At 40.6% G+C, this 144,179-nt stretch overlaps 4 protein-coding genes across 5 annotated transcripts; all 4 read left to right on the top strand.

The window, feature by feature from the left end:
* Nucleotides 1–25,809: 25,809 nt before the first annotated feature.
* Nucleotides 25,810–31,126, top strand: cstf1 (cleavage stimulation factor, 3' pre-RNA, subunit 1; the record flags this gene model as incomplete). The annotated part of the gene is made up of 5 exons (XM_083892481.1): nt 25,810–25,978; nt 26,699–26,976; nt 27,077–27,274; nt 27,478–27,868; nt 30,867–31,126. The coding sequence occupies 5 exons, from the start codon at nt 25,810–25,812 to the stop codon at nt 31,124–31,126; spliced, it is 1,296 nt and encodes a 431-aa protein (XP_083748607.1).
* A 1,788-nt stretch (nt 31,127–32,914) lies between these two features.
* Nucleotides 32,915–47,564, top strand: cass4 (Cas scaffold protein family member 4). Its single transcript, XM_083891906.1, has 7 exons — nt 32,915–33,052; nt 43,112–43,534; nt 44,162–44,245; nt 44,351–44,467; nt 45,445–46,734; nt 46,853–46,930; nt 47,035–47,564. The coding sequence occupies exons 1-7, from the start codon at nt 33,050–33,052 to the stop codon at nt 47,440–47,442; spliced, it is 2,403 nt and encodes an 800-aa protein (XP_083748032.1). The 5' UTR covers nt 32,915–33,049; the 3' UTR covers nt 47,443–47,564.
* A 4,145-nt stretch (nt 47,565–51,709) lies between these two features.
* Nucleotides 51,710–72,134, top strand: LOC310930026 (constitutive coactivator of PPAR-gamma-like protein 1 homolog). The gene is made up of 17 exons (XM_083892916.1): nt 51,710–52,411; nt 54,494–54,740; nt 54,844–54,926; nt 57,573–57,701; nt 59,807–59,897; nt 60,850–60,938; nt 61,022–61,266; nt 62,467–62,542; nt 62,631–62,852; nt 63,661–63,832; nt 64,937–65,186; nt 65,339–65,453; nt 66,078–66,287; nt 67,957–68,155; nt 68,348–68,486; nt 68,575–68,671; nt 70,505–72,134. Exons 1-17 carry the CDS (start codon nt 51,938–51,940, stop codon nt 70,823–70,825), a joined length of 3,159 nt encoding a protein of 1,052 aa, XP_083749042.1. The 5' UTR covers nt 51,710–51,937; the 3' UTR covers nt 70,826–72,134.
* Nucleotides 72,135–74,053: 1,919 nt separating this feature from the next.
* phf2 (PHD finger protein 2) lies at nt 74,054–109,276 on the top strand. Of its 2 annotated transcripts, none has more exons than XM_083892872.1 (22): nt 74,054–74,158; nt 87,938–88,023; nt 90,811–90,925; nt 91,333–91,493; nt 92,616–92,757; nt 92,874–93,060; nt 93,331–93,493; nt 94,917–95,004; nt 95,304–95,410; nt 97,725–97,816; nt 97,907–97,996; nt 98,902–99,246; nt 99,430–99,546; nt 101,306–101,421; nt 101,642–101,820; nt 102,232–102,299; nt 103,543–103,709; nt 104,512–104,840; nt 105,557–105,652; nt 105,745–105,854; nt 106,539–106,851; nt 108,115–109,276. In XM_083892872.1, exons 1-22 carry the CDS (start codon nt 74,061–74,063, stop codon nt 108,201–108,203), a joined length of 3,258 nt encoding a protein of 1,085 aa, XP_083748998.1. In that variant the 5' UTR covers nt 74,054–74,060; the 3' UTR covers nt 108,204–109,276. The 2 variants fall into 2 exon arrangements, with proteins under 2 accessions (XP_083748998.1, XP_083748997.1); XM_083892871.1 differs by having other exon boundaries at nt 106,536–106,851.
* The last annotated feature ends 34,903 nt before the right edge of the window (nt 109,277–144,179 follow it).

Raw genomic sequence — 144,179 nt, 5'->3', positions numbered from 1 at the left:
AAACCTTTAAATATGCATTTAATTAAAAAGTTACTAGAGGTGATCAAAACGTTATACGTAATTCAGGGCTGTGACGATTAATCACTCTAACTACCATTAATGAAGTACAGACTAGAATGATAATAAAGGTCATTTTGACTGCATTTAATTTCAATAATAAAAGTATAATCTGAAAATAAATAGATATGTAATCTGAATAGGTGGTAGTAAATGTGAGCTGGTGAAATTACAAATACAACTTTGAAATATATTTATTTAGTTTTGAGGAAGAAATTCATTGTTTCTTAAAGCTTAACACACACAAGTTAATTCATTAATTACTAAATTGCCAACAATTTCATTCTTTTGAGTGTTTTGTGTGTTTTTAAAACAAATCCTCAGATCTTTCAGCTTCTTTCTTATCGATGAGTATTGTCTGATTTTCTTCGCTCCTCTTTATCTTTAAAACCAGAAATAAATGTCTATCTTTGGTTTTTTGGACAAGACATTTGAACACACCACTAACAGATTAATGGAGGAAAATCATCCAGAAATTAATATGTGCTGATAATAATCGTTAATTTCAACAAGTAGGGATTGTTATAAGTAATGTAACTGCTCACAACTACATAATAATAATTATATAATATAAATAATAATACCATAATATTGATCACATACCATTGCCACACTTTTACCATGTTGTTACGTACTATTATTTAAAGTGTTGCCAAAAAAAACGGTCAATATTGTATACTTACAAATATACAATTAAAATGCTCATAGGTTTCTTGTTAAAATGTATTGTATAGATACTGCAGATGCTGTTGTTATTGCTTACAGATGATTAACATGTTTCTTCATCACAAATTTTTTCCTTAACCCTCAAACATTTGCTGCATCATATTATACACACCAAGTTATTTATGCATCACAATTCCTCCACAATCAAAAGAAGAAGCAGAAGACCACCCACAGGTCTCACATTCTACTCACCATTTGCAAAAGTTGCTGTCACCACGATTAAAAACAAAACTCCCACATCAACTAATGAAACATTAGCCATCACACGGGAAGCATTAGAAATTTAAAATTTAAAAAGAAAAAAAAAAGAAAAATGTGTAAAGAGCAGGTATAAAGTCCACAGTCTGCTGCTTCTTTCTTGTGACTATCACCGTGGAGTCAGAATTCCAGATAGAAACATCACATTACTCTTCTTCTTCTCCAAACAGCTGATGACACTCACACACTCACACACAGACTCACTCTCTCCCTCTTCTCCCTCTCCTCCCTCTCCCTCAGCAGCAGCTCTGTGCTTTTATTAGAGGCTACAGGCTCAGACAAGTCAGCAGCAACACCAAGGCAAGCAGGCTTCTTCACTGACCTTTCAAAGTAAAAGTCCTTACCCCAGAGGAACTGTTCACCCGTGTAGCTGAGCAGTTTAGCGCAGTCGGTGTTGTTGCATTCCATAATGAATTTCTCACGCAGTCCTAAAAGCAGAGTGGAGCAGGTACATTAAACTGTATTTATTCTTTTAATAAAAAGATATCCAACAATAATAATAATAACTAGGAGTTATTATTACAAGTTCATTCAAATACTGCTGGTGCAAAATCGTCTCAGAGTTGGCATTCAATCCAAGAGGCGGCCTTCCTGTTGGGTTTACGACAAGTCATCATTAACTTTTTTGTCCATCCTAACCTAATATATGTGTACCAAGTTGTGTTCATGTACGTTAAAATTAGTTCCAAATGACTTTTTAGAACTTTTTTGGTTCTGTTTTTAGCCCCTCCCTCTTCCAATATTCGCACATTCCACCGAACCAATTTCGGACATACATTTTCACCAGGTCTGATTCCCCCATACCTTGTGCACTCGGATAATAATAAAATAATAAATACTACAGTAGATCACAGTTAAAACTTACGTTTCATTATGAAATAAATGCCTGTATTGCATTACTTTATAGATTCAGAGGCTAAAGGCTACTTGTTACATTTTAATACAGGTTTTGTCTCAACAGCTAATTATTTGAAGTGGATGGACTAATTCAATCCATTTCATAATTTTCAGATTGAAATAACAAGCCATTTCCATTTTTAAGGCAATATTTTCCCATTTCTAATTTTTCTGCCTTTGTGATGAACAAATCATTACCATGCGGTCAGTTAACCATTGGTAATCACGTTAGTAGTCATGATTACCTAATGATTAGTTAACCTTTACTTAGTAAACCTTATGTACTGCATTGTAAAACATTACCAAAAATACCTCTACTTGACATGCAAGAAAATGCTTCAGAAAATAGTGCAATAATGTCAAGGATGGATGACTGAATGGATGGATTACAGCAGCCCAAGGGCTCAGGGGGCCCTGAAGCCCAAGCCTGAGCCCTATTATGTTATTCATCCTGATATTTGTATGGGGCCCTGAAACCAAGTAACACTGGTTATGTTACATGATATATCTTAACACTCTAGCACACAGAGCTTGAGGCTCTGTTTCTATGTTAAAACGTGTATACACGGGGGGCGATAAGAATGTGCAGTATGTGCTTTATGCCTTTTTTCACCACAACCTATAGACAATCTGATGAAAAAGAATTGTTTTGAAATTTTGAAATAAACAGCTCAAAGAATGTGTTTTTTTAATCACATTTCCTACTACCTCCGTTCTTTTTCTTATTTTTTTAAAGCAATATGAAATGAATCATAACTTTGACTCAACAACACATAAGAAGACAAAAACACACTCCCAGGATGTCCATATTTGGTTTGAACAGGTAGATGTTGTCACCTGCTGGCTCTAGGCCTGCCTTATATAAGGACTTGTGTATTATTCTCGCGGCAATGTACGGAATGATTACTATGTGATATTTGTGCAGATCTGTGAGAAACAAAGATGTCAAATGAGATATGTATAAATCAAGACAATAATTTATCTAAAATTATATTATGACACATATAGATAGATATCTATCTATGTATATATACCAATATATATGTATATAAATCACAGAGGGAAAACGAAAAAGCTTTTTGTTCAAAGCATGTGATGACATATTGACATCGACCATCTCTATTTGTCCTAAGCAGTGATGACCCAGTGAATGTAATTTCAAACACAATTTGTAATGGTTTTTTTTATATAAAAGCACAACAGAAACATATCCTTCTTTTGGCATTCATATGGTGATTTCCAACATGACCAAACTTCCATCCATCCATCCATCCATTATCTACCGCTTTTTCCTCCACCAGAGGGTCACGGGGGGTGCTGTGCCTATCTCAGCAGACATTGGGCGATAGGCGGGGTACGCCCTGGACAGTTCGCCAGTCCATCGCAGGGCCACATATAGACAAACAACCATTCACTCACACTCACACGGTCAATTTAGAGTGGTCAATTCACCTAATCCCCATATCGCATGTTTTTGGACTGTGGGAGGAAGCCGGAGAACCCGGAGAAAACCCACGCACACACGGGGAGAACATGCAAACTCCTTGCAGAAAGACCCTTGTTCCAAAGTTGTTCCAAACGGGGCTCGAACCCAGGAACCCGGGTCTTCTTGCTGCAAAGGCAAGAGTGCTAACCACTACACCAACCGTGGGCCCATGACCAAACTTGCTAAGACTATTTGTTCCATTGGAAATAGTTATAATCTCATTGAAGTAAACATCAGTTTAAAAACTGAGGTTCAAATTTCAGACTTGGAGCTCAAATGATAAATTAACTTGTCAGATATGTTCCAGCTGGCCCTGCGTAAATGTTACTGTATGAAATCAAGTTGAACAACACTATGCTCCAAAATGCGGATGCATTCTAAATCAACAACCAGTGGGTTTTTTTGGTTTTTTTTTTAACACACTGCTTTTTAAACATTTTCTGCCAACATACAAACATAATATTTTATTGTGTCAAATTCTGTGTTTTGGCATTTTAAGCCTTGATTGAGAAAAAAATGAAATGGGAAAGAGTGGGGAAGACCATGGGCTGCAATAGAAGTGAACCTCGTAAAATATATTCAAGTAATAATATTTTTGGCTGAGCGCAGGTGCCCACTATATATTAATTAGCTCTGCATTTGACAGAATGTTTTTCATACTAATCTCTGTATTATTTAAATACGCAGAACAGTTGAAAAACAATACCACAATGTAAAAGCACATGAACTCAATGTACTCACCTTAATCGGATCTATGTTCTACTTTTTTTTAGACTTGTCTAGTGTCTTGTTCAGTCTAGGATCATTGGTTTTATGTCATGACAACAATGTAATGGATATTTCCTCGGGCCACACTCCTCCCTACCAGGTTTTGAAGTCAAGTGATTCAGTAGGATTTCAGTAATCCTGATAATAGACAGACAGATTGCATTGAAAATACAAGCTCTTGCAAAAAAGGTGATTTAAAGATGAAAGATGTTCAGTTCAAACCTGACCATGACCTCCTTCAGGCTAGTGCTGGACCCCATCAGTCATTCATCATGAGCTGCAATTTTTTACTAATGGACCATTTGTAGATCTTATCTTGCATTTGTATCAGCACAAATGTTTTTTTTCTGGAGCCTGCTTGTATTTTGACATAAAATTCACAGGCATTATCGAGTGTCGTGCTGGTGGGCTGATTCTGCAATGTGTTCAAAAGTTACCTTGAAAAGCACTGGAATGCATGATCTGCAATTGAGGCCCCCATTCCACATAAATCCATAGCGTACAGAATCTTAACAAAACACAGAATGGAGCTGCTCCTTCCAGCCCACATTGTTTTATGACTTAAATCCTGTGTGGTCTAAATTATTCACAATAATTACAAACTGAACAGAGTAATGTGTTCATAGTCAAGTTTTTGGTGCTTGAACACAAGTGTGGAGATCTTTGAGCTGAGGTCTGCTTCTGAGGTGTGACTAGAAAACTATTTTACTATTATAGCATTTCCTTATTTCAGATTTACATAATTATTGCATTTCGTTTTTCCAGTTGTTTGTTAGTCCTTAAAGCGGAACTAGACCGGAAGTTCCAATTAACGCTGTTTTTAGTGTGTATCTGCGTCATTACCTTGTTTATGAAGCCCTGAAGTTTCGAAACAAACAGTTCAGCCATTGCTGAGAACGTTGTGTTTTATTGTAACACTAATTCGGGCTCAGTGAGATCTCTGAAAATCCCGTTATAGTTACATAAACAGCGGTTCTCCGGAACAGCAGATCGTCCTGCTCCGGGCACTAGTCCGGGCACATCCGGTTGCGTACATTGAACCGCAGAAGAAGAGTAACGTCCGTTGTGGAGGTGTTTCACGAGTGACAGTGTCTTCTGACTCTGGGTCTGACTCCGGGTCAAAGTCATAAAAGGGACTGCGGCGGGGAGTCGTGACAAAGCTATTTTTAAACACTGTTAAAGGGGAAATAAGTAGTTTATAGTGCCATCTAGAGGAGAGGCTGAAATTTACAACAAAGACCTGCTGCTCTGCTCACCCCCTCCCTTCCCTGAGCGCTACGGTATCCGCAGCTGGTCAAATGTCGTCCTTGTTGTCTTTCTCCGTGTCAGCAGATGAGGTTCGTGAGGTGAGGGAGAGGGCGAGCTACCACGGCCGTAGCAGACGAAGCGGAGAGAGAGGAGGCGGGACTTCCGCTGCAAGTAAAGAGACGCTTGTTTTGTTCTCTCGCGTTTGTCCTTACAGGCTCCAGTAGAAACATGGCGTCTCGCTGGTAACGGTGGCAATGCAACCGCGGTCCGCGGTCATGTAATTTTACATGACTTTTTGAAACACTACGAAAATGAAACTATTATACAGCGACTAGACAATGCAGGAGCACATAATATGTATAAAAAAGTGGATTTTGGGTTAGATTAACCCATAAATACTACATATTGTACCTTTAAAACAATGTTTTGATAATGAGGAGCAGTGCATCCACCGTTCCAGAGGGGGAGCTGCGCTTCTGAGAGCGGGTGTGCCGAATGTCACTTCCGGGGTACTGGCCAATCACAACACAGTCTGTCTTCTCAGGCGAGATTTATGTCTGAAATAGTGCGGCTGACAAGTGCTTCAAAAAGGACATATTTCTATCGGCTCGTTTCCAGCAACTAGGAGGTTTTTGACCATAAAAACAAGTTAATGTATGTAAGTAGACCTCCATAACTAACATATATGTGCAACAGGACCACTCTATGTGACCTTTAAATAACTGGGCCTGAAATGAGCTTCCCCTGTTTCACAGACCAGCAAACGCCATGTGGTGTCTTCAGATCCAAATGAAGCCAAGTCCAGTGATGGTATGAGTGCAGAGGGTGTAAAATATTAACTTTAAGTTCTCTTAAAGCAGCCCACAGCTATGTATCAAGCTATGAGTAAGAACATATTCAATATAGCCAAATGTATTGTCAATTAGAGTTCACATTTTTCACAAAGACTCTTGACTTTGCAGCAAGACCCAGATTCACGACCCAGTCAGAACAAGCATGGAGTTTGCATGTTCTCCCTGTGTGTGCCCCATGTGGGTTTAGTTCTCTGGCTTACTCCCACAGTCCAAAAACATGCAATATGGGGATTAGCCCTGTGATGGACTGCTGACCTGTCCAGGGTGTACCACGCTTATCACCCGATAAGCAGGGATTGGCACAGCTCTCCCTGTGGCCCTCATGTGGAGGATAAAGTGGCAGAAGATGATTGGATGGATTTTTCACAAAGGTCCCCATTAAGTTCTGCATAGAAGAAATTCTACACAGTTACAAGGTGACAGTAAAGCACACTAGTCATCACAATACACACATTGGTAGCATGTAAAACAATAAAACAAGTGACAATGCATCAACTGCTATTTTGACAAAAGACAAAAATCAAACCAACAGGCACTGGGGGAAACATGACTGCCTTGTTTGAGGTCATTTGCATTCCATTTCCATTTCTGATTGCCAAGTGTCACATTAGATCTTATCGTGTGGGCTTGATTAACGTTCCAAAAGTCATCTGCAGTTTATCAACCAAAGATGTGGAACACACTTCGTTACACAAGCAATGTCTGCTGATCATTTTAAGATGCAGCTCAACTTAATAGACGTTTTATAATCCTGTTTTCAATTTATAATAATGAGTTGTAATTGGTCTTAATAGCCTTAGAATGGTTACAGAGCTGTTGGTTTGCACTGGAGAGGAGAGGAATGAAGGTTAGCAGGAGCAAGACAGAATACCAGTGTGTGAATGATCAGTGGAGTGGAGGAGCTTAAATACCTGGGGTCAACCATCCAAAGCAATGGACAGTGCACAATAGAGGTGAAGAAGAGAGTGCAAGCAGGGTGGAGTGGGTGGAGATGTTTGTCAGGGGTGATGTGTGACAGAAGGAGAGCAGCAAAAGTTGAAAGGTCACTTTCATTGTAGTATTTGTTGTTCTTCAAGTTTTCTTAAACTTGGGATTTTTGTTTCTTTCTTTCTGGTTTTCTGTTTTCCTTGAGAGTTGAGAGAGAGTTTCCCGTTTTATTTTGTAGCAACTTTATTGTGTGCAACTTAGTTTTGACTCCATTTGACTGCAATTTCTCTGCCAACTTTGTGTGATTTGTCGCAAACCTTGAACCTGGTTATTGTCTCTGTGTCTCTGAGGTTCAGTTATTGAACTGAATTATTGGTTGAGTATTGTGAGGATCATCAGCTTTTTTCCCACGGACAGTTTTTTTCTTGATGACTGTCAGAGTGTAAAGAGGATCTCAACAACAACAAACAACAAAAAAGATCTTCACAGTGTGCAACCATTACCAAACCTCATGAAGCCCTTTAGGCCAAGATGCGATAAGTATTTCACAAGCTTTGGAGGGAGGGGGAGGGGGGCGAGACAATTGCATGATTTGGAACTAGACGGACTGATTCAATTATTTTGATTGTAAATGGAGCAAACCAGCTCCTAAGCAATTTCACTATAAACTGTTTTTAATTAGTTGCTGCAGTGATACACATGTGTGAATGTGGCTTTATTTCCATAGAAACAACCAAAGCCTCTTCCAGCCTGTAGGCCATTAAATAAAACAGCGACAAAAAAAACGTAGATAAATAGATACAACAATACTAAAACACTGTAATGTGCAGCTGTTTACTGTAGTCATAAACAGCCGCACATTTTCGTGCCCTTGGTTAACAGCGCCGTAAACACGTCTGTCATGTCAACAGGCCTGAGCAGATTCACTGCAGCTCACTATACTGCACACATACACCTGTCAGACCAAAAGGTTTTATCACCACTAATGGGCTGAGGATTGAAGACGGGGTGAGCCATAGCTGTGGTTTTATGTACCGAATTGTTCACGTCCGCCCATTTCCTGTTCCTGAGAGATTCATGTCTAATCATAGCTGCTGACTCATCACAAAACCCAGACTGAGAAAAGGGGTCATTCCTCTTCAGCCGGTGCGTGGGTGTGAGCAGAAATCGACTTAATGTGTATCGTGCAGCGTGTGAGCATGACTCACACACACAGGTGCGAACGGGGAAGGTAAGAGTGTTAGAAAGTGGCAATTAGCGACGGAGAATGAGTGACACAGGCATATAAGCATGTGTGAGGAGATGTGAAGTCACACAACATGTGCAGATTTAGAAACCTTTGCACAACAGGGGCTTTTTTATTTTGCCTACATCAGCTATTATTTATGTACACTCACTGGCTACTTTATTGGTTCGGCCTGCCAAATGACTGCCTGGGGCCTCCAGTGTGACACACACCCAAGTCTGATCAGCCTCGGATGAGGGTGTATTGTGATAAAAGGCCGAATCACCCAATGAAAACAAGGTGCACAACTGATGATGTGTGGTATTGATGTGCTGATACTCCAGGGATTTTAACAACCAGTCCTTCTACGGATTCCATGTACACTCACTGGCCATTTTATTGGGTACACCTGTGCAACTCAATGCATTGTATTCTTGTACTCTTCATGCCTGTATTCTTCAAACCAAGCAGCTGGTCTGAGTATTTCAGAAACGGATCATCTGCTAGGACTTCCAGCAGATGATCTTCCAGGGAATGGTCAGAAAAGGATAGAAATATCCAGTGAACAGCAGTTTTCTGGGCAACAATGTATGGTTAATGCCAGGGGAGAATGATGAAATGATGAAAATGATAAAAAAAAAAAGAGGCAAATACTAATTCAAATAACCACTTGTTACAGCCAAGACAACATCTCGAACATTGAAGCTACAGATGGGCTTACATGGCCACTTTATTACATAATACCTTATTAAGGAGAGCAGTGAGCTTTGATTTATATGTATTTATTTATAACCACAGGTGAAAATACATGGCTCTTTACATTCACATATTTAGCTCAGCCATTAATATTTCCCCTGTCTCTGACAAAAAATAAACATATCTACACCAAATACAACTTCAAATGTGTGCGTTCCCCCTATAGCTCAATGATCAGCTTCCCTTCGTCGTCGCTGCTGCTGCTGTCCTCTGTGTAGTCCTGGCAGCTTTGGACAGGCCGCACTCCACTGGTCAGACTCTCAGCAGCATGGAGCTGACTCGCCGTGAAAAAAGACTGGTATTTGCTGGCAGTGTCATGTCTCCCAGAGTTACTGCTGGGTGTTGTGCACTCATCTGGTGCTTGATCTTCAGTGTGTTGCTCAGGTTCTGGGTATGCACAGGGCTTTGATGGGGCCCCAGTTGTATTACTCAGCATATTGTTGTGTGATGCTTGGGTGTTTCCCGTCCATCCAACAGAGGATCTGCTGACTTGAAGAGAATCAGAAATTCTGGTGGATTGTGTTTTCACATCCATTGAGAGACTTTTGTGACTGTCTAATGTTACATCTGCACTATGGCTTGCTGCTGTGCTGTTGTTACCTGCAGTATCTCGTAGCTGAATGGATTGGTCCTGCGTTTGGTCCTCATGTAGAAGATCTGTTTGCAGAGGGCTCGACTCCACTAGTGAAGAAGAATTGTTTGTTTCCTTTGATTGGGTGAAGTGGCTTGAGTTAGATTCCATTAGGTTTTGTTCTTGTTGGATATGGATGCTGCTGCTGCTGCTGCTTTCCCAGTGTTGTTGTGAGAAATACATATTAATTTCCAGTGGGGGCTGGTGAGACTTGAAGTGGCTCATCTGACTGCCACTGGCAGGTACATTAAGGTTATTTGACGTGCTTGGAGCTTCCTGGGGGCTCAGTGGATAATACTCAGACATTCCTGAGTGTGTCTGGGAAAGATGCTGCTCAGATAGCCAGGGATCTTTAAAGGAATCCACCTTGATCTCGATATCTTCTCCCTGTTAATTAAAATAATACAAGGAGGAATATTAAATTCACGCATCACACACACAGACTTTGACCTCGACCATCTCATCGGCTTCCTTCCACAGTTCACAGGTCTCTAGTGAGTAATGAATTCAAATAAAATAAAATAAATAATAACTGTTAACTTTGCATTTAGAGTGGGATGGTGTGCATGAAAGCTGTTTTTTACAACAACATGTGTATGTAATGCTCAAGCGTGTCTTGAATAAATCAATTTTAAAGGCAATTTAGAGTGTTTTTTAGACACGTGGGAGGAAAACGGAGAACATAGAGAAAATCCACACAGCCACACAGAAAGGCCACGACCAGGACATGAACCAGCAACTCGCTTGCAGTGTTAGTGTTTGCATGTGTTCCACTGTGTGGCTCTAATTAGAGTTCCACTGCAGTTTTGGAGAGCCAGATTTGTGCTATTGTTGAAGTGTAATGGTAGGTTATCCTAAATACTTGAAACTTAAACCAGCAGAGGCTGAAAATGTATTATTTTACATTTGCATACATCTTTCTTGTATTTTGTGCATGTCTTTTTCAATAATATTATATATAGAGAGACAGAGAGAGATAACTACACTGTGTGGTCGTTACAGTACGGTTAAAACAACAAATCTAATGGTGGCCTAAGACTTTTATACTGTACAGTATAAAACAAACACTGTGTTTTTATCTCTGATAGGCAGCATTACACTTGATAGGTTACAGCCTCCCCTAAACTCATGGCCCCTTTTTTCCTCTGTTGGAGTTTGGATGATTGTACTTTTAAACTCTCAAACTACAATATACTGTATATGCTTATGTATGCACAATAACACTTGGATGGAGAACAGTTACTTCAATGGTTATTATACTTTCCCAAACACATCTTTCAACTCTATGGATACCATAAACAGTGTTTTAGTAAAGGTTACCTAATAAAGGATGGAGCTTCTGAGCTCTTTTGTAAGGACAGAGATGACAGACATGACAGCCACCTATTAGCATAGTATACTGACAGGCTCTGAGAAGCTTATCAAGCACTGCAGAAGCTTGATAACGACCCACTTATTTGAATGAGGTGTGTTGGAGCATGCAGGGAAACATCTAAAACATGTAGGGCATTGTGTCCCCAGGACCAGGATTGGGAAGCACTGATTGAGACCACTCTTTTATGCTTGTTCAAAAAAAATATCGAAGGCAGCCATAATGCTGTGTTTTTGTGATCGCTAACTTTTGGAGTGGTCTTGTCTTTTCGCTCTGGTTGAAAAACAAGAGTACTAAGGAGAAGAAAGCATCTTATTTACTAATGGTAATGGTTACCAACTGCCATACAACTGCTGCCTCGCAGGTTTGTGTGCGAATATTGTTTCACCCTCATAGTTTTAGTATTTTCATTGACAACACGTTTGCATTTAAAATCTGATCGCAGTCTGTCCACCATGTCCTCTTGGTTGTATACACCACTACTTTCATGTGGTTGAGCTCTCTATGATTTAGAGATGGCTCTAAATGGGGTAAGAGGCAGAGTGACAGACAGGTTAGCCTTTTGAGGTGAGGGTCTGCCATCTTGAGCTCATATGTCTCTACAGTAGCCCAAAGGGACTTTAGTTTATAATGTAAATCATAATAAATTTTAAGCATATATAAACAAGGAAGAGAGAGGAAACAGCAGGGACAGTGGAAAGAGTTGAAAAAGAGTGTTCAAATCTTTTCTGGCCACCGTAGTTTCCTGACATGCTTAGGAATAAGAAGGGTGAGCAGATAAGTCCTCTAGTCTCACCGTTCATTGTCATTAATTCTCACTCATTCTAACACGCTGCACATGTAAACTGACACATTTTATTGTTGCAGATTTGAAGATGTGTGCAGCAATGGGCTGTAAAGTAGCAACTAACTTGTAACTCATTTTGTGCAGATAGTCAAAGTCATTTTTATAAACAAAGCTAGATATGTGCAACGAATGTTCTACTTCTGCTTCTTTATATTTATTATTTATTTATTTTACTAACTGCATGAAATGTTATTTTTTTTACTTCTGTCATCTTAAAATATGTCCACACAGCTGATATGATTACAGAAACGTGGCAGACATGTGCAGGCCTGGTGCACATATCTCTCTTCACAGCTGCACCCAGTGAAGTATCTACATGATATTCAAGGTTTATGGATCATATAGAATTTTACAGTGGGTGATTTCATGAATTGACAATATGACACATGTCTATGAGCATTTAAACAAACGTATATTACAATTTGAGGGGAAGAAAAAAAAAGAAAATTACTGTTGAAAATGACATTGTAGAATGTCACAGATATTTGTGGGGGCACGGTTCATGCAACAGGAAAACCACAATCTCAAGCTCAGCTGCACCCCACATTTTCACAGTCTTCCGTTTTTCTATCACTCAAAAGAGAAACTTTACTGACTCTGAATCTGACTTCTTGAACTTGAATGATGGTCAGTTCATGTCTCCTGAACCTCCATGTTGTGTTTTAAATCTACTGGGAGACGGGACGCTATGGCAGAGTTTAAAGGTGCATTTACGACAACACGAAGACAAATTTCAATCTTACCTCTGGCTTTGTCACGTCAGATAAAAGTGAGTATCTGCAGTTCAACTCCATGTTGTCCTTCTGACCTGGCACCTGGTCTGTCTTCGTTCCTCCATTCTTATCCTCTAACATCGCTCCTCCATTTCTCTGCCCATCTATTCTCTCTCCAGCCTCTTGGCTTGCCTTTGGCCTCCAGTGTGCACTGTCTGACTGCCCATGGCCCCATGTCTGTAACTCATTCTGGGCTCTACATTCTGACAGGGAGTCTCCTTCAATAAGCCCTAGGGAAAGACAAACAAATGAAAAGCAGTCAATTTGTTAGAAAACTAAAGCTGGAGAGGGGACCCCCCCCCCCCCCTCAGTCCAGTCTTCTGGTCTGGGTTGCATAGGTTCACAATATTTTAGCAGCCTTACTTTGTAGTTTCACATTAGCCATTAGGTGCCATTAGGAATGGATGTCTTAAAGTAACAGTCTTTGTTTTTCCTGTGCTGCCCAAGATGACCTTTTAACTCTGTTATTCTCTTAGCTCTGTGAAATTAGAAAGTGGTTAAACTGCTCTTTGGTGATGTAACGGGTATCACATAACACATAAAAAGCATTGGGGTAAGCTCACATGTCATCATAATATGGACAATCATAGTAAAACACATAAATTACTCCAATCAATTAATTCATTAATGTAATAATAAAGTAAAGTAAATAAAGTAATTCAATAAACAAGGACAATATATGTCAAGTTTAGGGCCCCTGCTTTTTTCACTTTATTTGCTTCAATCCTTCTTGGTTGCATTCTTTAAAAACACAGTATCTCCTTTCACTGTTATGCTGATGACAGATTTATGAACCCTTAAAGCGGAAGAACGCCTTACGGACTACATGTTTATCCTACAGTCGCAAATCTGGGATTTAAGATGGACAGTGATTTTAAATTGGATCGTCAAATTTGTGCAGTAGCGAAGTCCCGTTTTTTTCGTTTTTTTTTTTCATTTAAGACAGTTGGCAAAGGTAAAACTTATCCTTTCATTGCAGCACTTTGAGACAGTAATCCATGCCTTTATTACATCTCGCCTGGATTTCCGCAATGCACTTTATTTTGGAGTCAGCCAGTCTTCCCTCTCATGTCTCCAGCTTGTTCAAAATGCTGCTGTGCGTCTTTTAACTGGAGCCTGTAAGAGGGAACACATAACACCCATTTTGGCCCCACTCGGATTTACCTCTCTGAGCTGCTTCACCCTTACTCTTGGGGCTCTAAGGTCACTCTTTTGCTGCTCCGAGATTGTGGAAAAATCTTCCTTTGCATGTTAGACAGGCCCCTTCACCTTCTATTTATGAAACATATCTTAAAAGCCACTTTTACTCTTTTGACCCAGTATGAGATGATGATTTTACCTGTTATTTTTGTTTTTATTGTGCGATTATTGCTTTTACCCGTGTTGTTTTTATATTTTTTTAGAGGTATTTTATTGTTTGTTTTTAGGTTTCTATATTGTATGTGTCCCTGCTCTACAGCACTTTGTTTCAGCTGTTTCTGTTTTATAAATAAAATTGGATTGGATGTCAGAGGTCTACTCTTTGAATTTCCCCATGAAGATAAGACTTTGATTGAAAAGTTGAGGTTTTATCCACAAAGATGATTCTGTTGAACTGTGGTTGAGATTGGCCTGATCTCTACAAATCTGTAATCATTTACTGCCATCTTGTGGTGACATTTATTTCAGATTTGAAGTTTGTTCTGAAACAAACTGAAACTGAACACAGTAAATGAAAGCTCACTGCAGTGTGCAGGAGTTACTACATTTGGCAGATGTTTGTCATGTTATCTCTAAACTGCAAACTTAAGCGGTGGCTCTGATAGTACTTCACTGTGAGGCTCCACGTTACCAGAAACTGTACACCGTGAACGTGCGGTTGAGTTAGTGTAATTCTTATTTTCCAGAAGTGAGTTACTGAATCAAAACCATTTCACTGATCGACACTTGAAACCTGTGACTGCCTTGGCTGTACTGTAACCATTTTAGAGGATCATCTCTGCACTATCCTAAAACTAAAAGAAAATAGTCCACAAAAATATGCTAGTTTAAACTCAATATACATTGCATTACACACTCTTCAGCTTATATCCTTCGGCTCATGTACAATATGGATGATTCACATGTTTCATATATACCTGCAGCAGGACTCTGTATACTTGTGAGCACAGATGGAGCGTCTTTGGGTCTTCCCCCCTCAGTGTTCGAGGACACCGACGTAAACGGCTCCTCTTGTTTTTCTGAGTGGACTGAGCCGGTCACTTCCTGTGAATCAGAGAGGGTCGTTTGCGGTAAAAGGACAGTTGAGTTGACCGGAGATTGTTTTGGTTCATGTTTGGATGGATTCTGACTTGATGTAGTTTCCGGAGGACTACTGCAGCAGATGGATGCTGGTGAGTTTAACTGTCTCGTAACTTTGCTGATGGATAAAAGGCAAACTGACGCATCAGCACATGCAACATCAGCAGCCTTATTGAAACCAATCTGCAGAGATGGGAGGGCTTCTCCCTTGGATTCCGGTATGCTAACATTACATGAGGCTCCTTGACTTTCAAGTTTTTGTTGGCTTTCTTTGCATTGTGGTTCACTTCCCATGGTATTCTGATTTACTGAGCTCAGAGACAGACAGGTCATGTTCAGCTTGTGTTGGCTAGAGAGTGCCTGCACGACCAATCCCCCGTGACTGACTCTCCTATCCAGCAATAGTTGCTCCTCAGCAGAGTGGGTCAGAGAAAGGCCATGCTCCTCCTGTGAAGTTTGATCCCTTCCTGGCTGTACAGCTTTGTGAAGAATTGAAGCAGCAGTTGACACGACATCACCTGAAGAGCTCAGAGTCTCGGTTATATTACTACATTTGTGTGACTGTAGCATCAAGCTGAGAGTTTCAGGATGCTGAGATGCAGCTGATACTGTTGCCTGATTGGAATTGTTGTGCTCAGTCATTTGGATGTTTGGCTGTGCTCTCCCAAACAGGCCAGACAGTGATGGTTTCATTCTCTCCATGTTCAGTGTGGGTAAAGATTCACTTTGGTCCGATTCCTTTTGATGTCCACTGACAGCTAGATGGTCCCTTATCTCACTACTACTTCCCGTGGCACCACAGCTTTGAGTTTTATTCTGGGTCCCTTCTGCAGCTTCTATGTCAGATGTCTGTGCGATGCTGCTTTCTGCTTGCCGCTCAATCTGTGGTGCAATGAGAGCTAGCTGCTCATCAGATATGATCTGAAGGCAGATCTGGAGGTCTGCTGTGTGAACATGAAACACATTATGAGCTGTTGGCTGCGATTGGTCAAATGGTACCACATGACATGGTACTTTTGGGGTATTTTGCCTGGCGTATGCTCTGTTTTCAGGATTTAACTGATCTGGCGCTGGCAAGAGTTGTGAGTGTTGAAGAGGAGAACTACAGTTAAGTTGAAATTGTGAGAAGGCTGCACCTGCAGCATCGCATGTCTGATTTTTAGCTGTGGTTGTGGTGCATATGGAAGGGAAGTTCCCAACCACGGATACAACAGGTGTGGGTAACTGCACAGGTGCAGATTTAGATGGCTGTAACAAAGTGCTGCACTCTTCTGCTTGAAAGTCCTGTGGGCAGGTTGCATTTGTTGGATTTCCTGCAAATTGCCTGTGCACCACAGTTGTACTGGATGTCACATTGTCACTGAATTGTGATGTTTCAACTTGACAAATGGTTGTGGCTGTGCAAGGCAAGAGAAGCTGGGCTTGTGTGGAACCGAAAGCGTTGGCCTTTTTTACATCACAAGTTTGCATCAGTTGTGAAGTGACAGAATCACAAGACGTCTTTTCAGGAGTTGTGACCGAGGGGGAGGTTAGCTCAGTTGGATCTGACAGAGAAGAGTTGAAAGTACAGCCATCAGCTCCTGACTGTTTGTCCACAACATGTGATGAAGTATTCGAATCAGGCTGAGCAGCAGAAGGTAACTTGAGCTGATACTTGGGTAGGAAGTTAGTCTTGGAAGTGGAGGGGATGGAAGTGGATGTCAGGGTGCTAAGAGGTAGTGCATTTGTATTCATTTTGTATGAAGGGAAGAGGGCTGGTTTGAGCTGATTGTGTTCGTGATTTTTTTGGAGATTGCTATACCTGAAGTTTGTTTCCTGCTCAGGTGCACTGACAATGGCAGATCGAGGGAGATGAGTCAGTGTGTTTGGGTCCGGCTGACTAGCCATTTTGTCATCAGTTCTCTGCTTTTTCCTATCAGAGGGAACCTGGGCTTCACATAGGTGAGGGGTGGAATCAGCACATTTTTCTTCATTAATCAATGCCCCTGTCTCTATGCTGCATGTACTGTCTGTTTTGTGGCTAACCAATGATCCAACTGAAGATAATGGCAGAACTGACAGTGACAGATTTCTGTGGATCGGAGTCTTGAGAGAGCTGCATGATGAGTAATGCGGGTTAGATCTTACATTTAAATCCACAGCGGAGACCATTGCCTGCTTGGCAGGAGGACAGCCTTGATGACAAACTGTTGGCCTGCTGCTTGTGATGTTTATCACTGAGCCTGTAGTTACTGTTTCCTTAGAAGCAGCTGACGACCTTTTTTGTGATCCTTCATGCTCTAGGTTTGTACATGTCCTGCCTTTTAACGCATTGTTATCCACACCTTTCTCTGTACTGTACAGCTTCTTAAATGTCCCGCCCCCGTACATGTACCACTTGTTGTAAGCAAACTTCTGCGATTTCTTCCTCCGGAACTTTCTGTTGCTTGGCTCTCCACAAATGTCACTGCCATCCCCATCACAGCTTAGGCTGCTGGTGCTTGCCTCCTCCACAGATGAATTCATGAAGAGACCGTCTGTTGCGTGGTTGCAGTCTACGGCTGTCTGTCTGACCAGGGGGCGGTGGGTGGATGACTGTTGGTTCACAGGATTGATTTGGCCAGAGCTTCCTCTGCGGACAAGATTTAGATAATCTCTTTGAAAAGAAGATGCGGTGCTGCTCCTCTCAGGCTGCAGAAGGGTAACGTTAAAGGGGAGGGAGTTGCTTCGCGTTAACGGGGCATGCTCCATGGTGGTGGACTGCTGAGTGGGCACAGAGCTATAAAACCCAGGCTTCCTGTTTCTTTGCAACCCCACATTCTGAGTCTTACTGTTCCTCATGTCAAAGTGAAATGAGTCCTTGTACGTGTATGGCATAGGAAGGTCAATGCTACCTTGCTTTGAAAGTACCGTTTTCCGTGGCCTTACATTCTCCAGTTGTTTGTCCTCCACCACGGCTGTATTCTCAGAGATCAACTTAGATATGCGCTCCTCCAGTGTCTTCTGTTCCTGTTCCCTCGCAGTGTCTCTGGGCTCCTGTGCACCTTGGCCTGGCTCTGAAGATCTGTGAGTCTCTGTGGTTTCTTCAAGGTGCTCCTTGTTGGATTCAGTGAGAGAATCCATACTGTGTTCAGGAAGAACACTGCCTGGACTTGAGTAGTGGTCACTGCTTTCACTGAAGCCAGAGTCAGTGCTCTCATGGCTCTGTGATTTTCCTCTGGACACAGAACTCTCCCACTGCTTGGAGAACAGAGTGGCCTTCTGTCTCTGAAGGGGAAGATGTCGACAAACATTCAGCGGTTGTTCATTGTTCATCGGTTTCTCCTCTTTTCTTGCCATTGCATTTTCTTTTGAAGCTGTCTTGTGATCTACAGGGGTCAAGTCATATCCTTGTGTCTTTACAGAGTAGACCTTGGTAGCACTGGCTGCACACATAATCTCAGCAGAAGCAGATCGTGTGGCATCATTCTCCATGCTGCCTGACTCCTCGATGTGCTCATCCAGAGACAAACTGGACATTTGAGTCTCTCTGGAGCTGGACATGCTGTCCAGGCTTCCCATGCTTCCCATGCTGCTCTGCTCTGACTCAGATGAGAGCCGGGCATGAGCTTGAGTCCGTTTATGTTTGTAAAGGTTGCTTTGAGTCTTAAAAGAAACTCCACAGGTGGTGCAGGGGTAGGGCCGTTCCCCTGTGTGGCAGCGAAGATGCTTCTCCAGCACACTGGGCTTCATACAGTCCCGTCCACAGTGAGGACACACGTGCTTTCCTGCCGATTTGGGTTTGGCTGTAGGAGGAGCAGCTGTGAGATTCAGTCCCGGTGGAGATTGTAACCCACCGGCAATATGGAGTGTCAGCGGCAGGGCCAGATGGAGTGTAGCCGGCTCCTGTGCAGCTGCAGGAAGCTGTGGGTAAGGCTGTGTTGGTAGAGTAGGCACTGTGTGGATGTAAACAGCCGTCAGTGGAGCCTGGATGTCCATCCTCCTCTCTGTCTGTGCTGCAACAGAACCGATGTGCACTGGAGCACATCCCAGCTTGCCAGTCTCCATGGTAACACTGCTGCTGCTGTCGTGATGTACCAGGGCCAAGTCTCTAATTACCTGTAAGATAGGAGTTTTCATTAGACCCCAGCTTTGTTTTAGATCAAAACTGTTAGATCTGTCTGAGATTCTAGGCCTCAATTTAAAAGGAGTAAATTAAGAATCCATGGAGAATATTTTGTTACGACAACAGAGAAAGAGAGAGAAATAATCCCCTAATCGCACTAAACATTTAATGTAGACAGATAGATGCCAAATAAAGCAAGTAATCCAATTTAGATTTTGGCTTGTATTTTTCCACTCCGCAGCACCAAAACAAAAACACTTCTAGAACTGATTGATGTTGTGATGAGTAATAATACCCATGATTACCAATCCCGAAGAAAAAGGGAGACATTAAAATCTCTACTGTTTCGTTTCAACAGCAGGTGGTGTAGGAATACAATTCTGAGGGCATGCTGTGTATGCAGACAGTGGAGATGAGACAAAAACATGGAAAGCAATGTGTAGAGAAGCAGGGAATGATGGTGGGGGAAAGGGACTTAAGGCAGCAGGGGGGAGAGGTAGAGAGATCAGATACTCTTATCAGAGGCTTTATCTTTCTAAATGAAATGTGTCTCACGTTAGCTTTTGCTTCTGTCACCAATTTGCACCAGTTAGATGGCATCACCCTCGATTTCCACTGTGGCAGATTTGTCTCATGACAGATTTTCAAAGCATAAAGCCACCTTCACAAAAAAGATAAAGGCAAGCAAATTTGATTTCCTGTTGCTGCAATGTCGCCTCTACATGTATGATGATTTTGCATAATTCACCCACAGAATTACAGATGGCATGGAGTATAGCTGCTCTTTGTGAGCTGTGCAGCAGGAGCACGCCCACGCTAGACACTTTTTGAGGTGCTGTTGTAACCAGGAAACTTTGCCTCTCTTCGTATATTCAACTGAGTTCTCTGTAAAAAAAAAAAAAAAAGAGAAGTACTGTGACTGCACTTTAATTTATATATTATTTACTCTGACATGTAGCTTTACCCTGTTACTGTAATGTGCTTTTACTTCCTCACTTCCATATAAAGAGGTCAGAGCTGCAACTCCAGCACGTACGGCTGTGTGATGTTTTTTTTTTAACTATTAAGAGAGGTCAAACTGTACTAAAGCACAGGTTGTTATGAGGACATGGAAGGCATCACAATGAATTTTTCAGATTTCTTTCATGATAAATTAATAACTGTCCAGTTTTATCTCCAGCACTTGCTCTTGCTTTATAAAGTGGACATGTGTGTTCCCATCAAACAGTGTAGGTAAGAATAACAAGACATACTCTCATAGTCAAGGACAACAGTTGAGAAAAACATAAACTTTCCTGTAAAGAAAACAACAATATTCACTTACCGTCTTGCTTTTCACTTGAATCTGTAACAAGTATCCACTTAAGAGAGTCTTCGTCTATGGACAACCCCATCCTCACAGCCACTCTTAGTCTGATCCTGTATCCAGGCCGTGCAAGTCTTCTACATTGTGGTATTCTCACGCGGCTCTTTGATATGAACTGTCACAACGAAGCAGAAAAAATGCAAATGAGAGAAAAGATGCACTATGAAAGTGGTGAGGCAGAGAGGAAGGGAGGGAAGGAAGGCGAAGGGCTGGCAGTGGGTTGGGGGTGGTTAGGGGTGTCTGTGAAACAAAGACTTCCGGAGGAGAAGTTAAAATTTAAAAAAAAAAAAAAATAGATTTCACAAAGTGAAGCAGTAGTTGAAGTGCACAAGGCCTCAAATGACTGGAGGTACGCACACACACACACACAGAGTGTTGTGCAGAAGTGGTTCCGTGGCAGAGGAAGTGCAGTTGCAGAGGCAGGCGTACCTTCACCAGTCACGTTGGCTGATTAACTGACTTTGTACCATCAATAGTTTGAGCCAGTACCTGACTTGGAGCTCACTTAAATACTCCCCCCACCTACCTACTTCCTCCTACACACTGTATTTCATACACCCACACAGACAAGGCCACAGCAAAGCTCATGTTGATGTGGCTGCCTGACTGTATGTGTGGCACTCTCACTCTCTCAGGCAGAGAACAAATGGATAAGCTGTGAGTGGCTGGAATGAATTTCCCACCTCCAACCACAGACCCCATCACACAATGTATCATTCTGCTGCTTTGCATCAGTACTCGCTGCACATGCTTATGCTAACAGTTTTTTATGAAATCACACTGTCTCCTTTGTGTTCACACTTTGTACTCCAGTTATTGTTGGTTTTAATTATAGACTATGCCTTGTGAGGCCAATCAGGAAGTGAGAATATACTGAATAGCTACAAGGGGCGACTCTGGTAGTCTTTGAATGAAAATCAATGGGAAATGAGCCTACTTCTCACTTAATGATGTCACTCAGTGCATTTACATGCATGTTAAAAGTCAGATTTTAGTCGGACTAAGACAGTAATACAGTTTTCTTAAACACACTAGTCTCACTAAAATTGAGCTAGCCCTAGTCTGACTAACATGTCTGGAAAATGTGATTCATAGTACGATTACTCTTTGACCCAGAAGTAGAAGGAGGTATAAACTGCAGTACTGTACTGAGAATACCCTTTAGAACCACAGAACCGTCCATCTCACTGTATGTTTTTCCTGTGACGTACAGTTCAAAAAGAAACTGATTCAATATGCACTAGCTTATAGAGAGATAGAGCACCACCTATGGGGGCGGAGTCAGACGTACGTGGCCTATTAATCGATTTTCTCTACTTAGTCGGACTCTGGCCTTAGCTCGATTAAACTGTGCATGTAAACGTACTGGCAAAATATTTTATTAAGAGTAAATGGTCTTAATCACAAGTGTTGGGGCTTAAGCAGAACAATTTTAGAACATTTTGTAAATTGTTCCCATCACTGAGCACTTTGACCCCCTAAGGATGAGGAAAAGCTAGATTCAAAACGATTAATTGTCATATACTATAACATATATATACGATAACAACACAGCTTAATACAACTTAGTCCCAGTACCAAATCAAATTACTTGTACTTACCAAGTAGAAAACCGGACCGAGGTGTAATATTGGCTTTAATGTATATTCTCAAACATTATCAAATGTGTCAAGATACTCCAATATGATCAGCGACTTGAACTAATGGCACCCTCACCGGCAAAATACTATGTCAATTTCACTACGGAGGAGAAACATATATGAGATACATGTCGGCAAAAAGTCCAATATTGTGCATCCCACTCCTGTACTTAATATGCATCTAATTATTTTTCTTTAATTGTGTAAGGCCTGGACATCATTGGATGCATACTGTATGTTGTGTGACATCATTGATCAGATGTGTCTTGTGCACCCCAAATGTGCCACTGTACTCAACAAAATACAAGGACTCTATGAACTTGAAGCCCTGCAACCTAACAAATGTTTCATAATAAATGCTTTGTTGGAAAATATCCCAAAAAAAAGCAAAGCTACAATGGTTTTACTTAGAGACTGGTACCAAATGTTTTGTGCTTGTTACATATTCAAGTAACAGATATTGAAAATGCATCATCTGTATTTTGCTGGGAACTGCACACAGCTCAAGAACAAAATACTGTAGGCGAAAGCTCAAGAAGAGCAGAACAGGTCACCCACAGCTCACTGGCAGACGCACAGTGTCTCACATGCTGAAAGTATTTAAATTACTCCATGGATTCACAGGATTTGTGTAGGGATCAGTTTCATAGTGGTCAAACAATCATAGTGGTCCAACATGGCAGATCCTCCATTGAAAAGGCTCCACTGTGGTTCTTCCTAAGCTAACAAAGACTCAACATTCTAGATCATTTCATTTTCAGTTGATGGTAAATCAACAAAAACATAATTATTACACTGCTCAAACAAAGTAAGATGACACTGAAATCACACATGCAAATTTGATGAATTAGGGGATGGATTGTGATTATTAAAGCATTCCCTTGTTTTTTTTTTTAGCAGTGTGTGTATTCAGCTGTTGACAGATCTACACAGTGGACCTTTAAATGAACAATCGTGTAATAATTTGGTTTGTTTGTCTCGCAAATGAACGACCTCTTTGGTGGCATTAAAGAGTGCTCTACTCTCATTACCACTTCACATAAGTGATGTTTTCAACACTCACTGGCTTTCTGAACAATGTGTCATTGTGTGGGATCAGCCCTGAAATTCTCATATGAAATCCACTGAAGGAAAACAAATACTTTTCATATCATTCCACTGCTACAGACTCTTTGCTGGTCTCCAAGGCAACTGCAAGCTGGTCTGCTGAGAGCATGGTTTGTGTTGACATGGTAACGAGGACACCTCCTACCATGCGTGTTTTCTCCTGCCTTTAGATAGCTCACAGTCCTACTGGGTGGAAGAACAGTTCCAGGCATATTCATGTTTGTAAAGAATGAGTCAGATGAAATGTTTATAAATTAAGTGTGTGTGTAGTCCATAACTGTACTGTTGTTTAAAGGTTTACCCACGTGAGGATAGCAACTACACCACTAATTATGACGACGACAGGAGTTAACATGATGCTAAACAAACAAACAAATTAATTAATTAATTAAAACTAATGCAATGTACTTTGAAGTTAATGGCTCTGGATTGAAAGTATCCATGTGAAATATTTACTTTACCTCACTAGTCCTTCTGTGTGATTCTGTGCAATAAATGAGAAAAGGACAGATTTGAATAGGCTGAGCTCCAGTCCTCCATCTTTATGGTATTACATCTAATTTCTGTCTTTTTTTGGCCACATTTCAGGAAGTGATAGATGGCCAAGAAGGACACTGCGTGTGTGGGTGTTGAATTGCTGGAGGTCTATATCCATTTACATGCTCTCATGCATGATTTCTTTTCAGAAGTTAAAGAATAGCATTCTCACACTCCACTTTTTGCCTTCAGCACCAGTTGCAATGACAACACTGCATTTACCTGGCTCCTAACAACACTGCATTTACCTGTCAGTGTAAAACAGTAAACTATGCATGTCTTTGTTTTGTCCTTATCTGGTAGTATCACTGGGTAGCCTCTGTGTGTCATTTTCATGCTGTAAAGACAAAACTGCTTCAATTACATCAATAAAACAAAGATGTGAACCTGCAGGACTTTATGGCTTCTCTTCACCAGTGTCTTGAAGATGTTGTACTTGTGCACCCTCTGCAGGCAGATGCCGCATGCTGAGCCGGTGCAGTATCGGAGTGAAATCATTAATGAAATATAAAAATGCCTTAACACCATACCCAGGAGTCAAAATTGCAGTAGTCTAACAAAAATACATCACTCTTGCATGTATGTGGAGTGATTTTGGCAAGTTTACACCTTCATATAGGGGTGGACACTGCTGTTTAATTTCATTAGTGTGATGGACTAAAATTACTATATAGTTACTATATTGTTTCTACTCGTACAGCAATGTTCCCTTGTGCGAATCATAAATCAAAACGCTAATCAAGAAAACAGTGAAAAGTAATAATTAGATTAAATCTTGTTAGTAACACTGACTGGAGAAAAGTGTTTAGTCCTTACCACAGGAAATCTTTCTATTAAACCACATATATTTTGTAGTCTGTTAAACATTCTGTGCATTAGTTATAGAGTGAAATTGATGTAAAATGATTATTGCATTTATTTCACGTCTGTGTGAATTTATAAACAAGTCAAATATTCCGTTTTGTTTTCAGGTTGTATACATTTCCTTATGTACGAAACAAAAACGCACTTTATGTTTGTTTTTGTTTTTTTTACATTCATTTGTTTTGCTCTCTAAACTGTGTTAGTTTTGTTTGCATGTTCTTATGTGCTGTTAACATTTCAGAATAAACTTTATTTGTATTTATTTTTTATTTGAAGTAAAATTAGTACACTGCAAAAGTACAGGATATACATACCTTTTGCAAACATTTTTCACGTGTTTTGTAGTTTGTAAAGCTAAATAAAACATCCTATAAGCAGAGTACAACGTAATTATAGATAAAGTCCAGAATAAATACAACTGACGATCACGAGAACAGAAAAGATGGATCAGTGTCTCTGGGTGTCCGTTAAGCTCTTTGTATCAAGTCCAAAAAAAAATATCACCGGATAATACCGATAAATTATTTTAAGCGAGGTTCCTTAGACTTTATTGGTAAGTAAGTAACGTTTATTTAAAAGAAAAATCTGTTCAAAAATCTACTTCCTCCCTTGAAGGGTTGTGACGTAGGACGCAAGTTACGTAAAGCACGTTTTGGTTCGGTCCGTAAGCGCCATTGGAACTTTGCAGAAGGGTAGATATACGTATGTATTTATTGAAAATAGAAAGCATAACGTTCCCTCCATTGCTTTTAATGAAAACATAACGTTGTTTGTTCACTCCGTCAGTCCAGGGCCTCGCCTGCGCTTACATGACGGCTGTGTTCCCTCAGTCTCTGCTGTAGCATAGAAGCTAACGGAATTAGCAGCCATGCTAATGAAGTTCCATTCATTGACTGTAGCTGGACACAACAGTGTAGTCTTGGCTAACGGGAGTGTGTGGAAGTAGCGTTGCTGCATTACTGATGCAGTACTGCTGCATTACTGCAAATGGAACAACAAGTTATTTGTTTAGTAGTACCTTAGTTATTAAGATACATTGTTGTCTTTTGTTGCAGCTAGCTACGTTGTCAGCGACGACACTGTGGCTCAGGTCACACTGATCCAACATGTATCGTCCCAAACCGACTCTGAAGGACCGACAGCACCTGTACAGGCTCATCATCAGCCAACTGCTCTATGATGGATACACCAACATCGCCAACACTCTCATCAACGAGGTCAAGCCACCGACCGTAGTGTCTCCTTCCGAGCAGCTGATGCAGCTGGCAAAGATAGGTGAGTGAGGTCCCTGGCACATGGGGCTGCCTACTTTCTGATGATATTTTAAAAAGATAAATAAAATCCCTTTGTAATGTTTACATATAGTACTTTACACACACTCTGCATCCCCTCCCCTCAAAGTTTTAATGATTTCTTTGGTACACGGTGCACAAGAATGTATTCCCACTTAAGAAGTAGAAAAATCTAAAAGCTACTTTTAGTTTCTTTAAAAAAACACTCGAACCAATTAATCAATTGTCAAAATAGGTGACGGTTAATTTAGTAATTGAATAATAATCGTTACTAGGGCTGAAACGATTCATCGATTATTAATCAATTACTAAATTAATTGTCAACTGTTTTGATAATCGATTATTCAGTTTGAGGGTTTTCAAAAGAATTAAATGCAGGTTCTGGTTCCTGGACAACACAAAACATTTGAGAACATTGTCATTTCCAGGTTTGAGAAACACTGATCAATATTTTTTAAATGTTTTATGACATTCTATGGACCAAATAATTACTCGAATAATCGAGAAAATAGCATTACCCCCATACACTACGCACTTTTGCAGTTGAGTAAAATATGTTGGGTTTTTTTAAATGTGACTATACATCTAAGCGAATTGTCAAAATAACATGTTGAATTATTAATTTCATCAAAGACGTAGTAATCCAAGTGTTTGTAGCACGTTTAATTGACCCTACGTGTATACATTTTCCAAACTCTTTCAGGGATGGAGAATGATGACAGTGCAGTTCAGTATGCCATTGGGCGTTCGGATACAGTGGCACCTGGAGTGGGTATCGATTTGGAATTTGATGCCGACGTCCAGACAATGTCCCCAGAGGCATCAGAGTATGAGACCTGCTACGTCACGTCTCATAAGGGTCCGTGCCGCGTTGCCACCTACAGTCGCGATGGCCAGCTCATCGCCACTGGTTCTGCTGATGCCTCCATAAAAATCCTAGACACTGAACGCATGCTGGCCAAGAGTGCCATGCCCATTGAGGTGAGGCTTGTTTGAGAATCTTGGTGAACGGACTGGATATTATGAGGTTATATATTCTGGCTGATGTCTGATACTTTCCTTTTGTTTCTCTGTATGTCAGGTGATGATGAATGAGACCGCTCAGCAAAACATGGAGAATCACCCTGTGATTCGGACACTCTATGACCACGTTGACGAAGTCACTTGTCTTGCCTTCCATCCGACTGAGCAGATTCTAGCTTCTGGCTCAAGAGATTACACCCTCAAACTGTTTGATTACTCAAAGCCATCAGCAAAAAGAGCATTTAAATATATACAGGTCACAATTTCTTTCTTTTTTAAATTTTATTTTCATGTTTTATCCCAGTATAAATATTTAATTGAAAAGATGTAAGGTCAGGATGATTCATTGTATTGACAGTTGCTTTACAAATGTAGAACTCCATCATGACAAAAAATGATTTTGCCTGTGAGTCAATCACCACATCTCTATTCAGTCTAACCTTGTTTTCATCTCCACAGGAAGCAGAAATGCTGCGTTCAATCTCCTTCCACCCATCAGGTGACTTCCTGCTGGTTGGAACACAACATCCCACTCTCCGCCTCTACGATGTCAACACCTTCCAGTGCTTTGTGTCCTGCAACCCACTGGACCAGCACACGGACACCATTAGTGGCGTCAGCTACAACCACTCAGCCAACAGCTATGTCAGCTGCAGCAAGGATGGCAGCATCAAGTTGTGGGATGGCGTTTCCAACCGCTGTGTGACCACCTTCGACAAAGCGCATGACGGCGCAGAGGTCTGCTCCGCCATCTTCTCCAAGAACTCCAAATACATCCTGTCCAGTGGCAAAGACTCCGTGGTGAAGCTGTGGGAGATCTCTACAGGCCGTACGCTGGTCAAGTACACAGGTAAAGATGACTGTTGTTTATGGTGTACTTTCATACAAAGTGTTAGAAGGCTAACAATCTTTTTAGTACTGATCTGAACAGATAATTCATCTTAACTAACTTAACAAACCATTTATATCATGTATTTATTAAGCAAAACTAATAAATACATGACCTTGAGTGTCATGAAAGGCGCCTCCAAATAAAATGCATCATTATTATTATTGTTATTATTATTATCATTATTATTATTATTATTATTATTAATAATAATAATAATAATAATAATAATAATAATACATTATTATTATTATTAATAATAATAATAATAATAATAATAATAAACCCCCACAAACAGTTTTGGTTCCAGAAACATGGACGTCTCTTCTCAAAAGGTGACAATTTGCTAAATATGTTGGAAGACATGTTGCTCTTAACTACTGTGTCATCTGTGGAGTAATCATGATGAATAAAATACAGGGAATTTGTCCACACCAAACCTTAATCAGCATGACGCATGCAGCAAAGTTAAGCAGTCATTCAACAGAAAAGTCCCACTGACAATAACAAGCCACAGATGGCGTCAGATTTGAGCATTGCAACATTTACATGGCGCCAGTGCAGGTGGTGAATGGAGATGACTTCACACCACTTAAAACCAAAGATACTCTGGCAAGCAGCACCCACTAAAATTATCCACGTAGCTAATATACAATATAATTAATAAGCTTGTGAGCTTATGGACATTTTTGCAAGATTATTTTTGTCATTAAGGCCTTCAAAATGAAGTTGCAATTTAAATCAATGCACCAAGCAAAATGCAAAGGCACACATTTCTATGAAGTTTTCTGAAAAGTTTCTTAATTTGAGAGCACAGAAGTTGCTCCAGACCTTTTCCTGTCAGGCTTCAGGTCAAAGGTCTGGATAATCCTTGAGGGAGTCTATGTGAGAATACAGCAGGAAAAGCACCTGACGATTCACAGCAAGCGTGTGTCTCAGGTCCTGTGCGCTCAAGGCAGGAATCATCCTTTGCATGAAAGAGTGTCCAATTCTCCCAATCGTCAAAATCTGCATGTCTTCTGACTATGGGTGGAAACAGGAAAACCCAGACACACACGAGGAGAACATGCAGTCTCCATGCTCCTTGTTCTGATATAATGTGAACAACATCGATATAATTACTTTAGATGCATAGTATAGACACCAAATCTTATAACTACCATGCTGTGATTGTATACATGTATAAACTGAATCGTTTCAGAATGTAGTTAACACTGTGAACACACAAAACATGAATAAAGCACTTAATATGAGGTGAGTTTTAAACAAATGCATGGAGAAATACACAAGACAGAAAAAACATGAACTGGTGACCAGACTAGTTGGTGTAGGTGTCGTGTGTTTCACACAAGTTTTTCCACTTGCAACAGCAAACATTGTGCCACAATCTCAAAATGTAAAGGCCAGTTTATGTTGTGATATTTTGACCACATAAATTCCACCCAGTATTATTAGTTTTGTGAGTTTGATGCCTCTGAAGACAGTGTTGATGGCGCCCTCTAGCTTGCCAGCAAAGAAGCACTTTTGTTCTTTGGTCTTCACACCAGCTAGAAGGGAAATAGTATATGTTCATATACAGCACAGAACAAGTTTAAATCGTAGTTGTGCTTTTTGCAGTTTTCACACTTTCATCACATCATTATGAATCCAATCGTAGCTTCAGACATTATTCTGAAAATAATAGAATAGAATAAATCTTTATTGTCCACTAAGGTGGAAAATTGTCTTTTGCTCACCAATTTCATACAGAAAAACAACACTGATTACACTATAAACAAAACATGAAACCACAATAGAAACACTTAATATTAAAATGTAATTAAAATAACAATATATTTCATGTAAGTAAGAGCAATAAAAAAGGAGGGGTTTATGTGTGATATCCTGTCGGTACTTTTTCTGCCATGCCATCATCATGATATATGACATAGTTGTGTTAATGGTCATGGAACCAAATGTCCACGTTTCCTCTCTAGAAACCGCAGCTATTTTGATTATGGTTAGTTAATGCGTTTTTTGTCCTACTTGTCTTTTACTAGTGCTGTATCGGATGGGCTTGTCTGTTATGTTTAAATATTAGTTGAGAGGGGAAAACAATCAAACAGATTTTAGAAATGAAATCCATATAAATAAAACCTAACCCACTTGGCAAACTTAAAACATTCAAAGCAGTTGTTTGGAGAAATAGTTTCTCTTGCTTACCACAACATATAGCGTTCTGGATTTTGATCAAAGACCAAAGATACATGGTGGACTGAAAAATGAAACTGAGGCTACTGGTGTCCATCTTAGGGTGATATGTGCCTTAAATTAAAATATTTTTTTACACCACTATAACCATTGTTATCCGATCTGCAAAACCACTTCAGGAGGTGGTCGGAGACGCATTGTGACCACGAGCTGAAGTGCAACTGCAGTGAGTCTCCGATGCGTCTTTGCTCCAGCCTCAGCAAATACGTGAGCTGAAATACGGCGGTGGCTCTGAGCACAGTTGAGGTAAAAGCGGCAACAAAACTGCACAGTCTGCCTCTGCTTTTATCAGTTTTCTGCTTGTCAAAGATGACTTCTTCCCCTGCTTGGAAAAGCAAAAAGGAGTCTGCACAATAGCATGACATTACATGAGATTAATGTTGTTGTTCATACGATGCCACGGGTGCAAAGTGACCTAAAAGCTGAATATGGGGTAAGGAGATCTGTTGAGTGCTATGGTAACAAACCATTTGAATTTAAAGTGGGATCTGTTAATGATCGATGGCAACCATTTCAGTATGGGATTGATTTTCTTTGGTGAGTGATTAGAAGACTGTTAGCGGCATTCAGAACCATTTGCAGCCTGGGCATGGTGGAGTTTGTCAAACTTTTTATGTAACAAGTTGTAATAATAAGTTTGTCTAAAGTGAGAGTTGTTGGAAAGGTGCCGTTTCTCAACATGTGACACGTTGTCCGTCTGCTGTTCCAGGTGCAGGCTTGAGTGGTCGCCAGATGCACCGCACGCAGGGCGTGTTCAACCACACGGAGGATTACGTGCTGCTGCCAGATGAGCGCACCATCAGCCTGTGCTGCTGGGACTCTCGCACGGCCGAGAGGAAAAACCTGTTGTCTCTGGGACACAACAACATTGTGCGCTGCATTGTCCACTCGCCCACCAATCCCGGCTTCATGACCTGCAGCGACGACTTCAGGGCCCGTTTCTGGTACCGCCGCACCACCACAGACTGAGACACATTTCCCACTTTCCATGTTTCCAATAAGTCACACCTTCTCTATCTCATGCCCCAATGTCAACGGAGATCTAAACAGAGTGGTGGTTACCTCTATTTCACTGATCGCTAATCACTGTCTCCTTCATCTGTGGCAGCTTTCGTATGAAATCATGCACTGCAGATTGTGTGACAGTGCTGAAGAGAACACGTGTCAGTGTCATCTCAACTTTTCACATTAAACACCAGTTATCTGATTGTACTCTTTGACACCGTTTTATCAGATTCTCTCTCAAGGGCAATAATGACGCTCGTTAGTCACATAGGTTCGCCACATTAAGTAGGTGTTACTTTATATCTTTTCCTGCTTTTTAGGGATAATTGCAACAGGACAGTTTGTCGGTAAAACCTCTGGCCAAATTCTGAGATGTCAGTTGTTTTTCTGCACATTACTCTCCATGATTATTAACTTTTTGATTTAACTGGGCAGTCTTAAGAAAAAAATTCCCGTTACAGAAATTGCTTTAGGCCTGGTTCACTCTGGATGTGTTGTGTGCGCGTCTTCACATGTGTGTTCACACTGGGTGTGTTTCACTAAGCATCTCACTCGTCTCCCCGCACCATGAATATGATTATGACTTTATCTCTGGCAGAAAACCTCACGTTTTTTGTTTACTCGGACGAGGTTGTAACTTTTCACGTTTTTAAATATCATTATCAACAGATTTCTCTGTCTGTCTCACTCCTGCATCCAGTGTGAACCAAACCTTAGGAAGTGAAGGCCAGCACAAAGATAATAAATGGTTACAGCAGGAAAATCAGTTTCAGTGTTCATAGAATAGTCACCTGACATTTGTTTTAGTATAACTTAAAAAAAATTTTTTTATGAAAACCTACACTCTGAACTCCGTTTGACCTTTAAATGTCATTTTTTCTGTTTGGAAACATGGCTGTTGACTGGTATGTCATAATTGACCACAGACTTTGATTCGTGTCTCTTCTACTTTTATACTTTGTCAGTTTTTATTAAACTATTAAAAGAAAGAAAAGGCTCTACTGTGAACTTGACCTCGAACTCACCCTCAGAAACCACGGTAACCATGGTCACGGTTATATCCTGTTGATATTTTACGACGACAGTTGATGATCGGTTTCTTCCTAAAATTCATAATCCTGTTCCACAAATATCTATCCTAAAATAAGCCCAAACTTGTAGGATTGTTTTTGCAAAACCATATTTAGTTTCACCACAATTTTGAAAATGAATGCAACAGAAAAAAGTTTTTTCGATTTTTTCCAACTGGAATTTGGCAATCACATCCTCAGACTGAACGTTCACCGTGACCCAAGCCCCCATTTGCATTCTCCAACCCCCAACTCAACTCTCCCCAGACACTGCTGTTTGTGTTGCCTAAGCAACCGCAAGGAAACCAACAAGAATTATTGTTGTCAAACAAACTTCCCCCTATGCTTCCGTCACAATTCTGCCTGTCACTCGTAAGATGAAACAAAGTTTTAAGAAAAGAGGAACCAAAATAAAAACTAATTCTACTAAATAGTGAGGTGCTTTCTGAACTGGAAAGATAAAAGTGAAAGAGGATAAAGATCCATGAAATTGAGGGGTAAAAAAAAAAAACTTGGTGGGTGGGGCAGTTACAGAGAATACAGAGAATACAGAGAAGGAGGGGGGGTCTCTGGCCAATGGCGCTGACGGGAAGCAGCTCTGTCAATGACATAGAGTTTTGGTTTCCCCGCCCAGGCTGTAAAAAAGTCTGCCTCTCAGTGACAGCTCAGACAATATGCTTGAGAAACACACAGGAGGAGTAAATCCCCGACACTTCTCACACACACTCGTGCTGGAGATGGTTCACTGAGGACTCGCCGCTCCTGAGTGGATGACACCGATTCCTCCGAGTGGAACCCAAACAACGCCTGCTTAACCATGGTGAGTACTGCAGCACACAGAATGTTTCACTTCAATGCACTGTTTTCCATCACTACTCTGGTTTCATGCTTCATGCTGATATGAATTCAGTATTTCATTTGAAACAACGATGCTTTTAGTAAAATCCAGCCTGTTGTTGGCTGTTGCTCTCCCAGAGAAGTGTCCATGTATGGACCACCTGCTTGGATTTCACTTTAACATGCGGTGTCAGCTACCACTTATTTCTACACACAGCCCCTCTGAGGCGCTCTACTGTAGGCTGTAACCTGAGAGGCCTGATCCTCAGTCTGAGCTGAGGGGAAACTTTACGAGCCTCATTAACACAGAAGCTTTCACGAGTCAGATTATCATCTCGGATAAATGGGTTGATTTTGGTAATCACCAAGTAGTAGATTGATAATAATAGAAAATGTTTGTAGTTTGTAGGAGACTGAATTTTAATTTTATAATATGGTCATTATCAATTTTGATTCACAGAGAGTGTCATGCAAAGGTAACGGTGGAACACTATTCGTAGCCTGTAGTAATTCTCATTTCTAAGAAAGTATGTGCGTATTATAACTATAAATATTTCTACACATTTACCATTGTTATTGAATAGATGAAAATGATTATTGGCATTATTAAGTGGCATTACCTTATTATTACATCTCTCTTAAAAAGATACCATTATTTTATAGCATTACCATGTCGTTACTGTACTGTAAAGTCTAACTTAAATTTAATAGTAATATTGTTTTTAAATGATGGAGCACTACTCCATATTCAGCTGCAGCCAACAACATTTATATATATGGACTATTTCCTGTATTTCTATATTTATTAATTTGTTTTGATTTGGCGTAGAACGTAGAGCAATCCTAAATAATCACATTTGAATTTGATCTGATATGAATTATCCAGCTTTTTTTAAAGACATTAAAATATGGCTGCTCTGGCTCCTGCACCTCTGTTACCTCAGCTCACCAAATACTGGACTGTCGCGGTCTTAAATTAAAGAGCTGGACCGCTCAACACCAGTGTGTTTGTGAATCTGTTTTGCAGGTTGACTTAGAAATCATCAGAGCGATGTGTTCGCGTCGTTTCATCTTTACAAGTCAGTGTTTGTCACAGGACTCCCAGAGTAACTCCAGCAGCAGATGGAGAAAACATTAGAGTTATCTCAGTCAGAGTGGGGTGGGTGGTGGGGGGGTCTACCAGGCCGAGCAAGTCAATATTTGCTTTAAAGGTCTTTGTGTGGAAAATGCTCTCTAAAGCCTGAATGTGACTAATGTTAGAATGAAGCCCAATCTTCCCAGGACCTGTGTGTAAAGACAGGAAAAGGATATGTATCATCGTGATTTTATTTTATTTTTTTCACCACCATGCAAAGTAACTATATGACTGAGCTTTTCATATTCATTGCTTCTCCAAGAAAAATAAATACTGGGTCAGGTTGATGACTAAGTGTCAGCTTAAGCAATCTCACTTCCGTTCTTTAAGGTTATTTCGTGTGGGAATTTCATTCTTTTTTTGGGTTCATTGAGAGCTATTTTTGGTTCTGCCTTGTGTGCTGTTGATGTGTTTTATCATCTGAGAGCAGGAGTCAGACAGTCATGAGTGCACACACACACACACTAAGAAGAGAAGTGGCACCATCCTCTTCACATCCCACTCACTTTACCTCCGAATTTTTGTCGAAGACGAGAATCTGAAATAAGATCATTATAAATCGCTAAGGGCTGAGGACAAATTAAAAAACATTAAATGTACATCAAACATGACATTTACCGAGACATGGATCAATTTATAAGCTAATAAATGAAGGAACAAATCAATAATATGCAGTAGTAACTTTCCACAACCACTTCTGTGAATCCCCATTCAGAAAATTGACATGTACCTGCCTTTTAAAGAAGCACGACAGTGAATAACTGCAGCACATACTGAAGCATTTTAATTTAAGGTAATAATAGTGCATTTTGGTTTTACAGATCTATTTTCACCCCCCAAAAAGTTAATATAACAGGTAATTTGTGGTGTTTCTACAAACTTCAACTTTTACATCCATATTGCTAAATAAGTTTTTCTCCAACAGAGGAGACAAATACAAGAGTAAAGTGTTTCCTCAGTTGCAATGAAGTGGCTCACAAATATCCACAGTATCTTTAATTAAAATGTATTTATTTCTTAATCCATAGACAAAGAATACAGAATGATTTGCCGTACGTCAAGCATCACACACACAGTTTAACTGCTAAAGCTCGCAAATGAAAGACTATTCAGCACGAGTGACAAAAGGAAGAAGCACGACTGAGGAAATGTGAATATAAATAAAAGTGTGAGCAGTGAGATAAGTTCCTGTCTCAGGGCAGTGAGCCTGCAGAGCACTCGTTATCTTCTGCTCCTCACATTGTCCTCTTTCTGCTCGTTCTGTTAGCTGTTACACGTGCCACTACAAATACAAACGACATGAGCAAATAGATTCGTGCTTTTAAACATATTTAGATTGCTGCACTGCTAATCCGGTTCACAAGATTATCTTAGTACACTTCTTAAGACATACTGTCAGATCAATACTGTTTTGCAGTAGTGACTCACTCATGTTTTTGTGGTCCTCCTCAGTCTTAGTACAGGAGATGAATCAGAATCAGAATCAGAATACTTTATTAATCCCCAGGGGGAAATGTTTTTTTTACGCGATGTTGACTTCCGCACTCACTGGGACGTCACAATGCGCTAAATTCCTGGAATTGTTGTCTCGCGGAGCTCCGCTTTGTCCGTAAAACACGCGAGAGTGCTGGCGAGGGCAACGGTATCCGAAAACCAGAAGTCCGTGAAAAGTTCTATTCTTGGCTCCACAGTGCAGCACAGAGTTCTACACAAACTTCCAGCCTCAGAGGATTTATCTGTCCAGTGGATACATGTTATATATGACACCAATGTGCCTGCTAGAGCCTGCAAATGATCACTTTTCCAAATGCTAACTGATGTTAACTCCCAGTAGCCTCTGTTGCTGATTTCGTGTATCTTAAGTTTTTTTAAGGTGGACCTAAAGAGATACTACTAAACAGAGTGTTCTGAACAGGGCTGTTTTGGCAGGGTGATTGAACTGCTGTGGTGTTTTCATCCTTAAGGTATTTTGACCAAAGCATGTCACAGACATGTTCATTACGACACCAGGGAACTAGGATTACTTGGAGAAATAGGGTATTATATGACCCCTTTAAACCTAACTCTATGGTTTTGTAGCCCAGAAGATGTATTGTCAAAACTTAAAGAGTAACTTTGCAACTTTGGCCGTTTTTTCCCCGACTTTTGCTCCCCCTTGTGTCGACCGCTTTATCCTCACTGTCGTAAAAATTCACCACTGATGCCCCCCCTTCCTTCACCTCTCCTGACCATGTGTGTTTGTTGCCGTGAGCCGTGTCTATGCCGACGACGGAACAGGCAACCACTCACTGAAAACAAACCAGAATCGTACATATAAATGGTCAAGTAAACACATTTACTACAACAGCAAACATCGAGGAAGTGCACATACACATAACGACATAAGGAACAGAGGCTTTATCCCAAAAGTACAAATGCTACAGCAAAAACACCAGATCGGCATCAGTTTTGCATGCTTCTGTGCTTTTCAATTCTCGCCATTCGGAAAAAGCCAGTCCGATGTTTGCTCGTGTGTGGCCCCTCACTCGGGCAACGACAGCTTTATCTTTTTCCTCGCTTTCTCCGACAACTGTTTTCTCTGCTGTGATGAATGTCTAAAACAACACAAGCTCTGCCTTGATCTCATAGCCGGTACCTGACTGTGAGGCGTGTGTGTGTGTAGTGCCTTAAAGGAAGTCCTGTTTCTCACGAGAACCAAGTCTTTTTGCGATACCTGATTTTGGGCCAGATCTTAAAAGGCTGGGGTTTTTTTTGCTATAAGACTCCAAAACTGTTGCAGCGCAGTAAAAATCCTACATAGTTCCTCTTTAACCAAGTCATTTTAGCCTAAACCTAACTTTATTGAATTATTTACACATGAATTGTTTTTGTTATACCTTACGCAGCAGGAAGTCTGTCCTACATGTCATCCTACCTCATCCCTTAGGTCACAGGTGTTCAGTTATGTGGCATATTCAATATTTTTTTACAAGACCAATACTCGGTAGAATCAGAGATCACATCCGTTTTAGAGGTTTCTCTCGTTTAGTTTCAAACCTCAAAGTCTGTTTCTGTAGTTTCATGCTGCGGTGGATGGAGCTGTTGTATGTGGAATGTTGATTTGTCACTCAAGTTCTCATCCGTTTTGTTTGTGTATCATATTTTGACATAGTTCTCACCAGTTCCAATACAGGAAATACCAGGGCAGCAGCAGCAAGTCAGTGTCACTGCCACAGAGCCTAAATCAGTCTCAACGGCTTCTGCTTGAATTTATTTGGGTTGGAGACGGGGTTGACAAAGGTGATTTTTCCATGGACCTCGTCTGATCTTTTTCAGATGGAGAAATTGATCATCCAGGAACAAATTTTTCAATATGTCGAAAGACAAATTACTGGAATACCAAACGTCTCGTTTAGTGTTTTTCCCTCTGTTTGCCCCTGTCTCCTGTTGTTGTCTTTATCTAAGACACTGTGGGAAAGTCTTGAATGTCATATTTATGGGATGACTTCCTGTCCACATTTAAACAAAAAAAATAAGAAAGATCATATTATTATGTGCTTGTCTTCATCTTATCACTCTACTGTCACCATTCTCTCTGGGTTAATGAAGATTTTTTTCCAATTTTCTAGTGAACTCTCAGTCCTGTGTGTGGAGCCTTACAGATGTCTCAATGTTTAATGGATGAGGTGCTGACCTGACCCCGGGGTCGTCCCCTGACTGTCAAGGGGCAAAAGGTCTGAGTGAACTAAGAGGGTGCAATTCCCACCCTGGGAACGGACTCCTGGACTGGATTCTGTTTCAGCAGCTCTCTGGGACTGAACACTCTTTTATTATATTGACATAAGCATCACTGGAGACATTTTTTGTTGTTACTACAATAACCTTTCCCCATAATGCAAATCAATTGATCTGAGAATGAACTCCTAGAATCCTCCTGTTGGCTACTTCTACTAAAGCTGTAGACACCCTGCAAGAATTATTTTGCCTAATTTTACCCACAGTTTGGCAGAGTCTGCACCACTCAGCACTATAGGGGACAGTCGGCATAACTAGCTGGCAGTTAATCAAACGTGTGAAAAAAATGTTTTTCCCAAAAGCCAATGAAGAAGAGTACACAGGAAATAGCTTCAGAAGATGAAGAAAACAGGAAGTAGTGGGAATATCAAAACAATGATGGTGATGTTTGTTTACCCAGAAACGGTTACTCTCGTAGACATGGTCGCTCTTGTGAGAGTTTGATGCCTCATCGGGTGCAGTCTTAAATGAGTGATCCCCGGTCTTTCTGCTGGAACCGATCGGTTAAGTGTGTGCTCCAAGTCTTTTCAAAATCACTAAGTGGACAGTGGAAGTTGTGCAGTGTGTCTCCGGCTTAAGTTGCTCTGCATGTGGTGCTCCCTTTGGTGGAACGATTACTATTCTAGCATCTGTGACAACTGCTTAGGCTGCAAAGAAACCTTTAAAAAAAAAAAAGTAAGGTGTTGCATGATGAACGCGACAAAACATGGGTAGAGGCTGCGGTCCAAAAATAATAGTATTTAATACCTCTTTAACAAGATGAGACTACATTTTTACTACAGCTTTAAATGAGGAAAAGCACAGTGAAATACCCGTTGAATGCTTATCAATAGCATCGTTATAGTTTGAACTAAACCTCCCTTCATGGCGACTTGATGTCAAATAGTGTCAGAAATGGACTAATAAGTCCACATGACCGTGAGAATGCAGATCATTCTTCATATCTGGAAGGATGTTCTTTGTTGACATCGCACGCTTCTGCGCCAAAATGCTCCGTGTGGTTTATCTGCAAAACCACGACGGCACAAGATGGCAGCCTCTGAAAAAACAAGCACCTTGCCTACAGTCCATATAAAAGGTTTGTTCTGACATAACAGAATATAAATGATTTATTTTAAGACAATTATAGACTCAGCAAACTTACTTGTGGGTAGTATATTCCAGCAAACGTATACAGAACACTGCTTTTGTCTCATTTATCCTCAGTGGTGAGTTTGAGAGGATAAATCAGTCCTTTTTATCTACCATTTAGTTTTCGTTAAATCATGTATGTGTCTCGGAAATCAACAAGCACTGAGAGTTTGGTTGGAGGCGTTTAAACGCATTATTTGCGTTGCGTCTGACGGGCCCATGTTAATTTGTGAACAGGATGGAGCAGAGAGAAGGGAGAGGCGAGGCAGCTGTGCAGTTAAAGTCCTGAAGGCCAGCTGTCAGCGGGGCTGATCAGCACAAGCAGGCGTGTGCAGGAATCCAAAAGAGTCACAGCTGAATCTGACTTTGTTATATGTATAGTGATCAACACAGCCCACAGAGTCAGGGGCACAAGTTAAACGCCGCTTGAGGTGAGAAGGACGGGGTGCGTCTTCTCAGAGCGAGTGACCTGAATTCTCATGAGTTGATTTTGGTTCCGCTGTGGTTTTAACAATGCTATTTATTTTAGGCGACACGAAATATCAGGTCCATCACTGGGCTGCGGTGAAACATGAAACATTTGTAGCCAGGCATTTTACATTTACATGACATTTTCATCCGGATGAAGACAATTCAGTGCAAGTATGAAAGAAAAGCAGACTTTTGTTGTGACGATGATCATGAAATCAGTTGCTTGTGTCATCTTAGGAGAGTGCCAAGCTGACAATTCAAAAGAGAAACTAGGGCAAACATAAATCTGGCCGGTGTGTGTTCGCTGACTGTCATCTGAGCCTACGTCGTTTGCCTGCATGTTTGTAGCATGACCCAGAGGATTAGGCAGGGAGATTGTGTGTGTGTGTGTGTGTGTGCTCCACAGGCCTGCATCCCAACAGGTGCTGAGCATGTTGGTGCTCTGATGGTGAAAGGGCTCTTTGTTGAGAATTTAAAGCCTGAGAGCTTCAGATGCACACACACAGACACACGCAGGCTTATCAGCTGTGGCTCGTGTGTTTTGTTTGGCTAGGTTTCTGTCTGACTCAGTGCACCATCACTGCTATATTTGTATCTCTGTATACAGTATGTGTGTGTGTGTGTTACATTTACATGCAGCAGTAAAGGAACCCGTGCCATATTTTCATTTTCACGAACATTAAAAAATATATAAAGAGATTTAAAGGAAAAAAAAAAAGGCCAACAAAAACATTCACGAAAAAGCAGATACTAAACAAAAACAACATACCCTAAAAATACCATTCAAAAGTGCAAAGCGAACAGAATTCCGTCCTTGACAAGACTATGAATACACAAATGGGCGGGGTATTATTTACATAGAGTTAAGACGCTGCACTTTGACCCGGTTTTACACTCTGTCAGACTTAAGAAAATGATTTTGTTTTCTTAATGTCTTAGTCTGACTAAAATCGAGCTAGTCTAACATACCTGGATAATGTGACTCATAGTCCAATTACTCCTCCATGTATACGCTTAGTCGGACTGGAGTCAGACTTGGCGTATACATGCACATGCACCAAATTTTCCTCCCTGGTCTTTTATTGGGAAATATGAGGAGACGATGTGAAAACTGTAGCACTGTTGCCCGAAATCATAAGGCGTACTGTAACCACAAATGCCATGCTTGATCTAATTTGCATCACGATGAACATGTGCATCAGATACGAAACCTACAGAACCACAACATGATCCATCTCACCTTTCATCCCGCTGTTTGTTTTTTTGTGACGTAAAGGTCAACAGGAAAATTGATTAATAGGGCGATACAGCACCACCTACGGAGGCGGAGGAGGCATGTATTACTCGGACTCTGCATGTTGTCCGATTGCCTCTTAGTCAGACTATGACTTTAGCTCAATTAATCTGTTTGAATTGAACCAATTTGTTATATATCAGACAACAAGATGACAACAATCGACCATAAAAACGTAAATTAAATATTCACGACAAATATAAGAGACAGAGAGAGAGAGCATTAGCTAACCTTGGCTGAAATTGTCTGCGAAAAATACCCACACATGAGTTCCGAGCCGTGTTATTGGGTGGATGGCAGTGGGTGGAGCAACAGAACAAAACACTCAAATTAAAGTTTGCGAATAAACATGTAATCACTACATCTTTGTTATCAGTGAAGACGGTATTTCCTCAATCTTTGATGACATATCAGGGTCATTAACAAAACTCCACTTACTAGATTTGTCACCCATCATAATTCACATGTACTGTATGTTTCTCAGGAATAATAATAATCAATTTAAAAAATCAGAAAAACAAATGTCTGCACACTCAAAGTCTGGCTGTCGTTTCTGCTCAACCCAGTGGTTTTTCTTGTAAAGGCCTGTTTCACCATTTACAGCTGGTTTCTCACACTAATAGCTAATACCACGAAGCCCGCACCACAGAGAGGATGGCAGGGAAGGAAGGTTTTCACACGACACAAGCGTCATTTGTCGCATATAAAAAGAATCTGGGTTTGTGGGTTGCTCGGATGATGAAGACTGCCTCGACACGTGGCAGAGGCTTTGTATGTGCAAATGTCAATGTATTTTTGGAGCGATGAGAGTGGATGCTAGTAGGCCTGCAAGAGGAAGCTTTGAAGAAACTAGTTTTTTCCATTTATCTCTTAATAGGAAGTGAAAATAAACAAAATTAGTTAATTCATAACATCAATTTTTATGTTGTTTTATGGCCACGCTCACAATATCGGAAACGTGGCGACTACTGTGAAACTACCGTTTGTTAATTCTGATTTGTGAAGTGGCCGTGCGACGTCTTCTTGTGAAGCAGACATGCAAACTTGTTGCAACATACAAGAGGAAATGTTGTCATCAAGCCTGCGTCAGCAAAAAAAAAAGACATGCAATATTTAGAATTGCAGTCCAGGTTTTGACCAAAAACATCCTTTTAATTTGTGCAATTTCCTAGAATTTGCTATATTATGATCAGATAGCTGTTGCATATTAAGATTCTTGATGTCAAGTATACTTACTTCTATGTTAAAGTTGCTGTCAGCGATGTCATCTTATGACCTTCCTTCCTCCTTACCTCACTCACTTTTTTCACCACTAAACAAAATTCTCACCAGTAGGAGGAAGTAACGTCCATCAGTGTCCAATAGTACAGTTTAACCCCGAATTTCGTAAGATTTGTTGAGATGTTATGAGTCCACCAAGCAAAATAAAGCCACAATGTGACTTTTTTTTTTTCCAGAAAATAAATTACAACCTTACAAAATAAAATTCAAGAATGCAGTTTAGATGTCTGGGAATGTAATTTTTTTAGGTGACAAGTTTGGATAAGCAATAATGTGCTGTGGGATATTGGAAAAATATTACCCCGATTTACTGTCAGGGCCGTCAGACTGATACAACATCCATGCAACTCGGTTTTTGTTCAAAACGCATAAATTCTGCTCCAGATATGCCTGTAGTGATGTCCACACTTGCAATGCTCCTGGCTCCGTTTTTGTTTGAAACCTCAGGGGCTGCATTTTAGTAGGGATGGGCAAAAACAGAGACCTCTGTCACACGACCACAAGAAAACAAATGGCCCCAACCATCAGAGTAGAACACAACATGGGAGCTCAGTTAATATTTCCATGTGTTTTGTAACTACATTATTTAATTTAACTTTGGAATGATCTGTATTTGTACATAAGATAGGCCTCATCCTTGTCTGTTTTTAAATCCCTCCTTAAAACCCACATCTTCTCTTTGGCTTTTGACACTTTGTGAGATGTTAGATTTTTATTGTATGGCTGCTATTTCTTCTTGTGTTTTTTATGATCTTTAAATTATTTTAATCTATTTTATTGTGTTTCATTTTTATCTTTTTTACTTATTATGTGTTTATTTACACTTTGGTTCACAGTGCTTAACAAATAAAGTTGGATTGGATTGGAATTTAAAGCAGCTTTAAAGTGAACATCAACATTATGTTGAAACCTCCTGATCTATATGTATTTTTTTTTTCCTCTTCTCTTTATTTTAGAACAAATTTGCCAAAGCTCTGTATGACAACACGGCAGAGTGTGCAGATGAACTGGCCTTTAGAAAAGGTGACATTGTCTTGGTGGTGGATCAACACGTGGCTGGCACCAGTGGATGGTGGATGTGCTCTCTGTATGGACGGCACGGCCTGGCTCCAGCGAACAGACTGCAGCTCCTTCCACAGACTGACACCAGTGCAGTTTCTGTACGCCATGCCATGGAGAATGGAAAATACTCTGATGATAAACCTGACGACTCCATGCAAAATATCTACCAGATCCCCATCGTGCCTCGAGCCCCCAGCAGTCCAGCTTATGAACGCATGGACATGATATACAAAGTCCCGTCCACTCCTTTATCATCGTCAAAAAGTCCAGTTCTGTCAGAACTGAAGCACAGCACAGAAGGACCCGAGAGAGACAAGGTACAAAAACGTTTTTTTTCCCAAGCAATGTTTGTTCATCTATTGCTCTCAGGTCAGAGTCAGTTGTTTTCCTTGGGAAGTATTCACTCTCATGATTAGAGAGGGTAGGCTGCTGGAGAAATGCAATGCTGTGAAACCCCTGCTGGCAAAAGAGCTTACAGATGGGGGACCAGGGGCCTCTCCATGGGGACAGGCATGCAGCACTGGGGTCTTTATGGGCCTGTAAAAGACAAACAGACACAGACTTCAGACATTTTTAACTGCTAACAGCAGCCCATGCCACCAGAGACCCCAGAAAGACAGAAGTGTCTGTACGGGTGCCTATGTGGCACAAAGTGAAGACAAACACACCCAGATGTTCACCATTTCCTCTCCTGCTCCAGGGGAGTCCTCTTCCCTTCTACAGTAGCCACCTAATATTCAATGAGCGGCATGGTTTCTGTTTAAGGGCTGGTTTAATTGGCTAAGTGTATGCGTAATGGGCTTCTGTGGCACTCTCATCAGGCTTCAGAGCAAAAACTGTCCCCATAAATGTATCGATGCAGAGGGCAGTGAGGTAGATGCTGCTTTGATCAAAGCAGCGATGCTGTCAGTCCTGATATTACAGCCTGTCTGCTTTGTCCACAGCACTCTCCCTTTAACACTCTGCCCAGTCCAAAGGGGGAGGTTTATGACGTCCCGAGCCAAGCAAGACGAATTTCTCTCTTCACTGTAAGCTCCCAACAAAAATGCATCATACGTAGAGAGTGTTTATGCAGATGTCCTGCCACTTGAGTTCTGATATCGCCACTGATTTTTGTCATGATCTGTTTGCAGGCATCGACAACACCGAGACACATGTCTCGAAAACACTCACTGATTCCACTTGCCGAACTGGAGAAGAAATTTGACCCTCCCGAGATCTTAAGGTGCAATAGTCCAGGAGACACTTACGTAAGTTTCAGACATTTTGATGCTTTAATTGTTCCGTATTTTATAAATTTAAAGTTTCAGCATGCTTAAAACAAACAAACAGAAAACTGTGTGATGGAGAAAAAAAAGCATATGAGCAGAAGCAGCGGAAGTTTCAGTCCTGTGTCTGTGTCAATAAAGGAATGCGTTCAGGGACAGTATTGGGTGTAGGTCATCTGTGTTTTGGCACAGATCAACAAATCCCTGCAGCTATAAACATTAAATGAAGATGACAGATTACAATTATGAAGCCACATTTAATGTTTTGGTGAAGTTTGATGGGTTCAACAGTTAAGTTCCACTGAGGGAGGTCACTAAAATCCAAAGAATGAACTATTTTAATTTGGCATTCATGAATACAGTAAAGTAAAATATACTAAAATATTGAATCACATCTAAATGATATGGTGGAAGTTGCTAACATAACTGAATTTACTAAATTCAGCAAATTATTTAGCAGAGTTCGCATGAGTAAGTTATGAGCCATCACACAGTCAGTGTAGACAGCTGCAGTTATTACATTATATGTGTCACAACCCCTGGATTATTCCAGGCACTCTTAGTTCTGACAGTTGTCTTTGAATTTTCTGTTGCCTTTTCTGGGTTGTGTCTTGTTTTGCTTCCTGTCCTGTCTTCTGTGTTGATTGTCTGCCCCCCCCCTAATGTCATTTGTTAGTTTCACCTGTGAATGATTGCCCCTGCCTCCCTAGTGTATTTAATCTTTGTGCTCTCCAGTGTCATAGAAGTGTAAAAAAATGGAGGACCAAAATGCAGTTTTGAAAAAATAAACAGAAAAAGTCTTTAACAAATTAAACTTGCAAAAAGGCAAAAGGTAAAACTCAAACTAGAAGCAGAAACACAGGGAGCAGATGAAAAGTAGATGTGTAAAAATGTCTTAATTCCTGAGAACCTTAACCTGTGCTGAAACAGTGATACTTACGACCTTGTTTTGTGCTCAGGTGTATGCAGTTCCACCACCTTTGCCTCAGGACCCCAACTATGACATCCCCATTCCCTCGGCCAAGGAAGACCAACAGAAAATGATTGGTGGATGCAACACGCTTCCTAGCCCCCGCAAACCTGAGTGGATCTATGATGTGCCAGTGAGTCCAGAGAAACCGAGTAACCCCCACGGCTCCTATGACACCATGCCGCACAGAGGTGTTTGTAGGCAGCTCTATGAAACTCTTCCAGCTCGTGCTTGGCCTATTCATAGCGACAGTCCAAGGTCTTCAGTTTATGATATACCAAAATCCAGCTCTCTCGATGTCTCGTCTTCACCCAAAGCGGTGTCAGTCCTCCCACCTTACGACAAACCCCCAACTCAGACACTTACAGAGGAGTCGGTATATGCCGTCCCACCCAAAGACGAACACTTTGCCCAAGTCCAAAGTGATCATGTGCCTCTAGAATACAGAGGTGACTCAAACAATGTTCACGAATGCAACAAGGTTCACCAGCGGTGGAGGAACTTTGTGGCCTGTACGTCTTTCAGCAACCTTCCAGGAAGTGGAGAGTCATTGGTACGGGAGAACAGCGAGAGAGGTCGAATCCTGCGCCTTTCAGCAGCAGACAGTCAAAGAATCAGCACAGCCTCCAGCTCTTCCACCAGTTCTTGCGACTCCTTGGCTCTGAGCTCGTCCTCTCCTGAGCTCTTGCGAGAGGTCACGCTCAGCCAGGAAGAGGCCTGCCGCAGACTTCTGGACCTGCAGGAGTCCATTTGCAGGGCTGTACCCCGGCTTATGGAGTTTGTCAGCAGTCACTGGAGGAGCAGAGAACATTTTCAGGAACACCTGAAGGAGATCCAAGAAGCATCAGAAGGAATTGCAACTTCTCTGACGTGCTTCTTAAACTTTTCCCTGGATGTGAAGGGTAACGCGCGCCGTTTGACTGACACCAATCTTCAGACGAGGCTCTATAAACAGCTGTCAATCATTGAGGACTCAGGTGTGATACTACAACAAACAGTGAGTGCTCTGAACATGGCTGGCTGGCCACTCAACACACTGTGCCAGGACCCAGGGCAAGTCCAGACACCTGACCAACTGGATCGCTTTGTTATGGTGGCACGCACCATTCCAGAGGACGTCAAACGCCTGGTTTCCATCATCATTGCCAACAGCAAACTTCTGTTCAAATCAGCACAGAAAGATTCAGAACCTCTCAACAGCACGGGTCAACCAGAAGCGAATGAAAGTCCTAACAGGGAAGGAGACTTGGAGGATGACAATGACTATGTAGAGCTACAGGTAAATGCTTTTATCCTACTTCTGCCTCTCATTATATAGGCTACGAAATATAGGCTACTATGGTAACGGTAAAGAAAAGCCTAAATGTACTTAGTATTGTAATGTTTTTGCTTTTCAGACCAAGAATGAATTTGAACAGCAAAAAAACAAAAAGCAGGGAGATCCTAAAGAAAAGGTCACCCCAGTCTTAAATAAGGTAAGACCTCTTACTCAAAGAGTAGCATGGATTTTTCTTGACATCTCCTGCTGTCGTTATTGTTGCCATCTTCACCTCGTTTGCTTCATTCCTCCACTCCTCAGGCTGAGAACAAGCGTAATTCCTCGGAGTCCAGCTCTGGCTCAGAAACACCGTCCCTGTCAGAACATTGTCGACTTTACTTTGGTGCTCTGCAGAAGGCCATTTGCGGGTTTGTGGGAAGCCTTCAAGATGGCCAGCCACCAGAGAAATTCATCTCTCAAAGTAAGCTGGTGATCATGGTTGGCCAGAGATTGGTGGACACCCTGTGTAGGGAGGCTCAGCGCAGAGGGTCCAACCAGAGCCTCCTGTGTAAGAGCAATCACCTGTGTTCTCTCCTGAAGCAGCTGGCTGTGGCTACCAAGAAGGCGGCACTGCACTTCCCGGAGAAGCAAGCCCTGCATGAGGCTCAGGAGTTTGCAAAGGAACTGGCCCAAAGAGCGCAGCACTTTCGGATATCACTTGACATCTAAGAGCAAACATAAATGTATTTTTTTATGGCAGTTGCCATTCACAATGTTGCATTACTGCCTTCTTCTTCTCGTTCCCCTTCCTCATCTCCTTATAAGGGATTAGGAATAAAAATGGAATATGTGACAAGAAGCTTCCAGTAATGTTACATTGCAGATGCCAAGTGCTGTAAAACACTGAAGAACATATGTTTGTACAGCAAAATACATTATTTTATCCATCCGTTGTTCAGCTATCTATTTGATAACTTGTATACTTAACTTCAGTCACCAAAAAGGTCAGTGCTCATCACCAAATATCATAATGGATGCAGGTGCAGGTTAAAGTATGGAGCTGTATATATATTTACCAAAATAAAACAATACTGTATTCAAGCATCTTTTTAAAATGCAATATAAACAAGTATGAAATATAATCAATTTTATATATTTTACAACAATTTTATATAATATGAATATTGTTTCTATATAGATGTTTGTTTGTTCTTTGTTGTTCCTTAATATTGTAAGATATTTACTCTCCAGGATAATTTCAAATGTTTTCTTGTGAATAAGTTTGTAAATATTCCAGTAAAAAAAAGACAAAAATGTGTTATCCATTCCCAAACTTTTCCTTAGCAAAAGACAGATAACAGCACCTGGTGGATTTCTACTGAGATTTAAATTAAAAACTGAAAATGATTTGTTGTCCATGTCTATTTGAAGCATGCATAATGCAGTTGTTTTAATTATGTGTAGCTAAGCGTTTAAACTCAGTGTCCAATCTTCCTTCAAATCTTCAATGGAAATTTCATCATTTTCATCATCCAACTTCCAAATTTCCAGTTTGGACTTGAAGGTCTTACTAGAACCAGATCGCTTGTCATAAATTATTAGTATTAAATCTCTATGAAGGCATTTACCCCCCAGAGATGAAACTCTTCTACTTTGTAATGATTTATTTATATGAAAAGAACTTGGTATGTGTCACCTTTTTTTTAATGTTACTTCAATTGAAGTAACATAAATCTTATGATAATATTGGTGACTCACCATATAATCTTATATGGTGAGTCACCACAGTTAATATGACCATATTGACCTTTCAGGGAGGCTATAATTTGCTGTGGCTTACTCTACCACGCTCTGGATTAAAGCTGCAGTCAGTATGATTGCCAGTGAGATAGACAATTGTTGAATTTCATTCAAAACAGTACTAACAATTGGGATTAAAGCTTTTTGCCCTGAGCTCAAGTTGCCATGTATGTCTGCCTCTGCCTCCATAGGTGGCGCTCTATCTCTCTATAAGCTACTGGGTATGGAATCAGTTTCCTGTTGACCTTTACGTCACAGAAAAGCAAACAGCAAACAGTGAGATAGACTGTGCTGTGGTTCTGTATGTTTTGTACCTGCTCTACAAGTTAATCGTGATACAAATTAGATTGAGCATGGCTCTTGTGGTTACTGTGTTAAAGAAAGAGGCCACTTCAGCTTATACATCGACCCCTTCTACTTCTGGGTCAAAGACAGGGGAGGAAATGTTTGGTGCATGCACAGAGTCAGGAGTAATCGGACTGAATCACATTATCCAGGTATATTAGTCTGACTAAGACTAGCTCAATTTTAGTCAGACTAATGTGTTAAGATGACATTATGAAAACTGAATTATCATCTTAGTCCGACTAAAATCGGACTTTTAATATGCATGACTGTCTTCTGCTACCTTTTTCCAAGGATATACAATTACAGCCTTCACAGAAGGCACAGAAGTCTTCTTCAATCTCAAATCACTTGATTTGCACTAGGCTTAAATATTATTATTGAGATACTGTAAACAGAGTATTGACTTCAGTCAGAATTAAAGGTCATTCTTGACTTGGGAAAACAATTTGGTAGTGGTTAGCACTCTTGCCTTTGCAGCAAGAAGACCCGGGTTCAAGCCCTGGTTGGAACCGATACCTGAACTGGAAGGGCCTTTCTGCATGGTCCAAAAACATGCAATCTGGGGATTAGGTAAATTGGTCACTCTAAAATTGACTGTAGGTGTGAATGTGAGAGTGAATGCTTGTTTGACTCTATGTGTGGCCCTGTGACTGGGCGAACTGTCCAGGGTGTACCCCTTATATCACCCTATGTCAGCTGAGATTGGTACAGCACATCACAGCAACCCTGCGACCTTCCACAGGAGGATAAAGCGGTAGATAATGGATGGATGGATAATTCAGATGGTAAAACTATACAGTGTGACCGTTCTCCTGACCAAAAGTCATGTGGCACTCGGTACAATGTGGGCCTAACGGACTAGTGCTAATCCCTGGGGTCAGTTGGAGCCTACAAATGTATAATAAAAAGCCTACATAAACTGGGGTATGCAGTTGGGAGGATGTAGGCAGGAGGAAATGTAGAATCCAATGTTTTTGTAGTTGAACCCATACAAACAAGACATGTGATGCTTCATTTTTTACCATTCTTTTTCAATTTCAGCTTCTTGACCAACTTCATAGAAACACCAGACTAAACTACAGAGTTTTGTTGTTCTCTGTGATGGAAATGACATTTTTCCACTGTGCCGCCTCTACAAGTGAAGTCAGAGGTGCGTGTCATTACAAAACAGGATGTTGAGAGTTTCTGGAGCTTCAGTGTCATTTACTGAAAAACAACTTCCTGTCAGATAGTTATTTTACAGCCTCTGTTCTGCCTTTACCATTTATCTACTGCTTAGGCCACTTCCACTCAACTTGTACAGTGAAAACACGTGACATACGGCATATGCATGTGTAATACTATGAACAATATGGGAGGTAAAATGACAGTGTAATCAGAATCCACTTTATTTTTCTTAAATATCAATATAAATAAAGGGGACTAAAACAGCAGCATTCAGCAGCTATTCGATATAAAAACATACAGTATATAAAATCAAAAATAGAATATATTTGTATTTCAAAAATTTAAAAATATGCAAATGAGGTCAGAATAAATACATATTTGCAGAGTAGTGCATTGCAAGATATCTTGTATGTATCACATACTGCATTTGGTCTTAGCAGCACTGAGGACCAGGTTGCAGTCAGATGTTTTTCTTCACTCGATGTGAGGGTCCACTGTGGTGTCATCTGGAAAGTGTATTATGGAGTTGGAAGTGTGGATGGATGTACAGTCATGTGTGAATAATGTGAAGAGCACACAGCCCTGTGGGGTTCCTGTGTTTATGGTGAGCGTGGGGGTGTGGAGGTGTGATTGCCTATTCTTACTTGTTGTGGTCTGTCTGTGAGAAAGCTTGAGGTCCAGGTGTAACTATTAGCGTGTAAAAGAGCCATATTTTGAAGTCGGCAGTGAAACTGCTACTGGATCTTGAAATCAGTGTATGCATAGATATTATGTCAGTTATTGTTCAAATATATCTGAAGCAGACCAATATTGGTGGAAATAAATCAGGAGTCATGACAGTGGTTTATGGTTTAAACTGATCTTAATGATAGCAGACTGCTGCTCCCTCAAACACACCATACCTTACTGCATGCTGCCCTCTAGGAGCACTTCACTGCCATGAATTTACTCAAGTCATTGCTGTCAGCTATTTAATAGTGCACAGTTGGGGTGTCTGCTCCTTTCAGTATTACATGTGATAAATAGAAGGTAATAATAATAATAATAATAATAATAATAATAATAATAACTGAATAAATAACAAATAAAGGACTCACTCAGAGTTACATTTCAAAAATACACAATGCAATTTTACCAAAAATAGATGTAAAAAAAAAAAAATAGATTTTTGCTACGTCACTTGATTCGCTTACATGTTGAACAGCTGTCTCTGAAGGTAGCACTGTAGCCGAAAGTATAATGTTCTTTCTTTGCCATGGGTCAACTTTGACATAGGCACAAACCAGGAAATAAAACCCTAACGATTCAAAACAGTCAAGATGGTTCACGCCTCACCTTTTGAAACTACAACTTCGCTAAACATATAAAGTCCGCTAAAGTTGTTTAGGCGGGTCCGTTTACAATAACAAAAAAACGGCATGTTACTATGATAATTGACGGGTATTTTATTCATCTGAATGATTGAAAAACGGTCCCTCACCGTCAATTATTATATTATTATGCTTCAAATGGCTTATAGAAACAAACGCGGAAGTGAATACACAGGACCGCTCTTGCTCCATCGCGTTCCTCTGTACGCGTCCTTACGTCGTTATGTCACGTGCTCTTCGCTCGCCTGCCTTCACTCGCTCCGTGCAGAATTCACAATCTGAGACTATGGCACCGTGAGCAGACACATGGCGGCCCACAGCCGTGAACCGAACACACAACTCACCAAAAACCCGACGATGCAATAGACACAGCTGCCTTCATTCATTTCTTAGAAATCCCTCAAACTCCTGCTATATCCACGGCTGTCAGCCAGTGTCACGCGAGCACCGCAGCCTCCACCGGTTTATTTTCACTCAGCTGTTTCGCGCAATTAGAGTCAACTTTTTGAGTTTCCGTTCTTTCCGGAGTGAAGCTAAACATGGGTGTCCACGGCTTCCAAGAGTTCATTGAAAAGCACTGTCCCAGCGCTGTGGTACCGGTTGAGCTCCAGAAGCTGGCCCGGGGAAGTATGGTGGGAGGTGGCCGGCAGAGACCGCCTCAGAGCCCGCTGAGACTCCTGGTGGACGCCGAGAACTGCCTCCACCGGCTCTACGGAGGCTTCTACACCGACTGGGTGAGCGGGGGCCAGTGGAACCACATGCTGGGCTACCTGGCTGCCCTCTCCAAGGCCTGCTTCAACGGTAACATTGAACTGCTGGTGTGCTTCAATGGCGCCCTGGAGAAAGGCCGCCTTCACGAGTGGGTCAAGCGGCAGGTGAACGAGAGACAGACCGCGCAGCAGATCATAAGCCACGTCCAGAACAAGGGCACCCCTCCGCCTAAAGTCTGGTTCCTCCCTCCCGTGTGCATGGCTCACTGCATCCGACTGGCGCTGCTCAGGTTCCGCGTCGGGGTGAGTGAAAACTCGGCCTGGTGATGCCTGCTGGGCAGAGACTCCGTGGTTAGCCTGTTAGCCTGGCCACCATGTCACCAGTTCACAGTGGGCAGTGGGGTCAGGGGGTTCATGGGGAGTTTTGTGATCTTACCTCAGGTCATCAGTGTGTGTGTGTGTGTGTGAATAGTACTGTAATATGGTTCGATCATGTAATAAAGGCCTGATGTTTTATTGGCCTGTAGTCGAGGCTTTTGCAAATCTTTACAAATAAAATACCTATTTTTGCCTCTCTCCCATCAAATAAAATTCACCTAGAGCCAGAAAACCAATTTGACCCTTAAAATGAGGGTAATGTTCCAAATATATTTGTACTTAACAATAATTGTAACACAGTTTATTGCATGTTTTTTTAATACCCTATTATAATAAATTATAACATCTCTTATGGAGTGGGGGAAGCACCGTCACATATCTAGGAAATAAATCTGTAGAATTGTAACATATTTGAAGTTTATGTAGTTGATGTGTGTGGATCTAAAGATAAGACCACAAAAACATGAGTGAGTTAAGAAAATGAATCCTTATTCTGATTCTCTACATCCATGGTTCTCAGACTGTGGTACATGTACCAGCAGTGGTATGCGAACTTTCTCTGGTGGAGCTTGGGAGGAAAATCAGAAATGCTGTTCCACTGTATATAACAGGGTGTTATTGCAGTGCTGAGGCATTTTGACTGGTGTGTAGAAAATGAAACGGATGTTATAACCTGTGCAGAAACACTGACATGCCTGCAGAAAACCTGTTGCAACAATTATTATTTATGGGCAGTGATTCGTTTTTTTGTTACCTATTTGTCTGGAGTTTGCATAAAGGAGGTGCTTTGTTTTGGTGTTGATTTGAGTAGATACTGATCTTTTGAAGTGGCTGGAGGGTTGTACAGGTGCCAGATCCACACATGGATACGAGCTGATCCACATTAACTGCAGTTAGTCTTTCAATTTCACCTTAATTGTGTGTTTCTGCTATCGTTTGCATCCATTAGGTCACAGTGGGCCTTTCATTCAGTATATTAGTGACTCTAATGAGGTACATGCAGCGTTGTGTATGGATTTTAAATTTGATTTCAGGACATATTAAGTCACGCTGGTGCATCCATAGTCGAGCTGCATCTAACCATTGTTTTTCCTTTATCGCCTAATCTTATAATAATGTTTTTGATTGACTGATTTGTTGGTGAGACTGTAAAATGGCATATTCTTGACATCCAGGTGTCTTTTATCGTCCTCAAACTAAAGAACTTTTAATATAAATATTCTCCTGTCCGAATAATAGCAATTGCATATTCATATTCAGTCCTACTCTGGATACAGTTTTAGATACGTTGTCAAATTGTGTCTCCGTCTTTAAATGACCCAGTCAGCTGTGGAGAGCTGAAAGGAATAGCCCAATCCTCATTCATGACACTGCATGAGTTCATAGGTCAGTGGGGAGGCGGGCCAAGGAGTTGTCAACCATTGCTCATCGGGTTGCTGAAGGGCTTTCTGCTATTTCTTGCCAACGTTTTTGTATTGTAACTTTGTTGTGGTGACGTCAGAGAGGCATTGGTACTGTTGCCAAAACTCAACAAAAACGTTTCTCATGATTCCACCCAACAGTAGCAGCAGCATCTGGATGTTACGCCACATCACAACACTTTTATCCCGTCGGTCAACGCCCAGGAGTGTGTCTCGACCAAATCTCTTGAAAATCAGCCTGAATTAGTGTAGTCTGATCCTGGCACTACGCTTTAGATTTATTGTCGGACCTGAGACTGAGAAACCCATGTCACTGAGCAAAAAAAACGTCTAGATCAATGATAGCTGACAGAATAAAGAGCTATTTAACACTATTTTGCACTAAATCATTATCCTTCAGTAACAGTATTTTTACCAAAGGATTTCAATGACGGCAGCTTCATCACTCTTAAGAGCAGCTCCTTGAAACACGTTCTCACTTTGTAGTCCTGTTTCTGCCTTTAGTCAAGAACCTACTGTAGCTATCCATGCCTGCGCCATTTGGTTTTGATTTATTCTGAAGCCAAATTTCTCATTTTCTTCCCAGGTTATCCAGAGCATCGACGACCACCACCAGGAAGTTATAGCCTTATGCAGAGAGAATGGTTTCCATGGCCTCCTGGCCCAGGACTCTGACTATGCTCTGTGCAGTGTCCCTCACTACTTCAGTGCCCATGCCCTCAAACTGAGCCGCAACGGGAAAAGCCTCACCACCAGCCAATACCTGATGCATGAAGTGGCACGGCAACTTGATCTCAAACCGAGTCACTTCGCCATCCTCGCGTCACTTTTAGGTTTGTGTGATTCTGCTGCACGATAGATTAGTGATGACAGCTCAAATGAGATCAGTTAAACACAGCTGTGCTTCAATTATTTTTTTTAAATTTCTCTTTACAGGAAACCACATACTGCCTGATGAAGACTTGGCTGCCTTTCACTGGAGCTTACTTGGTCCAGAGCATCCATTAGCATCTTTGAAGGTCTGTGTGGTCCATTTCCCTTTAAGATCACTGGCCTGTTAATCCACTGTAGTGATTATAGTATAACAGGGAGTTTGAACCTTGTTAATAAATGACTGAAGGTGTGGAACAGTGGTTCAGTACATACTGTGCTTAAGTGTTGTTTTGAGAGCCGAGTGTCATTGTTTCTGTCGTGAGATGAGCACTTTAGGCTCCCGTCTTCAAGTCATTTCTCAATAAATCAACAGTCACTCACTCACACACAAGATGCTGCGGAGTTGGATGGCAGCAAATGCAGAATTTAGGCATTTCATGTGTCTAAAAGAAGGATATTTAGGCCTCTGCTTTGGTTGGTGTTTTTCAATCTCAGTCCTTATTCTCATTAGTTTTTAAAAATGTTTCATCTTCAGCAGAAACATCAGGTCACTGTGGTTTTCATCAAACTAGTAGAAGAGGCGAAAACTGCTTTTATTTGGTAGCAGAGCAGTATGTGTTTGAGTCAATACACCCATGCTTTTAAAATATTCTGGCAACAGTGGAGCTCAGTGGCACAGATAAATGGGTCACATTGAACTTCACACACACAAATATATATTTACAAGGGGCAAATTGGAAAACACAAATCTCTTGTGGGGCATATTATACCCTATTTCTCCAATCTTAACCTAGTTCCCTGGTGTCCTAATGAACATGTCTGTAACATGCTTTGGTCAAAATACCATAAGGATGAAGCACCACAGCCACCCTGCCAAAACAGCCCTGTTCAGAACGCTCTGTTTAGTAGTATCTCTTCAGGTCCACCTTAAAAAAAGTAAAACGAATCTTAAAGGACAGGAAATTACATCAGCCACAGAGGTTACTGGGAGCTATCAGCAGTTAGCATTTGGAAAAATTATCATTTGCAGGCTCGGACAGGCATATTGCATGTATCCACTGGACAGATAAATCCTCTGAGGCTGGAAGCATGTGTAGGACTCTGTGCTGCACTGTGGAGCCAAGAATAGAACTTTTTCACGGACTTTTTCGGTTTTCCGATACCGTTGCCCTTGCCTGCACTCTCACGTGTTTTACGGACAAAGCGGAGCTCTGCGAGGCAACAATTCCAGGAATTTAGCGCATTGTGACGTCCCAAGTGACTGCGGAGGTCAACATCGTGTGTTTTATCTCCTGTACTTAGACTGAGGAGGACCACAAAAACATGAGTGAGTTATCTTTTTTCACACTTTGCCGACTGATAGGACCTCCAGAGTCCCAAATATAAGGATTAAAATGATTAAAAGTGGATTTTGCCAAATATGTCCCCTTTAAGGCCTGATTAAATCCAAAATGGACTGGTTATTATAGCAGTTAATAACCCTTGTTTTGGGAATGACTGCGTCATTACTGTCATATTAAATCTCCTGATAAACTTTGCTCTCTGGCTATTAGTTATTCCCAGTATCTGTAGCTGTGATCCATTTAAGGTGGTGATTGGGGATCTTATAAACTGCTGGTTGGTTACGAGTAGAGTACATTTAAACTCTCCCAGTAAACGGTCCATGTTCTCAGAGTTCAGGATATGCTCTACTCAACTTCCCATGTCGTAATTACGGGTTCCACTTGAACACAGCAATAGACACGAGCCATTAAGGTCATGGCCGAAAGTAGTTGACAGTGTTTAGCTGAAATTGATCCTCCTGTTTTACTTCACATGGAAGGCATTCTGCCACTGGACTTGCAAGTAATTTGATTCCTACAAGAATGTTACATGTTTGTGTTCCTGTTGACTCGTGTACGAGCGATCACAGTCATGTTGGGTTTCGTCTCGCATTTAAAATGTCCAGCTTAAAACATCCCGGCTCATTCATGGATGCCAGTCACGACCAGTTATTAAACTCTGCTTCTGATTGACCAGAGATGTAAATGGCTGTGAGCTAAAACACCAGCATGATCCCTGTGTTTAGCAGTTTGGCTCCAGTTGGATGGGTAATGCGGCTTTATTGGACTGATGGCTCTGTGAATGGCTGCGTTAAACAGTTGCATGGCAGCAGTGTCAGTCTCAGAACACACTGTGCAAATGTTCAGCTGTTAGTTTGTAAATGACGAGCTGCAATTAAACACGAAGCCATCTGCTTCAAACGTTTCACATGTTGCACGCTAACGTAACATTTGCATAAGGTGTGCATGTGCACACACTGGTCTGCAAACACTCTCAGCATCGTGCCATCTGTTTAGTCTTCTCTTTGCTCTCGTCACTGCCTCTTTATGAGCTTTTTTAATTAAGGAAAAATATATTACTGTGTGAATTAGGACGGTCCATTTCTGAAAACGAGCATGCCATATTAAGACTGGAAATGTTTTGGTGGCTCCAGAGTCGCACTGTACCGAAACCAGTAGTGTGCTGTGCTGTCAGAGCAAAAAAGGAACAGCATTTTGTCTCCCAGTGATCCTATGTTCCATGTATGTATTCATGTTTAACTGACTGCCCACTAGTGGTGGCAGTGTGTTATCATTTTTGTACCTCTCCTGTCCAGTTGACGAAGTCAAACACAGCTTCGAGCTGCTGGTTGTGGAGTTCTAGTGCATTCACGATCAAACCTGGGCGCTGGGAAGTACAGAAACACCTGCCTGTTAACTCAAACCTGATTTGCTGACCTGTTGTGACGTTAACGTGTGACTGTTCCTCAGGTGCGTGCACATCAGCTCGTGCTTCCACCCTGCGATGTTGTTATCAAAGCTGCGGCCGACTATGTACGCAATATCCCAGACATCACTGACCTGGAGGCCATTGCCAACGACATCTTCAAGCATTCGCAGGTAGGGGAATGATTTAAAAATACTTTTATCCTCCAGAAATGTATACTGTTTGTGAGGTAAAACTGCTTATTTTTTTGTCTATGTTCATCAAATATTTCTTTATCAGTGTTATCTGCAATCCAGGCTTTTCGGCCCATATTTGTGCTGTGTCATGTTTTGAGAGGCTTTATTTATTTTGGCCCAGCATTTTTATTTTGTTAAAGTAGCTTAGTGAATACTGCAAAGCTAAAAAAAAAAAAAAGAAAAAAAGATGGGTTTGTCTAAAGAAATGTGTTTAGACAAACCCATCTGTCTAAACACATTTCCCATCTTGATTTTATTTTAAGGAGGAAGGGAAATTGCAATTATTGATAATCGCAATATTTGTAATTAAACAGAATTCCAATACAAATCAAATTGGCATCCAAGTATCGCGATACAGTCAAATCGCGATTAAAAACATACACACTAAGAAATCAAAGTACAAGACTGTACCTAAAAAGGTACAAATGCTTTGTCGCTCCAGTCCCTATGAGGGTACAAACACTGTACCTTTAAAGAAACATTTCTGCACCCCTAGTGACAAAAATGTACCTGTACACACTGAGAAAGGTACAGTGCTTGTACCCTGATAGGGTACAACTGGTGCGACAGCAAAAGGTACAGTCTCGTACTTTGATTTCTTAGTGTGTATAGTCCCAGCCTCAATGTGACAATTGTGGCTGTGTTTCTTCTACCAATGCTCTCTGGAAGCTGTTTTCTTTTGTCCCTCAAAGTATGCTAGGATGATACAACCCAAAAATATGTGAATGATGAAAAGAAAACGGCACAGACTTGTTGAAGCTGACTTTATTATTAATTATGGCTGTGAGCCCTTTTTGACTTGTTAAACAGAGAATTGTGTCCCAAATCCAGGGTAGAATATTCACTCAACACATATGTTAAAATGTTACACCTGCGTTTTGTTATATTGCTTTTGAATAAAGTGCAATTGTAGATTTGTCACACCATCCTATTTCAAAACATGTCCTTACCTATAATGACTGTAACACAGTTTTAATAAAACAAGGTTTTGTTACTAAACTTGTGAGCCAGAGGATAGTGAGCTGTCTTGTAAACTGTCTCCGAGTGGAATTGTTTTAAATTAAGATAAATAAATTCTGCTTCAAAAAACATTCAAATTCTTTGATCGTTGGTTAGAATTAGAAAGCACATTTTCTCCACGTTCATTCACACGTTTTGAGCGTTTTTAATTTCCAACTGCGCCACAATTTCACAGTACAACATAACCCTGTGCCTGTCACAGCAAACATAGACCTGGGCGGTACAAAGCACCGAGCAGCAGAATCTAATGAGAACAAACCTGTAAATAAGCTGTCAGAGGAAAATTATGCTGAGTGTAGAGTAGATTTGTTGTTTTAACAATGCTATAGTGACATACAATATAATTATTTCTCACAAAACGGCGTCTACATTAAAGTGTCAAGTATTGAGTGTGATCTAGCCTTACACTTGAACAATAACACGACAATGGCAATCTCTTAAACCTGAAGTTAAACCCTAAAAGAGCATTACATACTTGTGTTGTATGAGTTCAACTCAAATTCCCGTCCAAAATGTCACAGACAGAATTTCACAGACATAAAAACAACAAAGCTGGTGGTTTTTTCAGAAGACTGTACTTTAGTGTAGCCCAGGAGCCAAACCTCAGCTGGAGACTTCATAATAATGATAAATGCAACAATCGATCACATCATCTGTAATTGGAAATATTACAGCATTTTAAATGCTTCATGCAGTGCTGTCTTCTCATTTAATCATTTTAAATTAGCAACCATATATATTTCTTTAGTCGCTCTGTAAGAAGTGATCAGAAAAGTCACTTAAAAAAATAAGAATATGACCTGAAGACGCTGTTTAGTTGATGAATTATTCACATTTCCTCTTAACAACCATGTGACAAAAGCTGTAGCAGCCTTTTTGTTTGCTCTGTCAATAATTAACATTACATTACTCAAACAAACTCAAAGGAGGTGATAAAAGTTAAGACTATGACTAACTGGACCAAAAGTTTTTTCCCTGTGTTGACAATCATAATAAACCTGCTTGTGATCTTTTTCTTTCAGTCGTGCAATGACGACAAAATTATACGATTCAAGAAGGCAGTGGAATACTACTCGATGGCCAGCAAACCCCCTCACCGCCCTCCACAGTTAGGTGGGTGTCTGTCAGAGTGAATCTAAGGCCAAGCTCCACTCAGAGCGCCCTCTGCTGCACCATGCAGCAATTACTTTAGATGGTCTGATGCACTTTGAGGCTGTTTATTTTGAACTTGTAGCAAAATTTAAAGGTTTGTGTCTGAACATTCCCTTTGAAATTTGTATAAACAAACACCATTTTAAGGATAGACCGAATATCTGCGCCGATATTTAGTGTTTTGAAGCAAATCGCCATCTGCCTTTTTTTTTAATCCGACTGCTGATAAGAGATCAAATTATTTATTTAGTTATTTATTTATGTATTTCAAATTTCAGTTAACTTCATAAGAGATGACCCTGGGAACTCCCTACACTTTGTGTTTTTGTTTCAACTTAAAACAAAGATAAGTGAAAAAAAGCTTCAGGGAGCTATTTTGTTTAAGTTTGTATTTAACTTTATTTAAGACTGGGGAGCCTGGGAGCTTCCTGCACTTTTTGTTAACATTTTAAAACAAAGGCGTCTATTGTCTATGATTAAAAAAACAAACATTAACATGTTGCAAATCTGAAAAGCTGCTTGATAAACATATGCTTAAAGGTATTTAAACAAAGTTAATTGTTGGTGTTTGTATTTAGACTTTTACTGCGGCTCCAAATATTTTTATCGGCTCCAAATATTGGTTATCGGCCTCCTTGACTACAAATAATCGGTATCGGCCCTGAAAAAACATATCTGTCTATCTCTACACTACTTCTGCACATTAAACAACACACAAACTTGTTGACAACTAACAGTGAGACTTGATGAAATCTAGAAACGGTGTGTATTTAGGTATTTCGTGGGGAGAAGTGAGATTGAATCAAGTTGTCACGAGATGCATCCAGGAAGCATGTTAATGGTTGGGCTGATTATATTAAGTTCAGCCTCCCTTTAGTCTTGTGTGCTGAAGCTCTGCGTCTCTGTTTCACAGTTAAACCAAAACACACGGGAGTGTCTGCTGCTGTGCCATCAACAAAATCGCTCAACATTCCACAGACACTGATGCCTGTAAGACCAGGGGTAAGTGCTGTCAGGACCCCGAGTGCAACAGTGAAAGTACTGACGAGACACGACACCTTCATGTTTTCCTGTCTTGTCTTCAGGTCCAGCACTTGTACCCAGAGCCTCTGGCAGAGAGCAGCCAGACTCTGGACGCAGTGGACAAAGGGCTTCCAGAGCCAAACAGCTTCAGCAACATTCCTCATGAAGGGAAGCACACACCGCTGTATGAGAGGTCCTCTCCCATCAGCCCGGGCCAGACTGGGAGCCCCAACAACACAGAGGCTGCTTTCTTCAACACCTCCTCCTCCTCCTCTGAGAATGATGAGAGCTCAGGCTCAACTGCCAAGTGAGTTCAGCATAGACCAGCTCTCTCTCTCTCTCTGCGACTGTTTAATTTGCAGGACACTGTTTTCTCACTGTCTGACATCATCAGTCCTGTCTGGTGCCTTCTCCCACAGTCTGCTTTTTTTTTTTTTTCTTGTGAGGTGTTTCCATCATGGTACGGTACGGTTTGGAATGGTAAAGCCCTGGGGCAGGCTTGTGTTAAGACTGAGAATGGTACCTTTACTTGGTAGGCGGGATGTGGGCTGTGCCCGATGGTGTGGTGTAGTACCTTTGTGACAACAACAAACGACGTAATCGAACGCGACACATCAGACAACAGACAACCTGCTGTGGCTGTTTGTCTCACCAAGATGTCAAGCTTTATAAGAATAGACTGTTTTTTTGTTGCCATCTGGTACCCCGAAGTACGGGTACCAAAGAATGGAAAGGTTGTAGCTGGTTATTTTGGTACTATTCCTAATGAAAACGCAACAAAGTACCGTACTGTGCTAAACCGAACCTTTCCACATGATGGAAACACGGCTTTACTGTCAGGTAGTCGGAGCACATCACTTCCAGGAACATCTTTGATAATATCAGTATGTTCGTCATTTCACGAATATGTTCATTTCGCATATTCGTGAACTTAAATATAAGCACATTTATGTCACAATCCACCCTATGCCCATGAAATTAATAATAATTGGAATATTAATCATAATATTCCCAGTGTTTGTATTAATTGTGCATTCTAGTTATTTGCTCAATATTCTTTAATATAAAAATAAATTTAAATGTGTGTTTTATTTTATGACAAATCCCATGGCTTTGTCTAGATTTTACATTCTCTTTCTGCTGGTGGGAATCTGTAGGTAATGATTTGATTCAGTTAAAATGTGGAAGGCTAGGATTTGATGATAAAACATTTACAAGCTGTTTCTGATATATTCATGCATATATTCATAATTATTCAAGATAAAATTGCAGTTTTTTACTCCCTTTAAATACCCTCCGTTATCACATTATTGGCATGCTAATGAAAATACCAGTAAGCATTAACATATTCAAACGACCTAAAATGATATAATGATTCACTTCCCGGCTAAGTGATGGATCTTTTTCCCCAAATATTTTTTTTTAAGTTGCATACGAAGCATGCGCCCCATTCACGTAACGAACATGGGTTTAAGACAATTAATTGTTTTTATTTTGCATATTTTAGTCATGTGAGTGACCATAAGGGAGGATGGGAGAAAAATGGACTCGCTCCTCACTCTGAAGATAGAGACCAAACAAAGGTGAGCTGATCATGAGAACACCACACAGACCCTGAGCAGAATTCTCATTAGATAACCACATTGAAACTCACGTCTCGACTGTCAACAGACTGACCTCTGTGTGACCCCTGCTGTGAACCTGGGGATGCAGACTGTGGACATCCACAGCCTGAATGCACACATCCCCTCTCTGCTCTCCATGCCAATCAGGAACCACATGGACATAACCATCCCACCTCTCCCTGCCGTGGCCCCCGAGGTCCTGCGGGTGGCTGAGCACAGGCACAAGAAGGGCCTCATGTACCCGTACATCTACCACGTTCTCACCAAGGTCAGCTCGTCTGGGTGGTAGAGACTGATTCTGATGTTTGGTTGAAGCTGGTGTTTTCTAAAATTTTGAATCTGAAACAAAAGAAAATGTAAACATAAGAGACCACAGGAATTCACATGTTGGGTGTATGTCATGTGGTGCTTGTGTTACAAGCTGTCGACCAGTCAATTCTACAGATTTCCCTTTATTTTAGATATAAGTGTATTTATGTGTATATGTATATATGTATTATATAAAAACATGCATGCAATGAAGTTGTGACTCACGTCAAACATGAGAAAAGGAGAATATATGTTGCAGTCATGGCAGTGAAATAGTCAGAGACATTACAGTCTGCACAAATTTGGTGATTAAAAAGTGGGTCCTTTTTATTTTAGAAAGTTTAGAGAAAACTACTTTCAGCTTGCTGCCTCATTGGAAAGTCCTTTTAAGCGTAACCCAAACAGCTGATCTATCCCATCATATTACCGCAAATTTGGCATTGATGCGCATTGGAATACGTTGTGAAAATACAGTGCCAATGGAAAGGGCTCGTCTTACAGCAGCGAAAACCACTAAAATGTTCCAAATAGAGCTGACAGTTAGTTTTACGGGGCTACAACACATTTTCGCTGCCGTCACTGTTCACAGTAAATCAATGCATAAATCACTTTCTCATTCTCTTGTCCCCCCACTTTCCAAACAGACAGTATATTAATCCGAACACGGTCCACTGAGTGTGACACAGTGACTATGCATGAGCACTTCATCCACCGTTACCTTAAGAAACCTAAACCCTTCCTTTAAGGTAACAGTGTTGTCTTTGCAGGGAGAGATTAAACTGTCGGTCACCATCGAAGATGAAGCCAACAAAGACCTGCCTACAGCAGTGCAGCTGTTTCGGCCTGTCCGTCAATATGTTTACGGAGTTCTCTTCAGCCTGGCGGAATCCAGGAAAAAGGCTGAGAGACTCGCCATGAGGAACAACTGCCTTCCAGAATGTGAGTTCTGACCATGCGTTAGAGAGCATTTGACCTCATCTTATATTCAGTATGGGGATTAGGTACGTTGGACACTCTGAATTGACCATAGGTGTGAGAGTGAGGGTATGAATGGTTGTTTGTCTATATAATATATATAATAATATATAATATATGTGTAAGAAATGATCATGGTGGTGGTCTGAGGGGCCGTTTGGTGCACATTGGCAGTCACGCTTTCATCAGTCTGCTCCAGAGCAGCTGTGGCTACAGACGTAGCTTACCACAACCAGTGAGAATGTGTGTGTATAATGAATAATGGGTCATTTGTATGCTATATAGATGTAATGGATAATAATAATAATGGCGTCTGTCAATGTGGTCCTAAAACACTTAAACACTTATTAAAATCCTCTTTGTGTCCTGATAGCTATCATTAAATAAAGTTGTTTCAAAGATGTCGTGTTTAACCTTTAAATGTAAACTAATTCCTACAAACCAGTTTCAAATGAGTTCACGCAATGCTGAGGAAGCCTCTCAGCTCCACATGACCCTCTCGCTGCTTCTCCGTCTGTGGTGACATAGATTGATGCATTTTTCATACAACTGACAGACGCAAAGCCGAATCAGGACAGCTGCGCTAATAAAGCAAGATGGCAGCGGACTTTAGGTAAAGGCATTATCCCAGGTTCTCTGAAACATAAGAGATGTTGACACAGAATGGTTGGAATATGGACCTGAAGGGGGTGTTTTAGTGGTGTATTGGCAACAAAAAAAGCCAAAGGTGAAGCCTGGGGTAGCATAGGAGAATTATGTTCATTCATTCATTCATTCATTCATTCATTCATTCATTCATTCATTCATTCATTCATTCATTCATTCATTCATTCTTCTACCACTTTATCCTCCACATGAGGGTCGTGGGTGGCACTGGTGCCAATCCCAGCTGACATAAGGCGAAAGGCAGGGTACCCCCCTGAACAGGTCGCCAGTCCATCACAGGACCACATAGAGACAAACAACCATCCACCCTTATACTTGCAGTCAATTTAGAGAGTTGGTGAATTATGTGTGATAGAAAACTAGTGTCAAATCTCAAATCTCTTTTCTCCCCCACCTACTCAGATACACATGTCTTGGTCAAAGAGTGGGGTGCCTCCAAGGGCAAGTCTCCACACACTCCTGAGCTGGTGGAAGCTCTGCCCTTCAGAGAGTGGACCTGTCCTAATGTGAAGAAGCTGTGGTTGGGAAAGGCTGTGGAGGACAAGAACCGCAGGATGAGGGCGTTCCTGGCCTGCTTGCGCTCTGATACCCCAGCTATGCTAAACCCTGCCAACATCCCCACACCCCTCTTGGTGCTCTGTTGTGTGCTGAGGTGAGCAGACTTGAACCACCTGTGGTTCTACACACATGCGGAATGGAGATTTCACTGTGTAAGAGAAAAGAGAGCCCAGTGTGAAGTGCAGTGAAAGAGGAGATCAGTTCCTGGTCTGTGTAACACTGTTAACCCTCTGTGTTTTGCTTCAGGTTTATGTTACAATGGCCAGGAGTAAGAATTTTGCGTCGTTACGAACTTGACGCTTTCCTAGCTCAAGCACTTTCTCCTAAACTTTATGAGCCTGACCAGCTGCAGGAACTGAAGGTGATTTTGTTCATAAGAGGAGTGTTTGAGAAATACACACAAGTCATGAATGGCCAGATGTCTATCACTCACGTGCTTACTCGCGCAACCAGCTGCTCTGACAATGGCAGGCTGATGAGTGAATTAGCTGGCTTCTTCTGTTCGACTTCATGCTGTCTTTGTTTCTCTTGGTACTCCTCATATTTAGCAGACAAAGCAACAACATGCTTGTGTGGAACCCTGTTTTGTTACAAGCATGTTGCTGTGAAGCTAGAGCTTTGCAATCACAAAATTGCATTTGTAGAGCTTCTGAGATGTCCCTGTGTTGTGTGTGGATGGTTTATGAACTCCTTGGCTGTTATCATTTGGCCCGTGTTCCTGTAAACCATCCACACCGGCTTCAGTCTTGTCTGTGTGTAGCTCTGTCAGAACATGTAGATGTCTGCTGGCTTTTTTGTGTTTGTTGAATAGATTGTTTACTGCTGTATTTTTGGCAGCTGGGTGTGAATGGGCTGCTTATGCTTGCTCTGTGCTTTGCTTCGCACTTGATTACTCTGACTGCTGTGGGTGTAAGAGCAACATGCTCTTTTTTCATTTTAATTTGAACTTAATATACAAGTCTGGGTTTTTTTTCCTCTCCCACAGATAGACAACCTGGACCCTCGAGGAGTCCAGCTGGCTGCTCTGTTCATGAGCGGAGTGGATATGGCTCTGTTTGCCAACGACGCATGCGGGCAGCCCATTCCCTGGGAGCACTGCTGTCCGTGGATGTATTTTGACGGCAAACTGCTTCAGAGTAAACTCATCAGAGCCAACAGGGAGAAGGCTCTGCTCATTGACCTCTGTGATGGTCAGGTAGTTTGATCCACACCACCCACAAGTCAAAAACAAAAACATGCCTTAATTAAAACCACACTGATTCACACTAGCTTGTACAACATGTTATCCATAACAATATCTAAAAGCAGCAGAGATGGAAGAGTAAGCTTTTCCATCACAGCCACCTCCTGGCTGTGCTTTAAAATGTCGGAACATTACCACCTGTTCCTGCAGTCCTGCACCTGCCCTGACTCGACAAAAAAAACATTGCAATCTGCAAAAACAATAACAAAAACAATAATTTGTTCATGGAGGATACCACAAATGCGTAGCGCAATGGTTCTACTGTGACACTCTGATGTATTTTCCTGCTTAAATCTTCTCAATGGTCACCCATGGACTTAATTCTTCCTTTCCTGGACCCACTCTGCTCTATTGTCTGCCTGCTTACACCAGCAGCAACCTCAATACCACCAAATCCTGCAAGTTTTATGTCCCACCCCAATTCAGTCCTCTACATCCCATCTCCTCTTCCATGTCTTTTTCTATAGCTGTGTCTTCACCAAGCTGTGCCAGTAGAGTTCAGATAGCCTTGGTACGTTTGAAACCATAAACCCCTATGTGGTTTGCGTTTCCACCTGTGGGTGTGGCCATAGCTGCGTCCAAAACCGATTACACCCTTCAGCCTGGTACCCCAACAGAAGGGTGCCAATATGTGTGGATATTTTGTAATAACTGAAACTGAGCTGGAAAAGTAGTTTGAGCTAATGTACCACTCTGTTGAATAACACTGTGATATTGATTTGAAACAGTCAGGCTGACGGATAACTGCACTGACTTAACTGGGAAGAGGTTTTTTTTTTTTACTGATTTCAATCAATATTAGATAAGTTAATTACAATAAAGCCTCACCAAAGCATATAAGCACAACAAAATGCCTTAGTCTTTTGTTCAGATGGGGCAGAATAATGCGTGTTATGACTATAATTTTACTATGTATAGTATATATATGAGAACACAGATCAACTTACTCTGTAACCAGCCTCACAAGCAAACTGCTAAACTTAAGTGATGGCAGCATGAGGTGAGGGCTCCCCACAACTTCTCTATTCTGGTACTGCAGCCAAAGGATGTTTCATTATAGGTCAATCTGTCAACTTGTTTAGATTAACTGAAGAGAAAGGGTCCAAAAATGTCCCTCCTAAGTGTCTTGTTTTGTCCAAAAACCAAAGATACTCCGTTTACTGTCCGAGGAGCAAAAAAAATCCCATTCTTCACATTTCCATTAGGACGGGAAGCTGATTTGTAAAATAGTCAGTGATTAGTTTATCGATTAATAGTTGAATAACAGTTGAAGATCTGCTTTCAGCCACTCATAAAAATGATCCAATGCAATGTTCAAGCAGTGATTTAAAATCGTTACGTCGTAGCTGAGTTTGAAATGGAGATTTAAGCTAAGCATATAAAAGCATAACCACAGTGATGTCGTCACTGGTCTACATTCTCCTGTGTTTCATGTTTATGCCACATTTACATTCACTCAACATGGGAAAACCATAAAACTCTTCTTCAGATAATTGGATGGGAGGCAATCACCTTTTAGCAGGTTTACCTACAACTAAACTAAAAAAATGTCAATTGTAAGACTGCTGCAGCTGGTGGTGTTTGCAGGGGTCATCTCATTTATTTCCCCATCCATCTTCAGACTGAACTGGTTGCCAAGGTGGAGAGGATGCGTCAGAGCATCCTGGAAGGTCTCAGCTTCACTCGTCCGCCTCACCCTCCTCCGTTCCCCCCGCCAGCACCTGCAAACCTTCATGGGATGCATCTCTATGCCCCCAGCGCTCCCTTCTACCCCCCACCACCTATGATGTCTCCTCAGGGCAAAGGTAGGGGGTTACCTGGTGAGTACAACCACAAAAGGTCACGTCAGACGTCAGTCATTCCTTCTAGATTTTAATTTTAGGTTCCTAATATTCCACTTTGTAACCAAATCCTCTTAAAAATCACTGATTTTGAACGTGTATGGAGTTCAGCTGAACCCTGGTCAGAGATGAATGCAAAGACTTAACCGTTTGTTCTTCTCTTCTAATGAGGACTGGAAGGAATGTCATCTCAGGGTGGGAAGCTGGAGATCGCTGGCACTGTGGTGGGTCAGTGGGCAGGAAGTCGCCGGAGCAGAGGAAGAGGAGGCTTCCCTATCCAGGTGGTGTCTGTGGGTGGAGGAAACGGAGGGTAAGAAAGGAAAGAACACGAGACGCCTTGTGTGTGTATTATTACCTGTATCTATTATTCATATGTCGTTCATGTCTGTTGTCTCCAGTCGTGTGCGAGGAGTGATTTCCACTCCTGTCATAAGGACATTTGGTCGAGGAGGCAGATTCTACACTCGGGCCTTCCATGGTCAGGGAGCATACCTGGTACGTCACTGATGAAGTATTCTTCCTACTTTAGTGAGTGTTAATGTCCACGCACTGTCTGTTCCACATTCTAACACTACAGAATCAGAAAAAAAAACATTTTCCACACTTGGATTCAGTTCAGTCTGAAGAAGAATATCCTGCAAAAAGGTTCCACACTATAACGGATGGAATGCATGAAGCTATTTACTGTGAGAGCAACCCATACTCAAAGTTGGTTGTTCATCCACATGTTAGTAAGATCCATTTTTGGGTCTCTGAGCTGAGTGCAGACAGATACACGTTTCTTTTGTGACAGATGCCTCAAGGCAATTTCTGAAACTCTTTGCCGCACATTTTTGTCACATTTTAATGCTTGTATTGTCCAACTCTCTTCTAAAAGACAGTAGTGTAGTGACTCACCTTTTTTGTTAAGGTTCATTTGCATTGTAGGGGAGTACAAGTACAGGTTGGGACCTTTATGCAGAGTAGTTTAGTGGAACAGCTTATTGGAGCGCCCGATCACTCTTTCTCTGAACTATGTGATTTGTCAAAGCCTCCTGTGATGCTGCAGATTTAGTTGAGTGACTTCAACGGAGTCTAACCGCTATGGTTGTGCATCCACTTCACAATTTCATGGAACTATTCTGTGTCAGAGCCCAGGGATGGGAAACTCTGGAGTATGTACAGAGCACTTAGGCCTATTTGGGTCCAGTTGAACATTGTTCATGTAATACTAATGTGATCTGACATGTCTTTAAAGGGGCACATATTATGCAAAATCAACTTTTTAATGATTTAAATCCTTATATTTGGGACTCTGGAGGTCCTATCAGTCGGCAAAGTGTGAAAAAAGATGACTCACTCGTGTTTTTGTGGTCCTCCTCAGTCTAAGTACAGGAGATGAAACACACAATGTTGACTTCCGTGCTCACTGGGACGTCACAATGCGCTAAATTCCTGGAATTGTTGTCTCGCGGAGCTCCGCTTTGTCCATAAAACACGCGCGAGTGCTGGCGAGGGCAACACTAACCGAAAACCGTACGTCCGCAAAAAGTTCTATTCTTGGCTCCACAGTGCAGCACAGAGTTCTACACAAACTTCCAGCCTCAGAGGATTTATCTGTCCAGTGGATACGTGTTATATATGACGGCAATGTGCCTGCGAGAGCCTACAAATGATCACTTTTCCAAATGCTAGCTCCCAGTAGCCTCTGTGGCTGATCATTTCCTGTCCCTTAAGTTTCGTTTTACTTTTTTTTTTAAGGTGGACCTAAAGAGATACTACTAAAGAGAGCGTTCTGAACAGGGCTGTTTTGGCAGGGTGATTGAACTGCTGTGGTGCTTCATCCTTATGGTATTTTGACCAAAGCATGTCACAGACATGTTCATTAGGACACCAGGGAACTAGTTTAACTTGGAGAAATAGGGTATAATATGACCCCTTTAAATTCAAGCTGGGTAGTAACTTGGTCTTGACTAGTTAAGTCGGTGACTATTTGCGTGTACAATGAGGAAGTGAGATTCGAACACAAGTGGTCACAGGAGACACGTTCACATTTAAATGCCAGGTGTGAACAGACATACTTCGTGCTTGACACAAACACACATATACTGACCTGTGCACCCATTAGAGCAGACTGAAACAACCACCTCTGTTGACCCTTTCTTCAATTACAGTGCAACAACACAGAGAACTAAAGAGCCTTTAGAAGAGGGTTTAAACTCTTTAAATCCTCTTCAACTGTTCATTAAATCGAAAGCATTTCCGTGTATTCCATGAACCCCACATCTTACACGATCCTCAGTCACTGCTGTCTGTTTTAACATTCCTTTTCATTTGTCTATATACCAGAGTAAACCTGCTCATAAGACCCCTCATACGTCCAAACACGATGAGGCGAGGGAGAAAAAGTGTCCCGATCCAGAGAAGAAAGTGTCCTCCTCCTGCTCCCCACCTTGTGACAGCTCGGCGACAGAGAACGGTGTAGACAAGGAGCTGGACAAGCTGAACTGCGATAAAGAGGAGTGCAGGGCTCTCATCCGACCTGAAAGTGCCTTTAGCAGTGACTCCAAGATGTGCAATACTAATGCTCACTTAAATGCACTAAATGTAGACGGTGGCTGCCATAGAGATGAAGGTTTGGAGGCCGCCGTCATAAAAAGAGAAGTGTAAGCCTATTTTTCTAGAGAGGGTGTAGGATGAAAGATGGAGCAGTGTTTGGGGAAATTTGGAAAAGCCTACAGTCAACGTGTTGTTTTTTTCCTCTCAAATAACGTAAATGAAAGTAAATGCACTACATGATACAGTACTAGGACGAAGGGGGCCGCTCAGATGAAGCATAATTTCCGCTTGGGAAAAATCATAATTTTAATAATTTTCAAGTGTGCTCGCATCATGAGCATGTGTTTCTGGTCACAAACTTTCTCAAATGAAACAAGTTTATTTTTTATTATTTTCTGCACACACATCAAGCTTAGAGATCGTCTTTTTTTTTTATTATTCACTCCATATTAAACTCTATTTATTATTTCAGTTACTTAGTAAGGATAGAAGCACAATCCTAACACCTTGAATAGAAACTAGTCCACACATTTTCAGATGCTATATGTGAACGGCCCTGGTTTCTACATGTTACTGAAATGAATGAAATGTCTCCTTTTCATTAGGATATAAGAGCTTTAAAAAGCATTGGTTCTTCTTTTTTTCTTTCTTAATATTTTACTTGTTGTAGGTTAATACTCGTCCAGTACTTGGCTCAGAGTACTGGCCACAGTACAGTTATCAGTTTTGTGTCGTCATTACAAACCTGAACGTGTAAATTAAATGGCAAAAATGCAACATGTCCACCTTTTGATTTCACTACTTTGGGTTCGGTTCATGCTCAAAACAGCAGTTGCTGTCACTCTTAAAGAACACTTTAACACTTTAAGACACTTAAAGAAATGAGACAAGAGAGATCTTTAGCATCACTGCGTCAACAAACAAAAAAACCTTATGCATGGTTCACAGTTAAAAGGTGTGTAGATGTTATGCATGTTGTCCTTTTCCCTCCATCATTACAGGGACTCTGCCCATTTGCAAATCAAAGAAATGGCTAATATCAGTGATATTAACGGTTCGTTAACAGATTTGATTTTTTTTCCTGTTGCATTTAATTAAAAAAAAATACAAAAACGATGTTATCTAGCTTATTTTAAATAGTGTATTCAAACTGTATTGTTCTCTGTTGCTGTTTTCTGCATTAGTCAAATATCTAAAGGGAAAAAAAACACACATAATTAAAAGCTTTGATCAAAATTGGTCCTTTTGTAGCTCAAAGCGACATGGTCGATCCTGTGAGTAAGACTTTAGCCATCAGTTATTTACTTAAGTAATTTTCTTCTCACTACTCGTGCACCACAATCATCGTTTAACAAGTCCATCTTTCATTAGTGATCAGAGAAACTGTGTACTGTTCCCCCCCGTCCCTTCCCTGCAAGAACTAAATAGGTTACCTTCTATGTAAACTGATCACTTTCTTCCTTACTCATAGACCGTAACCGAATGAACTGCTGTGGGGTTTGACTGAATGTTGATGGAATGTGGATTGATGTACTTGAAGGCACCTTAGCTACAATGCTTAATAAAACTATATTCTTTTAGTAGAAGCTGTTGTTTGTTGTTATTTTGAACTGTTAAAACTTAATGGCTAAAGTGCATTCGATTTGCTTAGTACATTCTGTGATATCTTCATTTTTTTCCTTCTCTTTATTTTTCAGAAAGCTGTGGAGAATGCAACCATTCATTCATCTCATTGATGACATGTTCTGAACTGCAAACATGTACAAATAATTATGTATGACATTAATGATAATGTGAGTCATATAAGTGAGCAAGACACCATTAATCAGCAGCTCCATCTCCATGACGACTGATTATAGTTGACACAACTGTATTCCACTCTTAGTTCACATTGTGTGGTGATATTAGTCATACAGGATCTATGATCAAACTAGAAACCATACAATAACGGTTTGACTTTGAATCTGATGATAATGGAATTTACCTACTTATAAATCATCACCATAATAATACGCTATTAATTTAAATTTTAAATTAAACCTGAAAGTAGAAAACGACAAATTAATAAGTATTACAAACTGTAGTGCTTACTTGAGACTAAAACATGTCTGTGGTTATTTATTTATGTATTTATTTATTTACCAAATCAACACCAAACTATTACATTTCATCAATTCACTACATGAAAAATGTTGATGAGTGTGAACCAAACCTCAAAAACTTCATGTTCTCAAATGTCTTGTTTTAATGGATTCTTTATATGGATCAAACAGAAAAAAAACAGAACAAATTCACAGTAAAGAAGCTGAAATATCAGAAAGCTTATTTTAATTATATAAAAAAAAATTATAATAATTAATAATAGATTATGAAAGTAGTTGACGATTTATTTGGTAGTCGATTCATAATCGATTCTTGACACTGCTATATTTGAGTGGATAACGACAATCCTATTAATGCCATTTCTCAAAAAAATACATTATTTGTAATATATTTTATCCACTAACGCTTTGTCCATTAATTGGGTAATTGATGTACAGTCCGTGTATATGTCGACAAAACTATATTTTTAATAGTAAAATGTTACATCTAAGTCATCACGAGACGGTGAAACGCATGAAATAAAAATAAATATATACTATCAAAATAAATATTTAGTTAAAAGTTAATTGTATTATTTTACACTGATGATTCATTTTACACTGCGCCCCAAACGTGTTCTTAATTGGGATTTAAATTAACAATGACGTCATGCTTGTTTATATTTAAATGCTTTTTTTTATTCGGTGTGTTACATTCAAATGTGCTGTAAGGGGGGGGAAATATTTAAAAAGGTCGTAAAAGCTGCGGCGTTGATTGATCTGCGGACGTTCATTCGTGTGATTTGAGCTGCGCCGATTAAACCTGGTCCCTGACGTAACTTTCACATTCGTCCGTTTATTAATTTATTAAATTATAAAATTTATTTATGTAATAAGTTTCGTGTTTGTTTGTTTGTGTGTTTTCACACGGACGCCTTGTGTTACGACATGACCGCGGCGGCGGCGGCGGCGCGCGCTCAGTCACCAGGGGGCATTCACATACATGCATACGTCTCACATCAATAATAATAATAATGCATTTCAGGAAAGCTCGCCGCGAAAAGGCTCGATCTTTGCTTCCTCAGATCCCCGTGAACGCAAACGCGACCGTGGCGTGATGGAGATGTGCGTGTAGGTTCATGTGTCCGGCGGGACTGCCCCTGGCTTTTTTTTCCTGGGGAAGATCATACTGGATCATATTGTTTGCAGGACGTTGTTCCTCCTGCAGCCCCCCAAGTCTATCCCGACGTAGTTGTGAATTGAACATGGCGACTGTACCAGTGTATTGCATCTGCAGATTACCTTACGACGTGAACCAGTTTATGATCGAGTGCGATGCTTGCAAGGACTGGTTCCACGGCAGGTAAGAGGCGACGCCGCTTTTTTGCCGCCGAGTGTGTTGTGTGTTGTGTGAGGCGGTTTGCATTTCGCAGGAAAACAAGACAAAAAAATGGCGAGGAGTCGCTGCGTTTGACAGCTTTGTGGCTCCGCGTCGCCCCGTCTACATCTGAAGAGAGAGGCCGCTTGCTGAAGAAGAAGAAGGCGGAGTTAAATAAAGCCGAGCAGGGTTGTGGCATTTTTTCGCTAATAACATAATACAGAATCCACTTATAAAACAATACAGTGCAACATGGAGTGATTACAGTGTGGGCTCCGTCCATTGCGTTCACGCTGTCGCGTTTAACGTCCCCGTTTAGCCCCGGACTGCCCCGGCCGTAATGAGCGGACGACAGCGGGGGAAGCCTCGGCTTCACTCGCCGCCCGTCCGTTTCGCTGCCCCCAGCTTCTCTAACTGCTTTTCGGGGCCCACATTACGCTCATATTATCCGCCAATGTTGCCATATTGTAGCCGCTCCCCGGGCTTTTAAGCGGCTCGGCTGTTGGAGCGTGGCGGAAAATCACCACCCGAGTCCGGGCAGCTCAGCCCCGCTCTGCCCCGCTCAGCCTTCCTGCCAGGCGGCAGCTATGGCTGACAATAGCCCGGACAGGATTTTGCTTCAGCGATGTGGGGGGAAAAGTGACATTCAGCGAGCTGCTATATCGTGACTCTGGGCTGTGGGTGATTGCTGCTTATGCTCGACTGTGATTGAAAAAGGAGATGGGTCGCATATCATAACGCAGAGGGCTCATCACTTTCTCCGCCGCCGCGGACATAAGCGGCAGCGATCTCCGCCAAATCCCTGTTGTGATCGTGTTATATTTCCCTCCCGCCGCTTTTACGTGTCGTTACACCAGTGTGCTTCTACACTTGTCTTTTCTGTTGGCACGTTGCAGACAGTTCGGCTGCTCTCCGGGTGTCTTTTAGGGGAGAGGACCGTTTGCTAATCGTGTTTCGTTGGGTGAACAAGCCTTTCAGAGCCTTGGACAGTATTTACGCGCCTGAACGTTAACCCTTTAATGCTCCACTGGCTCTCTCTCTCTCTCCCTCTCTCTCTCTGCCTGTATGTAGCTTTATCACTGTATGTAGTGGAGAATTAAATCGTGGAAAATGACCCAGTGACCTCAACTCTGTTATAATTCCGAGTGAAGCAAGCATTAGTGTTATTGAAAAACTTGTGCATGTATTTATTTATTTCAGTGAAGCCTTGTGTACTTGTGTGTATTTGTCCCTAACGGATTACAACTGCTCATTGCTGTTTGCTGCATGTTCTGCGGCCTGAGATCTGCAAAAGCACACATTTCGTGATCTTAGAGTCAATAAGTGTGCTCCGATAATGATGTTGTTCTCAGTTGTTCTCTATAGACGCGTAATCCTTAACCCTTTACATTGCACTCATTGAAATACTTAAAAAACGAGACCTTTTTCCTTGAATGAAAATACCATGTACCATGGTTCCTTTCCCATATACACATAAGAATATAGAGGAAAACCGAGCCGTATGACCGTGCTTTTTGCCTTCTGGGACTGCACTTGAAGTTTTGAGCATCGCAGGCCTCCAATGATTGGCCAAGTTTCATGGTAACGCAGTTTTGGGTGTCTCCGTTTTCCAAATACAGTTCTTTGCCTGGTAAAGGGTTAAAAAGAGGGGGCAGAAAGTGCAACTTCACAATGCTGGGCCTGCTACTGTACTGTATTTATTGCAATAGTATGGTATTAATAAAGCTCTGTGTAGCATGTGAAATCCACCAATCAGTCGTGAGAAAGATGGACTGGTGTGTACACTATGATATTTTTTGGGGCTTGTTTTTGAGTCACCGCACCATTGAAAAGTTGCAAAAGGTGCATCATGACTCCACATGGTTTGAGTATCAGTCACGTCTTTTTCTGTAACTATAGTACCTCCTCAGCGTGGGCGGGGTCACCATAGCACCGCTGCACAAAACTGCCATGACGTTGTTTTTTATGCGCGACACAAACACATGAATTAGTGACTTACTCTATCATCAGAATCAGATCATTAAAAAAGATTAGTTCAGCACTTCCTGCATGACCGGAGCACAGACGATGCTGGCACGGCCACTGAACTAAAGTACGGTGGAACGGGTTGTGATCTGTGATCTCACAAACAGCTTTCAGCAGTGCTGTCGCTAAAATATCCAATCCTCTGTTAAATATTGAGATTTTAGACATTTCCTTGCTAAATCAAAGTGCAGGATTTTTTTTCCCCAGGAAGTATTTTTAACTGATCTAAAGTTCGGCATTGTGCTGTTTGATTCCCGTGTCGGACGTCACACTCCTGAGTCTTCCAGTGACGACACTCTCTGACAGTCTGTAGTGTTGACGTCACATTTAGTATCAGTTCAGCTGGCTTGGAACCTCGCCAGATCAGGTACTAAATAAATACCACGTACCAGATACTATCCTTAATGGAAAAGCAAAATAAAAGGAGTAGAATAGAGCCGTGCAGTGGAGTGCAGAGTCGTGCTAGAACTGTATAGTGGAAAAGCGCCAGGTGATGCTGCAGGGAAAGTCTCGCTGTGGTAACAGCATGGTTACCTCGATGACATTTCTTGTTATCACGACCGATACAAATCAGAGAAATGTTTGCAGGACTTAGCCGCTGTTTATTGTGCTTTTAAACAAATCTTTATTTACATATGCTTTGGCTCCAGCGTGCGTTTACAAACCTAAGGAACCCTTCATTGTCCGCTGAATGGCTATTGTTGTGATCTCTTGAACTCTTGAGTTTAATATGAGAAGGTGGATTTGTATTACCCTACATGTACGCCACTGCAATGTGGCAGTGTCTGCATATTGGTTTTTGTCTTGTTTGTCTGTCACTCTTTCTTATTTCTTGATATAGAGAAAGTGAAATGCTTCTACACTCTCTCTCTCCTACATCCACATTTTTTTTTAATCACCACTGACACCAGCGTCTGCCAGATCTTCACGAAGGATGACAGACCTGTATGGGATGATGGTCTCTGTAGTTCTTAATTGCCTTCAGTCTGCTCCAGTATAGCGAAAACAAAGCTACAGTGTTTGCCCTGAAAAGCATTTGATGCCGTTACAGATCCAGAGCGGCATTGCGACACTTTTGTTTTCGCGATATTGCGAAAGTGACAAATTTCGTTCCCCGCGTCATCAGACGAATGCTATTCATCACCTCAGCAATACACGGTGGAGAGTCTGTTTACATCAGTGCTTCTCCAACGTTTTATACCAAGTGCAGCGTTAAAATACTGTGCTGTTAAATAGGCCGAGCAAAGTCAGCTATGGACTTTTCACAGGAGGCAGATTTATTCCCAATAAGATAATTTGATCATCCTCCTCTTCCTTACATATACTTCACACACTGGTATAGTGAAATTTAATTAAGATGGAGCGAGAGATAAGGTGACTAATTATTATTGGTTATTTATTTTATTTTCAGGCCACACTGTTGGTGTAGTGGTTAGCGCTCTTGCCTTTGCAGCAAGAAGACCCGGGTTTGAGCCCCAGTTGGAACAAGGGCCTTGTTCTCCCCGTGTGTGCGTGGGTTTTCTCCGGGTTCTCCGGCTTCCTCCCACAGTCCAAAAACATGCAAATTTGGAGATTAGGTGAATTGGTCACTCTAAATTGACCGTAGGTGTGAATGTGGGAGTGAATGGTTGTTTGTCTCTATGTGTGGCCCTGCGATTGACTGCCGAACTATCCAGGGTGTACCCCGCCTATTGCCCTATGTCAGCTGAGATAGGCACAGCACCCCCCGCGACCCTCCGGTGGAGGATAAAGTGGTAGATAATGGATGGATGGATGTTTAATTTTCTACACACTCCGCTCCCATACCCTGATAGAACAGTATTTTTGAATTTCCTTTAAGTACTGCCAGAGGAAGCTTGCACCACTGTTTGAGAACCATGGATTTAAACCTTACCTTGGTTTATTAGCTACTGTATATTCAGTTTATTGCAAACAATGTGTGACGATGTCGATTTACTCCCCACTTAATAACTAATTTCAGTCATTCGTGTTCCTGGCCTGGACTCCAGTTAGGAGATGTATACAGTCGTTTTAAGCAAATTAAACATTTCTTAACTTGATATATTTTAAGTGATAAACGAGAACAAGGTGCAATTTAATTCAAACATAACTGTGTGAAGTTCAAAATGACAACAATTTAATTCTCTTTTAAAAATGCAAGTGAGATCTTGTGCCCATGTTTATGTTTCAAAGCACATTTCACTAGTTTCTTCAACTATGCCAACTAGGAGCAAAACTCAATTGGTAATTATCTACTGAAAAATATAATTTATTGTGACAATTATGAGTATAAACTAATTTGAACTGTTTGGCCATATTGTCCAGCCCTATAAAAGGATTAACAGTTAAATGTAGCTTCAGTATTAGGGTGGGAATCACAGGGTATGTCACGATACGATATGCAATACATGGTCCACGATACCAATAATATCACGATACAACGATGTCTGTGATAATCAGTGTATTGCAAGACAGTCATACAGCGATACTTCGCGATTTCTGTGTCTGTGAAAAGTTAAAAGTGCAGGATTTGTCTTATTTATTCACCACATAGAGAACAAAGTGCATAAAATATATGCATTGAAACGGATATTTCCCCTGCTGTATCAATTGTCGTATTGCACGAGGAAGGACGACAATATATAATCAATAGTCAATAATCATATCTCACGAGTTAGAGTATGCAGTATTTTGTCCCATATCCTTATTACGATATACAGTTTGGTGTTCTTAGCAGATGTGGATGTGTGTTACGTGTTTTTGAGCTGCAGGTGTGTGATCCGTGTTATAGCTTACTTGTCATAATTAAGATACCTGATATTACCTGGTGAGTCACAGCATGTGAAACAGTAACCTCAGGCTTCATTTCATGTGTAGACTTGTGCACCTCAGTTTGACTTTCCTTAGCTATCTAAATAATCCATTTGTGATGAATATGTAATACAGTGTGTTTACCTTGGGGGCAGTAATGGGTAGGAGTTTAGTGTTTTTGCTGTTATCTAATATGTTGGAGACACCTTTTATATGGAAAGAGGAAGTACTCATTGGTCATGACCCTGTAAAGCTATAAAACTACAAGAATAAGTCTGGTGTGGAAATGTGATTACACTGTTACAAGTTGTAATAATAGCACAACCCAGAAAATGTTGTTTGGTCACAAGATAAGGTTAACACAAAATCTGATATTTGCTGTGAGTCATGTTAGAAGTCTAAGGTCAGTGTGTGTGCTTCCAGAATAGAGATGTACTGATCAGCCATAACATTAAAATCATCCATTTGTTTCTGTATTGTGACAGAGCAACTGGGAATGATGGGAATGTTTTATGCAGAAATCAGCAAGTGTTCTAAAAACAAATGAACAATCAACGAGAGAGAAACCTGAAACAATACAAATGTATTGATGGAAAATTGACTGAAAAACCCTCAGGAAGATACAGTTTTCACACAAACCAGTTTTAACGTTAAGGTTTATCAGTGTTAAGCTTATAGCTGCAGGGCTCACAGCAGGGGAGAACCTACAGTGAAGGTCCAACTCCTTCACAAATGGGAAAAAAACCCACTTTCTTTTCTACAGTTTTCTTTATCCATGAATGAAATCTGAACAGTGTACCAGAGGAGTTTCTTTAAGATGCTGCATGCATACATTGTGCCCAGCTGTTGTTGATTAGGAAATAGTTCAAACGCCAACTGAAAAAAACAACTGTACTTTTCAGTTTTGTCCTGTGTCAAATAAACCAGTGTGCACATGAGGCTTGTGGTGTCACTGGATTTCCAAAGCTCGTTCAATCAGATGATGTTAATGTATTAAATTCATTTTGTTTTTCTTGTGTGAAGGGGACAAGCAAACCCACAGGGTTATTGTCCATCTCTGCAGCTTTTTGTGACATTTCATGCATGGAGCCCAGTCGACTGTCAAGTCGAGTCACTTCTCATCGCTGTCATTGATCCACTGACATAGCAGCTGTTTTTAAGAAAACACTTTGTGCAGTTTACATCAAACACTGGCCGATTTGTTCATGAAGACTTGGTACGGACAAAAACCAAAGCTTAAGATGGGATTTAAACTGATTAATAGTGATTAATCAGCCAATTAGGTTATATGAGATACATCAATATGGCCATTTACAACAAGAATTACTGTGCACAAACTGTGTCAGTCATGTATGTGTATGGATTTGTCTCAGTGTTTTGTTGTCTAAACCCATGATTGACCTGTCCTCGTTTGCATAAGTGTCAAACATCTGTTGATACAGCATTTGCATTATTGGGCAAGATATACTCTGTGCCTGTGCTGTATAGTAGTGCTGGGCACTAGGTTAACGCACAACGTTTCCATGACAACGGATGGAAAAAGACATGCGTGACGTCATGTTTGCGCGCTGCGACACCGGAGTCCAGGCACTGTTTACCAGTTAGCTGCATTAGCTCCTTTAGCGCCATTAGGAGGGTTAAGACTTTGGGGTTAGGGTAATAGTTGGGGTTAGGCATTTAGTTGAGATGGTTAAGGTTAGGGTTACTAATTCTGCACAAATGTGTGTGTGTGTGTGCAACAGACTGAGATGAATCTATGTACAAAACAACGTCCATCCATAGCTTGGGTTTAGCTTCTCCAGTGAAATATAGTTTGTGGTTCCAGTGATTGTCGTAAATCCTACATTTTTGACGGAGAAGTTTGGTCTGAGTTCTGTGCAAATAAAACCCTGTGACAGACCACTTAATAGTGGCAGCCCTCAGGGACGAAGAAGGCTTTGCTTTAAACATTGCATTTATTGCTGCAGGCTGACTCACAGAGTTGTGGCTGCATGTTAATGGCGAGCTGGCGGTGTACGTTCTCTGCAGCTGCAGACGGTTGTTGTATAGTTTTTATCAATTTTATTTTTCTGTCTTCAACATTATATCCTCTTCTCTGCTGTCAACTGACTTGACTTCTGTTTCTGTTACTACCTTGCCCTCATTACTGTGAAAGCGTCACTGCAAGGATTCACAAAGTAGCAACGCTGGTGATTGAAATTGCCAGTGCGTGCCGTATATTTGAAAGACAATATACTTCCTTTAGCTACCAAATATAAAACAAGCCAGACACTTCATGATGCAGCTTTGCAATAAAAGCTGTTCGATGGCTCTCTGGAGAAAGGAACATGGACCTCACTGCAGCTCTGGTAGTACAGAGGTCAAAATCAGAGGATGGCCATAGGAAGAGTACTCTCTTCCAATCATTGAGTGATACAGGTTAAACTACACAATATTTTATCTTTTTGTGATTACCTGCACTCACCCAATTAGTCCGTTTCTAGTCTGGTAATGGCACCATTTAACATTGACTGGTTTCCTGAGTAGCCGCATTGAAAACAGCAGCAGCATTTGTTGTTTTCAGATTGACTTAGAGTACCATCCATGCATTATTGGGTGTTTCATAAAGATGGTGAGGGTTAAAAAATGTAATTAGACTACTAGACTGAAATGCAGTTCCAGGAGAGGTTAAGGAAAAAGGGAGAGCCTGAAGCTGTTGAGGCTCAGCACGCACAATGCGTCGTCCACTAATCACACAAGTCTGCAGTTCCATCCCAGTTTCCTCCCGTCCATATGCCAGTGTCCTTGGGCAAGTCACTGAACACCAGTTTGCCCCAGTAGCTGTGTCGGCAGTGTGTGAATGATATATGATGTGTTGAAACGGGCTTCATATAGGATAGATGTGATGTGTGCATGGTACACAGGTCATTTACCATATTATGTATAACAGAAGGCACAGTGGCTGTCCTTGAAAGATTAACGCTTTGCCGAATTCACTATTTATGCTTATAATAAGTGGCTCTGACTTGGCAGAAGGATTATCTGCGGAAATAGAGGTTTGACTGCATGGAGTAAGACTGAAAAACCTGATGATCACATGGTTCCAGCATGTTTGATGTGGACCTGACCAGGACTAAAACATGGATAATACTGCATTGGACTGATATCCAATGTACAGTACACTTCCATATTCTCCCAAATAACCAGTGCACTGGATGGGGAGCAATGGGGATTGGACACCTTACCCAGGGGTTCCCCCAGCCCTTGTCCTCTAGGGATTTGAATTGGCAACTCTACGTTTCCAAGCCTTTTCACTAGAGCCTGGGCTGCCCTGAACTAATGACTTGAAATTGTCTTTCAATTTAATCCATATTGTCTCTTTAAATTTGAGATTCAACGGATCGATAATTTGGCTTTTCTGATTTATAGTTTACACAAAAATATGACTGTCATCTACTGTGGTTTGTAAGACACCCAAAGCCTAACTGTTTTCTTTTCATTTTCTGTGTTAGCTTTGATAGCCCAGATGTCACGGTTGAGGTATTCATTTTCTGTTATCCAAATAACAGCCAAATGTGGCAATAGATGCAGATTCTTGTCCGAACATCTAGACAAGGATGCAAACCAGGGTCTTGACTTTTGACTTCTCTCAGTCAAAGTAAACCCTGGATGAGGATTAGGATGAGGTAACACTTATTAATAACCTTGAATTATCCCTGGACGTAGTGCATCAGATTCTAAACATGCAGCATAGCATAGCAACATGGCTAATCAAAAGGTTGTTGTCTCATGAAATTTTCAGTTCAGTTGTGAACAGTGAGTGTACTTCTTTGTTGGCCTCCATTGTCTCTAAAGTGATGTTGACGACGTCCTTAACAGGCGGTTTTGTGCCATAATTTGCACCTTTGTTCGAAAAACAAAAAACATCACGCAAATGGGAAATGACATCACAATGCGTGCCTTTGCCAAGGACTCTTATTATGGCACAAGCTCTGCACATTGTCTCAGGTGTCTATTGCTGCTGTACGACAGTAAACAAATATTAGTAACAGCGGGAACAGGTTAGGGAGCTTTTTGTTCTCTTGAATCTTAAATGACAGTTGTAGTTACTTAGTTGTTATCATGCACTGCTACTTTTTTATGTACGGCTTTTACAGGTTTTTACCGTGTGTGCCATGCTGAGATGTTGCTGGTTTGAAACTTAACCTTGGTTTATTAGCTATAATATATTCGGTTTATTGAAAACATAATGTGTGATAAATGTCTATTTACTCCCCACAAAATAACTTGGTTCAGTCATTCATGTTCCTGAGTTCAGTATCAATGTATGCAATCACATTATAAGAAAGAGGTGGAGCTATGAGATCAGTGTTCAAGTAGCGGTTTGCTTCTCTACACGAAAATGCAAGGGTGGGGTTTTGACATTTTCTCACTCTGGGACTTGTTTTCAAACAAGAGCGTTTCTGTACTTCCAAAACATTGGTACCATGTGGATAGAGAGCCGATATAATAGCTAGAGCGCCACATACAGGCCTGGCAGTGTTACTGTACTGCAGCGTTTAAGATTTTTCTTGTGGATAAAGACATTTCCTGAAACGATGCTGCGTTTAACTACAAAACGATGAATGATTATTAATTCTGTTTCAGTGTGGCTAGCAGCCTCAGAGGCAGACACGTGTAGATGTATCTTTTCCAGCAGCTCATGATGATTCAGAGATTTTCTGGTTGGCCTGAAACGCTGGGTGAAGGTCGCTGAGATAAATATGAGAATCTCTTCTAATTTCTTCTTGAGCCACTAACTGATCTGGTTATGTGCTTTGAATAAATGCATTACTCATCAGGTGCATGTTCATTTTACATCCTCCATAAACGTGTATTTTTTCTATTCTGTTGCCAGAATATTGGCCAGAACTAGAAAATATGACCAAATCACACCCATCGTGGCTTTTGGGATTGGTTTTTAGATTTTATTGCTGACTTTTAAAGCTCTGCACAGCTTTGCTCCAGGTTATTTAATGGAACTTTTAACACTAGGCACACATATTCCTTTCCACTCACTAAGAACCTCAGATACCTTTTTACTGTTTTTTTTTTCTTTCTCAGATCTAGGCTGAAACAAAAAAATGGGACAGGGCTTACAATTGCTATCAAGGCTCCCCAGACTGTGGAACAGCCCGTCTGAAGATTACGTCTTTAAGTTCTGTTGATGTTTTCAAATCACATTTGAAGACTCACTCTTTTAATGTGACTTTTCAGTGATTTTACTCCTGTTATATCTCTTAGCTTTTAATGAGCTTGTTATTAGTGTTTTATATATGTATTTAAGCGGTCGACACTATAATGTAATAATGTACTGTACTATGTCATATTGCAATTTGACATCTGATTAGGCCGGAACAGTTAATCGCAAAATACCTGCAATTGCAATACGACCATGTGTAATATCCAAATCTGAAGACATTTCAGTAATTTTGATGAAAGACAAAATGTCTGTCGGAACAGATTATGATGAATGTTTGCAGTGCTGCAGGAATTTAACGCCCAAATATCTGTTATGAATCTTTTATTAAATCAAAGTAAGTTGCACCAGTAATGATATGATTTTTTTTTAGACCATATCATGCAGCTCAACATCAGACTCGAAAGCTATGATGGCATCATATTGCACTTTGTAAGGACATTTAATTTGAAACTATTCTTATATTATTATTATAATATTATTATAGAAATGGACACACGGCTAGTATTTGATAGAAGGGATTTGGATTCAACAATATCGATTGGAAAATAATGGTTAAAGGACATGCTGTGTGCTGACTTCACATCACGTCTGCGATTCTTCAAAGCACGTCGACCTTTCGTCCGTGAGCGCAACTGTTGACATGGCGGTTAGCATTAATGTTTGTAGCGATCCTTACGTTTTAAAACTGTGCTCAGTATCATTGATCTGGTGGAGAATCATACACGACGGTTCAATAGTTTGGGGTCACCTGTACAATTATTTTTGTGTTTTCCATTAAAACACACTTTTATTCATCAAAAGAGTTGCAAAATGAATAGAAAATATAGTCAAGACAAGATTAGAAATAATGATTTTTATTCAAAATAATAACTTTGCCCTTCAAACTTTGCTTTTGTCAAAGAACCAGCAAAACTGTTTTCAGCTGTGCTAACATAACTACACGAGGGTTTTCAAGGGTTTTCTGTTCATCCAATAGCCTTCTAATGCGAAACACAATGTACCATTAGAACACTGGAAATGGGCCTCTATACACTTATGTACATATTCCATTAAAAACCAGACGTTTGCAGCTAGAATAGTCGTTTACCACATTAACAATGTATAGAGTGTATTTCTGATTTATTTAATGTTATATTCATTGAAAAAAAGTGATTTTCCTTAAAAAAATAAGGACATTTCTAAGTGACCCCAAACCTTTGAACGGTAGTGTGTATTTATAGTTACTTTGAGAGCTCAATATTTTCTGTTGTTTTCAAAAAAAAAAGTTTGAAACAATTGAGACCAATGTAAAAGATGCAAAATAGTAACCACTGTAACATTATCACTCAGGGCTGAGGAGTTGGTGGTGTTTTTGGTGGTGTTTTGTTTTTTTTCTTCCCCCAAACTTGTTTTCTTTTCGGCACATCTGTGACATCACAATTCATGCACGGGGGGTTGACGCAGGGGTGGAAAAAAACAGAAAAAAGAAACACCACTGAGCAAAACAACCACTGGCAGTGGGAATGCTGTCCAGTGCAGGTCATTTCTCTTGTACCTCCCCTCGGGAAGGTAAAAGGTCAAAGTCAGTTTCGGTAGCGTTCAAGAACACTACTGCACTGCAGCTCCCAAAGTGATGACAGCGTTCAGATATGTGGCTTCGACTTCGCCCAGGTTTAAAAATAAATCCTCTTTTCATAAATCAGTGGTGAAATCCACCGAAGCAGAGAAAAGTTAAATGTGATATCACGACGTGCGTTAAAGTCGGGGAGCTGTGCCGCAGCTTCACTGTGGTCACAGTGACATATTTACACCACATCATACTGAAGTGGCCGTGCTGCCATGCGGACTACATTAGTGAGTCCCTCGTGGCCATAACATGTCTGAACATCTGTGTTTATTTGCACATTTTTTACTCTGAAGTTTAGGGGGGGGGGGGGACCTCTATGTATGTTACAGATGTCATTTCCACTGTGTGTCCACTCATCCACCTCTAATCCACTGGTTCAGTGACTGTGTTGTGAAGCTGCTGAGCTTTCAGACAGCCAAAAAAATAAAAACATTCTGGGAAACTCCTAGCCCATTAAATGTGGGAGCAGCAGCTCTGCATGGGTGGAATGTGCATGTTTGTGAAGACACGGAGTATTTACTGTTGTCATGTCAAAGAGGACACATTTTCTCATCATCATCTGGTGCTTGTGTTTTTATTTTGAATCACCACGGAAGCCTTTAGATGTTACTGGGATGTCATTATTGATTTATCTATTGACTATTGTCTCACTTAATGTTTGGTCCATGGTTTTCATTTACCCAAAGTGACGACATCCTCTAACTAGAAAAGCACTCGGAGAGTGCAGACCTCCACCAAGGCAGCTCGGTGCCTACAAAATACACCCCTGGGTCAGACAGCGAGTGTTGTAACCAGTGATGGCGGACATTTTTTGAAAATTGTTGCTAACTAACAGACAAACAAACAAACGCCGGCAATATATATAAATATATATGTATATAAATATACCTCCTTGGCCGAGGTTAATAATGTCTCTACCAAATAATCGATTGTTATAATAGTCGAATATTAAAGGTGCATTATGTAATAACTCTAAAGCAACTGGCCATAAAATCCTCCTAATATGTCACAGAGACTCAGGAATAATGTTCATATAACAAACTGAACTCACCAACAACAACAGTACAGCCAAAATATTTGCATTAAAATAAATATATTGCAGACTGCAAATCATGTTTATGTTTTGAAATAATTTTTTGGCATGTGGCGCCACCTACCGCCATCTACCAATCATTGCAGTCAGTAGAGTCTCAGCTGCTGAGCAACCACGGGTTACTAGTTACGTCAGAAAACGAAACCTAAAAAGTATTTTGAATGTGAATGTAGTAACCGTTTGTGGCCACATACTTACATATGGCTGCAACTAGTGATTATTTTCACAATCGATTCATCTGTGGAGTTTTTTTTTGTTATATGGAGCAAATAAACCAGAAAATATTCACATTTAAGAAGCTGACAAATCAAAACATTTGACGATGAATTGAGTAATCAATGAATAATCGAGTAATCGGTCGCAGCTCCTTTCCTTTTCCCCAACAGCCATGCTGAAAACCACACAGTGCTGACGTGCATGAAAACGTATACAGTGCATGTACAGTGTGTAGAATGGTATTTATAGCCTTACTGTCTCTACTGTCTGATTTGTCCTGTCCTTCATTGTCCTACCACTTTCTCCTGCTGTGACCTGCACTTTATTAAATAGTCTGTCCTTTCACTGTCATTCACTATGAACCACGAGTTACTGTAAAGGGTTATTGCAGTGTTTTCTGTTCACTTTAAACAACCAATGGAAATATTTATTAAGTGGATTAAAACTTCAAAATCCCAATGTTTTCCTGGTCAATACTCTGTATTCTGTATACCTGAATAGTCTGTTAATCAATCTGTTTATTGAGTGATAAGATTTGGTGTTTTGGGGTATTTTTTGTTTGTTTGATTTTGTTCTTATATGTCGTATATTATGCAAAATGAACATTTTAATCATTTAAATCCTTATATTTGGGACTCTGGAGGTCCTACATAAATGAACAGAGACTGATTTTGAAACAGCTCTGCTGTAGTGATTAGAGTGGGAGATCGAATAGAGAAGCTGCTACGCTCTTTGAGATGCGGATCTTTAAGGTCTCTCAAACTAAACTGTTGTTGTTGTTTGTTGTTTCAGCTGCGTTGGAGTGGATGAAGATGACGCACCAGATATCGACATATATCACTGTCCAAACTGTGAGAAGACTCATGGTAAATCCACACGTAAGTAGCATCTGAAATTCAAATGACAAAGTAACTGATTTACTTTCCCCCGCTTGTGTAGTTATTGTCATAATTATAAAATAAATCAAAAATGAATAATACTAATTAGAGTCGCAAATTAATTTCACACGTTATTGTTGGTTATTGGCTTGATAAACAACAACAATAGATTCTAGAAACACACTTCCTTTTCTTAGTTTAAATTTTAAACATTGTACATGAGCAGCACAGATTCAGGTTCAAACAATTTTAATTTGGCAGAAACTGAGGATAAAATAATTATACTATACAATCACCTGATTGTATGCATTGTTGTTTATATCATTTATGTTATATTTTGTCACATCATGTTTTGACAATAGCCCACAGTGGACAAAACAATAAATCTATTGTAGTGTTGATGCTAACTGGAGGCTCCAGAGGTTCTCCAACACACTTTTGACCCATCTTGTGTTCTATGACTTTTTAAACAGTGAAACTACCAAGAGAAAGAATATACTTTCTTCTTTCATCTGGAAAAGAATGTGTTTCTACCTTTTTCCATTCTTTAGTAATCTTCATTAGAAAATAGGCTGATTTCACCAAAAACATAGTTTTTGACCAACAAAAGGAGGAAACAAGCTTTTTGTGAAAAGAGGCAGTTCAAGCAGATCAGTGGCTTTGGGCCTAATATTTGTTGCTTTAGTGACACCTCAAACATCTGAACAGTGTTTTCCTTCTATAAAACTACAAATACAACACTCATAAAGGGCTTTTGATGGCAAAACATTTATTTACAAATGTACTTTATATCAACAAGTTTTACATCTGACATAAAAACTGCATGTATGTTTGTATGTATGTTCATGTGTGTATTCAACACACAGAAAGGGCTTTTGATGGTAAAACGTATTGACGTCAATGGCAGCAAATTAGTTAACCCTCAGAACACAGAGCATTTTGGATGATTTTTACATTACTTTGTTTAAATGTACAGTATATACAGAGGTTGTAAGAATGTGCAACATGGACTGTTTATCCTTTTTTTTCAGCATAACCTAGGCAATCTGATGGATAAAAAAAATTATTATTTCACCAACTCTATCAACACACCTGAGCAAAAAGTACTCAAAATTGATTTTTTTTTAAATTTGGAAATTTTTTGTATGAACAAAAAGAAAAAAAAAAGAAAATGAATCATAACTTTGACTCAACAATACAAAATAGTCTGAATATGTGACCTATAAAAAAAAATCAGACAGGAAAATCATCATATGGTTGTCGCTGCACTGTCTTCTGCCCAAGGTGCAGCTTAGAGGCGGAGGCCGCCTCATCTTGCCTCACATTTGCTTGAGGCGTTTTTGATTTCTTCTTCTGCTGGTAATGACATCAGTGCTCTGTTTCATGTGTATGCGCTCCCTGCTGTTGTTCAATCGTAACTGCACAGTATGTGAGGTCTTAAACAGCCCAGTGCTGGGGACGGCTTTGAAACCTGAAAATCCTCTCTTAAATCACGAGTCTGATCAATACACAAGACTAGGATCAATAATTCCCACATATATATATATATATGTATATATGTGTATATATATGTGTGTATATATATATACATACATATATATGTATGTATGTATATATATATATGTGTGTGTATATATATGTATGTATGTATATATATATGTGTGTGTATATATATATGTATATATATGTGTGTGTGTGTATATATATATATATATATATATATATATATATATACATATTATTTTCACGATGGGATACAAAAACTCGGAACACTTTATTTCTGAACTTGCATATCATTATTACAGCTGGGCTCCATGTCATGTTTGAAAGGCTTAGCTTCACAACAAATCCTAATTATTATTATACAAATGAACACTGAGTGCATGTTAGGCCTGTACGCACTGATCGGCTGACACTGGACACTTACTCATAAAAATAACACATCATTTAAACACCATGGATTTGTTTTATTCCCTTTTATGTACAATCTACTGTCCATATTTTACGGCAATTTAAAAGTTAATTACAAATATGAAATTATTAGATTAAAAGCATATTAAGTAGTGGTTAGCACTCTTGCCCTTGCAGCAAGAAGAACCGGTTCAGCGAGGGCCTTTCTGCAGGCAGTTTGCATGTTCTCCCTGTGTCTGTGAAGTGGAAGATGAATGAGTGAGTGGTCTAGAGAAATGACACACAGATGAAAAGAAGCAGAAGTTGTGGGTCAATTAAGTGATTCATTCTTAGTCTGTTAAATCCTCTCCCTCTGTATAAGAACAGCATAACTTTTGGCAGTTCATCAAAATACTGGTGCATCATTAACGTCCCTAATACCAATGATTAACAACCTATGAGAATTTTTTTTTTTTTTTTGGGCATTAAACTGGACTTGGTACACTGGGTGGAACAGTGAGTCAGGCTTCCTCTAATTTATTGGTGTTAGGACATTGATGTGTGATGCTCATGTCAGTCTCAGAGAAGAGGTAATCAAGATAATCTTTAGGTGATTTATCTTTTGTTTAACAGATTTAACTTGTGTTATTAAACAGTAGCAGAAGAAGCACAGCCAGGTGATGTCTAAAGAGTCAGTCAATCATGCAACAGTTGGAAACTTGGTGCTAATAGTGATTTCAAATATGACACTTGCTTTATCTGTGATCACTGATTAGTACAAATATGCTGCAATGAGTTTGATTTAATGTATTTTCTTGTTGTGTGATACTTCTATTCTGTTTGTTGATGTATGTAATCTATGTTAATATTTTGTACTTTTTTCTTCTGCTCTCTCAGTGAAAAAGAAAAAGAATTGGAGCAAACATGACACAGGGCAAAGCACAGATATCAAGGCTGTTCAAAACGGCAGCCAGGTTTTCATCAAGGAGCTTCGCAGTCGCACATTTCCAAGGTAAAAACCCTTTTACCCACATTTTTTAATATACTGGGGAATAATGTGTGCTACTGTGATGACATTTAATTTAATTAAAATAATCAGACTAATCTCAGTCTAACTGGCCATTAAATTAATCTAATTATAATAACAAATGAGCTGATTCTTCATATTGATTATGCCTCCTGAAATGTAATAAATTTAAATATCAACCCGTCAGTGTGGTTAATCAGTGTACTACTGCTCCCAGTAGGGGGCACTGTCTTTCAACTTTTAAAGTCACCCTTCTTAGATAGTTTAACATGTTACCAGTGTCGTGATCGGATGTCATTTCACTTCCTCGGTTAACGACAAGATCAGAACATCCAGACTCTTTCTTTTTCTGTGTTTCACCGTGTGTGTGTTGTTGTTGTTGTCGTTTTCAGTGCTGAGGATGTGGTGGTCAAACTGAGCGGCAGTCAACTCAACATGCATTACCTGGAGGACAACGGCTTCAACGACCCAGTCCTGGTTCAGAAGAAAGATGGCCTGGGTTTGTCCATGCCTGCTCCCACCTTTTACATCAGTGATGTGGAGAACTATGTTGGTAAGGAACAACACTGCTACTGCAGCTATATCTTTACCTTTTACTACTATAACTACTAACATTGCTGGACTTATCCTGCACCTTCTACAGCAGGGTTGTCCAAACTTTTTTTTTATATATAAATATGTCCCTAAAAGTTTTTGATAATGTGATCATTGATAAATATTCACAGGGGCTTTTTAACAGTAAAAGTTACACACAAATGCACACAAACAAAAATGTTATTTTCATTGTCACAATTATCATTTTGAATGGCAATGTAACCAAATCTCAGCCATACAGGAGTGAACAAATGGCCTTTCTTTCAAATCTGGAAGTTGGTTGTAAAAATGTAATTTCTGTTGGTATATAATATATACAGGTACATGGCACCAACATTCTATCATATAAAACATTATAAAGCTGCGGGCCGAATCAAATCACGGCCCGTGTGCCAGACTTTGGACTGTTGCACTATTTAGCACTATTTAGTGCACAAATAAGCACAATAAAAAAAACACACACACACACTGAATCACCTCACAGTTAAACATAGTATATTGAAAATAAATAAATGTATCAAAGCCAGTATTCACTTCATTGTCATCAGTAGTTGCTTGAGTTGAATTCAGACGCTTCACAGACACAAATATACTTATGAGAGGTTTTTATTGTTGTTCTTACACTTAAATACACTTCATTTTTTTACATTTTATAATACTGTTCATGAAGATACCTTTCACTCTCATGCACTTGTAATTGATGATTAATTATAGTGTCGTAGGCCGGTAAGTGAAAGATCTGAATACTTCTGTACACCACTGTACTATATTTGCAGCTATTAATGCTTATAATAATAATTAAAATGGATGAGTGCATGAGAGAACTATGAAAAGTCACAAATAATTCAGTAAAGATGAATAAAAGAGAGTTTTTTCCACTCTTTTCATGCCACTAGAGGGCGCTTCAGTCCTCTTATATCCCGTCTGCTGGTGCTCTCTGATGAGATCATTGTTAGATATCAACAGTCCACTGCAACAAACCTAATTAGATAAACACTTTGCAGGCTAAAGCAAATGTTTGGCCTGTGGCTGGTTATTGTTTCTTCAGCTTGTTTCATTGCGTCTCCTGTTGTCCTCGCAGGTCCTGACGTCGGCGTGGATGTCGTGGACGTCACCAAACAGACCGACGGCACGATGAAGCTGAAAGAATTTGTGGATTTTTACTACAGCACAAACAGGAAGAAGGTGTTGAACGTCATCAACCTGGAGTTCTCAGACACGAGGTAGACGCCGTTGTTCTAAAAACGAGCTTTGACTTGTGATGATTCCTGTCTGAACAACTCATGGTGGGTGCTGAGTTGTTTTTTTCTGTTGTTTTTTTTTTTTCCCCGTGGGACAGGATGAACAGCATCGTGGAGAGTCCTCAGATTGTGCGGCAGTTGTCTTGGGTAGAAAATTACTGGCCCGACGACGCGCTGCTCGGGAAGCCAAAAGTCACCAAATACTGTCTGATCTGTGTCAAAGACAGCTACACAGACTTCCACATCGAATGTGGGGGTGCTTCAGTCTGGTACCACATCCTGAAGGTCTGTATCTCTCCCGGATTGAGCTGCATGTCCGTCCAGAAATGACCGTGTCATAAAAAGTGTGCATGAGTCAGTGTCATCTGCCTCTAATATGATGAGAACACTGTTTATGCTTCACTGATTTTCCTTCAATTCTGAAATGATTCTCTGGCCATCAAGAGGAAATGTGGAAGACATTATTTTACAGTATCTCTCACATGATTACGGTGATGAGGAGGATGATGATGATGATGATGATGCCAGAAAACCTGATTGCACTTGTGTTTGCAGGGAGAGAAGATCTTCTTCCTCATCAAGCCCACGTCTGCCAACCTCTCTCTGTACGAGCGCTGGAGGTCATCGTCCAATCACAGCGAGATGTTCTTCGCTGACCAGGTGGACAAGTGTTACAAATGCACTCTGAAGCAAGGCCAGACTCTGTTCATCCCATCAGGTCAGAACTACAGTCGGCTCATAAATATAGCGAATGATGTAAGGCAGGGCTGTTCACTTACTCAGCTGGGCCACATTTTCAAACAGAACTTAATATTTAAAACCAGCACAAATGTATAAAAACAAAACACTATAGTAGCTGTCACAGTTGTTTCTCTTTAAAAAAATGTAAGTAAATTAGTTTGTCATATTTTAACCCATGTGCCACTAAGAGGTCACTTCGGGGCCACATGTGGCCCACGGGCCGCCATTTGAATAAGTAAAGTGCATTTTCATGTGTGTTTTTTTGGCTAGTTTAATGTCTTTGGATTTTAGCTTGGGAAAAAAATAATTAAATTGAGTTTTAAATAATTTCAAACAGATTATTTTCATCACTGGTTTTTACACTGGAATAAGCACAAGAGAAATCAGCTTTTACTTGATTTGTTTTATTATGTATGCTTGTGTATTCCTGATAGTAATTGAAGGGATGTATTTGAATTTGAACTAAGGTTGGTGACTATAATAATATCATCCATTTTCTTAAGGATCAGTTGAGCAGTGAATAAAATATTTTTTTAACTATTCAACAAATTAATACCTTATAACTGACAAGTACTCAAACTCGTGGCCCAGGGGCCACATGCGGCTCGCCAGTCGATGTCCTGCGGCCCCACACTTACTTTGAAATTACAAAATTCCACATTTAATTTATATATAAGCCTGTCTAGTGTTTTAATTACAATTGTCTACATGTATATTTTGAGTTAATGTTTTAATTCTGTTTTATTTCTGTCTGGTTTTGTTATTTACAGATTCATTTCACGTCATAAATGTTTTGTTTTTTTTGTCTTGAACTATTTATCAAAACAAACACTTTTCCTTTGAAATGGTGTGCAATGTCAGTCTAAATATTTGTAATTGCAACATCATGATGGTTTATCAAGAGATAATTTTAATTTCGAATCACTAAACCGTTAATTTTTCCCAAATTGTTGGACTTTTTTCACTTGACCTGGTCCCTCTAGACCAGACTAGATGTTTACTGGCCCCCAGGTCATTGTGAGTTTGAGGCCCCTGCTCTAAATCCATGGTTCTCAAACTTTGGTTCGTGTATCACCAGTGGTACGTGAGCTTCCTCTGGTGGTACTTGGAGGAAAATCAGAAATATTGTTTGTGCGTAGAAAATGAAACAAGTAAGAAAAAATATATAGTAAATTAAATAATAATAATTAGAGTCACCTTACCTCTTTGTAGCCAACTTTGCTCGACCTTTTTACACCACTGTATTTTAACGCTGCTACTTAAACGCTTACTATTTTCTCAGGTGGTATGAAAACTTTGAGAACCACTGGTCTATGTTACATAATATAGTGTAAAATTTAATTCATGATTATATTTAATTATTGATAATAATTGTGTCTTCCTCCGTGGAATCTCTGCAGGTTGGATCAATGCAATACTGACCCCAGTCGACTGTCTGGCTTTCTCTGGACACTTTGTCCACAACCTGAGCGTGGAGATGCAAATGAGGTTTGGACGACTGTCTCATCATTACACATACACAATTGTTCTGTTATCGTCGTTGTTGCCGTGCCTCTTGCGCGCTGCCATGTCTTGATTTTTTGGGGGGGGATTTAGTGGCTGATCTTCCTCAAGAGTTTCCACTGGCTCCTCATTCGGGATTTGTTTTTAGCTCCAAATTCCACCCATGTGTTTATAGACTGCCTCCACATTTGGAAATACATTGTGAATTACATAGCTTGTTGCCATAAACCTGTTGGTAATACATGACAGTGTTTAGCTAAACGATCTTGGTTTATTTTCCTCAGAGCGTATGAAATCGAGAAGCGGCTCAAGGTCAAAACGCTCACCCCCTTCCCCAACTTTGAGACGGCGTGCTGGTATGTGGGACGACATCTCCTCGAGCGATTCAAAGGTGAACCCCCTCGATCAGTCTCGTGGATCTAGCGTTCGCTCGACACCGGTGGTATTCGCATGTGAACTTGCATCCTCCTTCAACGAGACATGTTTTCGAAGAAGAATGCGCCAAAGCAGAGAAAACACAAACACTGTTAGAAATGTCTTTTCCTCTTTTTCCCCCGTGCAGGCGTAGGGTTGCATGTCTGCTGCACAGATGAGGAGCTGGATGCTCGAATATTATTTCAGTCATTAAATCGATGAATCGCTGAGTTCACAGATGATTAGCTTCAAAAGATTTGGCCCAGTTAGAATCATTTGCTCCATTACACGCCTGTGTTTAAACTCTCCTCAGCTGGCCTGGGCCAACTGTTTATGTTTCCACCATTTTCTATGAATGTGTGTGTTGCTATTGTGTGTGGCGCACACTAATTCTAACCCGCAAGGCCGTGCCATTAATACGCTGTTATTCATTTCTGCTTCATGGTCAGGTTTTACAGAGCGAGAGAGACTCAGTTCTGTCACTGCTATTCCGTCTTAATCATTTCCCGCTTTGGTTGTAAACCTTTTAAATGGCTGCTTACATATTTGGACCGCTTTTATTTGCCATTAAATTAGAGAGGAAGCCAGCATTAAAACTGGGTTTGCTTCATGTCAAGCAATCAATCAAGTGTTTAGTTAAAGCATCTCATTCCAGACTGTTGAGTCTAACCTGCCAGACATGCAGTGTGTAGGTCACTTTGATAAATTGATAAATGAGTTTTTTAGGCACATTATTTTATCGGAGATGAATTAGTATAAACACATTATTAGCTTTTATTCCAGATGTTTGAGGTCACTCAGAAAGATCACTGCAGCAGAGATCACTCTAATTAGAAATGATCAGATTTTCTTTTAGTAATCAAATATTGATGAAGCCCTCAAACATCCTTACCCGAGCGTATAAATCTGTATAAATGCAAATCAGGAGTAACTTGCCTTTTTGCATAACCACAAACATGACACAATGTTAAGATAAGCTCTTTCATTACAGCATAACTGCTACTACTATTTTATTTTTCCAAAAACCCTCCCCACAAATAACATAGAATCAAATCTGCAGTATATTTTAATTCGTGGTCAATAACTGCATTGTCCAGAGCTTGTCATTATGATCTGATTTTCCAGTTTAATATTGAATTTAAACATGCAATCATCAATATTTCCATTGTTCCATTATGAGCCCTGTTTCCACAGTGTAATCCCCTTTATTAGGTCACTTCTGCTCAAAACAATGCCCTCAACTCTACCCTACGTTACGTGTGATGCAGTAATGTTACTGAAACTGTAATTACTGTGTGGACAATAGCTTTGTCAGTATCACATTTAAAGTGCATTAATGGCAGTGATGCTTATTATTATCCTGAAGAAAATGACCAGTATCCTTAACAGGGTTCTTTCTTTTACAACACTGACACAAATATTACAATTACCTGGAACAACTATGGGCATTAAACCTTATAAAGGACTTCGACAACAAACCATGGTACGACGCATGCACACAGGGAATGCAGTTTTTGACTAATAAATAAACAGAAACTAACAGAAGCCAGGAATATAAAAGTTATTCTTTGCAGATTTGTTTTCTGTGACGGAGAGCCGTCTGTATGTGTTGTTTGTAGTAAATGTTCTGAAACACATTAGCTTTTTTTTAGTAACGATCACCTACATTCAAACCATGTTACACAGAAACATGTGACAGGCTGATGTCATTAAGTCATATTATATATTATAGTCTATCATTATTTCTCAATTAACTTATTGGAACACATCCAGAAAATATAAAAAAAAAACATTTTATAGAAAAAAAAACAGCCTCTACAGGTTAAAGTGTATGAACAATACCATGACTCTGGCTCTCTTAAAACCCTAAGTGGATCCCTAATTGGAAGCAAGTATTGGTAACACTTGTGTTTGTCTTACTATTTCATGTTGACCTGTTTAGAAAAGGTCTATTACACCAGGTTTATTCATACTTGGGCATTACATACACATGTTGTATGTAAACTCATTGCCAGTTTGTTAATAGACAAGACAAACATTTGACAGGTATAAAAACAACAAAGCTGATGTTGCCCTGAGATTTACTGCGCAAGTCGTCGCTCGGCTGTTTCAGGACAGTTTGTATAGACACACAGTTACTTTGTTGACACAGGATGCACTCCTCATCTGTTCTGTTAGATCCTATAAATCTCAGCTGCACGGGAGTTACATTTAAGTTTGACTCGTCCAAGTTGAAAGGTCAGCGTTGATTCAGTGCTATAACATTTGCATTTCGTCTTCTTCATCTGTAGGTTTACATAAAGCAAATAAGCAGCCAGCTCCATATCTGATACATGGTGCCAAAATCATTAATGGAGCCTTCAGAGCTTGGACTAAAAAGCAGGTATGAACCTGAGAGGACGTAACTGCACATTCAGCGCCGGTTGTCTTTGGGTGGCGTTCTTGACGGTTTGGTCTGTTCTCTCTCCGTCAGGCCCTCTTGGAACATGAAGATGAGCTTCCAGAGAACATGAAACCATCACAGCTCATTAAGGATCTTGCCAAAGAGATCAGACTGTCAGAGGTATTTTTATTGACTGTCAGTATTGAAAAGAAACCGTTGGAGTTCTTTTGTTTGCTGGTGGATTAAATGTCACAAGTTGCTGCAAGAGACATAATTATTTTTGCCACTAACATTATCATTACCTTCAAACCTGAACAATACGTTTTTGAGAGCAACCTTCTCTAGCTTTATAACACAGTATTTATCATAAGCAATATTGAAATAGTATGTAATATAGAGACATTACTTCAAACTCTATGTAACATTTGAGCTGATGGCTAAGCTGTTATCAGCTTCAGAAATATATAATGATTCCAGATGCTTCATTGATGTTGTACTCATAAGTATTTGACATAAGTGCATAGATAACATATAAAATTGAACCAAGTCTTCAGATCCAAAGATGCCAAAAGTGTCCAATGCATGTAATTTCTTGAATGGCCATTAGAGGGCGACTCCACTTGTTGCCCATTAAGACATACTTTTATTTTTATTTAAAATCAGATTTTTGTTTGCTTTTTAAATTTTCTTGATTTTTTTTTTTAATTTAATTTTAAATATTATGTCTTCCAGTCTAACAATGACCACATTTATGATGACAAGTGCTGTTTAAATGTATAAATATATATAAACAAATGTTATTTAAGTCTATGGGAGAATTAACCTGTTTCCCTTAATCTGTGACATTAGTAACATTTTGCTTAGACGTGTATAGTATGTTGACACCTGGTGCCGTACCTAGTACCAATAGGTGCAGAGGTACAGGTGTCAGATGGGTCAAATCTCTCAAGCATTTGATTATGAAAGTTGTCAGCGATCTTTTCAATCATTCATTTCAGTTCATGCGCCTTTTCCTCATCAAAGTGATACTAAATGCTCCCTGAGCAACTCTAGCTCACTTGACAATTCCCTGCCTCCACATCCAGAATGCAACAAAAGCCATTAAGAGTGAACCCAGCATCAAGGTGCCCGTGGAGGAGCCACCATCCACCCACTCCGAGCCCGAGGAGCCCATTTCCCCGGCTCACGTTCCGTCACCCAGCAGAGAGAAAGTAAGAAAGAAGACCTCCAAACCTCCCAAGCCTCCCAAACCCCCAAAGATACCTAAGGCCCCGAAGCCTCCGAAGGTGCCGAAGGTCAAGGAAGGAGGAAAGAAGAAGGCGAAAAAAGCGAAAGAGTCGTCGCCGCCTCCTAAACCCTCCAGCTTCGCAGCTCTTGAGTCCCATGCAAAGGACATCTTGAGTAAAATGGACCAGCCAAAAAAGATGAAGGTGAGTAGATGTGGATGTTGGCACAAATTAAAAGATTTAATTGAGCCATTTTGTTTTCCTTCCAGTAGAAAGTCATATTACAATTACTTAATGCAAAAAACCAACCCATATTGTCTTTTAATCTGGCAGATTCTTTTTTTTATTCTAATAATTGTGTCTTTGTTTAAATATTTTCTGTCTCAGGCTGTTAAAAATGTCCTGAGTACATCAGAGAAGGAAATATCCAAGCAGAATAATGTGGAGAAGTTTGAAATGCGAGAGCAGAATAAAAACAAGACTGAAGCAAAATGGAAGTATAAGGTAAGATCATTTCTGCTGGCACGCTCTGTCTTTCTGTAAAACTAATGGCTGCTCGTTACCGGCCAAAGTAAATAGTATCACAGGCTGAAGGTTTGTTGTCATTTAGGAAAAAAAAGAGTCTCGAGCTCTTTCGAAGGCTAAGCAGCCCGAAACAGGAAGAAAATGCAGGATCGCCCAAAAGTGATTTGCACACTTCACTTCAAAGAAGTCATCAGAAATAATGATGTGGCTTTAGCCGCACGTTATCGGTCTGCAGCTCCTCAGAGCTGCTCCAAAACCATCCGCTGTTCCACAGTTTACCGAATAAAATTACACCATCTTTATGTCCACCACATTTCATCAAAGTATGTTCACATGCCCTCATCTTTTCAAAAACATTTTCTGTATCACTGTTCCTGAACTACATGGGACGGTTTAACCAGAGCGATAGTGTAATTTTGTTGAGTGGAAGACATTAAAGGGTTTTTAGTTTCATGGAAAATTCAAGGTCAGAGTTACGGTGAATGTTTGCAGTCTCTGCAAGGATGTGCATCCAACTGCTCCGTCACATCAGGCCAAACACTTGCAGATAGAGTCGAGAGCCTGTTTGATATTTACCAAGGTCACTGTAGACCTCAGCTTCACTGCGTATCACAGCTGATTCCACGGAGTAGAGTGAGCATGGAAATTACGCGGTTAAGGCCATGTGAAGGCTCATTTATACTATACGCAAAAGAGGAGCCGTCTCCATACCACCAGAAATCATGGAGGCAGTAGAGAGTCACTGGTCCAGGAAAATGTTAAAGTTGCAAACTACAGTTGCAGTGCCCAGTTTAAGACACACTGCCAGAGCTTGCTGACTTATCGGCTTCACTCGCTGGCACGCTGTGGTTTGATCTGGCGAAGTTGTCAGAACTTGCATTGGACATACGAAAATCTTAAAAATACTGCTTGCGTTTCAGTCTATTTTTTTCAAGCGCAATTAAATAACACAATGGTCGCCATGTTTGCTTATGTCTGCAACTTGGTACACTGCCCTCTAGGGTAGGGTATAGCGTTAACATTTAGGCAAACGTAAAAACACACGTGGAGTATTAATGGGCCTTTGGTGTCATTTTAAAATATGATTAAGATTAAATGTAACTCACTGAGGGTTATACATACTGCATGTTGTAATCTGCCTTTACAGGGGACTTTAGAGTTTAAAAACTGTATTTCACCACACAAAGAGCCAGTGTGTTAGAATTAGTGACACCTAATGGTGAGACTGAAGATGGCAACAAACAAAGTCTCTTAAACACAAACTATGGTGGCCCTCAGATTTTTTCATTTTCGATTTGCATCTTAAACTTCTGCGAAACCCACACTGGCTCATATTGTCCATTCAGGCTACTGTAGAAACATGGCGGAGCAAGATGGCGACCTCCATAAAGAAAGGCCCTTGTCTTAAGTACATATTAAAGGCTTATTGTAAGGCTATGAAAACCAAATAATGTTTTATTTTAAAACAATAATGCACTTAAACAAACATACTTATGGGTGCTATGTTCTAGCAATAAGCCCACCCTAAATGTTACACAGTGGAGAAAATGTAACTGAGCTACAAATATTTATTTTATTTTTATCTTAAATTCTTGTCACTCAACATGCCAACACTAATGTATTTGTGATAAACTAATGTTAAGTGAGTCAGTAACATCAGCGTGGTCGTTTTACTTTACTTTACCCTCATGGCATGTGTGTGTGTGTGTGTGACATTATTTCCTTTTTGACCTTACAGAACAGTAAACCGGACTCCCTGCTGAAAATGGAGGAGGAGTGCAAATTTGACAGAACACCTCTGTCGAGCAATAAAGACAAATTCAGCTTCACTGTATCTCACAAGAAAATGCTCGGGTACGTATGGAACGGCGACATAAACGTCTCATGAAAGGCCCTTTACGAGGGAAGAGCATGTTAACCTTCTCGTGTGGCGCATTTCAGTGATTACAGAGCTATGTAACTATCAGCACCAGATCCATTAGAGCTAATTCAAGGACTCCTCACTCGGAGCTGCCTGACTGAACCCTCTATCACCCCCCCCCATCATCCCATTGTCCTGTGGTTTCCCCTGCAGCTCCAAGACGCTGAAACCTCAGACCAACTCAAGTGTTTTTGGATCATTACAAAACCTAAAAGAGGACAAAAGCAAGCCAGTGAGAGATGAGTATGAGTACGTCTCAGATGAGGGGGAGCTGAAGATTGACGAATTCCCCATCAGGCGAAAAAAGAACACGGCGAAGAGAGATCTTTCCTGTGAGTGTTTTGGACTTATTTCATGTTGGGTTTCACCTCATTTAATCTATCAACTATCAAACCTCATCACTCTTGGAGTATTGCTTTCAAATGTGTATGCAGCTTTGAGCATTGTAAAGTGCAAAGAACTGTAATTTTATCACTGAGGGTTACTTATTCTTTTCTGGGTCAAGAAAATGATTTAGCTTTAAGGTGTTATTTATTTGGATAAGGTGGTTTTTGTAATACAAATGCATGTATCTGTTTGGTATGTTCTAGCATATGAAAAGGGGCCTCGTTCCAAACCTTTAAATTACATCTCTGATTTGTTTAGCGGTCAATACACAACCGTGCAGTTAACAATAACAAGTGATTCAGATAAACCTTAACGTCTTCGCTGTGTTGCTCAATCATGAATTTCTTTGCCTCCAGTTCTGTCAGATCTCAGAGAGCCCATACAAGCAGCCAAAAAAACAAAGTTCCAACCCTTGGTGTCTAAGGTAGGTGTCAAAGTTATCCTCTGTTACATTACAGAATTCAGTAACTGATTATTAGTGACATATTGGTCTCAGCTCCATCTTGAACACGCACATGTCCATGTTTATTTTGTGTGTAAGTACTATCATTATAATGACAACAACCAGTCATTTTCCCACTCAGGACATGCAACGGCTTTCAGAAGTTAACAGAACAGTTTCTATCATGGCACAGACCTGCAACCTGGCACCTATTGGATGATTATAAGCTGTCAGTCACGGCACTGTCCGCTTCTATGTGTCGTGCTTTATTGTCAACATAATTTACAATGTCACAAAAGACCTAAAACGAGTGATTGAGACCATATAATCCTCTGAAAAAAGTTTTTACTGATGTTATAAATCAAGTGAAAAGTCAGCTCATTTGCCCACAGACTTCCTTTCTATTCAAAGAGAGTTCTTTTTGCAGAAGAGTCGCCGCCTAGTGGTGCCCTTACCTGAAGACTGTGTCGGTTTTTACATACAGTCTACAGACTAAACTGGTCCAGGACCTCTGAGGTCATTTTTGCAGCTCCCCTGATTATTCTTGCCAAATAAAAGTTTAAAGGGGATATATTATCCAAAATCAATGTTTTAATCATTTAAATAGTTATATTTGGGACTCTTGTGGCCCTATCAGTCGGCAAAGTGTGACAAAATATGTTTTTGTGGTCCTCCTCAGTCTAAGTACAGGAGATAAAACCTGCGATGTTGACTTCCGCACTCCTTGGGACGTCACAATGTGCTAAATTCCTGGAATTGTTTTTCGGAGCTCCGCTTTGTCCGTAGAATACGTGAGAGTGCTGACGAGGGCAACATATCTGAAGCAATGTGCCTGTTAGCGCCTGCAAATGAGCACTTTTACAAATGCTAACTGCTGTTAGCTCCCAGTAGCCTCTGTGGCTGATGTCATTTCCTGTCCCTTAAGTTTTGTTTTACTTTTATTAAGGTGGACCTTTAAGGTGGACCTAAAGAACTACTACTTAACAGTGTGTTCTGAACAGGGCTGTTTTGGCAGGGTGATTGAACTGCTGTAGTGCTTCATCCTTATGGTATTTTGACCAAAGCATGTCACAGACATGTTCATTAGGACTAGTTTAACTTGGAGAAATAGGTTATAACATGACTCCTTTAAAACACAGGAAACAAAAACAAAAAAGCAAAACTTTGAACTCTTGCCATGTCTCTCGTGTCTGTTTCTAATCTGTCCTTTTTCCTCCACAATCAGCCCGCTGACTCCTCAGATGAGGAGACTCTGCACATAGACACAGAAGCCAAGCCTGAGGTCAAAGGTCGCAACTCTAAGGTCAAGAAAAAGGGCAGCAGCGCTGCAGGGATTCTTGACCTGCTGCAGGCGAGCAAGCAAGTGGGTGGGATTGACTACAGCACCAACAGGTAGACTGTTCTCCTCATGTCCTTACTTTCTACTCCTTCACTCCATTTCTTTTAACACCAGAGGAACGTTGCCGTCTAAACACACTTGGTTTATAGCACACGCTCTGAAAATGGCTCCCAGTGGACCAGTTTTCCCCTCAGCAAATTCAATTTAGTTCTTACTAATGGGGGTGACGATCTGACAAAGGACCCACTTTCACTCTGCACAGATATGGATGAAAAAGTGGAATTTTATAACTTTTGGTCTGAGCTTAAAAAAAAAACAAAAAAAAAAACTCAGCGGAATCTGTCTGCAGTTTGTGTTAAGTCAATGTTTGTTTCATCCCGTGTTAATCTATCAAGCACTTCGTGGCTCCAGGCTTTTTCCCTTTTCCGGTTGCTGTTTGCTGTTTTGTTCTGCTCTTGATGGTCTGTTTCCACCACACTGAAAGCTACAAATGAGCCTAACACTGGCTGAATTAGTTAATCTCTCAAATTGTTTTGGTTCTTTGAAGAGGGAACTTAATGATCGCAGAGAACGAAGCCCCACCTCCAAACCAGTCCTGCGCTTTTTCACTCACTTTGCTCACAGTTTCAGCTCAGCAGCTAATCACCTTCATAGGTGTGGGAAGCTGTTTTCAGAGTCTGTGATTGAATATTTAGATCTGACAGTTTGACTTCGCTCACTAAATTTTTTTTTAAATCAAATGATAATCTTGTTTAAAACCACGAGTGGTGACATTTACGTTAAATACAGAGCCAGCATGTTGACCGCTGTGTAATGGCTGCATTGTTGTGTATTTCTTGTTGATGTACTTAACAGTCAGCCACCTGCATCTCCCAGCACACAGGAGGCCATTCAGGGCATGCTGTCCATGGCCAACCTGTCATCTTCAGACAGCTTGCAGCAGCCGTGGAGCAACAGCCAGTCCAAAAACAATAGAGATTTGAAGAGCAACTCGTACAGCTCGCAGGTCAGCAAGAAGGGCGGCGGCGGAGGAGGGGCCGGCGGCGGCGGCGGCGGCAACAGCAGCAAGCGGCCGACCAAACGGCTCCCGAAGAAACCCAGGAAAAGCAGCAGTATTGAGAGTCTGGATTACGACGACGACGAGCAGGATCACATGGACGCATGTTTCAAGGACTCAGATTACGGTAAGCGCCGAACTACGACCCATTTGAGTGTTATTTGACCCCACACCTGACTTATTTCTTGAAGCAAATATATTAGAAAATAATTATCCACACTGATTCTTAGTGCTGCTGAACAGGTTCTCTTAGAAGCAGATTGAGCTTAGTGGTTTAACATGTGGGACTTAACCTCTAAATTTGGCCCCTTTTATTTCAGTGTTTAATTAGTAGATGATAGGCTTTTTGTTGATTAGTCTTGAATGTCTTTCCAAACCCTCCCTTTCCTGTAGCTCCAAGATAAGCTGTGAAAAAAGTCTAACAAACTCTCCTTAATTATCCAATAACACGCATTCTCAAGTGTTATTTTAGTTTTTCTTTTTGAACTTTCAATCAGGGCCCACTCATGTTGTTTGTAGCAGGAACGTTCTTCCCTACCAAAACCTCAGGCTCGCGTGAAGCTTTCCTCGCACACTGGCGCTCACCTCGTCCTTTTGTAAATAGGTCATTTATTATCTTAATCATCCAATTATCAGATATTAAAAGGTCCAGATTGTAATGGTTGTGCCGTGAGTCAGCAGAGAGGAGGGGGGGGGGGGGTGTATTCGGCAGCTGTCTCACAGCTGTCCAGCAATGTCCACCATTTTAGATAAATGGGAAGCAGAGAAACGTGCAAATTTCTATGTTCAATGTGCCAATGACTGTTTACTGATTATCGTCTCTTTTAAAACCTCTGATTGTAGTTTACCCCTCCCTGGAGTCCGAAGAGGATAATCCTGTTTTCAAGTCGAGATCGAAAAAACGGAAAAGCAGTGATGACACTCCATACAGCCCGACAGGTAAGAACTAGCTGCTTTACTACTAAACAAAGACAGTGTGTAGTGTTTAATGGATTTAGATCAATCTAAACCTTATATGAATCTTATCACAGCCCGTGTTGGACCTTCAGTCCCTCGACAAGAGCGGCCGGCAAGAGATGGAGCTCGTGTGGCGTCCATAGAGACGGGACTGGCCGCAGCCGCAGCCAAGCTTTCACATCAGGTTTGTCGATGCAGAAGAATTCAGTGTGTAACTATTAATGTCCCACACAGGAATTGATTAGTTTTATGATGAGACAGGTGGAGGCAACAGAGACATTGTGCTACTAAAGCAAGGCCGCTGCAAACAGGTTGGAGTTTGACTGAAAACAACAATTAAAACCTGGCTGTACAGCAGTTTGGTGGAATAAACACTTCTTGCCCCCACCCATGCGCCCCTGTGCAGCTTGTGTATAAACACAAACACTCCCTGAGTCAGGTCTAATATGCTGTGTTTGCATCATGGTACGGTTCAGTTTAGAGTAGAGGTACAGTTTAGAGACAATTAATCGATTACTAAATTAATCGTCAACTGTTCTGATAATCGGGTTGAAGCTTTTTTCATGATTAAAACAAGATTTCCGATTGTTTTAGCTTCTTAAATGTGAATATTTTCTTTAATGTATTTGCTCCAGATAACAAAGAAATCATTAGAAATTGAATCATTTTGGTTTGTGGACAAAAAAAGACATTTGAGAACCTCATTATTTCCAGGTTTGAAAAAGAAAATAATCGACTAATAATTGTTAGTTGCAGCTCTAATACAGTTTGGAATGGTAAAGCCATAGAGACAACAATAAATATACACGATACTATACAATATAATACCGAATATTTGCTCAACAAAAAAAATATGTGTCGACAGGAGGAGCAACAGAAAACCAAGAAGAAGAAGAAAAGCACCAAAAAGAAGGCAATAGTAATTGAGGAACCCCCCAAAATCTCTCAGGACAGTAGCTCGCCGGAACACAATCTGGACTCCCAAGACGGCAGCCTGACGGACCACGAGTTCAACACTGGAACGGTCAAGTCACCGGGGGGGCCGCAGCCCATGGCGCCGGGAGTGTTTCTCAGCCAGAGGCGGCCGTCCGTGTCCTCTCCCCACAACAGCACCAACTCCACGAGCACCAACAGCAGCGGCGCGGTGAAGGGAGACCGTGTGGGGGCAGCAGATGCCAAAGGTGAGCTGTGTCAGGGCCGATCAGGCTGTTTTACGCTCAGATTATCTCCTAAAAGAGATCTCCTTGTGGAGATATTTATTCTTAATCGCACTCAGCAGCACGGCTCCAGAAATGTCAGGTGATGTAAGACAAATGCGATCAATACTCTCCAGTCAGCTCTTTCAGTGTTCAGTTTATATCCTGATTTGTTATGAGGTCGATTTTGTAGATTTGTTGATATAGTGGAATTTTGAATTTAGGAGTGCAAGACACTGAAGCTTCTATTCAAACAGTCAGAAGATAAAACGTCTACCTCCAGACCACTTACTGTAGGTACTTCTCCTTAGGCCTCCTCCCCATTCCTCACACCAACCTAAACTAAAGTGGTAACATTTGTGGTTCGAGCTCTGTCAGAGACGCTGAATCTGTTCATATGTTATTTAACATTTTGGCTCAAAGAGGCAACTATATCTAAACCCAGCCTCACAGAGCCACTTGTAACTGTCTGAATCTGAATAATCCTGACGACATAACTGCTGCGTTTGGTGATGAGACAGTTTCCAAACCTGCAGTTCATGTACAGGTCTTTAAAGGCGCCATATGTAAGAATGTGGCCAAAAACAGTTACTTCACTCAAATTCAAAATACTCAGACGTAACTGGCAACCCATGGTTGCTCGGTAGCTGAGACTCTACTGACTGCAATGATTGGTAGACGGCGGCAGGTGGCGCCACATGCCAAAACATGAGTTCAAAACAAACATGATTTGCGGTCCACAAAATATTTTTTTAATGCCAATATTTTGGCTGTACTGTTGCTGTGGGCGAGTTCGGTATGTTATATGAACATTATTCCTGAGTAAGTGTGACATATTTTAGGATTTTACGGCCAATTGCTTTAGATTTATTACATAATGCACCTTTTAAGCCTCAGTAATCTGTGGGAAAATTGGTAACTGGAAACTTCTAATGAATGACTTTAAACCCTCATTTTTTATTATTATTATTCATCAGAAGACGACCCTCTACCAACTCAGCCACAGCTATTACTGTCAGAAATGAAGGCACTTGAAAGGCTTAATGGATGCTTACTTTTATTTTTTTTCAGCTTAAATGCAGCCTTTGCACCACTAGTGGTGCCCTAGAGCATTCTTTTTACTAGACACAACTTTCTTTCATGTTTAAAAGAAATAGCAAACATGGATCAGGGCTTGTGTTGTTGTACTAAACCAGTGGCACTAACTCTGTTACCTCTCTCTCTCTTTCTTATCTTGATCTCTTACAGCGAAGCGGCTAAAGAAAGGCATGGCAACAGCCAAACAGAGACTTGGAAAGATTTTAAAGATCCATCGAAATGGGAAGCTCCTCCTGTAGTATGCAGCAGACTGTTGTAGGACTGGGAATTCATGAGCTGGGGTCCCATCCCAACCTCACCCCATCCACCCCCCAATCCCCCACCACCCCCTCGTTCACTGAGTAAAGCCAACAATGGAAAAAAAAAACACACACACACACACACAAAAAAAACACACAAAAAAACTGAAATAAGATGGGAGAAGAAGAAAGAAAATCATGCATTTTTTCAATTTCTAAGAAGAACATCGCTCAAAATAGGTTTTTGCCTCTACTTACTTTATAACTTTCAGATATTAAAGTGTACAGAACCTACTATAAATATTTTTTCAGAGAACATGTCATTTTACTACAGCTGTCAGTTTATCAGGGGTTGCTAAAACATGAAGTAGAAGTACATTGCAGTCATTCCAAGATTTCTGAAAGTATCCCTTGCATGTATTCACTTGCATGTGTGCTTTGGCCAGGGTTTGGGGATTTTTTTTACACATTAATTCCTACTACATGGATGCAGCTTATCATCGCGACACTGATGAAAGGCGGGCGGGCGAGGGCCAGGATCCCCCCCCCCCCGTGTGTTGTCTAGCATGGTTGTGATTGGAGTCAACTCGAGCATTTATCCCTTTATTATGTTAATACTGAACATTTGCAGGGCACCGTCGGCACTGGTATTTATTTATTCGTGTTGTGTGTCGTAAGATAGGAAAAAAACGAGAGGGTCACGCAAACAATTGTAAAGCACAAAGTGAACCGCGGGTAATTGGCGTACTTATAGGATGACGTGCGCTTACGTACGTACGTGTTACGTACCGTTAGGACGCGAGGAGCGGGATGAACGCTGACACCAATGCGGTACCTGTAGCGAATGATAAGCCTCATCCATGTCAGGTCTGCAGTTGCATGGGGATACTTTCTCTCTTCTTTTGCTTTCGCAGGCAGCACCGACAACTTAAAGAGTCTCCTCTCTGCATTTTTAAAGCTTCACACAGTGCAGTATATAGAATGTAGCCTGTACATAGCCTTTTAAATTACTACTTTTTCTATCTTTTTTTCCTTAAGGCTTAATTCTACATATTTTTTTTTTACCAGTTTTGCTAATAACGTATATATATATACATATTTATATATATGTATATATACATAAACACACCCAATATAGTCCTCATATTTGAAATTGTGTTAGTTTCTGAATAGCAGAGGTTCATTTTTTTTTTTAACGTTTCTTTCCTCTCTTTAGATTTAAAGGTACAGTGTGTAAAATGTATTGGTGAAGTTGCACGTTGCAGCTGGATAGCCTTCACCTCACCCTTAAAAGTGTATCGGAGAACCTACACACACTATATTCAGTTAGCGTTTAACCTCAAAATCATCTCAAAAAACTAACGCCATGGTAATAAAAATCACCAATTTCAAAACCGTCAGGTGATTGAGCGCCTGTAAAAAACGTCAAATATTCCATTTCTGCTGAAACTGAAAAATATTTTTTACACACGGGATCTTTAAAGGTGTTGCCTGGAAAACAACTGAAGAATTATACATTTTATTGTCATATGGCCTTACATACACAAAGCTAATTGTATTGTTATTCTGTTCGAACAAGACACGAAGCTTTGAGGAAAACTTATATAAAATGTAAACAAAACAAAACTGAAAAAAAAAAAAAAAAAAAAGACTTAAAGTTTCTATGACCAGCCTCTTGTTCGAGTTCTAGTATCCTGAAGGTTTCAGAATTATTTTACTAGCACCTTGTGAAGTGTTTATGTGTCAGTGATGTAATTTATTAATGTTTGTAGCTTTTTTATACTTGTACAATTCTTAAGAGTTATTGTTTTGAATATTTCATCGACTTGTGAGATTTCCCTCAGCAGACAGTTTTTGTTTTTATTTTTTTGGACGTGTGTGTGTGTGTGTGTGTTTGTGTGAGCGCGCGCATGAGTGTGTGTGTGTGTGTGTTGGGGGATTCACAGATATTTTACACACTAGAATCTTCTTTAGCAGACTTTTTTTCTCTACATCCCCATCTCTCCTCCCCCCTCCCGTCTTCACTCAGTGTCAATGTAACCGTGGCCTCACGGTAAACATTTCCGATGTGACATGTTATTATTGTTAATATTATAGGACTGAGCTGATGTGTCCTCGCCGCCCTCACGCCATTTCGTTTTCACCGTGGTCTTTTTTTGTTTTTGTTTTTGCGTGCTGTGCTCCACAGCAGCAGCGTTTCAGTCACACGCGTTTTAAAAACCACGCGCTCCGATCAAAACTCTGCCGGTGGGACATATTTCACGTTTTTATTTGTACAATATATGTGTTGCTTTGTTGTGGTTTATTTTTGTATGTCCAACCTATTAAATGCATCCACTGTGCCAGGACAGTGAATGATACCTGTTGTAGCTGTCTTCCCTTACTGTTATTTGCAGTACTAGTACAAGTATTTACAATCCTTTTTGACCTGAATCTATATTTTTCTGTATTTACACGATTCTGTTTGAGATCATGGCTCACTTTTTTAAGACATTGAGAAATGGCAAACTCCAAGGAGCAAACATATTGTTGTTGAATTATATGATTGTCCGCCTTGTTTACTTTTGCAATACAGTTACTGTGGAAAACCTCCTTTGTAATGTGTTCCTCTCCCACTTGCATTGTGACGGCTTCTGTGGTGTCGACTAAAAAAAGAAAGAAAAAAAAAAGTGTTTTCCTGCTTCATATGGTCATATTTTAAAATTGCACCAAACCCAGCACCACGCTGGTCACACACTAATCTGGCTCTCCAGCTCGGTGTGGGATTACGTCTCCTTGAGCTGCAGCAGCGACTTCAGCCAAGTCTGAAATGAAAACCATGCCAAATTCAACACCATTAAAAGTGTGTTAATGTGGAAGTGCTCTCCAGCAGGCACAGGATGATGCTCTTTCACAGAAGTTTGATTCTCATAATCGCATAGATTTGCATTTCGCTCCCGTGCTTCACTTAATTTCTATTCTTAAATCTGTGGTCAATCAGTATTATTGTAGAGTTTATTAGTCTACGCCACTAGATGGAGTTAAAAAAAAATGTACACTACCATTCAAAAGTTTGGGGTCACTAATGTCCTTATTTTTTGAAGGAAAAGCACTTTTTTTCAATGAATATAACATTAAATGAATCAGAAATACGTCTTTACATTGTTAATGTGGTAAATGACTATTCTAGTTGCAAACGTCTGGTTTTTAATAGAGGCCCATTTCCAGCAACCATCTCTCCAGTGTTCTAATGGTACACATTGCATTAGAAGGCTATTGGATGATTAGAAATGATTGTGCAATTATGTTAACACAGTTGAAAACAGTTTTGCTGGTTCTTTGACCAAAGCACAGTTTGAAGGGCAAATTTTGTCTTGACTATATTTTCTATTCATTTTGCAACTCTTTTGATGAATAAAAGTGTGACTTTTAATGGAAAACACAAATGGTATAGGTGACCCCAAACGTTTGAACGGTAGTGTATGATTAGTGAAACTTAATGCAGTGATGTTCAAACACAGGACTTCTGCAGTTTAGACCCATATAGGCCTTGTGGTGCGAGTCTGATTTTTATATACATGTTTATCTTATCTCTATGTCATCCAGATTTGTCAATATAATCACAGAAAAGTCAGGGGAAAAAGTAATTGAAGACAGAATGGGCTCATCAATGAGGAGATCTTTACAAGATTAGTTTCAGGACATTAAATAAAATCAGCGTCTCCAACAACGACAAGTCACTCTTTGTGCGATTAAAGGCCGATAATATAAATTGTTAAATTATGCCATGCCTTCATGCATTTATTCTGCTTGTTTCCCACTGTTTTAGTCCTGGCCTAATAACACATCTGGACACAATTGATTTCACCCCAAATAAAACATGCACTGTGATTTTCATGGGAACCTGAATCTCCCTTTCAATTGTGTTTTATTTTAATTACTCAATCAGATCTGTGAGTGTGAACGGGATCCGGGGTGTGGTGGTGGTGGTGGTGGGGGTGAAAGGGGGAACGGTTGAGGGAGTTTGCGCTGAACCCACTTGGATGCTGGAGGTCGTGACCCCCCGTTTCCATCCTGGTGAGCATCAGAGTGAGTTGTTATTGTTAGCTAATTGTTAACACAAGACCCGCGAGGTGCACTGACATCGACCGGACGAAAAAAACAATCGCATAATTTGTCGTCTCGGGATAATTTTCACACACCGACATCAAAGCAAGTTCACACTGGGAAGACGAGAGGGAAACGTTTGGATGGATGCACTGTTCTCAGTGGAATCACAGTTTACACTACAATCAAAATTTAGAATCCATTTTTTTTTTTCATTCAAGCTGATTTGATACAAACAAAATGTGTGCCATTGACCTACTGCACACTATTATTTACTGTTTAGTTTTTAATATGTTATCATTATTTATATCAATCAATCAGACTTCATAAAAAGCAACGTAAATCAACAGGATAAAAATAAAACAAGGAACACCCACCCATCATCCATCAAACATGTAATCATTTATATTATAAATGTAGTAGCAGAAGAAATAAAAAGAAGAAATCATAGCTCTCATAAATAATAATAAATGAAAAATAATTACATAAAATAAGTTATTCAACTAATATTAATATTAATAGTTTTAGTGATTTATCTACGCTAATAAAAATGGTGCACTGATGAGGTGAAAATGGAGTGAAATATAACAATTGATAAATGAGGATTAAATAATACACTTACAAGTTGAAATAAGTTAGTGAGAAAATAAATAAGTGCATGTGATTTCCTATAAATAATTTCTGTCAATACAAAATATGTTTCAGAAAAAATCTGAACCAAGTTGATCTGGCAGTGGACTCGTTCAAATATTTGTTTATTAGCATTTTGTTTTTCTTGTTGGCTTTTACTTTGCAGTTGCCTTAATGAAGTAGAAACTATGTGTTGTTGTGAAAATGTAAGAAAGTTTTATCACTAACTGAAACCCTTTCCCTCCTTCTTTGTCCGCTCCACCAGCGCAGTTGGTCCCCACAGGAGGGCAAGTGGGATCACAATTTAAATGTCAGTGTATTAAAAACAACGCCTGCAGAGTGTTACAGTTTAACTGCATTCATGGCCACACTGCACATGCTTAGTGATCACAGATGTGAACGTGCTGCTCTCGGCCGCTTTGAAAAAGCCTCCAGTTCTGTAGTTGGAGCCCCAAGTGGTCAGGAGAAACGTGCCGTGTGAGGGATGTCTTAATTACGCAGGAATGTCAGGTTAAGCTTTGCCTTTGTGCCTCCACACGGTGCAAAAAAAAGTCCTGCCCCCTCCTCTCTGTTACTGTTGTCTTTTATTCTTCCCTTTTCCTCTGAGTTCATGGCTGTCGTTTGTAATCACACGGCCACGTCTTTGCCAACAGATTGGCGAAAAACCATTGTGAGGTGCAACCGCCTGTCGCCGTGGGGCAAACTCCTCGCACAAAAGTGTCTGAGGTGACTCGTCGAGTGTCGGCGATGAAAAGTGGACAGAGGTGGAGTTTGTGCTTCTCTGCAGTTTGCTGTTGTTCCCGACCGGGTCTGGATTAACTGCTCTGTCAGCCGACAGGAACTCCTCCGCTGGAGCTTCATGGAAACTCAGGAGTGTGGAGTGACATTTTGGCCTCAGCCAACACACACACACACACACAAAAACACACACAGCTTTTCGAACCAGGACACTGCAATGTCTTCTATTCATTTCAACACTTTCTAAAGAAAGTATCATCCCCTAACCGTACTCACAACCAGTTAATGTCTAACCATAACCTTCATCGAACCACAATTCTAAATCTTTGCCCTAAGCTTAACCAGTTCCCTTACAAATGAGGCGCTGCCTCATTAGGATCAGGTTTTGGTCTCCATCCATGAGGACTACAGGTCCTGACAGGGTCAGTAGTTTATGCCAGAAAAAAAATCACACACACACACACACACACACTGCATAAAAGAGATATTCTCACACAGCAGCGCTCTATTATGTTTCTCAAAGAGCGTATTTTCTAAAATACAAGTCAATTCCTTTTTTGTGTCTGCAGATGTGTTGGTGTTTCAACAAATCTCCCGTCTCCCGGTTGCCAAACGAAGTCGAGCAAAACCGTAATATTCGTGTTTTGACTGGCGTCGTGACAGTTTTTGAAAATCCAGAAATTCACCCACAACCGGGCGCGTTTCCACCAAAATTACGCGGGTGGGGGAAAAACTTCACCTCGACCCCAAACTTTCACCGAAATAAGTAGCTACTTGCTACTATGGACTTTTTGAAATTACCAGGAACTCTAGAGGGGCGTGGCTGTGTGCTGAAGAACACTGATTGGTGGAACACCTTCTGCAGCTGCTTAAGCCAGTGAGGCTGCAGCCCTTCTTTAAACTTCTTTAAAAGAAGACGAAATAAAGAAGAACTTATTAATTTCGCTATCAGTCATAAGGAGTAAACGAAGAGGACGTCACGACAAGTGGACGGACGACGAGGTCCAGGCAAAGACTGCAAATGTTGGGGGAAAAGGAGATTTATCCTCAGATAAATGTTCTCTGGTGTTATATACGCTCATTTTCCCATCTTATTTTTAAATAGTGTTATTTTACAACTAGCGGAGTCGCCCCCTGGTGGCGTTTATGGTTCTATCACTTTGGCGATGATAATACTGAGTAAGAAAAGTCTCCATAAAAAAAACATGTCAATGTAATTCCTCTCAATCATTTTCCTGTTTTTTTATTATTTAGGTATAATTTGTATTTCAGTGAACAGGTAGCATGTAGCAAAGATGTTCTTCTGTAACATCCATGAGACAAAACACAGCGTTGCGTCAGCATGAAAACGAGTGTCCGACAGCTCAAGAGTTCAAGTGTGCAGCGCAAACGCAGCCGAGGTTCAAGACAAACACGGAGGCTGTGCTTTTTTGGTGCCGTGTTTCCTTAACCTTTGGCAGGCTTCGATTTTTGGAACGGGAAGACAACACTTGGCCGTTAATTTTTGACACCCGTCAAGGAAGCGACTGTCACAAATGAAGTGAGAGCCCACCCAAATGAGAGTATTATTAATGTGAGCGTGATCAAGGCCTCCTGGAAAGGTTGTTTCTTTCACGCTGCCCTGCTGCTGAATCACTGACAGTTACAGCAGCAGGGCAGACATGCAAATGTTTACTTTATGTTTATTTTATTTTATTTTATTTTATTTTCCAGCGTGTCAAAGTTTAGTTGTGTATTTTTAAAAGTTGAAACAGTCACAGTGCCAGAGTTTAATATTATAACGATGAATTTAATCACGTGTTAATGTGCAAACATGTATATTCTTTGGTAGTGTTTCAGTAACATTATTTCATGACTACATCCAGTGCCACACGTAACTTAAAATAATAATGCACTATATACAGCCCTGCACCTCCTGCTGGTTTAGTCAAGCAGCTGTGCTCTCATTTTCCTTTCATATTTCACACGACATGTTATATTTAATAAGATAATAATTTCTTGTGTCTATATCACCATAATTATTCGTTTTACGACAAATCAGAGACAGACTGATACTATATATACTCAGTATAAGTAAGAAAAGCAGTCAGTTTCTCCTGCATGTGTTTAGTGACACATATTTTCATAGCTGCAGCATAATTAACATTTTTCCACAAATTTCTTGAATGAATGACTTTCATTTCCTTCCCCCCGCTGCCTTATAATTAACAGACCTCCTGTATCTTTTATCATTTCAATTGTTTTATAGTATCCAACTCCAACCACAGGACATGGGTTTAGTGCGTGTGCAGCTGCACATGGTAAATAAATGCACTCAGTCATTTCAGACACGAACAAAGGTTTTCGAGGGGTTGTTTTTTATTTAGCGAGTCAAGTATTCGACATTGTTATTGCACCAAATGCCTTCTGACATGAACATCTATAATCTGTGCTGTGTCATAAACAGAGCGGGCCAAACAACACATTTAACTCTGCTCCACACAAACGCAAACATCTGTGAGCATCACATGGAAGCTCTACTCGAGGGCCGTACAGAGGACTTTACTGAGATAATAATACTAAAATGTAATCAGAGTCAGACAATTAAACCAGAAAGATTAAATTAATCAAAACTAATATACAAATTTGTCAGATCAATGTATCGTTAAAAACACATATGAGTTATAAATAAAGTTATAAATCTGTTTTCCTGTCACTGCAGATATTGAGTTACAGAGTCTAGCAATAGTGTTCAGTAAGTCACTTGTGTTCTGCGAATCTACAGCGCAGCATAAAGTATTATTCATTTTATAGAAGTAAATAACAACAAACACACATGATTAGAAAAGGAAAACAACAACAACAACAACAACACAAAACTGTCAGGTTTAATTTCAGCCTCTGATTTCGTCCTTATTTCATTCATCTTGCCAAATGAATACATTTTCAACAAATAAACATTCCACACACAAAAAGGTAAAAAGTACATTTAAACTGCCAAATAAACAATGTATTTTTTTTAAATTACTTTATTACAAAAATAAATGTTTCTGTTCTTTTATCTCCAGGGCTTTTTTGTTTGTTTGTTTCTAAAAGCTCATCTCATTAACTGTTAATCTCCAAGTGCTAATGACAAACCATTTTTGTCATTTTTTTGAATGTGTACTATTATTATTATTAAATAAAGATATTTAGCGCTTATCTGTCATTTCTGATGGAGTTAGACCCCCCCAAAACACTACCCTGTTCTTCTTAAGTTGATGTGAACCAGAATCTCTGGTCCTGTTCAGACCTATTAACTCTCATCCCAAGATATCTGAACACAAGTGGACAGAAATGTTAGCGTGTGTCTCCTCAGTGTCTCCACTCAGATCTCACCTTGCTGCTGTGGACATCATTAATGGAGAGAGAGAGATAGTCAGAATTAGTGGAAGGACTGATATGACTGAATAACTTATTTTACGTAACAGGTTTTCACTAATTGGGGAAAAAAGTTACATGTGTGAAACTAAAGAGGACGCACACAACCATCAATAATTTGCTATAATTTGTTTATTAACATTGATTGTGGAAGATAAAGCGGTAGAAAGTTTATTTTGTTGTTGATGGGTTTTTTTACAGCGCCCTACTGGGCTGTGACAGTATTGCATGTGGACAGTGAAAGGTCATTAAATTTAAATAAATATGATTTTGATTTTCAGTTTCAGTAAAATATCCATGACATTTCAGTTATTTTCAGGTGATATTTCCTGCCTGTGAAAAGGATCTTCATGACGCTCCAAACCCAACATTAAGTAAGTATTTGTTACTTATTACTTACTTATTTAAGTAATTATTATTTAGAGATGATGTTTCGTCCCCTGCAAACCCTCATGTGGAGGATAAAGAGGTAGAAGATAGAATGAATGAGATGTTGTTTCATTTCTGCAGCTCATATTATGTCACAGTGGTTGAGATTTCATTACAGATGACATGGAAATAAATTGCCCTCAGATGGCACTGTGAGTCTCCAAAGTACAATTAAACTGTTTACATGCAGAAGTAAGGGAAGGAAAACTGCTTTTTGAAAGCGCTCTTTAATGTCATGGTTTTGCTGCCATGCATAAGCCCAATGTTTACCCGAGCATTTTAAGGGAAAACCCTGAGCCGTGCCACGCATCAACAAACGCCTTAAACGCATGCATAAAAGGCCTGTTTTTAGCCCAAATACGCAAATGCTCACCTAATCCTCCACAGAGGCCCCAGTGGCGGGCCCCTCACCATCAAAGCCTGTGTGGGGCCTCTTAAACAAGGTGCTGAAGTCACTTAAGCACCGAGCAAACAAACAAACAATTCAAATCACTCGCTGCATTTCCTGGACTCCGTTCTTCCGAGCGAGTCTCCACGCACAACTCAGCGGCTGGGCAGCGCATCTGAAGCTGCAGCCTGCTCATGTGTGTGTAATTATGCATCATTCGAGATGGGAATTCCAATGACGTGCTGCGCTCGTGAGGCAGCTTTACCCCAGCTTTTTTTTTTTTTTTTTTTCTGAAACAAGTGGGGTTTATTTTTGAACCTCTGCTTTTTCTCCACAGCCAGATTGCCCGGAGAGATTGGCTTTCTCCGGGGCTGTGTAACAGATACCATCTAAATCATTAGGGCTCATTCATTGCCATGTGCCACTCTGCAGCTCAGGTTCCTGCGACCCTGAGGTCAAGCGGCTGAGAGCACCCTGACCTCCAGCACTTCCTCCAAATATTAACAGGGTAGTTATGTAGTCAAAAGCCCTGATATAGAACATTGGTTCATTTAGATAATAGCCAATCAGGCGAAGCGGCGAGGAGTGCAGTGATCTCCACAGGATGGCTGGGCCTTTATGTGGCTTACTGAGGGTATAATGACAGCTAACAGAGGAAGCGTAGGCCTCTCTGGCTGAAATTACGTTGCCACATGCCTGCTGGCTGTAATGCTTTCCTTTAACCCAGCTCCTTATGCTGGACAAATCCATCTTGGCTCTTTTATGAAAATGAATGTTTTGCAGTCATCCTAAAGACACTGGGCTTTAATATAGAAGACGCGGGGGAGTTCAAAGGCCAAGGTAAAAGAAACACTCACAATACAACCTCTGCACATGATGCTAATCTGAATCATCAGTGATAAAATATTCAAATGATTTTTTTAAAGTTTCCCCTCGCCGACTTGAATCTGGAAACGATTAGACTGCGGTATTTTGTCTTTCTTCAGATTTGTGTATTCTATCACCCCCTAAACTTTTTCAACCATTGTATAGATTTGATCCTTGATTGGAAATAATTTGAGCCGGGACATTCAGCGAACTGAATCTCTTTGACATCCCTGGCTTTTCTCCTGCATGAAATCTCAAACAGAGAACAGACGTAGAACAATTAATCAGACAATCTTTGGCATTGATCAATTATTTGTAATTAAAGCGAATTATTTGTAAAGGTGGCTGCTAACCCACTTGTTTATTTCATGTGTGTAATATTAAGTTAATACAAAATCTGATTGATTTCTAAAGATAGCCATAAAATAAAATATCGGTTGACCTACTTTAGAATTGTTCCAAATGTTATGACTGCGACAGTATCAGTGACTGTGTTCAACTGTAAAACAGCTGTTGCTCCTTCAGTCAGGAAAACATCAGTGTGTGTGTGTGTGTTTGTGGAGCTGAAACGAAGCGTGGTGCATGGGACGGACGCTGCTCTCAGGACATTTAGACCGCAGCCACATTGTCACCTCTTTGTGCTAAATTGTCCGTGTTGCTGGAGCAGCAGAGGTGTGAGGGATGAAGGCACAGCTGCTATTACCGGTGGGCAAATAGTTGCTTAGAGGGCAGACAAAGAGAAAAGCCAGGTGGGCTTTAGTTTATTTTGCGATGTGTGCAAGGTCTTAGATTTGTCCTGCAAAACTTTAGATTAAATGGAATGAATGCAATGAGGCAAGTGCCAAATTTCTTCCCATATTTACTTGAGTTTTCTGAGTCATACTTCTCATTTCTTGAACATTTTTATTTCAGTTTAAATTGTGTAGTAATTTTAACCCTAAAAATGTTTTTATTCAACAATCCAAAAAGGCAAAACAAGGCCTGAGATACAGTGTATTTGCTGATAAGTTCTACAAAATGAACGTGATCTAAAAATTGATCTGCAAGATGCAAAACTTGCACTGACAGTGGAGGCCGTCATCATCAGTGTGACAATGATCACGTAATGATCTTTGATGGAGCAGCAATCCTTTTTCTGCTGTTGTCACCTTGAATATTTATTTACAGAACACAAATTTGGTATGTTTTCACCCTGAGGTCTGTGGTGTGCCCCTGAAAGGAATATTCCATTTACACGTGTACTACAAGGAAAATGCACGGTAAAAACTATGCTTGTGGTGCATCTGGTTGTCTCTGTGAATGTGTGATTAAACAGCATGTATATTACTGGCTTTAAAAACCCGTATTCACTCATGCAGCACTATCGCTACAGTTCTTTTGTAGCAAAAGCATTTTAAACCAATCTTTGCTTTTATAAACATCCAGAACTTTCATAGTATTGTTGCTGAGTGAAAGTCTCAGACGTGTGCAGCGGAAGATCTGCAGAGACTATGTGGCGAAGTAAATAAATAAAGTTATTTTGTTATATTCCAAAACTGTCAAATTTGCAACTGCAATGAAATATATTTATTGAAAAAAAAAATCCTTACCAAAACATGATCTTAACTCAACAAACTGACATAGAAATCAATCAGAGTGGACATTTTATACTGACAGATCAAACCATTGTGAAACAGCAGTGGAAAACTTCACACACAACAGCTTTAACTCAACATAAAGAAACTCTAATCCCCCCCATGATTACGCAGCTGTTGGTATGCTCCAGTTTTTAAACCAGAGGCTCCGCCCTTAGTCTAAACCAGGAAGTTGGACCACACCGCTGCATGCACGGTAATACAACAAAACACATGCCTTGTTTAGAATACAGAGTGATATTATTGTGGTAGAACACAGTATAATAAATGACTTTTCACCCACAGTGTGGGAGTTTAGTTTTCCTTCTGTATCTTCTGGGAAAGAAAATATCTGAACTTATTCTAATACAATGGCAACAGTTGTATCAAACATTTAAGCTGCTGTTTAACTGGCATAGGATTTCAGGAATTTAACCTAAGGTCACTAATCATGAAACATAAATGATTCCCATTCTTATTCCTAAATTAAAGCCAGTTGACACAGTTCAACAGCAACGTAAGCTCAATAAGAAGTTTGTCTGACACAGTTCAAACTCCTCAGCAGGTGGATGTTAATCTGCTCTTCACTGTCCCACTTAGACGAGACATCCCAGCGAAATGACAGAACAGTGATGACGCGGAGAAACCTGCTGAAGATGAAACATTTTGGCAACATTGCAGAGGAAGAAGGTGAGGAGAGCCACAGCTGATGTAGCTCCTACAGCACATCTCTGATGTTTATTTTACCTCACTCTCTGTGTGTAAACAATGCCAAACATGGAAACACCTTCACTGGGCACTTCATTAGGTACACATGATAGCTGATATAGTGTCAAGAGTGCTCTTCTATTTAAAGGTCCGATGTATTTTGCGATGGTCTTTTTCGTACTTTGTATGTTGTTGTGATGCCTTTCTGTCTTTTTGAACTGCTGCTCTTTCTTTTTCAGACCATTCTCTGTAAACTCTAAAGATTGTGAATACATTCCAGTAAATCAAGAGTTTCTGAAATACTCAGACCAGCCGGTCCATCAGGTTACTTTAATCACTTTTCCTTCTTATTTCTGATGCTCAGTTTCAGCACGTCGTCTAATCTGTCTTAAATACCTTACGTGTTGTGATTGGCTGATTACGGTGTAACTCAAGGTTATTCTCTTATGAAGTTTGTCACGATACATGTTTCATGTCCACAGAAGCACTACCCTACTTTTTTTAGTTTTTTTTTAATTAATATTTTCTTTACATTTTAAAGACATCACATTTCTCAGGGTTTAGTCTGAAGCGCTGTTGCCTTAAAGCAAAAATACCCAGGTTCATGACCCAGTTGAAACAAGGACATGTAGTTTGCATGTTCTCCCTGTATGTGTGCGTGTTTTCTCCTGGTTCTCCAGTTTCTGACCACAGTCCAACAACGAGCAGAGGTTAATTGAACACTCTAAATTGTGAATGTGAGAGTGAACGGTTGTGCGTTGGCCCTGTGATGGGCTGGTGACTTCGTGGGTCGTACCCCACTTTTTGCCCTTTGTCAGCTGGGATTGGCTCCAGTGACCCGCGACCTTCTTGTGGAGGATAAAGCGGTGGACAATGGACGGTCCACTCTGTCCCATACGTCTTGACTGCACTCGTGTCTGACATGTTCCACCGGTGTGAGTTCATGCACCAGCACCTAGAGACATCAAACTACATCACGGAACAATGGGAAGTGTTTACTCTGTGCGGAACACAGAGTCCAGAGATAATGTGCGCTGTTTGCTTCTGTCAGACACTCCCACGCAGATCCCGCAGAATGTCACGTCAAGATTGAACACTTGTCACTTACAGCCTCATTCTCCGTGCCCTCAGCAAGTAAATAAACACGCTTAAACCAGTCGATAATCATCGCAGCCACTTTTGAATTATTGCAGAACGTCTAGATGACACATGGAAACTGTGTGAAGGCCTGCCCCTCTCTATAAATAGTCAGCAGCAATCAAACAAAATAAATGAACTGTCAGGGCACAAGTATTTACAAGCACGACAAAATTCAAAGTAATTATAAGTAAATTTGTTGCATTTGTGAGTAAGTGGTAGCAGATAGGCCTCTGACAGGGAGGCAGTGGAGTGTGACGGGCTGATTTAGAGCTCGAAGGCTGCTCAGCTCGATGTAAACCCTCAAACCAAGCAACAACAAAGCCCACTTCATGTCTCACACTGACCACATCTCAATGAGGAAGAACACTACAGACATCTGTGGGGCTATTACACACACTTAGCTGCACACCAAGGAGCACTTGGCCCCTGTGCCACTGCTGTTAAACATCTTCCAAATGGCCGTTTGTTTGTCTCTTCATTATCTTTTCCCCCCGTTGGGTGGTTTTGGACCTCGTCAGCCTTAATTTAGTGCTTCGTCTTCATCTCTGCCGAATTCCTCCAAAAGCTGACATTGTTTACAGGAATAAGCAAATTCTCACTGACATGAAAACAATAATAAAACACGTAATGGAAAATTGATGAGCATGACCTGCAGTCATGGGTGTTTTCCACAGAGGTGCGAGGAAAATGTATAATCCGGGGCAACTCAAGATGTTAACTGCATTACGGTGTTTGTTCACCACATGACGCGATGTATAGAGTCAACAACTGTGATCATTTTCATCCGATGGCCTCATTCTTGTGGCAGAGTGAGATCCCGCCTCGCTGATTACAGAGCGAGTTGTGCTGCTGAAACAATGTGCGCTGTCGTCAGTGTGGGCAAAGTGAAGCTCTTTATAATCGATGGCTATTTTTAGGCATGTCACATCTTTTCATTTAGCGTTAGCTGTGGCATTTATTTAAAGTCTCTTTGCAGGAATAAATTAATAAACGAGGCCCAAATGAGCAGGAAACGGAACACATTCCGCACGCTCTTGAATGGATGTGTTACCTGCTGCACAAAGTCTAAAAGAGTGTAAAAGTGGGACTTTCCAGAACCTTGTGGCAACGGCCTCCTCCCCACAGCTTCTTTTTGAAGCTACTCAATGCGACAATAAATAAATGACAGATAAGGAATAATTTTCTAAAAGCAAAAACCTCAAAAAAAATAAACAAACCATTACTGCTTGCCACGGGAGAGCTGGGTTAGCGCTTCTAATTCAGGTGAATTACAGACAAATTTCCCCCCCGGCTGGCACACTTACAGCTGTAATAATACAGAGAATGACTGGGCTGCAGGCCGCTCTGCACAGTGTCCACACATGGCCCGAGTCTCACAGAAACACCTCACATGGCAGAGGCATCTGTGAAGAGAAAATAGTGCTCATATTTTATGTTTTACAAGATGTAAAATTCGTTTTTTAATGGGTTTTTTTCCCCCTCACATTATTTTTTTGTTACTCTTTTGTAGATAATCACATTTTGTTAAAACACGAGTAAATAACAAACAGGTTGCTTTCTCTGTGTACTGGACCTGTGTGTGCGTGTGTGGGTGTGTTTCTACAAGGGGAAAAAAGTGGGACAGAACCAGACATTAAAATAAAGCGGGGTAAATTTGTCCATGTTTTCCTTACCAGGAGTGCCGTGTTTATTTTTTGTTTCTTTGGTTTCAAAGTGTGGGCACCAAACTGCAAAGGAAACAAGAGTGATTAGAATTAAAGTACTTTGATTAAATGCTATTTTTCCTGCCTGTAACACAAACATTTGCAGTTTTATCCTTTTATAGGGACTTTAATGACTTGTTCCTAAATAACGTGCTGCGGGAGAACTTCAGAGAGCACACGCCTCACTGTTTGTGCTGCGTTGGATAATGTAAAGCAGCTTGAATGGGTTTGATGTTTACCACTGTTAGCATCTGAAAAACCTCAAAAGCGGCAACATCCTGCAGCGCTCAGTTGTGAGCAAACTGAATGTGATATGTGGTGTGCAAAGTGGGAGTTCTGCAAAGAGGCCAGAACACATCCAGGAGCAGTATAAGGACATTTTCACTTTAAATCCTGATCAGTGAGGCCACACACTCTTCTGCACATTCACCGTGCAACAGCTAAGGGAACCCTCACTCAGCCCCGCAAAGAGCAGTGCAATGACACGGTCCTGAGCGCCTGATTGCAGGCATCTTGAAAAGATCTGGCTCGCTCCAGCGCACCACAGGTCCCCTTTCAGTGGGCTGTCATTACCGCCGAGGTGAGCTCTCACACGCGGACCCGTACACACACACACAGGGGGGTTGAGGGTGCGGGATGAATGAGAGCACTGAGGCCTGGGCCTGATCAAGCGAGCAGTGGCCGGGAGTTGGTGTAAGGAAATCCTCTGGTGGGACTATCAGAGCACATTAGATTGAGCAGGCCCCAGCTCTGGCACACACAGCTGCAGGCAGAACACACTGGGGCAGTATTTCAGCTGCTGCTAAACGGTGCCGCTTAAACTCTAATATAAATATGTTAGCCAAATCGGAAAAAAAAGAGGACTCATTTAGCCATTTCACAAAGATTGTGCGTTATGCGGATTAATTAGTCCTCAGGCAAATAAGATATTAAATATTTGATGTAATGTGCAACATACTATAAATAAAGTAATGTGAGGCAGAGCAAAACAAGGTGCGGAAAGACTGAGCGCCTTCATCCAGGAGCTGACAGAGCAGATGAAGTTGGCCATTTATGAGCTCACGTGCAAGTTCCCTGTAGCTGCTTGTGATTTCCGGTCACACGGGTAGAAGTCGTGATAAACACCGAGCACTTCGCTGACGACACGTTTGCACAAGCGCACTCCGCGTGACCGTAGTTACGTCATGTTTTGTGCTATCGGAAAAATTCGGAAACGGTTTCTGAAAGCTGAGAAGTTGCACGTCAAAGCCAACGCGTGGTTATTACGGTAATTTCAGAATCAGCGTCTTTGTCGCCAGAGAGGAGAGCGTGGGAAGAACACCTGTACGTAGTTTACTTTTTTTTGGCCTGTTTTAGCACACTGAGAGAGAAAGAAACTGTTGAGAGACTTAAAAAATGTTATTGTAAATATGTTTTATACTGTTCATATGTCAGATTTGACACAAGAAATATGTTGCTCGTGTACAACTGCAGTGTTTTTCTAACCTTTTTGTTTTTCCTGAATTTATTCTGAAAAAAATCACTTAGTTAAAGGACATTCTCTTGCCTTTTTATGGTTAAAATAAGCAAAAAAAAAAAAACATTTTGAGGGTTAGGTGTTAGATCAGTGTGTGTGTGTGTGTGTGTGAGAGAGAGAGGGAGAGAACAGCTAAACAGGTGTTCCTCTTCTCTCCCTCATACACTTACACATGCAATCGGAGACAGTATAGTCTGTCCAATTTCAAATGTGCCTCAGAGATTTCCTTAAGGAAGTAAAATTGCTCCAATACAACATCATTTGGCATCGGACTTGTATGCTTGAGTGAGTACAATTGGTGAAGCGGTGGGGGAGAGGGCGTCGCTATCTCTGGACAAACCTTCCCCTAATAACAAGTGCGAGTGAAATCAAAGCTGCTCCATGAGAGGTGATTAGCCAGAGAAGTTAGAATTTCAAACAGCCCCAGATCGAGCTGTGCTCTTTGCGTCAGTCGGAGATTTATCATCGAGTTTTTGCGATTCATTTTAAAGGGATTAGCCCCACGCATTCGGTTTCAGAGCAATTGTGCTCAAGTGGAGCATGCACGACAACAGATTGGCTTGGAAAAGTGGGTTTTATTATCGGAATTATTTGCTATTTGCACAACAGGGGGAGAGTAATCTCCCTCTTCTTGTTGTCAGTGGGGGGAAAATGAGGATGTTACCGTTGGCCCCCTGTCAAGTATGATGTATGCGCTGCAGATGTCGCCCACTGCACTGCACAAACTGGACGCCGGGGCCTTTGTGTTTGCACTTTATATTGTGTTGGTATGGCTTTAATCTCTAATGTCAGTGGAGTGGTTTGATCCGTGTGTGATTGTGTGTGTGTGTGTGTGTGTTAGCAGATGTGACCCGGCCAGCCACAGAGCCTCACTTCAGGTGTCAGGCAGACCAAGTCCAAGCTGTCAACAGCAATGCTTTATGGGGGCATTTCCTCTGTTGCTCTGACATGTGCTGTCACCTCAGTGTGGTAGACACTTCCATCTGCCTGCTAACAGCCACGTTAGAACACACACACACACACACACACACACACACACACACACACACACACACACACACACACACACACACACACACACACACACACACACACACTCAGGCATATGCATGTTTGTTTGACTTTTTTATTTAATTTTTTTTTTTTTTTACCCTCTTACACACACAGGCTAACACCCACTATCAGATATCCACAACACTCACCCATGCCAAGAAAAGTGATCAGGATGTCCTGGATTAGAAATATTCCAGTTGCTGACAGCTTTTCATCAGAATAACTTAAAGACTTGGCTCTGGAGTCGGAGGCATTTTTCATCACGTATCACTTTTAGATTTTCAAAAGAACGTGTTGTCTTTGCTCTCATGCACGGTGCGTTTGGCTTTCAGTGAATGAGGTCATTTGAAGTCCTTGTTTTGTTTTCAAAAGTCTGATACACATATCAGGATCGTCCCATAACATATTAGTTTGTATGTTCATGACACGAATCGCATAAAATGCTGTTGCTGCTTTTTTTATTTACATTTTTACAGTCTGTGTTTGATTTGCTGTGATGTGTATTTATGTGATATTTAGGCCTTTAAATCATATTTTATGTTAAGGTTTACTTTTTCCAATCTGATACAGTGACTTTCAGATATCAATACTAATACCAATCAATAGCCTCATCCCTATGAATTATTTCATGCAAATTATATGTCTCTAGGCCACAGGTGGGATTGAAAGACCTTTTTGTTTTTGCCAACCTTAAATAAAGGCAGCATGAATAACCTTTTCTATATAAACTGTATAAGCCTTACATTCGCTGTATATCAGCAAAGTGATACGTCAGCCTGTCGCCGTGTATATACTTGTACGTGCTTTGAAGCGAAATGTCAGGGCTCTAAACGTGATGAGAAGCAGCAATCAACAAACACGCGAAACAACATGCCTGACAAGCATCTGATACAAGGGTCACCTCATCACGTCTTTGGAAGGATCGCAGAGGAACAAAGGGAAGCAGATGATTCATGCGGTCCGAGCGAGGCTTGGCCAGGGGGGTGTCAGATGGATGTTGTGTGTGTGTGTGTGCCGGCTGCAGGACCACCCCTCAGGAGTGACGGGACACGGTGTTTGTCTGCCATGATGAATTGACTGCGTGCTTGAACCCAAAGGTTGGCAAATTAACAGTTAATTAGCGGTTGATAAATGTCAGATCAACACACACACACACACACACACACACACACACACCCCGGCCGCTGCCGTACAGCCCTCTATCTCACTGAGGCAAGTGTTTATGTGCTCGCAACAAGTGTCAGAGCAGACTGTTATGTCTGCATTTTGTCACAAAGTGCAATTGCTCTCAGATGCTATGCACCCCACCGCCCCCCAACCCCCACCCACAATGCTCCCCCGACTCCTTCACAACCACCCACTGACCAATTTTTTTTCCACACTGCTCCAGCCTTAATGGTCTGGCCCTCCTTTATCTCTCTCTGCACTTATCAGTCTGTCTTCACACACACCCTTTCAGTCATTTAGGAGAAATCCATACAACCATTTTTTTTTTTTTTCAAACTAAAACAGTCTGAGTCCAGATCATCATCTCAACTTCGTATTAGAGATAATCTATGTTCAGGGCTACCAGCAGCAGGAAGCAGATTTCCCCCTCTCTTATTATTGTTGTTGTTGTTGTTGTTGTTTGCTTAGTTCCAGAAAATACTACTTATTCAGATTCAGACATCTTTATTGATCCCCAAAGGGCAATTCATTTGCAGCGCACCACATCTGCATCACATCCAACCACGAGGGAAAGTAAGAGCAGACATTTCTTTCAGTAGACGGACAATGAAGTTAAACGTTTTTTATTCACAACTGATTGCGGGGTCGCAGCTCATAAGAACAAGAACCAGTAGACTGGATATAAAAATGAACGCAGTCTTCCAGTTTGAAAGTAGGGTGGCAGTCAACCACCAGGGGGCAACCTGTGGAGTTGCAACCTCATGCAAAATGAGTCTACTTCCCACTTAAAATATTAGCAAACATTTTATTGAGGGCTTAGTGGTCACTATTGCTAGTTACAGCTCTTCTTCCATCACATTTGTAAATGATGTTCCCATTTAGAGGAAATTAGAAATTAAAGTATGAGTGGACAGCACTGTGATTGACAGTTGCTACCATCCAATAGGTGCCTTGTTGCAGGAGATATTTGTACATTCCCAGTTTTAAAATCTGACAAATCACAATTATTGAGGCTTCACATTCATTTTTTTCGCTTTTGATTTTTTATCAGTCCAGGCTAAAAAGCCTCTCTTCTCTATTTCAAGGTTTCAGAAAAAGTGGCGTGGATGGCAAGCGTATCCGCCGCAGACGCAATGGGTTTAAAATGAAAACATAATGTTAATTTTATCTGGTTCCAGGTACTTTTACAATTCGGAGAAATTAGACAATCCTGTCAGCGCTCCATGAAAAGACATGAGCGGCCCAACACTGTCCACTAGAAATCATTGCGGCCATGATAATTGCATTATTTTCTGCCGTTAGACTGACGTTCTCGTCATGACTGAGGGAAGTAATAGTTTCAGGCCAATGTAAATTAGAGGCAGGTTCTGTGTGCTTGACATGAATGTAATGAGTGCACAGGAAGGCATATATAACCTCACAATACTGCCTGTCGCTGGCAATGGGCTGGAAATGGGCTCATATTTAGAGTGGTCCTGGCAGAAGTGAATAAGTAGAAAGACCTATTACTGAAATGGTACGAGTCCAGCAAGTTCATTTCACTTTAAACTTCTTTGTGTATTTTTCATTTCACAAAGAATTTATATGAACATGGAGGCTTTACTTACTTGACCTTCTAAGAAAACAGAAAAAAAAATAATAGATATGTTGCTTATAACTGCATATTAGTGTCAATTTAAAATCCCCCCCCCAACATTTGCTTCAGTGTAGGACAGGAAAGTCACTTCCAAATAAACTGGACAAAATTACACAATAACACTGCATTTACCTTTCTGTATTTTACCCTTCTGTGAAAATGACATTTTGATTGAGTGACTCTGAGGGGAGGACAAGGTTTTGTGAAATAACTGCGTTTGAGTCATTCATGTTTCAACAGTGGCGGCGGGGGAGGCAGCGGAAACAGCAGCATGTATGTACATTCATTACTGCAGACTTGGCATGGGAGGAGAGAAAAATGTGCTCCAGCTAAGTGACTGACTGCCAGAACAAAGTTCGTATAGTACTGGGGCTTTCGCAGGTTCACCGCTGATCCTGGAGGCCCGGAGCTATTGGCTGCAAACACCCGAGCCGCAGTTTCATCACAGGATATGAATTTGTGTGTCTTTGATGCCGTGTTTTTCAAAGATTAAGCAAACAGTTTGTGGGAAAGTGAAGGAACCACACCTGAATGTAGCAGGAGAATCTAACGCTCTGTTCATTCTCTCCGTGGATGATTTCGTCTGAAAAGAGCTTATCAGGGACATGGCATTCATCTATTAAGAAGTAGCAATGTGGAAAAACTACTGTAGATCTGTAAAGGTGATTATTATCATTATTAATAAAAAAAAAGCATCTGACTGATATCACTCAACCTCTCAGGCACTGGATCAGGTCCAGATCCTGAGGTGGAAAATGCAGTCACAGCCTTTTGCTGTGTTCATTCCAGCTTCTGCGGCTGTAGATGGCTGATTGTGTGGCCGCTCGCCGTTGCATCTATAGTGTATAAGAAGAACACGAAGCCTGTCAGTGACGCATTGAGAAAAGAGCGGTCCCTGCCAAGCTCCCCGAGCCAAGCATTCGAATGTTTGTATCCCCTTTCCCATCTGAAACGGAAACAATTTGGTTTATTCCTAACAGCACTGTCCGCCTCGGCCTCAGAATCCCCGCTTTGTGTATTCAACTTTTCTGGGTGCCATTTTGGTTGTGCTGAGTGCTCGGAGCCAGCATGAGTCACACAGTTAATGTCAGCAGCATTACTCTCATTATTTCATGGTTAGTTTGACACACGGCTAATATTCCGATGGCAGCAGTTGAAATGAGCAGGCCGAGGAGTATGAGGTGAAAACGTGCGAGTGGGAGGTCTGCTCGCAGTGTGTGTGTCCTTGTGTGTGTAGGGGAGGGGCCTCTGGACTCTGCCAAACAGTTCCTGACAGAACAGTGCCTCTCTCGGCCATTTCCTTCAAACAGCAATCAGGCCAAATCAAAGCAGCTGCTCTGTTCTTGAATACTCCAATTGCACTAATCAACTCCATTTAGCAGCTTCTGGGCCAGCACAGGGCCTACTGATCTCTCACACACACACACACACACTGGTTTGTGCTGCTATTCTTTTTAGGACCATGCGTTGACTTCCATTCATTTGTGCAGCCTAAACAACAGCAGTATCCTTAAAGTCTGCATCCTCCTAAAGCTGTGAGCACCAGCCAAAACGAGGTAAAACAAGTTTCAATCAAATCTACACACACATGATTATTTCAAAGTCCAGTCAGATATAATACGTATTTTTTAACGGCGCTGCAGCTGGAACGGAGCCAGAAACGTTTAAAAATCGTAGTCATGTTGAATGAATGCACGTATGGAAAGAGTGAGACAAATCATCCCCTCATTTCTGGTTGCGTAGCAAAACGAGGGTGAAACCGAGCAGAACACGATAATGCAGCAGGAGACGGGGGGAGAACGCCACATTATTCTCCCGCATTTGTTATTCTGCAGCAGCTGTTGTGTCTATTGTATATGACAATTCCAGTCTAAACAACATGGCACTAATCCGCCAATTCACATTAACTCAGATGAAAACAATTCAGGTTAATCTTGAACGTTGAAAGCTGTGCAGCAGGGATCCAAACAAATGTCTGGAGAAGACTTTGCCTTAAATCGCCCTGGATGCTCCGGTAAATAAAACAGTGCTAATTGTTCTGACTCGCCTGTGGACTTCAGAGCTTCGTCAGCCTGCGAATTTCATTTTGTGACTTCAGCTGTGCTCGCTGCTTGCTGTGATCACCGTTACATAAATCCTAACATTTAACTACACAAAGCGGAGGAAGTAAAAGCACACAGAAAGTGTTTCAATGTGGTCTGGCTGTGCAGCCTTGGCCCTCGGAGAGACTTCCTCTGTGAAGTATTTAATGTTGGAAGGTTTCTCTCTCCAAACACGGAGCACCTGGGACAACAGCGGCTGTTCCAGAACCGGTGTTAATCAGAGGCAGTGTAGACTGGCAATCAGCAGTACCCACAAGAATACAATTAATTTGGTGTGCTGGCACTCTATACGGCAACGCTGCCTCACTTATGAAAACAAAAAATTACTGCGTTAGAGTGCTCTAAACATTTGGGAGCGGCAGTATGGAACATCCAGAGAAAAACGCTTTGATTACTATAAGGATTTCAAAGATTTTGGATAGGAACAGGATGCGAGAGGGAAGGAAATTAAAAAAAAGAGTTTCAAAAGCATTCTCTGCATCACTGCAGTCACACTATTTTCTTCTGTTTCAGTCAAACAAAGCATCTCCTGAGGAAAGTTTCAAACGACATCGCACATCATAGAGGCATCTTTGACTGAACGTGGCCATTTATTAAAAATATAGATGACAGCTTAGTCTCTTTTAACAGAAGGGCTCAGAGCTTAATGTGAAAGACTATTTCAGTTAGCAGCCAAGCAAGATGAAGAAAAAATGTTTCTGTTATCCTAAAACAACTGAATTGAGTCGCACATGTTATACATCATCAACAAACAAAGCATTTGTCAACAGCACATTGTGTGAATATGCAACTCAATACACTCTTACATAATCACTAACAAAAACATACAGTCCATGATTTTACCCGGGAATATCAACAATATCACAAGAAAAAGGCAAATATTACAATGAGAAGTAGCTGCTGTCAGTTGTTTTTTTTTGCTGTTCAGGGCGCGGCACATATAGTCTACAGTAAGGTCTGTTGGTGCTTTATTGTTCAAAGAAAGAAAGGAAAAAGACACAACCTTGTTTGTAAAATTGAAACCATCAGCTGAAGAATGATATAGTTGTCTGTGGCCGGTAAATTCTCTGAGGCACATCTGACAGTAACGGTCCTTGTGCATCTAGCGCTTCAATAAGATCCTGTCCTGACATGATCCATCCCCATTGTTTACGAAAACATTACTGTCGGAAGCTAATTTAAATGACTGTTGACATTATGAAGAGAAATGAAGTGGAACATGACCTCATAACCATGCTAAACTTCAGCGGGACCACTGAAGAGAGCACTTCTCAACTCTGTCATATTCAAAAGGCTGCAGACTAATAGCCTGGTTTAAAAAAAAAGGTGCGGCAATGTGTGAGAGTGGTCAGTCTTGTCATTAAGTTAATGCTCGTCCACAGTTTGGTCTAAACACAGAGCCTTTTTACGGAATTATCCTAATTAGTGTGACCATTAGCTTTAATGGGGAGTAATGGGCAGTTAGATGTTATTTGGTAAAACAACACGCCAGAGGCAGGAGGTGTTTTATTACAGCTCTATATTAAGGTCATTTCTGGAAGGTAAAGAATGTTTCCAGATCGCAGGCAAAATTGGTCAGGCGCTAATTCAGTTTCCACGTCTACCAGAGCGTGGACCACCCAGCTCGAAAATAACATGCAGCAAGATGCAGGATGCATTAATGCTAAAAAAGTGACTCGCATTCACAGCTTCACTCAGCTTTTTTTTTTTTATACATATTACAGAATAGTTTTTAGAAAAGCACTGCTGCTGTATCATTTGTGCATGCAGTTACTCACAGCTACACATTAGTAGATGCTTTAAAAAAGGCTCAGCACAAAGCTTTCATTTCCAACTGCGGTTATACCATTTGATGTAGGGAAATTACAAAAAAATGGGTCTGTTTGCAACCATGAAGCAGCGTCAGAGAGAAGGTTTGTTTGCATTCTACACCGCTTTGCAGAAATAAAAAAACAATCCGGAGGCGACAATGAAATTAATATTTCACAACGGCAAAGTAGGTTATTTTTTTTAAAGTTTAAATCTGTGTGACAAAACATTGTAAAATCTGGGTTAGCGGCAGCTTGGGTCATTAAGCCTGGGAACATAATAACCTCTGGCACTGCTCACGTTGTGGGGAGTACAGTAATGTTGATTCTCCAGAGCAGTTCTAATTGCTGTGTTTGTACTGCTCTGAATGTGGGATGCCACACAGTCTGAAGTCTTCTATGTGATCGCAGAATGGGCAACTGAGGCAAGATTGAGCACACTGTTGTAAGGCAACATGTGAGGAATGTGTATAAAGTGTCCTCTTGGAATGATTTCCAGATCACGCAGTCATCTCCATTTTCAGTGGAATTCCTCCACACCAGAGCTTCTGTAAACATAGCCAATAACGAGTTAATTGCTTTACAGCATGAGTGGTAACCAGCTATTTAGCGGGCGGCGAATTCCCAAGAGTGAGATGTGGATGAAGTGTCACCGCGTATGGTGTCTCTGAGATTTATGACACATCTACAAACTTAAATCCCGTGTCTGTGTTTAAACTGCAGTCCACGGGCCATTTGACTCGCACAAGCACCATCACTCCAGAACTGATGGTGTGTTATCTCTCTTTGGCTCAAATACAGTGAATAGGGCTTTTTTCAAAAGGTGTATCCTCCCCCTTGTTTAAACTTTTCACATCGGTGATGAATGACGCTACAATCACGTTTCAGTAACAGGGTCACAAAAAGGTTACAGCGATTGAGGTTTTTCCTCCTGAAGACTATTGAATTGCTTAATATTGCCACTAAAACTATTAAAAAAAAGAAAATAAATTAAAGTTAAATGCATTGCTCGTCACCCCCCAAAATATTGTTGTTACTTTTTTTTTTTTTTTTTTTTTTTTACACAGATTCTATTTTTCAGTACAGTTCAGCTTGAAACAGTGTGGTGTGAAATGGTACAATCTGATCTTACTTTTATTCACACTGAGCAGTTTATGGGATGGTCATAGCTGCGTCAGCTTCATAACGGTACGGAAATAAAAAATCCACAAAAAAGAAGAACACAACACCATAAAAAACAAAGGGTAACAGTGGAAGACATTCACTGGCAATGTGGCTGTTCATCACACAAAGTCAAGCTGTTTTTTGTGATTTTTCTTACTGTCTCACAGACGAGTCTCTGTCGAACAATCAATGGACTGCAGTGTTTATACCCCAATGGAAGTGCTGAACCGAACCAGTCAGTGGAAATAGGGGCAGCCCATGTCCAAGAGGAACTGGGCTTGCAACCAGAGGGTCGCTGGTTCAAGCTGGGGAGCCCTTGACCCGTCCCATGATGCCCCTGGTAAGGTACCCAATCTCTATTGCTCCCCAGGTGCAGATAAGTGCTGCCCACTGCTCCTGCGCCGGGCTTGTGTGTGTTCACTTCTGGTGTCAAGTTCACTATCACTAATTGGTGTGTGTGCAAAAATAGGAATAAAATAAGAATTTGTGGTCAGAAGACGGCAGTGGTGATGAGCTGTTCCAGCAGTACCTGTTAGAGCCAGGCATGTTCAGCGAAACAAGCCCCGCCTCAAAGGTTTTTTGGAGATTGTCAACTACTATAATATAAAATACTATCCAGCAGCAAGGACTCTTTGTTTTTGTTGGTATAAAGATCTCCAAGGAACCTCATTTAGACCCTGGTCCCTGTGGTCCAATGCACTGAGCTCCTGCAAATTTGTTCCTTGCTCCAGGGTAAAGTCCCTGTAGTCAAAATATTCCCAGCATGTAAGTCGTACTGAGCTTTGTCAGGTTTGAGACGTGTGATTGGATTGATTTTAAGTACCAAGTTTAAAGGTTCAGTCAATGTGTCAGAATTAGTGCCATCCAATGGTGAGACTTTCCAACTTTTTAATTTTTTTGGGGGTTTGGGCATTTTTTTTTTTTACAGTGATTATACACCTTTTATAAATAAACCCTCCTAAATGCTACCCACTGGACTTTTAAATTTATGGTTCTATATTTGAACTTTGAACACCTAACACTTCAGTTATTCATGAGGACTCATCTCCAGAGATGGAGTTTAAATACATAAATGTTCCATTGCCACATCAAAAAAACAAATCACAGCACAGGAAAACACGTGACAGGGTGGATTACGTTTCTGTGCGGAATAGTAAATAGTATAATAGTATAGTACTCATTTCAGCGAGGGCCAAGGCTTTCTCACTGTTCTGTCAGAAGGTAAAACAAGCAACTGTCTGATCTCAGTTTTGGGAACAAGAACAAGACAATGTGTGACAAGTTTTAGTTTTTTTCTATTGGCGTTTTTCCACTTTACAGTTCTATCTGGTTTGGTATCAGGCACGTTGTTTTCCATTACTTCAAAGTGCCTCCTCAACTTGGGCGGGATCACTATAGCACGGCTGCACGAAACTGGTGAAGATTAGTTCAGTTCTTCCGGCATGACCGGAGCACAGACTCCGTCTGACACAGTCACTGAACTGGAATAAGGTTGAACGTGCTGGATTCAGCTCAATCACTTGATGTGATTCAGCTCACGATCCCCTGTCGTTTCTGTCGCTAAAAACATCAGACTTCTCTGTTCAATATTGAGATGTTAGAAATTGCGAAATGAACGCATGTTCTGCATTGTTTGGTTTGATTCCTGTGTCGCACATCGCGCTCATGCTTCTTCCAGTGCCGACACTCTCTGACCAATCAGTATCCTTCGGTCTGTCGACGTCACATTTTAGAATCGGCTCAGAGCTGTATCAGATACTATCCCTGATGGAAAAGCAAAAAAAAACAAATCAGTAGAGTTGAGCCAAACTGAAGCCTGATTTCCACCGGGTGCATTAAGGCAGCGAAGCGTCAGCGGCACGGCCACCGTTGCTGATCACTTCCATTCTCATGAATGTAAGCATTTCCACCGGGCGCTGCACGTCTTAGCAGCGTCCCAGAAGCGGCCCGCCACAACGCTATCGATAGGCAGCAGTTCTATTTTTGCCGCTGCCGACCGCTAAATTGCGTCAAGATCACCAGAGCAGATCACAGCAGACAGCAAGTCCGACACAGAGTCAAAGTAAAACACTTCCGCCCCCCTTTCAAAAATAAAACACAATATGAAGTTCATATAGCCTATCACAAATTCACATCAACATTACGTTGTAACCGGTGCTACCAGGTCAACAGTTCTTCCACGTCAGAGAACAAAAGAAGCTGTGTTGTTGTTTCCTTTATACACACGGTTTATTGCGGGATCTCGCGTCCATTAGGATTTATCGCACGATCTTCCGTGAATACCGCTGGCTCCCAAGGCACCGCTGCGCTGCCGTAACGCGCCCGGTGGGGATTGACGCCGGACAGAGAACGGTGAAAGGCTGACGCTCTGCTGCCGTAACACGCCCGGTGGAAATCCGCCCTTGAGTCATGCTAGAACTGTATGGTGGAAAAATGTTACCAGAAGATTCTATGACAGTGAGCTTGACACAGCCTGCTGGAGGAAGTTGTACAAACAGTACTTAAAACTATGTATGTTATGCTTACTAGATGTTGACAGCAACGCTAATTCTTCTTACAGCTATGGCATTGGTTTACAGAAAACAACCATGTCAGAGGACAGTGTGAGATTGCCTGAAGGGTTAATTATGAGACTACTGGATGGATGAACGTTACAGAACATTTCACTGCAGATGAGAGAAAGTCTGCGGTGATTCTAACGAGCCGGAACAAAGAGAACAGAGCTCACAGTGGATCTTTGTTTACAGTCATTTTCTGAAATCCTCCATCACGACACCAGCTGTGTCAAAACTTTAAAGCTTAGGTCTTTGTTACTGTTAAAACCCACTGTCAGCCAACTGAGTTCTTTGTGGAATCTGAAGTGGTTTTAATTACACCTGTGCTTTGTGTATCTGCAGTTAATAAACCTTACTGCTTTGGAGAAATGCAGCAAGAAAAACAGAACACATTTATTGAACATCTGTACCCTGAAATCAGATGCTCACTTCTTATCAGCCTGACAGGTCTATGATGATTTCATAAAAATAATTAAATAAAGCTTATATGACTTGACATCATAATTTAACTGGAGTTCAAAGAGAAAACTGAGCATCTACGTAGAGCTTTTACTTTGAAAATATGTATGAGTCAAGCAAATCTCATCAGGCCCTGGCAACGTGGAATGCTCCGGCTCACCTATCCCTCACATGCAATTAATTCAGGTATTGGATCCATGGTTTCAGACAAGCTGCTGCCCATCTGATGTGCTGACTTATCAATTTCAATCGTTCTGCCCTTTTTACATCTCTGACGGAGAGCGGACTGTAACTCATGTGGATTCTCTTAAGTCAGACATACACCGTAGTGATTGTCAGGCTGGTTAATGAAGCATGACTGGAGTTTCTGCAGCGAGTGCACTGTTCGCTCACCGTGCTCTGATTCACGAGGTGCATTTTAGTGCTTTTATTCCTGTAGGAAAATCCCAATTGTCATTAGAAAGCTGCTCAACACTTAATATGCCGTGTGACCAGCAACGGTGGAGACGGGGACGACATCATTGCGTTAAGCTGTGTATATGATTAGCGGCATTCTTGTCATCTTGAGACCTTTTATAATATTTTCCTGTTGTGTTCAAAGGTTGATCGTCAGTATCAGTTCCACTTGAGTTGGTTCAGCCTTGGGCTCCATTTTCAGGCTTGTTCCACTTGATGTTCAAACAGGCAGCAGCACTGAAAATAAAACTTTGGTCTTGTCAAATAAATTACATTTTCCCATCAAGTTAACAAGATAATTATTATGTGATTGCGAGATGACAGCAAGAAAAGTCATGCAGGCAAAAAAATTCCAGCTTTAACTGAACCTTATTAACTGCCAGCACGGACGTCTCAGTACACACAGCACCAGCCTTTTGTTTTGCACGTTTAAACAGTAAAAAGACACAATATCATCGAGTTACCTTTTTTACATGATGTAAGTAATTTTTCTGCTCCTTCAAAAACTCGTAAATGATTTGACAATGCGATGGTTAGGATGCGGTTGACTTGGGTGAAAACTTGGGATGAGACGATATCACCGATACAAATATCACAAACTCCAGTATCTACCGATACCGATATTAGTCCGATCATCGTTTGTCATTTTAGACCATGAAGCAGTTAACAACACATTAAGTGCTGAGTCATTTCAAAGACCTCATTCTCCAACAGTGTAAACAATATTGTTGTCCCAAAAAGAAGAAATAAACAGCCCAAACACGACTCTTTTATTTGTCCGATATCCGATCCAGTGATTTTGACCAGTGTTGGACTGATACTGATTCCCGTCCCGAGTGAAAACCTTTAAGGTTAAAGTGCTTTTACAGACATGTTTAATAGTTAAGACAAAGACCATGTCGTCTTCAACACCCTCTTTGGTGGCAGATATGGAACAAGCCATGGAAACCATTTTTGTTCACCATTTGTTACAGTTTTGTGAGGCACTCAAAACTATTTTTGATTGTGTTATTAGGGGGGCGCAAAACGTGTGTCACCTGTGTAGTTTGGAATGGCAACAAAAAAAACAACACATTTTATTGTTCAGTCTGAAGGACATGTGTGTTTTTTTTTTTTTGGCTTGAGAGGAAGTTGATGCACTTTTCCATATTTCCAACTGACCTTCTGGTGAGTGGATTACCCACTACAATCTCAACATATAATACAGTACTGTGTGTGTGGACCTAAACTGATTCTGTCAAAGGAACCTGTGGGTAATTATTTATAATTATTAACTTTTAGCATTTGTGAATTTGAATTAAACGTCGGCTCGTGTTAAACGTTGGTGTGTGTGACTTTACGTCCATGTTCCAGCAGCCAGCAGTGTGGAACCTTCATATTTCACAGTGCAGTTTGGCACGAGTACATTTGTTCTCACTTTAGAGGGCAAGTGGGGGAGAATTAATGTGTTCACGTGAAAAGTAATTTCCTTTACTCACAATGAAACGATCTTAGACACAATGTTGTGAAACATAAACATCCCATTGAACGGAAACCAGAGACTTTGATCTGCATTTTTAAAGAACAGCTGAAGGTTTCTGTTTAAGGACAAACTGAGGAAATGCATTTTTCCCCCTCATTATTTACAAAACTGGGTAGAAATTACCACAAGGTCGAATGAGAAAATAATTGAGTGAGTTAAGTTGCTGTTGAGAGAATATTATGTCCAACAGTGAGTATCCTTCACTTAAACAATGCCATATTTATGTTGAATCTTAAATCCAAGCATAAGTAACAAATACACACACTTACCAATTATATACATACATAATTATATACATTTATATGCAAATTGTTGACATTAACCATTACAATTGTGGACAAAAAAGCCCAGAAACCCTGTTATAATAATAATAATTATTATTATTGTGATAATAATAATAATAATAATATATATATATATTTCAATTTCATTTTTATAAATATATTAATTTTCGTTGTAAATAAGTAATGTTAATAAAATAATTATTTAGGTGTTAGTTAATGTCATTTTTCTAATCAGTCCAATATCCAAACATTACCCAAAAACACTTACATAATCTCGCTGAAATCGCATTACCTTTGCGCACAGTAAATCAATTGCCTGTCAATCAACTGATTTTTCAGATCATAATAGTTTTGGTTCAATTAAACTTCAATTATTTGAAAATTGAAAATGCCTCTAGACTTCTAGAAAGAACACTAGTTGTTGCTCTGTATCCTTTAAGCTCTTCTGTGCATTTCAGTCGCTTCTCTTGGTCTATTTTTTTTAGAAACCTCTGTTTGTGATGTTGTTAGCAGTAAAGTTGTCAGTAACAATGATGATGGCTTCCGTCTGTGGTTCACTGGCTGCTTATCAAAAGGATTTTGATGAATCTATAATGACTGTTGCAGTGGGAATATACAAAGAACAATAATAAATGTATAAAAAGATTTATTTATGAAATTATTTTAATAGAAACCTCCATGAACAATTATGTTAAACTAAAAGCTCTGTAAGAACATGCGTATTAAAATGAGTGAATTCTAACTTAACAGCATTTATTGTAGGATACTGCAGTACTGCTACTTTTGATGGCGGAGTTGCCAGTTTGAACCCTCACCAGGTCAAAGGTTGAACATAGAAACAATCAGCATTGCATATTGTTAATTGGACACTCTGAATTCAGGAAGGGCAGCAAGCATAAAAACCTCTGCCAAATCAAATATGCAGATCATCCACTGTGTTGACCCCTCAAAAAAAGAGAAGCCAAAAGAAAATAAATTACTGTTACTAATGTATTTAAATATGCGTTAAATAAAAATGCAATGATCTTTCTCTGGAGGTCGGACATCAAATGTTTCGTGGAATTTTATAGTGGAAGGTTTTTGCCTTGTTTTGAAGTTTTGCTGTATCTTCTTTCTTCTGTGTGTTTGCCGTGAGAAGCTGAGGTAATACCTGACATCCACGTGCCTCACTGAGGGCAAGCATGATCCCATCTGGGATTGGTAAGTGTCTCCCCGGTTCCCCTGGAGACGTTCTGATCTTCCTGATTACACATGGCAGCCTGTGACCTGCACCGAGGTCCCTCTCCTGACACGGAGGATTGACGATTATCGATGCAGAAACCTTTGTTAATTTGGCGTACAAGGTTGTGCGCTCTCTGCAATGCTCCGGGCAGCTGTTTTAGCCTCATCTGTGAGCTCAGTCTTATAAAAATCAAGTTTGTTTCATGGATAAAAGTTTATAGTGAATGTTGTGAGGATTGTTTGCTCCGAGAAATGCAGCATTGGACTTGTATCTCACAGATGCTGGATGTAATTCCAGATTTAGTCTACTGTCTGGAAACTGGAGCTCCCGTGTTTGATTGAGTGAATCACCTGCTGAGGAAATTATAAACACTGTGCAGGAATTTACATTAGGCATCCAGTGGAAAAGTGCACTGCGCTGATGGCTTTGTCTGAACGATGAAGTAATAATATGTCTTTTGTATACAGGACACAGTTCATCAAGGTATCTGCACTTCTTCACGCTGACTCTTTAAAAGCCATTTCATTAATCTTCAAATAGAAAAAGACCAGCGAAGTGTGATAATCTCAACACCAAGAAACCACAAGACACACTGTGCTTTTGTGCTTAACCTCTCTTAAATACTTGTCCTTAAATTTGATCTGAGAACTGTTCTGCTGGACAGGAAACTGACGTGCCTTCAATTTAGCTGTGAACAGATGAGCGTGACGGCTGTTGGACGTGGGAGTAACTGTGTCTGCTTTGTCTGTGCAGTCACAGGCAAAGACTGTATCCTTTTGCCCCGAAGTGACAACGCATGTCGGCCACACAGTGGGGCACGTGGCTAACGCTGTTGCCTCACAGCAAGAGGGTTGCTGGTTCATGTCCCGGTCCAAATGTGGTTAATTGGAGACTCTAAATTGCCCCATAGTTATGAGTGTCTGGGTTAATTGTCTCATTCGCCCCCGCAACCCTCATGTGGAGGATAAAGTGGTAATGGAAGGATGCATGTTAAAGCGGCTATAAAAAAACATAATGAGGTGGTGTGAACCCGTGTTTATGACACGGGGAAGCTGTGAACACGACGTGCTTGACATTAAATAGCAAAGACATGAGAACGCAGTTTCAAGGCAATGGCAGCAAGCGTGTGAGTAACAAAGAAGAGATTAGTGATAATAATAATAATTGTCTGCAGGAAAATGTTTTAATAGACAAATGATGAGTAACATTACAATACATCCACCACAAAAAGTTTCATGCCAGTTTTTCAACAAACTTTTCACCGATGATGCTGTGAATATAAAATAAAGGGGATGTGTTCAAATTGACTCATCTTGGAAACAATGTAAACAAGACTCCGTTTGGATTTTCCAAAATAACCTCAAAGTTAAGCTTCAGCTCCGCCTCTGTTGCACTTAAATGACACAAAACGACTACATTTTCTTCATTATTAATGCAACTAGAAGCTTGAGAAGTTCAGAAAGATGGGTTTATAATCTGTAGACAGCTCTGCGGTCGTTGTGCCCCTGCCCTCCTGCCTCCGTGCCTCGACTCAGAGCAGCTCACTTTACTCCGGGGAATTCCTCCAAGTTTATTTTGCTGGTGGAGTCAGCCAACAACAACTATGCTGCTAAAGAAACCCTGGGAGCACATGGTGTTTGCAAGGTTAATAATCCTTTTTAATCAAGATATCAGGGGTTGACATAGTGATTATTAAGGATGTCTCTTAATTCAAAACTATAACAAGCCTTTGACTTTTTTTAAATATTAATTTTCAGTACAACCATGTATGTGCATTTTAGGAAATACTGAACTCGAGTCATGAGCTCAAACTCACAAGTATCATATTGTATTTCATTATTCCTTTATTTAACTATTACTGTTTTGCAAAATTTGACCTGCTTTCGTGTTTATATCCAAAATGTCCTCTCAGGTTTCTTCTTTGGTTTAGTCTTAATTTAAAAATTGTTGAGCTGTTTTGAAAGATTACTGGTGCTAATCTTACTGACCTGCAAAAAAAGTCAGAGCCTTTTCAAACAACTAATGTGTTGGACATGTTGAAGGCAGAGGCTTCACCAAAGCAAAGTCAGTCAGTCTGTTGTTCCAGACCCATCATTAAATAAAAAAAATAAAAAATTTGACCCACTGAGAACTTTTAACATACAGCATGTCTCACAATCCCCACCCATCTCATATGCCACAGGCAGTTTAAACAGAATATAGATTCAGTCGTTCACTGTAGTGTTGAAGGCTATCACAATAAAAAATAAATACTTCTTTGCAGCTGACTATTTAGATATTAAATCCCGCCCAGCATTTGTATTTATTTTTCTTAGCATTAATATACTGATTGTCCTGTCCTTTTTTTTCCATTTTGGCCTAACCCTTGTTATGCCAGGTTTATATGGCAACAGTATAAATATGGTGCTGTATTGCAGTATGATGTAGTTTATTGCATGTACTGTTTGAAAAGCATATTACAACTCTAATAAAAATTAATCATAAACCCCTGTGGAAATTTAAGGGACTTTCAGTCAATTAGATTTGGATTATTTTACTCTACTTACCTCAATGCACAACTGAACAAACCTAAGTGATTGTTTTCTTGTGTCTTTTTACGGTGTTGTTGACCAGCTAAAAAGACAGAATGTAGAACATGAAATTCTCAAGGTGTCTCTGATCCCAGTTTTGTTCTTCTTAATTTAGCAAAGACAACACCGTCTTAAACTGGTGTGGCCATTTCCATAAATCCCCCCCCAAAAATACATAATTGACAGAAACTATAGGATAAAATAATCCACACTGTGCTCACGACATGGTTGAATGTCTGTTTGGGATTCTTACCTGGCTGACGAGATCATTCCGTTTGCAGGGAATCTCCAGCACATGCCTGTGCACTCACATTTGTAAGTGACACAGGTTTGCTTCTCCTCGCAATCAGGATGATGTCCCTCATTTCTTCTCACTGAGGTCATCACTGAAAAGACACGCTCTGTACGTGCATTACTGGGACAAGATGGAGGTGATGACCTTCCTCGGATTACCAAGGGAGACATTTGCTTCGTGCAATGTTTTGAGACGATACTCGTGGCTGTGGCAGCGCTCCACCTCCGATGAGCCGAAAACGTCTTTCTCCAAGTTTGTACTTCATCCGTGTGAGTGACTGTCAGACTGCGGGCCATGATTGCATCACTGTGATCTTCCTAACAGCAGCTGTGAGGTTAAGCTTTAAAGCAGGGTTTCTCAATCCTGGTCCTCACTGATGTTTCCCTGCTCCAACAGACCTGATTCAATTGTTCAGGTCCCCCCGACAGTTGGTAAACCATACTATCTACTACTGCTACTCAGGTCA

The sequence above is a fragment of the Microchirus variegatus genome (genome assembly GCF_963457635.1).
Source record: "Microchirus variegatus genome assembly, chromosome: 7".
NCBI lineage: Eukaryota > Metazoa > Chordata > Actinopteri > Pleuronectiformes > Soleidae > Microchirus > Microchirus variegatus.
Note: the sequence above shows the minus strand (reverse complement) of the source record. Positions and strands in the feature narration are given on the sequence as shown.

Coding starts and splice junctions, on each gene's coding strand:
- cass4 (XM_083891906.1), top strand. Junction 43,535..44,161: donor AAGGACCCGAGAGAGACAAG/GTACAAAAACGT, acceptor CTTTGTCCACAG/CACTCTCCCTTTAACACTCT. Junction 46,735..46,852: donor ATGACTATGTAGAGCTACAG/GTAAATGCTTTT, acceptor TTTGCTTTTCAG/ACCAAGAATGAATTTGAACA.
- LOC310930026 (XM_083892916.1), top strand. CDS start 51,938: ATGGGTGTCCACGGCTTCCAAGAGTTCATTGAAAAGCACTGTCCCAGC. Junction 61,267..62,466: donor AGCTCAGGCTCAACTGCCAA/GTGAGTTCAGCA, acceptor TGCATATTTTAG/TCATGTGAGTGACCATAAGG. Junction 63,833..64,936: donor GAACAACTGCCTTCCAGAAT/GTGAGTTCTGAC, acceptor CCACCTACTCAG/ATACACATGTCTTGGTCAAA.
- phf2 (XM_083892871.1), top strand. CDS start 74,061: ATGGCGACTGTACCAGTGTATTGCATCTGCAGATTACCTTACGACGTG. Junction 92,758..92,873: donor CTGGAGTTCTCAGACACGAG/GTAGACGCCGTT, acceptor CCCGTGGGACAG/GATGAACAGCATCGTGGAGA. Junction 99,547..101,305: donor AAGCAAAATGGAAGTATAAG/GTAAGATCATTT, acceptor TTGACCTTACAG/AACAGTAAACCGGACTCCCT.